The sequence below is a fragment of the Rattus norvegicus genome, chromosome 3 (assembly GCF_021556685.1).
Source record: "Rattus norvegicus strain SHRSP/BbbUtx chromosome 3, alternate assembly SHRSP_T2T, whole genome shotgun sequence".
NCBI classification, from domain to species: Eukaryota; Metazoa; Chordata; class Mammalia; order Rodentia; family Muridae; genus Rattus; species Rattus norvegicus.
The window spans coordinates 153,024,672-153,165,313 of record NC_141536.1 but is presented as its reverse complement, the minus strand read 5'-3'; the positions used below and the strand labels follow the sequence as shown (position 1 = coordinate 153,165,313).

Below are 140,642 nucleotides of genomic sequence, written 5' to 3'. Positions count from 1 at the left end.
TTAAAGTAGCTACAAAGGCAGAAGCCAGATATCCGTCACTAAGCAACGGATGGACTTGGAAACGCATATCCACGGACTGGTATTGAATGGTTGGCCATAACATGAGCGGAGTGCCAGCAGGTCCTGCTGCCTGAATGAACTCAGGAAATGTGCTAAGGGCAAGATGGCCGATGCAAAACGCCTCAGATTTAATAACACACGCAGAACAGACAAAACCACAGCGACAGGAAAATGAGTAGAGGTTGCTGGGGTTATGCTGGGTGGGAGATGCAAGCAAATACAGCCCAAGTGCTTTGTGGCTCATGCAAATGCTCCAGAGAGAGCACTGTAGACTGCACAGCCCTGGGAACATTTCATTTCATTTCATTTTTTAAAGATTTATTTATTCTATATAAGTACACTGTAGCTGTCTTCAGACACACCAGAAGAGGGCATCCGAGCTCATTACAGATGGTTGTGAGCTACCATGTGGTGGCTGGGATTTGAACTCAGGACCTCTGGAAGAGCAGTCAGTGCTCGTAAATGCTGAGCCATCTCTCCAGTCCTTGGAACATTTTAAAAGTCAATGAACTGCACATTTAAAAACGAACAATGCCAGTCAAGTGGATTACAGAAACCAAGAGAGAAAAATGAAAGAAAGGAAAGAAGAGAGAGGGGAAAGGGAGAAGGAGATTTCCTGGAAGAAGGCCTAGGTTTTTGGGGTCAAGGTGACAGAGACTGATCCAGCTATGACATGGCCACTGTCTTCCCTCTGTCTCTACAGTCTGAATAGAAACAGAAACAGCCATGAAAAACCCAGGGATTATGTCCATGGGAAACCCAGCAACTACAACCAGACATGTGTGAGTTCATGATGACGTTAGATCAAGAAGACAGAAGGAGGAAATGTGTTGGTTAGTTTCCATTCACTTGAACAAACCAGGGTCATCTGTGAGGAGGGAGCCTCAGCTGAGAAAACACCTCCGTAAGATGGGCCTATAGGCAAGACTGTTGGGGATCGTCTTGATTGACGCTTGTGCCAGGGAGCCCAGCTCACTGTGGGTGGGGCCATCCGGGGGCAGGTGGTCCTGGGTTGTATGAGAAAGCAGGCTGGGCAAGACCTAAAGGGCAAGCCAGTCAGCAGCATCCACCTTGGTCCCTGCTTCAGTTCCTGCCTCCAGGTCCTGCCTTGGTGGACTGTAACCTGTAAATCTCATAAACCCTTACCTCTCCAAGTTGTTTGGTAAGTGTTTTATCACAGCAACAAAAACCAAACTATGGCAAAAGAGGATTTAAGGAGTCAAACTACTTACTGGGCTTATGAAAGTTGCCATCTGACCTCCAAGTGAGTTCCCCGGTGAGGTGGGTGTGTGTGTGTGATGCAGATTTTAAAAGGAATTCAAAATAAAGAGGTCAAAAGATCAAGGTATGGCCCCCGAGGACTCGGAAAAGCACAAAAAGTGACTGGGTTGTTCTTAGTTTACAGCGTGCGTGGTGCACACAGTTTGAGTCAGTCAGGTAATAGAACAACAGCAGCTGCCGGCAGGTGTGTGTCGCGCCCCAGGGAGGAAGCAGTCAAGCCTGAAGGAACCAGTGTGCTGAGGGAACACTCCACTCCGATGCCCAAGAGCCATGCAGGACAGGGTGACATGTGTGGATAAGGGTCAGGTTTTCATTTTCAGTCCTGGCTCCCTAGTTGTCCTGATAGTTCTGTGGGACATGGCACTTCCTTGTAAACTTTTTATTTCATTATATTGATTTATTATTGATTGATTGGAGACTACAGCAGAATACCCTGGCTTATTTTATTTTAGATTGTCATTCCCACAGGGTATGTGTGGGTCTGGGAAAACTCCAATAGTGCATGTGAAGCAAAACTCGGTCCCTTTTCCTTTCCAGAGAGAAGCTGGGGGCTGGCAGTTTGCTAAGCCATGACATACTGAGCCACGGGAGCACCGTGAAGAGAGGGTGCTCGGAGCGCTCCTGGAAGCTCTGGCATGCTGGCTCCACACTCACCTAGGGTGAAAATGCCTTTCAGCTGCTTTCTGTGTTTCTCAAACACACAGTTGTTTTCAACTGTAGAAAATGAAACATACACACACACACACACACACACACACACACACACACACACACACCCCAACCTGAAAGTTTGTACAGGAAATAAACACATTCTCTTGGAGAGGCAGAAAGATAGGGTGGCTCAGTGGTTAAAAGCACCTGTTACTTTTGCGGAGGACTGGAGTTCAGTCTCCATCAGTCTCCTTACAGCCGTCTGTAACACATAGCATCAAAAGTAACCTTCCTCAGAAAAGAATCACACCCAGTGCTTCAGTCTTCATGCAAGAGTAAATAAGTGGATACATACATACATACATACATACGGCTTTAGAAGCACTCGAAAAGGAGGCTAGAGAGATGGTTCAGCAGTTATGAGCACTAGCTGCTCTTCTAGAGAACCCAGGTAGGGTTCCCCACACCCATGTCAGACAGCTCACCACTGCCAGTAATTCCAGATCCAGGGCCCCATCTGTGGGCATCTTCACCTATGTGCAGTTGTTACTGTATGTGTGTGTTTGTACATGTTATGTACTCATCAAAGTATCCATGGGTACATATGTGTGTGTATGTGTGTATGCATGTATGTGTGTTAGTGTATGTGTGTATGTATGCATGTGTGTGTCAGTGTATGTGTGTTTGTGTGTGTGTGAGTGTATGTGTGTGTATGCATGTGTGTGTGTCAGTGTATGCATGTGTGTGTATGTGTGTATGTCAGTGTATGTGTGTGGGTATGCATGTGTGTGTGTGAGTATATGTGTGTGTGTATGCATATGTGTGTGTGTGAGAGAGTATATGTGTGTGTGTGCATGCATGTGTGTGTGTGTGTGTGTGTGTGTGTGTCAGTGTATGTGTGCAGGCCAAAGGCTGACATTGGTGTCTCTCCGTGGTCCCTGTGCACCTTTGTTTTCTGAGACAGAGTCCCTCCGTGAATCTGAGGCTCCGTGACTCAGCTAGACCGGCTGTGAACTTCAGGGATCTGACCATCTCCGCTTTCCTCCTAACTCTGTGCCTGGTTTTTCTACTTGAGTTTTGGGGACCTGGTCTCAGGGCCTCATGTTTCTATAGCCAGCACTTTATGTACAGAGCCATATCCCCAGCCCTAAACAGGGGCATTATGGCCTCTAAGAAGACATTTGACAAATTCTTGGAGGCAGTTCGGGGTTTTACATCAGAGGTGTGCTGCTAATATCCAGTGAGTGGAAGCCAGCGGTGCAGAGGGACGGTCCGCAGTGTGAGGATGGTTTGACCGTCACAGCAAAGTTAGCTGACTGAAGAACTCACTGTGCTGAGGCCGAGAAGCCCTAGCCCATCTGCCCAAACCAATTCAAAAGATTTTAAAACGAAATGCCACGCATCGGAGAACTTGTCTGTAGTCCCTGAGCTTTGCAGATATACTCAAGGCCGGCCTGGGCACTTAGCCAGGGCTGTCTCAAGAGAAAATAAACTGGGATGAAGATACGCCTCAGTAGGATACTGAGCCTAACATCTGAGAGAGGTCCTAGGTCAATCTTCAAAGCTATAAATAAATAAAAAGCATTAAAGGAGTGGAAACATTGCAGGAAATACTAAACATATATAAACCTCGGAGAGCATGACTTTCTATGTTATTTAATAATTTTTGAAACTATGTGGTGGATGCCACACCCAGTGTTTTACAAGTCTGAGTCCCATCAATCTCAGAGCATGTCCTCAAAGTATTTTGATTGTTCCTCCTATTTTTTTCTCCCAGTTTGAAACAGTATCAAGCTCTAGGAAAAGTGGGAAACAATGCAGAGAACATTTTTGGAAACATTTGGTAGTTACCAGAACAACACCCCATAGTCTCAAGTGTTTAGTGTTTCCCCCACACACATATTAGAACAACTCAACTATTAGCAGAAGAAAGTAAACACATTGTAATCCTGGGGGCCTCTCGGTTTTGCTAGTGGTACAAGGTGGCTTATGTAGACACTTCCTTGCCATGTCTCCTTAGTCAGAGTTTGTCTGGTGTTTTCCTCACAATTGGTCTGAGCTTCATCTCAGGCAGGACTATCGCAGCAGCGACGCCGAGATCCCATTGCATCCTGGTAGTTGGTCCATGGCTTCAGTTGGTCCTGTGACCAATCATCCCATCCTTACTGACCGTCACTTTCTTGGTTCTTTCCTCCTGGTGTAATTGACTCTCCCAGGCTAGGTGATCCATGAGGAATAGAGGTTCTTTGGCTTGCAGTTCTGGAGACTGGAATTTCAAAAGCATCGCACTGGCATCTTCTTGGCAGGCTTGCTAGTGTGCTGTATCACCAAAGGTTGGGGAAGGCCCAAGTGTTTTCAGGACATGCCAGGACCCCTCAGTCACAAACTCACAGTGGCTGCAGTCACCTGCACGAGAGCAGGCCTATTGACATCCTGTCATGGAGTGGAAAGGAGTTCACAAGCCCCCAGCCCTCCTGGAGGAGCTGTGGATGGTTTCTCTCAGGGTGTGGTCCCTGGTAGGTCAACTGTGTTCCAGTGGATGGGGCACACATCCAGGAGACGTGAGCAGCTCAAGTTGGAGTTGAGGGGTTATGGGGGGCGGGAAAGAGGGCAGGAAATTAGGGGGATGTGCTGGAAGGGGGATGGTCTTGGGAGTAGTTAAGTGGAGAAGTTGGGGTGAATATAATCAAATTTGTATGAAATGCTCAAAGAATTGATGTAGTAGTTTTCAAACACATGACGGGGCATTACATGGTAAGGCCTGGCATCCTCCCCATAGAGAATTGTAGATTCCACCATGGCCTCTATTACAGGCTCCATCACGGGGTCCATCATGTCCATGCCCCTTCGTCCTTTTACCTGACACTGGCTAAGCCCTTTCTTCAGCAAACTCCCATTCTATTCAGTTGAGAGTTTACATAAATATGAACTTGACCTTGATTTTATTTGATTTTCCCAGTCCTCGAGGCTAGACATGGAACCTTGTGGTACCTACATGGGTGTGTTCACTGGGTGAAAATTCAGCGAGGGTGTGTGTGTGTGTGTGTGTGTGTGTGTGTGTGTGTGTTACACAAGAAAAAAATAGCACTTGCTCAAAAAAAATCACATTATAGAAAAATAAATATTTGTTTAAATGACAAATGTATTGTGATGACAACTTAATGAAAAATGTGTAAATTAATTAGGTCTAGGTGAAGGGGATCTGCATTTTGATAGAGCAGAAAACCTGGATGGTTCTCGAAGCGATCACCATCAGCGCTCAGCCCTAGGTAATGAATAACTTAAGAGCCTTTATTTTTTTCTCGTGTTTTCCTGCTTTTAAATTTTCCCAAACACAGACCTGAAAAGGTGTGACGGGCTCCACTGGGCAATGGGAAAGAAGGTGAGAGAACAGGGTTGGGGATTTAGCTCAGTGGTAGAGCACTTGCTTAGCAAGCGCAAGGCCCTGGGTTCGGTCCCCAGCTCTGAAAAAAAAAAAAAGAAAAAGAAAAAGAAAAAGAAAAAGAAAAAGAAGGTGAGAGGTCACTGTGAGGGGCTAACCTCAGGCCAGATGGTAGTATGGACGGCGGGGGGGGGGGGGGAGTGATGCAAAAGCAGGCAGGACGCTGGGAGGCCAGGCAGACATGAGTGTTCCCACCTGCCCACCAGGAATGCTCTGTGCCCCCAGCAGGTCCTGGTGCAACACTGAGTCTCCGGCCAGCGCTGCAGCCCGATGCCCACGGTTGGCCTCATGAAGTGGCCAGTTGTTCTCCAGATGCTGCTACTCCTTGGCACGTTAGGCCTGCCAGTGTTGGCGAGATGGAAGGACAGATTTTTTTCTGAAATCCAAATTCCAGATTACAGTAGGTATTCTGAGAGGGGCTTCCACGTGGGGACTGGGCGGAAAATGAATAATCCTAACCCTTCTCTAGTCCCGTTGCAGGGAGGAAGCAGGGGTGGGCTGGGGCGCCCCAGAACATCCCTCGTTTTGAAAGCCAGGATGCTGGAAGGAAACCAAATGTTTAGGTCTCAACCTGGAGGGTCTCCCGATGCTGCACGTAAGATGTTATTTTTATGTCTGTTGGGGGAATTGTGGCAGCCACATTATATTTCTGTCTAGGAGAACGCTGATCTGGAGACACTTCCAGAAGCTTTCGAGGCTGCCTGGAAGGCATCTAGCTTAAGCTGCTGGGAGCTGGTATTCTCAGTTATGAGCTCCAGAAGCAGGCCACGAATTGACAAAGGGTTTCTAATGATTTCTTGCTATGTGCCCCCACCATTTAAAGGGAATTGGGTATTTTAGAACCTTGGCCACAGTGAGAAAAAACGAATACGTGAGCTTCATAGAAGTCCTGTAGTAATTTTTTTTTTTTAAAAGAAATTCTAGAGTGGAAGGAAGATGTGTAAATACTGAAGAAACGTTTCAAGGGAAAGATGAGATTCTGGGGAGATGGTTCAGTCAGAAATGGAGAAGTGGACGGGGGAGGCGGGCTCTTCCCTTTGTCCTTTTTATTTAATGTGCGTGGGTGTTTAGCCTCTGTGAATGTTTGTGCACCACATGTGTGCAGTGCCCTCAGAGGCCAGAAGAGGGCGTCAGATTCCCCACCGATGGAGTCAGGGACAGTTATGAGCTGACACGTTGGGAGCTGAGACTCTTAACTCAGATTTTCTGGAAAAGCCCCTGATTTTTTTTTTTTTGTATTAAAAAGTTAACATTTGTACAAAACATAGGTTTTAGCATGATGTGTTCACATGGTAGATGAGGTACTTTAATCACATTGCCCCCAACTCCAGCTTCTCTCCATCCTTCCTCCCATAGGGTCTCTTCCCCCCAAGGAAGACACTCCAACTCTCTAAAACAACTAGGTTCTGCATATGAGAGAAAACAGGCGCCACTGGTCTTTCTGAGTCAGACATCTGTTGCTTAACATGATGTCTGCTCCATTCATTTCACTCTTCCTAGGAATGAAATATATATATATATGTTGTATATTATTAATAATAAATTATATATTAACAATATATTATTATATATGTATATATAAAGTTTGTTTATTCATTGATGGGCAGCCTAGGCTAATTCTATATGTTGCCTTGTGAATATTGCTGCTATGAACGTGGGTATGAGGTACCTATTGTATGGTGTTCTGATTCCTGGGAAATATTCCCAAGGATAATATGGTGGGGTGTTGTAGTCGTTCTGTTGGTTTTGCAGAGTCTCCCTTATAATTCCCACAGTGCCTGAGCCCATCTCCCTTTCCACTAACCCACTTTAAAGACCCCTTCCCCTGCCTTACCGTTTTGGCTGGGGATGAATAGCATTTTTTCCCCACGCATTTATTAGGCATTCTTACTTCTGTTCAATAGATTATTCATCTTCGGGATATTTATTGGAATGCAGGGTGCTTTGAAATGCCTAGGGCAGTGGTTCTCAACCGGTGGGTCTCGACCCCTTTGAAGAGTCAAATTACCCTTTCACCGGGACCACACAGCAGACATCTTGCCTATCGGATATACATATTAAGGTTCATAGCAGTAGCAAAATTAGTTATGAAGGAGCGATAACAATTTTACAGTTGGGGGAGGGGGCACCACAACATGAGGAACTGTATTAAAGGGTCACGGCTCTAGAGGAAACTGTGGGGAAGACACCTGAGGCTGCAGGCTTAGGTAACAACTTTCTGAAGAGGACCCCACTAGTTCCGGACAAAAAGGAAAGAATCAGCAGAGAGCCTCAAATGATAAAGCTTCGGCATAGCCTGATAGAGAAAAGAGACAGCCTAATGGTTGGGAGGAAACCTCTGCAGGCGATGCCTCTGACAAGGGGTTAGTATCCAGAATGTGTAATCATAGAAAGACCCGAGAAGTCAATGGCCAGGAGGCAGGTGCTTTCCCTGCCCTGGGCCCCAGTTTCTCCCATCCTGTAAAAGAAAGTGAAAATGAGGGACTCTTTGCTCTGAGAATTAGATTCAAGTTTGTGAGTTTAAAGTCCACCCGGATAACATTACAGTGTCTTCTGGGAGTAAGAAGCACCAGGGAATGGGCCTTTCGTCCACCAGAAGAACCAAGCTAGGCTATAGGACAGGGAGAGGAAGCAGAAAGGTTGTTGAAGGGGTCCCCGAGCGCCGGTGCTGCTGGCAATCGTGAGACATGCCCTTGGTTAGGGGGATCATTGCTTATGTGTTCCTTATCAGTTTTAACAAGGCCCAAACTGCAGCCCTGCCAGGCAAGGCCGACCAGCACCCAATGCAAAAGCTCCTGCAGGGCGCACCTGGACTGTGATGACGAGTTTCGCTGCTGCCACGCCTTCTGTGGCAATGTCTGCATGAGCCCCGAAGAGGCGGGTAGGTTCTAAAGAGCGCTTCCCTTCTTCATCAAGGTTACAAAGACATTGAAAATCCACACTGTGGGAAGAGAGACAGCATGGCACTGTGCGTCCCAGTCCTACATCCAATCCAATCTGAGGACCCCTGTTTCTCCATCCTGGTTTCAGGAACCCCGACTGCACTTGCAGGCTTATCTGGTTTTGCCAAGTCCCAGAAAATCTGGCATCCGTGGTGTATGCTCAGTGGGTTATCAACCTGTAGGAGAAGCCTATGTGGGCATCTCTTAAGCCACAAAACCCATTCCTGACCCAGGAGTTAGGGGATCAACTATGGTCACCCTGAGAGAAGTCTGTTTCTCTACACAGCGTGACTATTATTGCCCTGTCCCTTCTTCTTCTAGAGGGCGCAAAGTCAAACCGTAAAATCAGCAACCTGGTGCCTGCGGTTGTACCGTAAATCATCGTCGTTTCAAGCCACATGGAAAGTGTTGGAAGACCAACCTGCTGTCGGACCGTCCTCTTGGATCAGATGTGGGTGCGGGTAGGGGTGAGGATGCCCGGACAATGTCTTCCCTGCTTACTTCCTTCCCCATAAGTTGTTCGCCGAGCCCCCCTTTGTCTATAGTTACGGGGGACCTTGGCTGCCCCAACTACTTTCTCTGACTCCACCGGTCCCCCTAGTCCCCAGCCCCTACCTCCTGGTCTAGATTTTCCCTACCTTCCCACCCTTTGGCAGTCTAGTCTCCTTCACACAGACTCCTAGACATATTTATCGCTGTTTATTGACGTTACATAATAAAGAGACAGTTGCTTATGTGGGGGTGGGGAAGTGTTTCTTTTGGCCAGTGAAGATGCTGTTATTCTGAATTCTCCATACCTGCGTGTACCCCTACTTGATTCTGGTAGGTCCCCGAAAGCTACTTCTGTTTTTAATTAGTCCATGGGAGTGAAATCTTGCGCAAATATGGCTACACCGATGATTCAGAACTGAAAGATGGCATTGCTTGCTCTAAAACAGCTCTCCTCTTAAACATGACCTGTTTGTCACCATGATTCAGTCAACTGTTTTGGGGGGTTTGTTAGGGTCTTTCGAATACGAGAAAGTGCTACAGAAAGAATAAACAATACCCAGAGGGTTGCCAAGAACGTACTACATGAAAATTGTGTTTGGATTCACCTCAAATGAGTGCAGGGGTCACTAGGAGTCACTTTTAGTATATAGACCAAGGAAGGGGAATGATTCAAACAGGTAGAAGTAAGAAAAGGGTGTAGGGAGAAGGGACCAAGGGGTCAGGGCCTTGACCCATGGAGAAGAGATGTTCTGTGGGCTGCAGCATTAGGGTGATCTCCTGGAAGAAGAATGGTTTCTTTTACCTCAGAGGCTGACACAGAATAGACATACGGCCCAGTGAAACTCATAAACATAGAGTGGGGTTGGGGAAGGGCATGGATGAGGAGCAAGACACATTGAATCACAGGCAGTGCCTCCCGCCCCTGACCCAACCTCAGATGCAGAAAGGCGGACGGATGAACTGAGTACAAGCCTGTGGGCTACATCTTCACTCACCAGCCCCTCACTCTTGGCTTCTCCTATTGTACTCATGAATCTGGACAGCTCAAGTATTTTGTTAAGAATAGAGAAGGAGGGGCTGGAGAGATTCCTTAGCAGTTGAGAGTGCTCGCTCGCTGTTCTTGTAGAGGACCCAGGTTCAGTTCCCAGCACCCGCATGGTGGCTCACAACCATCTTTAACTCCTGTTTCAAGGGATCCAACAGCCATTCTGGTCTCCCTATATCTACATCCTGGCAAAGTGCTTGTATACATAAAGTAACGACAAATAAATAGTTTTTTTTTAAATTAGTAGAAGGGCATAAACAGGCACAAACTGGGGGATGAGCCTACGAGACCACTTAGCAAGCTGGCAATGACTGGACGTGCTGACCCTATGCTAAACCCCTCACCATGCAGCATTTGCGTTTCCTGAAAGACGTCTGTCATCACAGGGCAGAGATAACATTAGAGAATTGGTTTAGGGATAAGAAAAGATTGAGTGAGGAATTGGGTTGGGGCGGGGCAGGGGTGGGGAGCACAGAGCACAAAGAATCCTGACGTAGGCACTGTGGGCCAGATCCTTGAAGTTGTCTTGGGCTTGCTTGAAGCGATTGCTTTAGGAGAAAGTCACGGGTTGTTTTCTGTTGAGAAATTAAAAAAAAAACCAAAAAAAAAAAAAACAAAAACAAAAACAAAAAAGTCAATGAGGGAAACGCTGGTGGACAGTCCACTCATCCCCCCTCCAGTGCACTGGGGAATGTTCCGAGCTGATGGCTCTGTCTTGCTTAACTCACTTCAGAGATTAGTATTCAAAGGTGTGGGTTGGGAGCCCCCAGGGTGTCTAATTTTAGCTTTGCTGGTTGGAGCGGTCTAAAGCCATGGTCAACTTTTGGGTCCTGGCCCTTTGCGAGTGGAATAACTTTTTCACGGGGGTCGATTAACTATCAGAAAGCATAGATGTTTACATTACCATCCACAACTAGCAAGCTTACATTTATGAAGTAGCAATGAAATGACTTTATGGTTGGGGTTCAGTATAGCATGAGGAACTGTATTAAAGGGTTGCAAGGGTTAGAAAGGTTGAGACATTAGACATAGAGTTTGACATTAGAGCAGGACTGATCGGCAGATAATTTAAACATAGTTCTCTAGTAACTAAAACATAATAAGTAAATAAATAAATAAACCAGCATATGGATGGACATTTGAAAAATGTCTCAACCAGTGCTAACAGATTAACATCAAACTGGCCCTGGTGTGATTAAACTAATAGTAAAATGAAATATATAAAACACTTATTAAAATCTAAGCACTGGTCTTTTTTATATATTTGTTATTTATGGACATGAAAGTTGGAGGAAATTCAAATGGCCACCAAAAAAAAAAAAAAAAAAAAGCACTTGAAATTTTTTGATACTAGACACTAAAGTTCTCATTTACATGGTGACAGGAGAACCAGTAAATTAGCTCGGCTGGCAAAGGTGTCAGCTGCATAAACCTGGCCACCTGCAGCCAATATCCTGAGCCCACAGAAAGGCGGGAGAGAAAAACCTCATAAAGTTGTCCTCAGACAGGCACATGCATGGATACCCACTCCTTCCAAGTCCCTGGCACACAAATAAACAAAAACAGATAACTGAATAGTGTTGGGCATGTTTACTTAGTTTGATTTAATGATCTCACAATACATACACACACATCAAAACATCGCATTACATACAGCATTCATATCTAAAAACTTTGTCAGTTATGAAAGCATTTTAACAAAACAGTGAAGATCAATATCATCAGAATGAAAAGAATATAGATTAGCTCAAAGAGAGCATTAATACCATAGCGGGGGGGGGGGGGAAGAGAACAGGAAACGATAAAGTATTTGAAAAAGTACCAAGTAGAATACTTAGAAGTTGAATGTATCACTGTGTAAAAATAGGCAACTTAGTTAATGGACCCAAGCAGTGGGAACCCGATGCCAGCAGAACATCTCTAAAGGTTTCTTCAAAATATCTATTCAGCTGGCTTAGGGCACTCTGTGGGAAATGTTTGAGAGTTAGAATACACACTGCCTATATGACAGCTAACATTGGGAGCTCAGCCACACACAACCCCACTAAAACAATAATTAAAAACTGAAACTATTGAAGAAATAGAGTCAAAAGAAGATTCCTGTCTGGGGTAGGGAAGGTAAAAGGTTTAAAAAAAAAATTATCGGTGCTGGGTTAGTGGGGAGGTGTCTCTGAGGCATAGTGCTCTCACGATATGCTTGTTCCTAGGTTTGATTACCAACACCAAAAAGAAATAAAACAATTGAAACACTGCTGGGTGTGGTGGCACACGCCTTTAATCCCAACACTTGGGAGGCAGGGGCCGGAGGGCCTCTGAGTTTGAGGCTAGCCTGGTCTATAGAGAGAGTTCCAGAACAGTCAGGGCTACACAGAGAAACCCTGTCTCAAACAACAACAACAACAACAACACCCAAACAAAACCCCCCAAAATTGAAAGATGCCAGACATATAAAGCTAATAAACTAATAAAAATCTTGGGAGATTCTTCTTGATTGCGGGAAATTTTTATAATGCTCACAACTGCCAAAAGACTAGTTCCAGAAGTTGGCAAGGAAACGTGAGGCCATTCAGAGGAGGCAAGAAAATGTCGAATAGGAAAGTATGAGAGATCTCTGTATGGGTAATAGAGATAAAAGAAGGGACTTTGCCTCATTCGTGTTAAAAGTTCAGATTTCATCCATAATCATATACTTTTATACTATTTATTGAGACAAGGTTTCTCTATGTTGGCCTGCCTGGCTTAGAACTTGCTATGTAGACTAGGCTTGCCTTGAACTTACAGAGGTCTGCCTGCCTGTGCTTTAGTTCCAATGGCTGGAACTAAAGGTGTGCACCACCACCCTGGGCTACGTCTAGACTCGTATGTGCACGGTAAACACGAAAAGACTTGATGACACGACAGATGCCACAGAAGTGGAGCAATCGAACCCCCCCCCCTCCCACTGTCAGGAGCGGCCAGCAAACTCAGGTAAATGCTTTGGGAAGTAGTTTGACATCCAGAAGCTGAAGATACAGAAGCCAGGCCAGACTCGGCTGTACTCCAGCAAACACACACATGCTTGCTTGCTCACAGCATTTTGTATGTTGAGAGATGTAAGCAACCCAGGACTGGGAGTTGGTTCCATGGTGAAGCCTCCGTACGGCAGGGGTGAGGAGTGGCGTTTGGATCCTCACCACTCATGCCAATGCTGGGTGGGGCGTGGTGTCCTGCTTGCGATCCCAGGTTTGGGAGGCAGGGAGGATGGGTCGGTAGAACATGATGGATGGCTAGACTGGATGAATTGGTGAGCTCTGGGTTCGACTGAGAGACCCTGTTCAACATGTAAGGTGGGGAGTGGTTGGAGACTAGTGTCAGCCTCAGGCCTCCACAAGCACGTGCCCTCTCACCCATGTTCACCCACACATTCAAAGGTGCATGCGCACTTGCATGCCAGCAAGCACGTGCATGTGCAAAGAGAACTGTAAGCATCCTAGAGGGCAGAATAGAGATATTGTGGTTATCTATACACTAGAACAGGAATAAAAATTAAATCACAGAGAGAGATAGAGACAGAGAGACAGACAGACAGAGACAGAAGGACAGAGAGAGACAGAGAGAAGAGCCCTTTAGAAATAACTCTGTTTTACACAGAACGGAAGAAGATGATAATAAAAAGATATGTTTGGCCAAACATGGTGGCCCACACCTCTAATCCCAATACTTGGGAGACAAAGGCAGGCAGCTCTCTGTGAGTTCAAGACCAGTGTTATCTACACCGCGGGTTCCAGGACGTTCAGAGCTCAGTAGTGAGAATCTATCAAAGCCCCGATATATGAGGAAATATATTATTGAAAATATGAAGAAAGGAACAAGGCTGTTAATGACAGACGAGCCTCTGAGAGGATGAGAAGATGAGATTTGGAAGGAGACCAAGGGCTTCGGGCATAGAACGTACTGTCCTTTGACCTAAGTGACACTTACTGAGTGGGCACTCATACATTTGCCAGGTAGAACATTAATCTTTAATGACTATCTCAGCATTAATTTTTTTACACATGTTCTCAGAAAAAGACTTTCTGCCTGTTCTCTCCCCCCCAGAAACAGAACTAGTCAACCCTAAAGCCATTAGATGGGGCAGATCGAGATAGGTATCTGTCCCGAGGAGATGGGCTCGAGGGGCCCAGTGTGGGCATTAGAGCTGGAACAGGTTGGAGAGCATCTGTGTAGGAGGGCTGTTGGCACCCAGAGCAGAAAGTTAGCTGCAGAGGATGCCCAGTGCAGGGGCAGGAGGCAGTACGGAGGGAAAGTTGCCCCGAGGAGTCTGAGAAAAGTTCCCACATGAGGTGGAGGGCAGGGGGAGCCAGATTGCACAGGATGAGCACCTGAGTCGTGTGAGGAGGGTGTCCAGACAGGAACGCAGCCTGGTGAAGGAGTGAGGCTCTGGATCGTTAAGTTCTTCACATCAGAGGAGGCCTGGCATAGAATGTGGTAGCTGAAAGGAGGGTGTCCATCAGGGTGTATGTGGGAGAGCAAGACCCAGTCAATACAGTGCAACCTCAGTGTGGTCCAAAGGATGCCCAGGCAGATGTGAAGCCTCAGAGCCCAAGAAGACTGAGAACATACAGCTGCCATGAGGAATCACAACGCTCAAGGCTTTCCCAGAGCTGGGTATCATGAGCTAAAGGGCACTGATTTCTAGGGATGACCTGATGTGGCCATGAAGCCCTAATCAGATGAACTGGCATCTTTGATCAGATGAACTAGACATCTATAGATCAGATGAACTGGGTGTCTATAGATCAGATGAACTGGACATCTATAGATCAGATGAACTGGGCGTCTATAGATCAGATGAACTGGGTGTCTATAGATCAGATGAACTGAGCATCTATAGATCAGATGAACTGGGCATCTATAGATCAGATGAACTGGACATCTATAGATCAGATGAACTGGGTGTCTATAGATCAGATGAACTGGACATCTATAGATCAGATGAACTGGGCATCTATAGATCAGATGAACTGGGTGTCTATAGATCAGATGAACTGGACATCTATAGATCAGATGAACTGGACATCTATAGATCAGATGAACTGGGTGTCTATAGATCAGATGAACTGGGCGTCTATAGATCAGATGAACTGGGTGTCTATAGATCAGATGAACTGGGTGTCTATAGATCAGATGAACTGGGCGTCTATAGATCAGATGAACTGGGTGTCTATAGATCAGATGAACTGGACATCTATAGATCAGATGAACTGGGCATCTATAAATCAGATGAACTGGGTGTCTATAGATCAGATGAACTGGGTGTCTATAGATCAGATGAACTGGGCGTCTATAGATCAGATGAACTGGGTGTCTATAGATCAGATGAACTGGGCATCTATAAATCAGATGAACTGGGTGTCTATAGATCAGATGAACTGAGCATCCATAGATCGGATGAACTGGCATCTGTAGGAGAATGTCCCAGGGTAGAACGCTCTCCATCAGGATAGAACTGGGTGTTTTCTCGTGCACAAGCGCACCCACATGTTGATGTGTGATACATAACATTGTTGAAGTTAAAGGGGAGTAATAAGAGCACATCACGCTGTTCGTCACAATTACTCATTCCACAAGAGGACTGCATGTTGCCCTTTGACTTCTGGAATTTGTGGAAGGAACATGTAGCCCTGGCTTCAGCCAGTGAAACATGGGCAGATGTAGCCCAAGTGCTGGAAGATTTGTTTGCCACTGGGCACGCATCCTTAAATGATGGCCAAAGCACTGGAACCGGGCTGACAAGTAATGTTTAGTGAGCAGGTGAATTTACAAGCACAGAATCTTCGAATAATTCAGAAAGATTCTTACAAAAAACCCCTTAAGGTTATTGAAATGAATCCTCATATGTCATTAATAACCATAAATGTCAATTAATAGGTAAATATTGCTATGGTGGACTTCTAAAAAGATTTATTTTTCATTCATGTGTGTGTGTGTATATGTGTGTCTACGTGAGTGTATGCCATATTGTGTGTCCTTGCAGACACACACCAAGGCCTCTGTGGCCCGTGTTGAGAACGCCTGATGGATTCAAGGGAATCATTGGCTCTTTGTCAAGATTCGAATGTAGTATTTGTTGAGTCTCATCTACTGGTTTTTAAATTTTTAACTAAAAAAAAGTATGTGCATAAGGTGTTTTACCTGCATGCGTGTCCATGCATACCACATGTGTGTTCTGTTCCCACAGCAGAGACCAGAAGCAGGTGTGTCAGCCACCATGTGGGTTCTGGGAACCAAACCTGGGTCCTCTGGAAGACTAGCCAGTGTTCTTAACCACTGAGCCATCTCTCCAGCCCTTTGCCCCCCATTCTTGATAACCTTTCTTCTGCTTGATCAGCTCTATTGGAGATGTTTTCCACTGTGTCTTAAAATCTATTTTATTGAAAGTTCAATTTCCAACATTTCTATTTCTTTTTTTTTTCAGGAATCCCACTTTCCACGGTGGGTGGATCTTCCACGTGGCTCATTCACGGTGCTGCCTTTCTTGTCCACGTTGCTGGCTTTGTCCTTGTACGACACTGGTCTCCCTCTCCAGGTCCTGGACTGAATTCATTTGCTCTGTTGTGTCCTTTCTGAGAACGTTGTTGTTGTTAATTAAGATTCCTTTATCTTGTGTGTGTGAGTGCTGGAATGTAAGCAATGCCCATGGTATGTGCCTGGTGCACTGGGAGGTTAGGAGAGGGCATTAGTTCCCACGGAAGTAGAATTACTGCTTTGAGTTGCCCTGTGGGTGCTGAAATGTGAGCCCAGGTCTCCTGCAAGAGCAGCAAGAGCTTTTAGCTTCTGACCTCTCTCTTCAGCCATGCACGGGACATTTTTAACTAATAAACTTTGTGTATGTGTTTGCATAGGCATTATATGAATATGTGAGGTATGTGCATGTATGTGCACGTGTGTGTGTGTGTGTGTGTGTGTGTGTGTGTGTGTGTGTATGGTTACATGCATCTATGTGTCTGCACAGAGGGGACGTTGTCATGTGCCCCCTATTGTTCTCTGTCTTACTTTCTTGAGACAACATCTCTCACCACATCTGCTTTCAGCGAGGCTGGCAGCCAGCAAGCTCCAGCAATCCTCCTGTCTCCACTCGGTTTCAACACTCAGGTAATAGGCATGTCACAGCAAACTGGACTACAAGCTTGTCACTTGGGTTCTGGGGACCCGAACTCAGGTCCTCCCACTTGGTTGGCAAGTGCTCTTACCCACTTAACCATCTCTGCAGCTCCAGACTCTCTCCTTTCTCCTGTTTCAATAACTTTTTTAAAACTTTATTCATTTGTTTTGTGTACACTGTCCCTGTCTTCAGACACACCAGAAGAGGGCATCGGATCCCATTACAGGTGGTTGTGAGCCATCATGTGGCTGCTGGGATTTGAACTCAGGATCTCTGGGAGAGCAGCCAGTGCTCTTAACCACTGAGCCATCTCTCCAGCCTGTTTCAATTATCTTTAATCCAGTAGCTAAGGAGTTTTGATCTTTTGGAGTGGCCATGCTGCCTTGGTGTTTTCCACATGTCTTGTGTTTTTGGGTTGTACTCTGGACACATGTTAGTTTTCGTTTCTCTTCCTGTGTTAGTTGGGAGTCTTCTTGTCAGGCACCACACGCTCTGGATTCCCTGATCCCCGTAGCACTCAGTGAGGAGAAACTAACAGCACTAACTAAGTCACAACAGCAGCAGCAGCATCTAACTGTTAAGAATGGAAACATTCTTCAAATCAATTGTCACCCACCAGTACAGCACCCATCATTAGAAGACAGTATCATTGACATGGAGCATGCTATGAAATTAATAAATTGACTAATAACTAAATTGTTTGTTTTACTTTTTATTGGTTCTTTGTGAGTTTCATATCATGTACCCCAATCCCCCTCATCTTCCCCTCCTCTTATACCCTCCCTCCCCCTTTGCAACCTCCCCACCAACAGAGAAAAAAACTCTTGTTGTGGAAGTTGTAGTGTAAACCCTTTTGTCCACCCTTCATTGCTTGCAAATGTTCACTATAATGAGTTCTTGGACTGGTACAAGGTCTCCAACTTCTGGATCCTCACTGGGATCCTCCCAGATACCCTCTTGTTCTGTGTCGTGGAGACCCTGTAGTTTTGGATCTGTGGGACTGGTTCTGCACTCACTCCAGCAGTTCATCAATGGGATAGATGTTGGGGTGGTCCGATTCAAAGCCCTGGCTCTGGGCCTGAGGGGTATCTGAGCTGGGTGGCTCACAAGCTAACTTCCTGCTCCCGTTCTCACACCCTGGAACACGTTCACCCATAATCCTCACATCCAGGCCTGGCTCTACTGTGTGAGGTACAGAGCCTGCTCTCTGAGTGCCGGGGTGGGTGGGCGCAGGGCCGGCTCTCCCACTCTGATGAGCGCAGGGCCAGCTCTCCCACTCTGATGAGTGCAGGGCCAGCTCTCCCACTCTGATGAGCGCAGGGCCAGCTCTCCCACTCTGATGAGCGCAGGGCCAGCTCTCCCACTCTGATGAGTGCAGGGCCAGCTCTCCCACTCTGATGAGTGCAGGGGCAGCTCTCCTGCCTGTAGATGGCGAGAGGCAAGAGGCAGAGGCGAGAGGGGAGACATCTTCCTCCCGAGTGCTGCAGCTGGTGAGGGACAGGGCCAATTTTACTGCTCTCATGAACCGAGGTCTGGTCTCCCACCTGCCACAGGTAGCAAGGGGTGAGAGGGAGAGAAAGGTATCTCTCCCTCACCCATGTCATCCCATGGGAGACAAGTGGCAGGGCCAGCTGTCCGACATTCATGCCCTCTGGCCAGCTTACCCGCAACTCCCACAACTCTACTGTGCTAGGTATGCGTAGCCACTCTCTCCTAAGTACTGCAGATGGTGAGGAGTGAGGTCAGTTCTCCTGCTTTTGTGTCCTCGGGCCAGTTCTCCTATGATACCCAGGTGAGGCGTAGGGACAGTTCTGAACAACCCTCAGATACCGACATGACCCTGGGCAGCAGACCAGAGCAGGGAGGTAGGTCTGGCCTTCGGTAGTAACAGTCCCTGCTGCTGCAGAGCCACAGACCCAGACGAGGCCCCAGGTGGCAGCACAGGCCAGGACCCCACCATGGTCCCAGGTGGCATCAACGACTACTCACATCAGGCTGTTCCTCACTACCCTCCAGTCTCCAGTTCTGCCTCTCTTCATTGTTCCCACATTCTTCTGTTTCTCTTTCCCGTCATTTCTCTACCAATAATTTCCTCCTCTTTGTGGTAGCCGGGGTCTCTGACCATCTGGGGTCATTTCAGGAGTGGTCTCGGGAGTACTGTAGCATTATGGTAGCAGGCAGGGGTCATCCCTGGCATGGTCTATCCCCTCAGGCATGTGCAGGGTTTGACTGATGGCCATCTCAGCCTAGCTCCCTGTCTGGACCCATGGCACTAGGCTGGTAGTCATCTTGGGCTGGCTCCTTGCCCAGGCCACCAAATGGTCCCATGCAGGGGTCATCTGTCTCAGGCTCACTCCTGCCTCAGGCTGAGAGCCCGGGTGACATTCTTCTAGTCTTGGACTTTCTCTTGCCAGTCCACGTGGCTCCAGGCAGAGTTATGCCATGGGAGCCTGTCCGGACAGGTGATCACCCAGGGAAGGTTAGGCTACTAATCATTCAGAACGCTGAGCGTGGACATAGTCTCTCTCCTCTCTGCCACCTACCGACACACGTGTGACACAGCAGGCACACCTGCATGGCCTCTAGGGGCAGGTTGGTTTTGGTTTTTAAAGATGTGGTCAAAGATCTGTATGACAAGAACTTCAAGTCTCTGAAGAAAGAAATTGAAGAAGATCTCAGAAGATGGAAAGATCCTTCATGCTCACGGATTGGTAGGATTAATATAGTAAAGATGGCCACCTTGCCAAAAGCAATGTACAGATTCAATGCAATCCCCATCTAAATTCCTATTCAATTCTTTATAGAGATAGAAAGAGCAATTTGCAAATTCATTTGGAATAACAAAAAACCCAGGATGGCGAAAACTATACTCAACAATAAAAGGACTTCTGGGGGAATCACCATCCCTGACTTCAAGCAGTGTTACAGAGCAATAGTGACAAAAACTGTATGGTATTGGTACAGAGACAGACAGATAGACCAGTGGAACAGAATTGAAGACCCAGAAATGAACCCACACACCTATGGTCACTTGATCTTTGACAAAGGAGCTAAAACCACCCAATGGAAGAAAGATAGCATTTTCAACAAATGGTGCTGGTTCAACTGGAGGTCAGCATGTAGAAGAATGCAAATTGATCCATTCTTATCACCCTGTACAAAGCTTAAGTCCAAGTAAATCAAGGACCCCCACATCAAACCAGATACACGAAAACTAATAGAAGAAAAAGTGGGCAAGAGTCTTGAACAAATGGGCACTGGGGAAAATTTCCTGAACAAAACACCAATGGCTTATGCTCTAAGATTAAGAATCGACAAATGGGACCTCATAAAACTGCAAAACTTCTGTAAAGGCAAAGGACACTGTCATTAGGACAAAACAGCAACCAACAGATTGGGAAAAGATCTTTACCAACCCTACATCTGATAGAGGGCTAATATCCAAAATATACAAAGAACTCAAGAAGTTAGACTCCAGAGAGCCAAAGAACCCTATTAAAAATGGGGTACAGAGCTAAACAAAACATTCTCAACTGAGGATAATTGAATGGCCAAAAAGCACCTAAAGAAATGTACAACATCCTTAGTCATCAGGGAAATGCAAATCAAAACAACCCTGAGATTTCACCTCACACCAGTGAGAATGGCTAAGATCAAAAACTCAGGTGACAGCAGATGCTGGCGAGGATGTGGAGAAAGAGGAACACTCCTCCATTGTTGGTGGGATTGCAAACTGGTACAACCATTCTGGAAATCAGTCTGGAGGTTCCTCAGAAAATGTCCTGAACAGAACACCAATGGCTTATGCTCTAAGATCAAGAATTGACAAATGGGACCTCACAAAATTGAGAAGCTTCTGTAAAGCAAAGGACACTGTGGTTAGGACAAAACGGCAACACAGATTAGGAAAAGATCTTTACCAATCCTACATCTGACAGAAGACTAATATCCAAAATATACAAAGAACTCAAGAAGTTAGACTTCAGAGAGCCAAATAACCCTATTAAAAAATGGGGTACAGAGCTAAACAAAACATTCTCAGCTGAGGAATTTCAAATGGCTGAGAAGCACTTAAAGAAATGTTCAATATTCTTAATGATCAGAGAAATGCAAATCAAAACAACCCTGAGATTCTACCTCACACCAGTCAGAATGGCTAAGATCAAAAACTCAGGTGTCAGCAAATGCTGGCGAGGATGTGGAGAAAGAGGAACACTCCTCCATTGCTGGTGGGATTGCAAGCTGGTACAAACACTCTGGAAATCAGTCTGGAGGTTCCTCAGAAAATTGGAAATAGTTCTACCTGAGGACCCAGCTATACCACTCCTGGGCATATACCCAAAAGATGCTTCAACATATAATAAGGACACATGCTCCACTGTGTTCATAGCAGCCTTATTTATAATAGCCAGAAGCTGGAAAGAACCCAGATATCCCTCAACAGAGGAGTGGATACAGAGAATGTGGTACATTTACACAACGGAATACTACTCAGCTATTAAAAACAATGATTTCGTGAAATTTTCAGGCAAATAGATGGAACTTGAAAATATCGTCCTGAGTGAGGTAACCCAGTCACAAAAGAACACTCCTGGTATGTACTCACCGATAAATGGACAGTAGCTAAAAAGAAGCTCAGAACACCCATGATACAACTCACAGACTATATGAAGCCCAAGAAGAAAGAATATCACACTGAAGTGTGGATGCTACAGTCCTTCTCAGTAAGGGGAAGAGAATAATCTCTGGGAAGTAGAGGGAGAGTGGGATCTGGGAGGGAGAGAGGAGGGGGAGGGGAAGGGGGCAGTTCAGATATGGGAGGAGATGGGGGAGAAGTACAGAGGGTTTGAAAGTAGGTATGCAGTGGGGGAGGGGGACCTGAGGGTAGCCATTAGAAAGTTCCAGATGTCAGGGATCCAAGAGATTCCCAGGACCCAACAGGGAGGACTTTAGCCAAAATAACTAACAAAGGGGAAACAGAACCTGTAGAGAGCATATCTGGTGGATAGGATAGGCACTGTTCCCAATTGAGGGATGGGGCTACACACCTACCTCAAAAATATTAATCCAGAATTCCTCCTGTCAAAAGGAAATGGAGGGACAAAGAGTGGAGCAGAGACTGAAGGAAAGGCCATCCAGAGACTTCTCTATCTAGGAATCCATCCCATCTGCAGACACCAAACCTAGACACTGTTGCTGATGCCAAGAAGCGCTTACTGACAGGAGCCTGGTATAGCTGTCTCCTGAGAGGCTCTGCCAGAGCCTGACCAATACAGATGTGGATACACACAGTCAAACATCAGGGTGCAGGGACCCCAGTGGAGAAGTTCGGGCAAGGACTGTAGGAGCTGAGGGATTTGCATCCCCATAGGAAGAGCAACAATATCAACCAACCAGACTCCCCAAAGCTCCCAGGGACTAAAGAGTACACAGGGGGTACCCATGGCTTCAGCTGAATATGTAGCAGAGGATGGCCTCATCTAGCATCACTGGGAGGGGAGCCCCTTGGTCCTGTGGAGGCCCGATGACCCAGGATGGGGGAACACTAGGCTGCTGAGGCAGGAGTGGGGATGGGGTGGAGGAGCACCCTCATAGAGGCAGGGGGTAGGGGATAGGGAGTTTGTGGAAGGGAAATTGGAAAGGGGGATAACATTTGACATGTAAATAAATAAAATAACCAATAAAAAAAACTGCTTCAGATTTCTTTCCCTAGGTATGGTATTGCAAGACTGCAAGTGCTCAGAGTTTTAATCAAAGGAATTCTGACAAGCTATTATTAATCTACCTCTGGTAAGTACTGACTACTATTGTCATAGTCATAAGCTCAAGATTTTAAATTTCCTTTGGTTGTTTTCTAAGTATAGACTTAAAGGTGTTTCTCACTGTGCCAAAAATATCTGTCCAATCTATACACAGCCAATCTTCCGGACAGAGGGAAGAGTGCTCATGGTTTTAACCCATAATCATTTTGGGCCCCCAAGCTTCTACTATGACACAAAGCTGTGAGTCTACTGCCTTTTCTACAGCGTGGATTTTAATACAGATCACAAACAGCGGTACTGCTAAGGTGTCTAAACTTAAGAAGTTCTTGAAAGCGTCAGAGAATCAACTTGAGTCCACCTCTCAGGGATAAAACGGACTCTGGATAAGTAAGTCCTTCTGTTCATCAGCAGCCTAAGTTTTCCTACCTGCTGCCTGTTCCTGGGGGCGGGGGATCTCTCCCCCTTTCCTTGATTTTAGAATTCCCTCCCCCAACTGCCAGTACCATGGGCCTAAAATTTTCAAATGTACACCTAAGAAAAAGTAATCCCCCTAAACTTAACTTTATCTCTGCCCCATACACCACTCGTAATCTGTTTCAGCATCCTTCCGGACTCGGGTGTTCCCCCAAAAATCTGCATCCTGGGCAGCTTCAGGGAAGCTACCCTAGCTGGCCCAGCCTCACAGACTGCTTCAAATAGGCCTGTACCGTCCTAGCCCCAGGTGACCCCACAGTCTGGACAGTTAGTGAAACATTCAGCTCTCCCGGGACTTGACCAGCATCCTAGCTTTCTGGCCCAAAGATGTCAAGACCCCCAGACAGCAGGAAGCAGTCTAAAGAGCATGGCAGCCTAGTTCCTGCCTTACCATTGCCTTTTCTATTTCCCCACCTTTTAGAAACAAAGGGAGGAATGTCATGAGTCGGGTTCTCTCCCAGCCTGGCCTCAGGGACTCTGCAACCCAGCGTCTATTGTCATCACTAGTTTCCAAACCTTGAAAAGGTCCCAGCCACACCACAGGGTTCTGTTCATTCTCTGTTTCCTGTTCTCCCTCCTTCCCTCTCTCCCTCCCTCCCTCCCCCCTGTCTCCCTCCCTTCCCTCCCCCCTTCTCCCCCTTTCCCTCCTCTCTTTCTGTCTATGTCTCCCTGTGTCTCTGGCTCTCTCTCTCATATCTGCACTCTCAGATGGCCTTTCGCTCCCTCTCCCTGCCAGTAAACCTTTTTGTTGGCGTTTTTAAAAAGCTATTTGGTTCTCACACCTGTACCACCTTCCAACACTTATTTCACCCAAATCCCTCCCAATCCCCCAACACTAGGTAGGAGAGAAGGTTAGAGGGGAAAGGGGGCATGGGACTCTTTAGACGACTTCCTGATAATTAGGGGCATGGAGTTACTGGGGACAAGTCCAGTCTTTGTCAACAGACTATCTCCAACTTCTCTTTGCTCATGAATCCTTTACAAACCACAGGAGCATCAGCAGCCTCCCTCCTCTTCCTCCCCCCTTCCTCCTGCAAAACACCCTGTCTGTCTCTAGGCTCTGGCATTTATTCCCTTTCCAGAGTCCCCAGAATTAAGCTGTCTGCAGCTGGCAAAATCATGCCCCTTCCAGACCTCATAGCTAATGGCCGTAGACAAACTGAAGTGGCCTCAGATCACACACCTAAGAGTAAAACAAAAACATATTCACCTAAGAGGGCTTCTAAAGAAACAAAACTCTCAGCACTCCCCCTTGCGTTAGATCTGTTGCCAGGTGCGACCTCTTAGCAGCTCACCTTGGTCTGGTCCCAACCCTCCAAAGTACCTTCCACCTCTTTTTTTTTTTTTTTGGTTCTTTTTTTCGGAGCTGGGGACCGAACCCAGGGCCTTGCGCTTCCTAGGTAAGCACTCTACCACTGAGCTAAATCCCCAGCCCCCCTTCCACCTCTTAATCCTAACACTGACTGTTTTAGTTAGGGATTCTTTGCTGTGAAGAGTCACCATGACTACGGCAGGTCTTATAAAGGAAAAAAAGTTTCACTGGGGCTGGCTTACAGTTCAGAGGTTTAGTTCATTATTATGGCGGGGGAAACACGGTGGTGTGCAGGCACACGCGGTGCTGGAGAGACAGTTGAGAGTTCTACATCTGGATCTGTAGGGGGCAGGAAGAGACAGTGACACTTCCTGGACCTAGCTTGAGCATCTAAATCCCCAAAGCGGGGAAAGGGTGGTGGTGGGGCAGAGAATCACTTCCTCCAACAAGTCCATACACGGTCCAACAAGGCCACACCTCCTAATAGTGCCACTTCCTCTGGGCCTATGGGGGCCATTTTTATTCAAATCACCACACTGACTTAGGGAAAGACAGTTCCTGAGCATAAATCTCTGATTCTCACAAATCCATGGTCCATGCTCCCACAAAGTGAAGAAATACAATAAATCAAAATGGAAATAAATCTCTCCCTGCCATGCCTCATGTATGTGTGTATCGCTGGGGATAGAAGCCAGTCCCTCAAAAATGCAAGGATCTACCACTGAGTATTAGTATTATATGTATATGGCATACGTGAAGCTGTGTGTGTGTGTGTGTGTGTGTGGTGTGGCAAGAGTGTACGAGTGGAGGTCAGATAACACTGACATCACTTCTCTCTCCCACATTTATCGGTGTTACAGGGATGGAACTCAGGCTGTCAGGTTTGCTCCACAAACACCTTTATCTTCTGGCCTTGTTGGGAACAAGCAAAATGACCTTGTTCTAAATGCTGACATTTTCTCTTCAGACTCAATTTAATCCTACAGGGAACCTAAGTTCAAGGTCCCAGGCTCTAGGGGAGCTGGGGATTTCCCTACAGCTGAACAGCTTCTGTTGTAAACAGCTGTCTCAAGGACAACTTGTAAGGAGACAGTTGTCTGAGTCCAGCCATCTCAAGGACAACTTCTTGCTGGCAGAGTCAAACAAGTTCATGTTCCCAGGACTAGGGAACAACACTATCCAGATTGGTGGAAATGTAGCAATAACTTGACACATATGTTTAAGATTTGTGAGCTTAAATATTCTGGGATATCCTGGCGTGTTGCAGTTCAGCTCCTGAGTCTGTTCTGCGGTCCTGATCAATCGGTAGCATCTTGATTACAATTTTTGTCATCTGTATTGACCTGGTGTGTGAGTTATGTTGGATTTAAGTGGACCCCATAGCACCCTGAGGAACTATCTTGCAAACACCCCATAAGTCTGTTTTTATGAAGGCCTAATGTTTTAGTTAGGGTTTTACTGCTGTGAACAGACACTAAGGCAACTCTTATAAAGGACAACATTTAATTGGGGCTGGTTTGTAGGTTCAGAGGTTCAGTCCATTATCATCAAGGCAGGATCATGGCAGCATCCAGGCAGGCATGGTGCAGGAGGAGCTGAGAGCTCTACATCTTCATCTGAAGGCTGCTAGGAGAAGACTGGCTTCCAGGCAGCTAGAATAAGGGTCTTAAAGCCCACGCCCACAGTGACACGCCCACTCCAACAGCCATACCTCCCTGGGCCGAGCATATACAAACCATCACACCTAGTTAGGAGTTTTCCACAAGTAATAATAGAATAAATACACTGCAGAGCTGGCTCAGTGGCTCCGAGCGTGTACTGCTTTTGTGGAGGACCCGTGTAGTTTCCAGCACCCACTTCAAACCACTTATAATCACTCTGACTCCGTTCACACGCTCCCGCAAACACACACACACACACACACACACACACACACACACGCACACACACAATCTTTTAAAAAGTTGATTGTGGGTCCCGCTCACGCTGCTGCTGTATGCTGACCGGCTGCTCTAAGTCCTGGTCCTGATCTTCCCACTGCTGAATCCATGACTGTGGCTCTGCCCTCTCCACCTCATGAAGCAGCTGGCCCCGTTTGTTTTGGGTGGGCCCGGTGTAGGCAAGGGGACCCAATGCATGTGCATTGCCGAGAAATATGGCTAAAAACACCTTTCTATAGGATAGCTTCTTCCTGATGAAAGGAAGAATGCAGATTGACAGGATGGTGAACTTTTTATTGAAGAGCACATTAAAGAAGGAAAGATTGTACCAGTTGAGATGACCATCGGCTTATTAAAGAGGGAAATGGACCCAACAATGGCTGCCAATGCTCAGAAGAATAAATTCTTGAGGGATGGATTTCCAAGAAATCCAGACGACCTTCAGGGTTGGAACAAGGCCATGGATGGGAAAGCAGATGTATGTTTTGTTCTGTTTTTTTTTACTGTAATAATGAGATCTGTATTGAACGATGTCTTGAAAGGGGAAAAAGGGTAGGAGTGATGACAACAGAGAGAGTTTGGAAAAGAGAATTCAGACGTTTCTTGAATCAACAAAACCAACTATTGACTTATAAGAATTGAGGAAAGTCAAGAAAATAGGTGCTGATGAGTCTGTCAATGAAGGTTTTGGTGAAGTCGTGAAGATTTTTGACAAAGAAGGCTAACTAACCCTGAAGACATCTTTGAAATCATGCTCGAACATTGCCTTGACAGCTGCTATCGCAGCCCCCTTTCAAGGTAGTTTTAATCTTTCAAAATTACATCTTAGTTAACATCCAGAAATATATTGTAAGACAAATTAGGTTTTTTTAAATTAGTGGTCATAGTGCGCAGTAATCATCTTAGGAGTTATGGTGCTCACAAAATAAAGAAGGGCATCCACTAATTCTTGTTTGTGTTAAAAGACTATCTCTCCCTCTTCTGTCTGTGCCTTCTGGGAGCCAATATTTTTAGTATTGTAATTGCAATGTGTTGGGACTTGGGATTTCCACTTCCCCTTGCTGCGGATTTAAAATTTCCAACCTGCTAAGTAAACTTGTGGACCAAATTTAAAGGAACTTTATGTGTAGCTGGTTCTTGTTCCCGGTGTTTAGTAAACAAACTCATAAAATGGATTCCTGGCAGTGACTGACCATTTCCTGTTGAAAGTTGAAACTTAGAGATTGATTGATTACAGCTCGTGCAAAGTTGTGTGACATAGTCTTTGTTGCCAAGGTTTGAGTCAGGGGACAGTGGCTTCAGAGTCTGGGCAAGATTGTCAGCTTTCTTCTGACACAATCTGTGGGGCAAGGGTCACACAGAGTGGCTTGTGATCCTGTGCTCTGTGACTCAGGGCCAGTCATCATTCAACTGATGTTAGCGTAGTTCCTAGAAGTAGACCCTTGACACACAGACACTAGATTATGCTAATTTGATTCGGTTCTTGTTTTAATAATAGGTCAAGAGTGTTTCATTTGTTTGTTTCTTAGACTAAACAGAGAGTTAGAATAAATTAGACAGAGCAATCTAATGGTTAAAATTCCCATCTGTATTTTATTTCCTGGCTTATGTTTTCCATGGTTACTTATTTTAAAGGATTTTAAAAGAAATCATTGCACTTTGGTCAGGTAAATAATCAACATATGTTATAAATGTTTGATTCCCTTCCTGCTTGCATTTTTCAATAAAGTTCAAAAGCCCAGAAAAAAAAAGTTGATTGTGAATTGTGTTCTTATTTGAAATACTTTCTAACACAGTGCTAAATATTTTTCAAATGAGCCTCTCAGGTTTAGGGATGCTGGTTCTTCCTTTGCTCGGTTCTTTAGCAGCTTACAATAGACACTGTTATCCTGGCGCACAACTGTGATTTTGCATGCGGAGGGCTGGGAGCTGATATGAACACCTGCAGACAGCAGATGAGTTATTCAGACTCTGAGACATCAGGACTCACGGGATCCTTTACTAGGAGGAAGTAGAGTCTACACAGGAATAAATTTGAACCCTGAAAGTTGAGGTGATAGGGTCCCAGACGGAGAGTGGGTCAAAGGTCGAAGATCATGATGTCTGAGGAGCAGCTGGGTTTGTGGGAAGGGAATAAGCAGATTCTGGGGTTCTGGTTTGGGAACAGCCAAAGTCTCAGTGGCTAAGACTTGGCCGCTGGCAGCCAATCCAGAGCATGTGCTGGGCTCACGGAAAGAAAGCCTCAGATTAGGAGCCAAGACCTGGAGTTTCTTCCAGCTCATCCTTGTCATATCCAGGAAGACATTTCTGCAAGACACAAGGACAAGGATGGACACGCTCGGCTTTATTCACCCTAGGAAACAGATCGTTCAGCTAATGGAAGGGGGATGGGATCCCTTCCACATCCTCTGGCAAACAGGGAAACCAGACGAGGTGTGAGGGTTCCTATCCCTCAGACTGCATACCTCTGTGGGGAAATTATAGGAGACAGTCACTTGGATGTCTGTCTCCCTAGGGACAACCCTGCCCCCTTCTTCTGTCCCCTGCTTGGGTGCTGGGTTCAGGGTGACCATGCCTTCTGATTGCCACTTTATACCTGTTGCTTCAGTGAGGTGACCATGGCAGGCCTCGTGTCCTCCTCTGGATTAGTCTGGGCAGGGCGCTCCCTACTCCTGTTAACTTTGCGCTCCCGTGACTCACCTCAGACTTGTAGGTTCCCTCTGCCTACTGCCTCCCTGCATTCCCTCTATTCCAGGTCCTTCTGTTTTCACCTCCGGTACTGCCCCGGTCTTGGAAAGGACCAATGCTCAGATGGCTGACTAGGCTTAGTAATAACGAAGGTTGGGGACCTATGGCACTTACTGTGTTTCCTTGTGCAAATGGATGTACAGATATCTTTAGATAGGAAGTTGTTGGTGTTCCCTTGGCAACCACCATAGATGAATTGGGTACAGAGGTTAGTCTTTTTGTTATACCACCAGCGTGGGAGGTAGGCCAAGCAGGGGCCAGCATCCTGTGGCAGACTGCATATGTCTGTGGGGAAATCATAGGAGACAGATACTTGGAAGCCTGTGTCCCGAGGGGACAACTCCACCCCCTTCTTCTGTCCATTGCTCTTTTTGTCTAGCTCAGAGCTGTGCTCCCAGTTCAGTGAGGACTGTGACCAGTCACTGGAACCTCTTTGGCCTCAGTTTTCTCGTCTGCAGGATGGTAACACAACGTGCCACCTTGCTTGTTGTGCAGGAGCAGATGCAGCCACTGCACGCAGCTCTCTCATTGCTTCTCAGCATCGAAGCGATGACAGGTTGATGATTTTGCCTCACAAATGTTCCTTCTGTCTTTCCTTTTGCCAGGAATGGTGTCCCCCTCAATTCAAACCTCTCCAGTCTAGTGGATGTCAGGTTCCAGAGTAACTGATCCACTAACTCATGACAAAGTTGTCCCAAACCCCAAATTCCACATCCTCCCTCTCAACAGCTTCTCTCGTTTGATGCTCCTAACACTCATCCTTTCCAGCTCGTGCCTGAAAGTCACCATGGCCTCCTGTCACCATGGCCTCCTGTCACCATGCCCTCCTGTCACCATGCCCTCCTGTCTCCATGTCCTCCTGTCACCATGCCCTCCTGTCACCATGCCCTCCTGTCACCATGCCCTCCTGTCTCCATGTCCCCCTGTCACTATTGCCTCCTGTCTCCATGACCCCCTGTCTCCATGACCTCCTGTCTCCATGGCCTCCTGTCTCCATGTCCTCCTGTCACCATGTCCCCCTGTCTCCATGTCCTCCTGTCTCCATGGCCTCCTGTCTCCATGTCCTCCTGTCACCATGTCCTCCTGTCACCATGTCCTCCTGTCTCCATGGCCTCCTGTCACTATGCCCTCCTGTCTCCATGTCCTCCTGTCACCATGTCCTCCTGTCACCATGTCCTCCTGTCTCCATGACCTCCTGTCTCCATGTCCTCCTGTCTCCACGTCCTCCTGTCACCATTTCCTCCTGTCTCCATGGCCTCCTGTCTCCATGTCCCCCTGTCACGATGGCCTCCTGTCTCCATGTCCTCCTGTCTCCATGGCCTCCTGTCTCCATGTCCTCCTGTCTCCATGGCCTCCTGTCTCCATGGCCTCCTGTCTCCATGTCCCCCTGTCTCCGTGGCCTCCTGTCTCCATGGCCTTCACACCCGCTCAATGCTGGAGCTGCTCTTGCTAACAAGGCACACTGCTATTTATCCTTCAAAACCCTTTCTGTCGTCAGCTATGGGTCACCTACATTTAACTCAATCACCTGCATGGCTACCCATCTACATGTGCGTCTGCATGATATCCCAGCACTTGGGAGGCTGAGGCAGGGGGATGGCAGTAATTTCAAGGCTGCCCTGAGCTATATGGAAGTTTTTCCAATATCAAAGCACTCACAGGTGTCAATGTCTTTCTGACACCGCCTAGCTCCACTCTGAACATTCTTAGGAAAAAAGAGAGAGATCCCAAACTAAAGCATTTAATGGACAACTGATTTATACACTATTAAATCCTAAGACAAACCTACAAGTTTATCTATTAAAGTGCTGGCCGTGGGCTGTGGCATTCCTACATCTCGTACAGTTCTCATTATGCAATTAGGGAAGACGAGGCCTGGAGAGGTGAAGCGGCTCTCCTGATGTCACATAGCTGGCGAGGGAGTTAAACGTACGTGACCCAGCAGGTGTGCTAGTGCACACTTAGAATCCCAGACAGCATGAGGCTGAGGCAGGAGAATGTCAAAGTTGAGATCAGCCTCGTCTCCCAGTGATTCCCTCATTCAACAACCAGAATCCAAGCAGACCAGAGCCAGGGGTTGGATCACAGGGAGCATCAAGGCCCTCCCAGCTCCCTCCTCCATCCAGCCTCACCTACTCCGCTTGGCAGCATTTCCAGGCCTGATCATGGCCCCATATCCCAGGGCCTTCCCATGAGCACTTGTGGGTGTCTGTCAAGCTACTGCTTTGGTATCTGTGTGCAAACCACCCTCAGTTCCCAAGGCCTGTGTGTCTCTCCCAGGAGAAGCTTTCCTGCCCACAGTGAGTGCGCAGAGCCCCTCAGGGCAATATGAGCACCCAAATACTTGTTGACTGGTAAAACTGGGTGGATAATTTTGATGGTCTTTTGTAGGACTCAAGGATGTGACAGAGAGAACAAAGTACAGGAGGCCAGAGGTTATCAGAGAGGACAGAGGCCTGGACAAATAAACCAGGAGACATCACACACCTGCCCCATGTTACACCCACACCTGCCCCATGCTACACCCACACCTGCCCCATGCTACACCCACACCTGCCCCGTGTTACACACACACCTGCCCCATGTTACACCCACACCTGCCCCATGTTACACACACACCTGCCCCATGTCACACACACATCTGCTCCATGCTACACACACCTGCCCCGTGTTACACCCACACCTGCCCCATGACACACACACACCTGCCCCATGATACACACACACCTGCCCCATGTTACACCCACACCTGCCCCATGCTACACCCACACCTGCCCCATGTTACAACCACACCTGCCCCATGTTACACACACCTGCCCCATGTTACACCCACACCTGCCCCATGTTACACCCACACCTGCCCCATGTTACACCCACACCTGCCTCATGCTACACCCACACCTGCCTCATGTTACACACACACCTGCCCCATGTTACACCCACACCTGCCCCATGTTACACCCACACCTGCCCCATGTTACACCCACACCTGCCCCATGTTACACACACACCTGCCCCATGTTACACCCACACCTGCCTCATGTTACACACACACCTGCCCCATGATACACACACACCTGCCCCATGTTACACCCACACCTGCCTCATGTTACACCCACACCTGCCCCATGATACACACACACCTGCCCCATGTTACACCCACACCTGCCTCATGCTACACCCACACCTGCCCCATGTTACACCCACACCTGCCCCATGTTACACCCACACCTGCCCCATGCTACACACACACCTGCCCCATGCTACACCCACACCTGCCCCATGTTACACCCACACCTGCCCCATGTTACACCCACACCTGCCCTATGTTACACCCACACCTGCCCCATGTCACACACACACCTGCCCCATGTCACACACACACCTGCCCCATGTTACACCCACACCTGCCCCATGTTACACACACCTGCCCCATGTTACACCCACACCTGCCCCATGTTACACCCACACCTGCCCCATGTTACACCCACACCTGCCCCATGTTACACCCACACCTGCCCCATGTCACACACACACACCTGCCCCATGATACACAGACACCTGCCCCATGTTACACAAACCTGCCTCATGTTACACACAGACCTGCCCCATGTTACACCCACACCCGCCCTATGTTATACATATACCTGCCACATGTTACACACTCAACTGCCTTATGTTACACACACATCTGCCTCATGATATCATAGAGCCGGACATCAACAGGTGTTGGCTGAGTCTTTCATAGCTACTGGGCATCTCAGTACAGTACCACAGAGCAGCCAAGGGATCAAATGATCTAATACCTCTCTTCATCTTGTGAAAGAGAAAACTGAGTCCAAAATGGAAAATCCAGGGCTGGATCGATGTCTTACTTTTAAGAGCACTTCCTGTCCTTCCAGAGGACCTGGGTTCAGTTCCTAGCATCCACATGGCCGCTCACAACCATTTGTATTACCAATTTTAGAACATATGATGCCCTCTTCTCTCCTCCATAGGAACTGTATGGACGTGGTGTATACGGTGTTCATGCAGGTAAACATTTATACACAGAAAACGATCATTTTTAAAAGAAAAAGTGATATTGTTCACTTCAGATATTTGAATGGAAGAAAAATTACCAAGGACACTCTCCCCACCCAGTGATGCCATCACTCAGATACCATGAGACTCTGGGTCACACACGAAACCTCGGTGACCCAGAAGGCTCGCCAGTGCCAGAGCAGGAGGGCAGGAGCAGGGGCCGAGACAGGTACCTTCGTTGAGGTCCAAGCATTTCTTCCCACAGGCGAACATGCAGCACCTTTGCTTTTCTGGGCACTGTTTGTGTCGTGAACACTGGCTTCTTTCTTCAAAGTCACACTTTATTTTATACTTTGGACATGTTTCTATAGGAGGAGAATATGTGATCCTGTGAGGTGTTGAAGGAGATACTGTTCTTCCTTCCCAGTCCCAGGGCACCCCTGCAGAGTTCAGAAAGCCTATTTGTCCCTCACCTGTCACTAGGAGAAGGCAATCCTCAGCAGCTCAGGGTTTCACAACACTGGCCACATCTCCAACTGTAGTGACTCTGGCATCTAATTTCTAGTAACTTCTCTATCCCTCTCTCTACAACCTGTAAGATTCCCTGGAGGGACCCGCCCCTTTGGGATCGTTCTGAGCGTTTGGTTTTGTCCTTGGTTGGCCCCATGTGTCTCTCAATGTTTGCTGAGATTGTCGCTTTGAAGGTTAATGTGACAACGTTTGAAAAACCTTGGTCAAGGTGTCTGGAATAAAATGAGCAGTGATTCATACCGAGGAAGTACTTCCGGGACACAGTGAGGCATATTGAGGAAGTACTTCCGGGGCACAGTGATTCATATTGAGGAAGTGCTTCCGGGGCACTTGGCCATTCCCCTCACTCCTCAGTACACAATTATGGGTGGGCCTGGTCAATGTTGCCCACACAGAACAGAGGCCCCAGAGCATGGGGAGGCTCCATGGACTCATGCAGAGTCACACAACTCCTGAAGAGTGGACCCAGAATTTGCACCTGTCACGTGACCTCCTAAGCACCCACTTTCTGCTGCTGCCTTCTAGTGCTCAGAATCTCCATGCTCCATCACCCTGAGGGACTCCTGCTCTTTAGCACACAGGGAAGGTAGGTCTCTGTGACACAGGAAAGCTTTGGGGAGCTGCAGTGGGCAGGTTTTGGAGCGGATGGGGTGGTGCTAGGAATCGCTGGTCCTTCAGTGGAAATCCCTTTGGCTGTTTAATCCTCAAGGTCCATTTAATGTGCACTAGTCCCAGCACCTCCATGAAGAATTCTTTATAACAGTGGGGAGCCAACCACCGCAGACCGAGGACCTGTGTTCAGCCAGGCCATCTTTCCAGGATATGGAGAAACCCTGACTCCAAACATCACCCCACCCAGGCTCCCGGGCAAGGTGAGGGAGACACTGTCACCTGCAGTGTGCGTTTGTTCTCTAACCCCATCACGTTTCCTCTCTCCATGCTAAGACCTGGACCCAGTACTTACTGAAAAATAACCCCTCTGTCAGCTGAGGTTTCTGGATGCTCCACAGGAAGATGAGGGGGACCAGGAATGGCAGAAGCCCCCAGTGTCTCATTTTGGGAAGCTGTAACCTGTTGGCAGGCATTGAACCAGGAGGGGCTGGTCTGCGGCTCTGGCCTCTGCTCTGTGTCCCAACAGTCCAGGAAGCAGCTCTGGACTTGAGCCAGCTACGTTCCCTCCCCAGAGGCCATCAGTGGACGAGCTGTACCCATGGTGCAAACTGTGGGGGAAAGGGATCTGCCATGCTGGTCTGAGCCTCTGCAAGCGATGGTTCTTGGGCTGTGGCTTACTAGGGAGAGGGGCAGAATTGCTTGGGGTCTTCTAGAATCTCATAGCAAAGCTGTATGAATTCCAGAACCTTCCTCTTCCCCGGGGCAAATGGGGGTTTGGAAATACCTTGCTCCTTTTTCTTTGTGATTCCTCTCCTCTTTTTTTCCCCCTCCAGACCTTCTTTCCCCTCCATTCTTTTCTCCCTTTTCTTCTTTCTTCCTTCCCTCTTCCTCTTTCCTTTCCGCTCTCCACCCCTCGTTTTTTCTTGAGACAGGGTCTCATCTCTCCCAGGCTGGTCTCAGACTTGCTACGCAGTAGAAGTTACTGATCCATCCACACCCACCTGCACTGTACCCGGATCACAGGTCTGCATCGCCTCACCCACTGTATGTGGGGCTGGGGGTGGAATCAGGGCTTCACACACGCTGGGCAAGCAATGGACCGATTGAGCTGTGTACACACCGTCCTGGCCACTGATTCTTCTCGTCTCTAATTATCTGTGGGCTAATTATCTGTGGATTTGAACCCGTGCCTCCCCTTTCTCCTTTTCAATGTCTCTGTCTCGGTCTCTTTCTCCTTCAACTCCCTGTGGATGTTCCCTCTCTTGTCTTTGGCCCAGACTTCATCTAAGTCACCCCCGAGGGTAGAGACTGTTAGGTGGGCATGAACCCACGATTCCCAGTGAGCATCAGGCCAGGAGATGGCACCTCTAAGGCAGGAGAGAGAGGGAAGCCCAGAGCCTCTGTTCCAAGTGCAGGTTAGCAGGGGCCACGAGAAGCCATGGCTCAGTGAGCTGCAGGAGGGACTGAAAGTGTCTCTCTGATTGCTCTGGAATATTCCCTCAGCTTAAATCCTGAAGCATTAGTGAGTGAGCAAGTGCAGTGTGGACACAATGTGAGCCATGCAAGGGTAAACTGAGGCAAGGACTGCTGGCTGCAGCCACGTACACTTGATTCACCCATCTGCACCTGCAAGAGACAACTGCACGGGCGGGCATCCACTTTGAGGGACTGCTGGATTTCCTCCAGATAACATCGACCATTTTCAGGGCAACAGTTTCAGTTTTGTAGCACATTCACAAGGTCCTGAGTCATATCTGCTGTTTCTGAAATGTTATTTATCTCCCCAGCTGTAAACCCTGTTTCATGAGCAATCACTTTCTAGTCTCCTCCAACCCACTCCAGCCCCTGAGACTGCTTCCCACCCTGTAGAATTCCCTGCTGCCCCTTTCTTTGCCTGTGCTGGGTCTTCAGTCCGGGGCCTCACACAAATGCTCTACCTCTGAGCTACATTCCTAGCCCTCTCTTTCTTTTCTTTTTTTTTTATTTTTTATTTTTTAAAGATTTATTTAGTTTTATTTATGTGAATACACTGTTGCTCTCTTCACACACATCAGAAGAGGGCATCAGATCCAATTACAGATGGTTGTGAGCCACCATGTGGTTGCTGGGAATTGAACTCGGGGCCTCTGGAAGAGCAGTCTGTGCTCTTAACCGCTGAGCCATCTCTCCAGCAAGCACTGTGCTCTCTTATCTGCTGAGTTACCTCTCCAATCCAGTCTTAAGGCATCTTGACAAATAAACGCTTTCCACTTAAAATAGCCTCACTCTGTGGTAAAGCTGCCCCCACCCCCCAAACACCACACAGAAGGACTTGTTGAGTAAGCAGTAAATAATTGTAATATATGCACATTCCTTGTATGCATAATAATGTATGTGCCATAGTACCATATAACCATGGTCCAAGAGATGGACACGGGTTAAAACTGCAATTATAAACCTTCTACTATGTTTTGGAGGACTCTAGCTAGATCTGCGTTTTCCCATTATGCTTACCCTGGGAACTCTCCTTTTTAATGGCTGGCTAGATGCTAATCTGAACAATTCATTCTCAAGACTGGATCGATAGAGATTAACAAGTTAAAATTTTTTTTTTTTTGGTTCTTTTTTTTCGGAGCTGGGGACCGAACCCAGGGCCTTGCGCTTCCTAGGTAAGCGCTCTACCACTGAGCTAAATCCCCAGCCCCACAAGTTAAATTTTAAACCATGACACTAGCTTAAGTGTCTGGCCTCAGCCTTCTGAGGAGCCTCGCAGTCTGACTGGGGGACTTGAGCTAAGGAAGAAGGGAGCACAGTTGACACTGACTGCTGCCATTTGCTCCCTGGCAAGTGTGTATTGGGGCATGCCTAATCAGACAACTGATCAATTCTCCTGGAGGTTTAGGTAAAGCTAAAAGTAACTGAGCTGAGACCACACAGCCGGTAACAGGGGTGAGCCCAGGAAAACAGTCCAACGCCAAACATAAGCTTTGTGCCATGCTGTCTTGATTCTATAATAACAGACCAGATTTTCTTGCCATGACATTCACATTCCCATAACAAGGCTGCTACGCTAGCTATGTTTTCCCATTCTCTGGAAGAGGAAAACTGAGGATCCAACTTACGCTATAGGGTGTAAGTAAGCAAGAGAAGGCCAAAATCACAATTATTGATTTGGGGTTAGCATTCCTATTTTGGAAAAAGTCCAGGTGCTGCTGTCTTTGTTAGCTGGAGGACATCAGGGTTCTTTTGAAGGTGGAGAAGGGGGTGGCAGCTTCTACAAATTGTCATACAGTTGCTTCAGGAGCTCCAAGAGAGACGCTCCAAGGCATGGTCCTAGCTCCTTGGGCTCTGAAAGTCCAGTAGGATTCATCCCAGTATTTGATGCATGAAGACATCCTCTTTTCCCTCTCCCTCCTTCTCACTGCTTCTGAAATGTGTTTGCCTAGAGGAAGTTACAGACATCACAGGGTCGTCTCATCTTGAAATAAAAACCTATGTGGAGGCCCTGCCTCAGCAGGTAAGGGCTCCTTCCTGAGTTCTATCCCTACTATCCACAGTGGAACAAGAGACAGACTCCCAAGAGTTGTCCTCTGGTCTCCACGTGTGAACTGTGATATGCTCACACACAGACACACACACAGACACACACACAGACACACATAGACACACACACACAGACACAGACACACACACACACACACACACACACACACACACACACACTAAAAACATATGTGGGGCATGAACAAACCAGCACTTGAAAGGGAACAGTCTGTCTACTGTCTATCAGGTTGCCTCGATGAATCATAAGATCTCAGAGTTCTATGGAGCCAGAAGAAATAAGAAATAGCAGGTCGTGTTTGTGTGTGTGTGTGTGTGTGTGTGTGTGTGTGTGTGTGTGTCTATGTGTCTGTGTGTCTCTGTATATATGCATGTGTGCCTTCGTGATTCTAATACACCAAAATCCTTTAATGTCTGCCCAGGTCTCCAGGCAATCTCCATTCCTGTCGTCAGTGGAGCAGAGCAAAGGCCTTGCTGAATCGTGTCTGAAGTTGCTTCAGACAGAAGCCCAGGAAAGTCACCTTGGAACTGTTCCAAATGGAGCCCTGTGATGATTCAAGTGTGACTTCTTACCCAGGAGTGACACAGTGGGGAAGTGACCAAGGAGGACCAGACGCAGCACCATGACCAAGTATGGGGTGCCACGGAGAGTCCTGGGGTGACCGTCTCAGACCCGCCTTAACTTGCCGCCTCAGACAGATCCCTTCTTGCTTCGAGCTCTGTTTTCTCATCCATGACGTAAGTGGGGCTGGGGACCCTCCCTAAGACATGTCTGCATAGACTGCTCCTCCCCTCCAGATGAGCCTAACTCATGTCCTGTCCTCTGCTCACACAGGCACTGTCCCTCTCTGGCCCAGCCAGCTCCTGGCGGAGTGGAGCTCTCGTGCTGTTTCTCTTCCTCTCCTTGGATCAGACCTCAGCGTCATATACCGCCAAGATCAAACGTGCGTCCACCCTGCTAAGCCATTCTTCCTGGGCAGTGCTCTTGGGGACCAAGGGCTAGGATTGTTTGGCATTGCTGGATTCAGGGTCGCAGAGAGCTACCTCTGTTTACCAGTTGGTGGCTTCCTTCACCTGTTTACCCAAATTATTTCCTTAGGTTTCCTCAATATGTGTCTTTTCTTTTTCTTTTTCTTTTTCTTTTTCTTTTTTTTTTTTTTTTTGACTTAACTACTCATTGGGTGTGAGACTGAAAGAAGAAAAAGCAAGCAATGGCAGGAAGCCAGGCGAGAGAGAGAGAGAGAGAGAGAGAGAGAGAGAGAGAGAGAGAGAGAGAGAGAGAGAAAGAGAGAAGAATGGGGGGGGGATTAAAGAAACAGAATTGACCCAAACCCTGGTTGGATTGATATCTGGGCTGTGGGGAGCAGAGAAAACCCTTTCTTCAGTGCTTTCTATGATGGGGTTGTTGCTGTGTCGAAGATCAGGATGGGGAACAGAGAGGGGGGGACAACATGCTCTTTAGGCCTGGAAGACTCTGGTTCTGTCTTAAACACATTGAAACAAGCGCTCTCGAGAGCCTCTTGGATGACTTTTCCTCAGGTAACTGTACACAAAGGTCTTCAGCTCGGAAGAGAGGGTGGGCTTGGGGGAGAGACGTCTGAACTAGTCAGAATCGTGGGAAAGGATGTGTTAAGCCAGAAGGAATTCGGGAAGCTCCGGAGACACCTGAGATCAGGAAGAGTCCCTGGTGCATAAACAAAAGGTAAATGGCTAAGAAGAGTCTTCCATGGAGGACAGAGGCCTCAAATGACAAGGTAACGAGGTGGGCAGAACACACAATAACAAGCCTACACTGAGGTTGAAGTGCCCCTGGGAAGCAGGAGGGAGGCTGGAGTCAACACTAGAGAGATGGGGGCCTGGACTTTATAATTTGGAAGCTCCCCTGTGTTGATCACCGTGAGGTGATTCTACACTATTTGCCTAGGATATCTCTGAAACGCAGACTCACCTAGCCCTTACATAATGGAGATTCATAGTCCATGGTTTCTGAACGATTCACAGACGATGAGGTCCAGGTGGGAGCAAGGCCATCCTCGCTCCGTACCTGATAACTCGGGACTGGGCTCCTGAAGTGAGCCTTGTAAGGCCCAGACTCCACCTAATCCACACCATGTTATCCTAGCTGATCTCTGAACTTACAAAGCCAGGGAACTGGCACTGACGCGTGGACCTTCTCCTTCTAAAGTTGCGTAGTTCCAAAACCCAAGAAGATCTGCACTCTGAGATTAAACCCTGATCATGCGTGCTCAGTTCAGAGCCAAGGAAGACTGTATTAGCTGTTTGCTGCTATGGAACCTCTATCAGGAGGTCAGAAATCTGGTGTGGGGCATCTACATTTTCCTCTCAGATTCGTACCAGGCTAAGAGCAAAGTGCCAGCCGGGGCTGCTGTTTTCATCTGGGTCCTCTTCTCAGGTCACTTGTAGTGTAATGGTTCTCTTATAACTGTAGGTCTGGGGCTTTTGTTTCTATAGTGAAGCCAGCTTCTAGAAGCCATCCGCCATGGTCAAAGCTGCTGAGGTAACCTGTCGGAGCCTTCCCACAGTTTGAATCTCTCTAACTTCTCTACCAACCATGAAATCCTGCTTTTAAGAGATCCTGTTGATAGGGCTTGGGCTGTGCCTATGAGGTCCCTCTTAGCAGTGCCCCAGTTGGTTCAATGACAGCAGTACTGAGGCACGGCTTTAGAATTCTGGCCACCACAAACCATGAAGCCTAGAACTCATGCCATGGCCTTCAAAGTGAGGATGCGACCTTATATGCTGCCCAGGGCCCAGCACTGTAGGGCATGTACCATGGGCACCATCCCAAGAAATTTCAACAAGCAGGCTCTGCAGACTCTGAGGTAGGGACCGCCACTCTCATCTTTCAGCTGGCAAACCTGTGACTCTGACAATAAAATATGGTGTTCAAATATTATTTGTCCAGCTAATGTTGGAGCTGGGCTGTCAAGACCAGATCAGTCTGACTGCACTTCCTTCCTCTGCCCCACACACACCATGTCTTTCCCTCCTACAGTCACTAACTCAGAAAGCCCTGTAACAGAACCCAGACTGGTCCTGAGTTCACACAAGATGTCAGGGACCAAAGTCGGGACTCCTGGCTCCTTCACTGCCTCTCCTCCTCCTCTTGTGTCCTCTGCTGACTGTGGTGCAGGAGGCAGAGGAATTGGGCACTAGAGTCATCAGCTTACACAGAAATAGCTCTTCTGTTTAAGACACACGGCCATGTCTGTGCCTAGTCACGCGCTTTGGAACCCAAGATGGCTTCCCTTTGGTTACCTGAGCGCGTGAAGCACGCAGAGCGACAGCTGTGGCTGCTAGGCATAGGCAAGGGAGGACCTGAGTGTCAGAGGTCGATGAAAAGGCTGAGCTCGTCACAGCTCGCCTCTGCCTTGGAGGAAAGGGGCTGAAATGCTTGAGGATGTGAGCTTGGCTGTTTCTTTCTTTGCAGAAAAAGTGGGAGAGTGTCCTAGGAAGCGGCTGGACTGCAGAAACGGGATTTTGAGCTCGTGCAAAACAGACTTCAACTGTGAGGCGCATTTCAAGTGTTGTCACTTTGCCTGCGGGAGACTGTGCATGGACCCTTATGAAGGTACTGGCATCCAGCGGGGAGGCCCAGGGACGCTTTAAGGCTGCCCACTTCTTACCATGTCCAGAACTAGTTGAACAAGCCTCTTAGAAGACCAGACCAAAAGGCCAGAGTTTATACCCTTCTCATTCTGTAATTCAAGAGATTGAATTAAGTCCAAGTCCAGGCAGAGTGGACACCAAGGTGGAGTGGACACGAAGTAGTTGATATTGACACCAAATTTCTTCTTTACGACATTCGATCCTTCATAGATATCTAGTGCCTACTTGATGTTCACTATGCGTAAGGCTGTTATTTGCAAAATCAAACTTCATTCAAATTGTCGTTTGAGAAATGAAGCAGACCTCAAACCAGATGCTTGAATCATTTTGTACTCTTTGGCCTTTAAAAGGGTTTCCTGGAATTCCCAAATAGTCAGCATTCTGAATGTCAAGGACCAAACATTTAATAGAGAATTCACTAATTTCTTTCTTAATTTCACACCTAATTAATATATTAAGATAGGGGCCAGGCATAAAGGCACATAAGGTCTTTAACCCTAGCACTTAAGAGGCAAAGACAGGTGGATCTTTGATTTCTAGGTCAGCCTGGTCTACATAGAGACTTTGTTTAAACACACACACACACACACACACACACACACACACACACACACACACACACGAGAGAGAGAGAGAGAGAGAGAGAGAGAGAGAGAGAGAGAGAGAGATGGGGGGGTGGGGAGAGAATGAAGTGACGGTTCCTATCACACGGGGACCATGAAGAGAGCCACGGAAGCAGAGGCTTGGTTGGATGGACAGACCTGTGAACCTGCTGTCTGCTGTAAGTGCGCTCAGAGGCCAAGCTCCCTGTTAACTCAGAGCCACGTGAGATGGATTTGTGCTTTCTTTGGGCCCAAGATTAACATAAATACACTTTCGTTTATCGCTCATGACTGTCACAGAGAATGCACATCACAGACAACCACGAGGCGTCTAGGTCAGTAAGAATCTGTTTGAGCCTATTACAGGATTCAGGTTTGGGTTGGGTAACTCAGAGAGGACTAGACAAGTAAGGGTTAAGCCTTAAATTGGATATTGTCCAAAAATGGATTCATTTGTGTCTGAGCATCTATCTATTGAGGTAGCTCTTATCTCTAACGAGGGCGTAGAGGATGAGGAGAAAGCTGTAATTAGTGGAGGAGTGTTAGCTATTCGCTTTAGCTGGAAGTTGGAAGTCTGGAGCATTCTGTGAGTCTCTGTTATCTTGCTTTTGTTTCTCTTTATCATGATCTTAGAGTAACAACAGTCAGTGAGGGTTGTCCTAGGAGAGGTGTGTGTGTGTGTGTGTGTGTGTGTGTGTGTGTGTGTGTGTGTGTGTGCTGAGTAAGGAAGCAATGTGACCTCGCCATGTCATATTCAATTTTAGACCTCGGGGACTGTGCTCATTCTCCCGGTATCCCAGGCTCTTTGCTAGGCACTCGGGGTTACAGCTCCTGAGCGCATCTTGCCCTCTCAGAGCTCAAGGCAACGTGGAAGGAAGATTTGCGCCCAAGTGTTTCTGTGTGCTGTTTGTAAAGCGTCTCCCATGAAAAAGGAATGTTCAGGAGAGCTGCGTGGCATCCAGCTCCGATGTAGAGCTAGCACTAGAGCCTACGCCTCTTTAAAGATGTATTTGTATTTTATCTGTGTGGTTGGCGTTCCTGCGTGTAAGTATAAACACCGTGTACGACTACTGCCTGTCAGGGTCAGAAGAGAGTATCAAGTCCCCTGGACCTGGAGTAATACACAGTTGTGTGCCACCAGGTAGGTGCTGAAAAACCTTTTTAAAAAAATGGGGGCCTGGAGAGATGGCTCAAGCAGTCGAAAGCCCTTCTTGCTCTTGCAAGAGACCTGCGTTTAGTTCCAGGAGCTCTGTCTCCCTCTTCTGGCCTCAGACGGTACTGCACACACAGGGTGCACAAACCCCATGAAATCAGACCACTCAATACACATAAAATACAGGGGGTCAGAATTTAAAAGATAAAAAACAAACACCAAAAAAAAAAAAAACCCTCCACATGTGTTTATTTTTATCTTGCTGGGGAGGCTGCCATGGCGTGTTTGCGGAAGTCAACAGACAACACGCAGGAGTTGGTTTCTTTCTTCCACCGTGTGGCCCCAGAGATCCATTAGGGTTGGCTTTTATTGGCTGAGGCATCTCCGTGGCCCACCTATGACTCTTTCCCACTGGCTTTTTTTCTGTGAGTGGAGCAGGAACACCGTGAGTTAAGACGCAGGCTCGTGGCTAGGAACTTGACCTCCGGTTTACACTCCGCTGTGCTTCCTCACCTCAGAACCCTGCCTGTTACCCTCGGATGCAGGAAACTGCAAAGACACCTTGACGCACTGGTATTTTGACTCCCAGAAGCATAAGTGCAGAGCCTTTACGTACAGTGGATGCGGTGGGAACTCTAACAACTTCCTCAGCAAAGCGGACTGTCGGAATGCTTGCATGTTTTTTGGTAAGACCTACCTCCCTAGCAGTCAGAGGGCCTCGCTTAACGACACACAGAGTAATGGTAGAGTTATAGTCTCAGGCTTTGTGACCAAGATGCCTTGGGTCCAAACCCTTGCTCTATGGCTGCTGCATGAGGTGCCTTTGGGTAGCTACCTGCATTCGTGACTTTTGGCTGGGCTATAAAATGGGGATGTTAACAGTGTTTACCTAACGGAGTTGCTGTGACTGGAAACCAAGCTAACGTAGACATTGTCAAGCCCGGAGATGAGGGAAAGTTAGCAGATGGGAGGCCTCTGGAAGCCAGGAAGAGTTCCTGTGGGCTGCCCCCTCTACACAAGGAAGGCTTGAGGTCAGAGAATGGTAAGAGGAGGTGACTCTCCAAGCAGTCTCTCTCTTCATGCTCTCCCTCCTAGTCTTCTGCTGTCTCTGGGCAAACACCTAAACTCCTTGAACTTACTTCCCAGGCTCCCCCTGTCTCCCAAGTAATGCTGAGTAATCTCAGGGTTCTGGCCCCTCCTCTCTCCTGAGCAACTGGGTACCAGCCTCGTACTTTCTCTTCCCAAGGATGGCTTTCCATCGTGCTCTCCTGAATGCTCCGATTCTCCATGGCCCTTATTCGAGGGCCTTCCAGGCCTCGATTTCATACCCCAGCTGTGCGTGACTTCTCTATTCTTGGTCTCCCACAAACCGCCCAAAATGAGACAATACACATAACGCATTCATAAACATCGGGCCTGTGGAACCTGAGGCCCCGTTCTAACTCTTCAGAGGAAGATGCTTCTCATCACATCAACCCGTTGAGCATCATCCTGAGGAAACACCTTTGAAGGAGGCCCAGATAGGTCAGTTCTAGAACCCCATAGAGGTGGAGACTGGTGGAGGTGAAACCTATAGACTCGTTCTTCAATGCGATGATCAGTGCTGCTCGCTGCTGCTGGGAGCGGTGTGCTATCTGTGCATCAAACAACCCGGACTGACATCTTACTCCCCTCTGTCTGCTGCAAATCCCTCCAGTTTTGACTCTGGAAGGGCAAGCAGCTCACTAGGTTGTTGGCAGGAGCCTGTGCAGTCAAAAGATATAAAGGCCATGGCATGCTGGCTCTTCACAATGTGGCTCATTAGTGACAAGTGACTGTGGATCTTCAAAATGCGTGCTTCAGCCCTGGGAGAACCGCGGTTGACTTCTTGGCACGCTATTTCCACCTTAAGCTTCGTGAGGCAGGTTGAGAAGTATTCTGTCGTCAAACCTTTCTGGTTTTATTTGTTTGGTCTTGTTCTGTAGCCCGGGCCAGTCAGAAACGTGCAGCAATCCTCCTGTCTCAGCCATCCAAATGCTGATTTACAGGTGTGAGCCACCAGACCTGGCTGGCTCTGTCACTAACACTTCGAGGATGAGGAAGCAGAGTTAGGACAATCCTTTTAGTTGCGTGGGAATGAACAGCTGGTAGAGGGTGGAGCCGAAGGTTTAATTTCTCCGCCTTGCTGAGTCTGAACAGCAAAGACAACTTCATAACCCGGCTTTGAAAAGCTAGGGCGGGGCCGGAGGGATGGCTCAGTGGTTAGAGCACCAACTGCTCTTCCAGAGGTCCTGAGTTCAAATCCCAGCAACCACATGGTGGCTCACAACCATCTGTCATGGGATCCGATGTCCTCTTCTGGTGTGTCTGAAGACATCTACAGTATAGTCATAATAATAAATAAATAAATAAGCTAGGGCCATGTGCTTCCCTTTCAGGAGGGCTCCAAAGAATCACGGAAGAAAGTAGCTGTAAATAACTTTGTAAGTCAAAAAAGTGAGGCACGTATGCTGCTCTATAATCGCAGCCCTTAGGAGGTAGAGGCAGAAGGGTTAAGAGTTCAAGGCTAGTGTTGGCTACACAGCAGGTTGGAGGGCCAGCAAGGGCTACATTAGACTTTATCTCAAAACAATAAAACAGAAACAGAAACAGGAATAAATTAGATTAGGGGAAAAAAACCTTTCATGTCTGAATCTGACCTAAGAAAAAGAAAGGAAGGAAAGAGAGGGAGAGAGAACACGAATGAACTATAGGGTCCCAGAGAGGTAGGTATACATGGCGTTTTCTCCCCATTATTCCTCGAAGGGAAACTGTCATACAATGTCTGCAGAGAGGATGCCCTTACATCCATAGTCGGCAGGAACTCACACATCTACCAAAGCCTAAGTGACTGTATACCACAAACCTGGAAATGACAGGTGGCTTTATTTCATAGAAAAACTGAGTTTATTGAGAGACAGAACTGGGACTCTTTTAAAATTATGATGGTGGTGGTGGTGGTGGTGATGGTGATGGTGATGGTGGTGGTGAGGGTGGTGGTGATGATGATGATGACGTTGATGTATACAGCATTCTCTGTGAGGACAGCTCCTCACATCTGTCTGAGGAGCTGTCCTCACAATTCTCCCTGCATGTGTGCCTGCAACCCAGAAGAGGGCACCAGATTTCATTATAAATGGTTATAAGCCACCGTGCGGTTGCTAGGAATTGAACTCAAGACCTCTGGAAGAGCAGCTCTTAACCACTGAGCCATCTCTCCAGCCCCCAGGAATAGAGTTTTAATGTGGTGGGCTTCTGACTTTAAGACCATTTTCATGCCCTATGTTTTTGTTTCTCCTTGGCCTACTGGAGATGGTCAGGGTGAGCTGATCCGAGGTATAGAAACTCACCCCTGAGGAGAAGAGCTTTCTGAAGGGCAGTGGTGGGATGCTGTAAAGCTCACCTCTGCTCTTGTTCCAGTGAAGAAAGGACAATGCCCACTGTTCCCTTTCCAAATGCGAATGGAGTGCCCAGCCTCCTGTAAGAACGACATGGATTGCCCAGAGAAGGAGAAGTGCTGCGAATCCAGGTGTGGCTTCATCTGTGCCAGAGCCTGGCTAGGTAAGGACTGTGGACAAACCTCTCGGAGGCTATGGGCGAATGCCATGGGTGCCATCTTGTGGTGGCTTCAGTACCCCGTGGAATGGGTTAAGGCAGCATCACAGAACTCACTAGGTGGTCTAGCCTGGTCTAGCCTCAGCCTCCTGAATACAGTACCTGGTTTGAGGTGATCTCAGATGCCCCTTGCCCTAATCTTTAAGATTTCTCAGAAGACTTTTTAAAATGTCCAACCGGAACTCTTATGTTGACCTCTGGACACTTGTGGGGTTCTTCAAAGCCTCTCATGAGTGCAATCATTCTCTGTTTCTCCCCTACCCAACACCCCACCCTAAAAAAAAAAAAAAACTTACCTGGATGGTGGTGATGCACACCTTTAATCCCAGCACTCAGGAGGAAGAGACAGGCAGATCTGTGAGTTCAAGGCCAGCCTTGTCTACAGAGTGAGCTTCAGGACAGCCAGGAAACCAGAGAAATCCTTTTTGGGAAAAGCAAAAAGCAAAAAACATCAAAAACCCTTGTTTGTTCTCTGTCTTCATTATTTAGTAACCACAAATTGATGGTGCCCTGTACACACACACACACACACACACACACACACACACACACACACACACAAAGAAATTAAAAATAAATAAAACATTATCAGGGTTTCCAAATTTGTGTCATATTATTTCCAAGGATTTCGAAGTTAACTGTCTGATTTTACTTCACGAAGTCAAAACAGGTTTCTGCCCTCGGAAGCCCATGGTGTGCTCTAAGATCGATAAGCCCAAGTGCCTATGGGACAGTGACTGTCCCCTGGACGAGAAGTGCTGCACGCGCTGTGGACTGAAGTGCTTGGAACCCAGGCACTGAACAGTGAGTGGGAGAAGCACCGTTGTCACAATGATGCATTGTGGGTAACACAAAATAAAGCTGTCACTTCTGCTTTGTACCCAACTACAGTCAGTCACAAATGCCGTTACCATCTAGCCGGTTATGACAAAACTGCTAGGCCTGCTGTGTTCTACACACACACACACACACACACACACACACACACACACACACACACACACACACACATGCACTATAGACCACATCCTGATGACTGGAAAAAGATTCAGGAACCTCTCAGCTGGGCTTGATAGCACACATATCCTGCCACTCAGAAGACTGAGGCAGGAGGATTGCTGCTTACTGCCTTGCTTTCTGCAGCTCATTCAGCCTACCTGCTTCCCTTCCCTTCCCTTTCCCCTTCCCTTTCCCCTTCCCTTTCCCCTTCCCTTTCCCCTTCCCTTTCCCCTTCCCTTTCCCCTTCTCCTCCCCCTCCCCCTTTTCCTCCCCTTCCTCTTCCCCTTCTCCTTCCCCTCCTCCTTCCTCTTTCCCTTCCCTTTCCCCTTCCCCTTTCCCTTCCCTTTCCCCTTCTCCTCCTTTTCCCTTCCCCTCTCCTCCCCTTCCCTTCTTTTCCCCTCCCCTCCCCTTCTTTCCCTTTCCCCTTCCTTTCCCCTCCCCTTCCCCTCCCCTTCTCCTTCTCCTCATCTTCCCTTCCCCTATCCCCATTCTTTCCCTTCCCTTCCCTTCCCCTTCTCCTCATCTTCCCTTCCCTTCCCCTATCCCCATTCTTTCCCTTTCCTTCCCCATCCCCATTCTTTCCTCTTCCCTTTCCTTCCTTTCTTCCTTTTATTAGTTTATTATATCCCAACCACAGTTTTTTTAGTCTCTCCCCCTTACTTGACCCCTCCCCATCTACTCCTTCTCCCTTTCCCTTCAAAAAGGGCAGACCTCCCAGAAATATCAATCGAACATGGCATACCAAGTCGCAATATGACTAGGCACCTCCCTTCATATTAAGGACCGGCAAGGCAACCTAGTAGGAGGAACAGAGTCCCAAAAGCAATCTAAGGTGTCAGAAACAGCCCCTGCTCCCTCCTCCCTCTGTTAGGAGTCCCTGCAAAAACACCAAGCTACACAATTATGAAATATATGTAGAGGATCTAGGTCCGCCCTGTGCAGGCCCCCTGGTTGTCAGCTGTCTCCGTGAGCCCCTGTGAGTTCAGGTTTGTGGAGGTTGTAGGTTTTCTTGTGGTGTGCTTGACTTGCAACTTAATCTCAGCACTCAAGAGGCCCATACAGCTCTATGAGTTCCGGGCCAGCCTGGTCTATATGGCAAGATCCAGGCCAGCTGGAGATACATAATGAGAGCTTGTCCCAAATCACAAAGCAAACAAAAATGACAGGGGGAGGGAGGGAGGTGAAGAAGGGAGAGAGAGGAGAGGGAGGGGAGGGAAAGGCTTTACTTAAAAGACTTAAGTTTCTATCCCTCTTTTTATGCAGATTCCTGCTTTCAGCTTGGACAGCAACCAGGAGGAATTATTTCCCTGATAGACAAGAGAGACCCTTTCATCTTTCCAATCACCCTTGGAATGAGGTACACGCAGAAGTCACCCACATGCTTGGTGACACAACTGTCTAGCTGCCACTTCACTTGATGCTCCCTCCACTGCAGCCTCGGAATCTTTGGCTTTGTCCCTGCGGTGTGTGGTGTGCCTGTCTAGAGAGTCCCTGGGCTTTTTAACTCATAGGCCACCACAGAGTGGGCCAGAAGTGCATGGCAGTGCCTGACACACATCCATGCCTCTTGCACAGATGCCTGCCTGTCCTAACAGCTGCAGGTCCTGCACCAGAACATGGAGTGAAGCCCTTCATCGTCCCAAGTTCTAACTCTCCTTACTTTGCACGGTAGAGCCCAACACTTCGGGCACCCAGAGCCCCTGCAGTTTCATCATGGATTCTGCCACACACCACTATCAGACACATGGACCTGACACATATGTCCACACCCCCTTGCCACTAGGTCTGGCTTTCTGCCACCTAGTTCTTCATCTAACACTGTGTGAACGTTTCCTGCCCATTCCTCTATGTATTTAAGCCTTGAATGCTTTTCTACGATTGATCCATTTTTCTGTATATTTCCAAATGCATCCAGGTAAACTGAGGGAGGCAGCAAGGTGTGGCATCTGCAGGGGTCAAAACGTGATGATGTTTGACTGTTTAATTATCTCTTGGTGTTCTCAAGCCAAAAGCTGATGGCCTCTCGAAATTAATTCCTGCTGATAGTAACAGGGGGTTAAGGGGATTAAGAAAAGACACTTAATTACTTGGGCTCTTTACTCTTTGACTCAAGGGCCTCTCGATGGCTAGGCTAGGCCCTCAGAGTTCCTTAACTCTTCATGAGCCAGAATGAAAAGAAGGGATAGAAATGGAGAGGGAGAGAGATGGGGAGAGGGAGAGGGAAAGGGAGGGGGAGGGAGGGAGAGAGAGAGAGAGACTGGATGAAGCAGAAAAGGGCTACACCACAATTGATTGTTGTTCTTGGTCTTTATCCCTTCTCAGGATAATCTATCACATGGTTTCTGAAGCACTTTTACATATTCCTTAAGTTCATAGTAAGTGTAAGGCAAGAGTTCATGTTGATAAGGTTTAGGGAATTAGAGCAGAATTGTTTCCATGAAGACTAGTACCTGACTGAACATCCCTCATTTACTTTCTAGCTCCATCAGTTCATTATAAGTTTAAAGCAATTGTTTTCATGTCACAAGCTTGCACAGTTTTGTCAAGAGACAAGAGACTTATTATTTTGAAGTCTTGTAACTGGTCTATAATCTTTTTATTTTTTTTGTCCTTGCACCTACAATAAATTGTCCATTCCCAGTTTATGACCTTTAGTCACCAAATAGTAGCCTCATTCCTAAGCTAGAAGAAATGTTCTCCTTGATTGTAAATTTGTTCTAAACTTACTTTCTTTTCCTAATGCAACTAGCCTGTGATGTATGAAAGTTTACAGAGCTCCATTCACAGCTTTTGTCTTACAGGGTGGTTGAAGTTACTTGTATCAATTTAAGAGTTCTATAAAATCATTATCAGGGATTATGAAATCATCAATTTGTCTACACAGCATTGCTACATGACAGTACATCTTCATCTTCATGTTGACCTGCAGGAAATTTTCCCAGTAGGGTGTGCTAATGCCTAAGAATCATAAGCTATGTAACAGTGGCAGGAAAGGTGTGTCAGCAGCGAGAAGCAATCCTGAGATGAAGTCTCTGGGGACTTTGCCTCCAGAGCTCATCCGTCGCACCCATGCAAAATGGTGGGACATCTCCAGAAAACTCACTTGCCATAGCCTTTCCTAGATGGTTTCTGTCATATTAACTTTGTGTAATATGAATTACAATATATAATTTCACATCCTTAATTTTGGTTAATGTTTTGACTCATGTGGTCATGCTTCCAACCACCTGCCCGCCCACTAATTATTCGAGCCTCTTACTCACTCAGCCAATCTCATAGCATCCTCTCTGATCCCAATCTCACAGTGTCCTCTCAGGTCCCCAGTCTCTGCTCACCTTTCCTTCCACTTATTCACCACCTTTCAACCATTTGCTCCCCTATCCTGTCCATATATCCACTTGCTTTACATTCGTCCTCACCTTCTCTTACCTACCCATATGTCTACTTTACGTCTAGCCTTTAACCCATTGTCTTAGTTAGGGTTTCTATGTCTGGGAAGACACACTATGGCCGCTGCCACTCTTATAAAGGAAAACATTTAATGAAGGCTGGCTTATAGTTTCAGAGGTTTAGGTAATTATCATCATGGCAGGAAGACATGGTGCTGGAGGAAGAGCTGAGCATTCTATATTTGGATCTGCAAGAAGCAGGCTAAGAGCTGCCACAGTAGGTCTAGTTTGAGCATAGGACCTCAAAGCCCACCTCCACAGTGACATGCTTACTCCAACAAGGCCTCACCTACTCCAACAAGGCCTCAACTACTCCAACAAGGCCACACCTACTCCAACAAGGCCTCAACTACTCCAACAAGGCCACACCTACTCCAACAAGGCCACACCTACTCCAACAAGGCCACACCTACTCCAACAAGGCCACACCTACTCCAACAAGGCCACACCTACTCCAACAAGGCCACACCTACTCCAACAAGGCCACACCTACTCCAACAAGGCCACACCTCCTAATAGTGCTACTTCCTATGGGCCAAACATTCAAAGACATGCATCTATGGGGGCTAATCCTATTCAAACTACCAGATCCATCCACCTATTATTTACTTCCCCTCTCTCCTACACCACCTCAGATATTTTGTCATTTCTACATCTACACATACTCAACCCTCTGACCAACCTTACAACCAAATAACTTCCATCTATAGTCCTACCTATCCCACTGCTAACTGTTATGCTAACTAACAACATGTCCCCATGGTAGTCTGCCTCCAGACAGACGCAAATCAATGAGGCCACATTCAAGACTCAGTTTCTTCTTTCTGCCCTCTGGATCCTGGGGATTAACTTCTAGTCATCAGGCCTGGTAGCAAGGACTGCCTACGCTGACAAGTCTCTCCAAGCCAAATTTCCCTTCTCTGGGGTATTTCAGATATCTTGCTACAGCAACAAAAAAATCTGATCCCCCTCATGTTCCATTCAATCTACTTCACCTAGCCTTTCATTCATCCATAATCATGCTTCCAAATACCCCCACGTCCCTCCCCTCTTTCTGCTCACCCAATGTCCTCCCGTCCATCACTCTACTGGCCACCACACACCCGTGTGTCTGCTTATATACCTACCAGTTGCCCTACCTGTCTTGCTCAAACAGAGAGATACTCAGAGAGTTTCATCCTGTTTTAAGGACCAGTTGCTAGACAGTGACCTGTTTGATGGCTCTCAGAGCTTATCTAGGAGAACAGATGTCCAAGTTAGCAATTCAGTTAGATGCACTCGGAACAATTCTGGGAGATTTCCACATAAAAGACCCTGGTCTGATGGAGAAGCCTGGGTTGCCAGCTACAGGTCAGTGTGCACTGGTTCTGCCTAAATCACTCATTCTGAGCAGATCTGTCCTAGATTAAAGGTATGTGAAAGCCATGACCTTCAATTAAAGAAAGAAAGAAGAAAAGAAAGGCAAGGACCGAGTGTATCCTAAGCAGCTTGCTCCATGAATTAAGTGTTAGAAGGAGCCCAAACCCAAGATACACCCTAGACCTCAAAGACATACATTTCATGTCAGCTGCTTGGAAAATGACATGTGGTGTGTATTGATATGCAAATCAGACAGGTCAGATAGAATGTGGTAGAATAACCAGGACATGTTAACATTTCTTTTCACGAGAGAGTTTAAGGAAGAAGGCAGATTTATCTGGGAGCCCTAGGGACACCAGAGAGTGTACTGACTTCAATTCTTCAGTCCGTCTCTACTGGCATGTGTTTACTTTTGTTCCCTTCGGATTAGGGTTACAACCCTTACCTTCAAGTCTACAATAAATTAGGTCCATATCGCCAGCCAGAAGACTCCCTAGTGCCCTGAGGTGGAGATTTACAGACTCAGGGCCCTGGAATCCTGTCTCTCACACTTAATGGCTGGATGACACTTGTCAGGATTCTCTCTGGTCTGGGTCACGTAATCCCTGTTACAAGAGAAAATACCTCAGGGCCTCCCAGACTAGAAACATCAGGTTTCCACTTTTGAGCTGCCTTGGAGAGAATGCAGAAGTACAAGAAGATCAGACTTTCTTAAGACATCTTGGTTGTTTAGTGGGAATTCTGTTTCTGAGACCTGATACTTAGGTCAGTGGGGGAGTGCAGACCTGGGCTTGATCCCCAGCGCCGAAAATAAATGGATTCTTTAGCATTTTTGTGAAATCATCCTTAAGTGACATTGCAGTTCTGCCGATATGGGATTTCCGTGGGGGTTCTGCCTCTGATCCCCAATTTCCTGGTCATGTTATCACTTAATGATGAGGCTGTGTGCTTATCTGTCATGTAAAACAAGTTACGGACAATGGCCTGCACAATATGGTACCAGCACAGCCAAAGAAAGTAGAAATCTTGTTGATAACATTTTCCCTTTGCATAGAGTCTCTCTGCCTTCTAGCCTGGTTGAGCAGCTGGTACTATGGAGTCACAGCTAGGAGGGGACGCCTCACATGTCTACCCTTCTTCTGACAGCACACTTGGAATCCAGCAGCTCTGTGGTGTTGTTGACCTTGACCGCTGCTGTCTCTCAGACTCAGGTCTTTATTTCAGTGTCTCCTCAGGCAACACTGTGTCATGTGGTAGAGGCATACTGTGGTCTGTAACATTCAACAACACTGTGACAAATGCTATCTAAAGAGTCTATTATTGGAGCTGGAGAGATGGCTCAGCAGTTAAGAGCACTGACTGCTCTTCCAGAGGTCCTGAGTCAAATCCCAGCAACCACATGGTGGCTCACAACCATCTGTAATGGGATCTGATGCCCTCTCTTGGTGTGTCTGAAAACAGCTAGTGTGCTCATATATAATAAATAGATAAATCTTTTTTAAAAAAATTAAATAAAGAGTCTATTATCAGACTGGTTTCGCCCCAGTCCCATGTCTCATTGGCAACATCTTTACTCTCTGGCCTTGGTCAAAAAAAAAATGAATGCCCTTGAAAGATTATAAACCAGGGAAAATGGTGGGAAGAGATCGTAGGAGAGGGAGAAGGGAACACAGAGACCTTGGATCTACCATGAGAATAAACATTAGATACTGATGTGAAGACATAGCAAGACAATAGAGTGTGCTTATTGGAGTGAATGTTTTAAAAGTGGTAAATTAATGGTTAAGAGGGCATTCCACATTAACTGAGTTATCCAGATGAAGACCCAAGAGGGCTGCATTTGTCCTACACTTTGCGCACTACCCTGGTTGACCAGAAGGTTAGCTCTACATAGTCCAAGCAGAAAGTAAGATGTGGGCTTTCTCCATAGATGTGGGCTGTGAATGTCATTAGCTCCACTTCCAATCTCGAGAACTCGGTGTTCCCAGCAAAAAGAAGTAGGTGACTGGCTTTTCTCCAGCTCTTACAGCCAAGGTACAGACTATTGAGAGAATCAGTTGGGTGAAGGCAGCAGACGTTTCCACATTCTAGAACGACCATCCAGGCCAGCCCCTCGCCAGGATGAAGTTTTCCAGATTTGTGAGCATCCTCGTGCTATTTGGCCTGCTTACAAAGGTCCAGGGACCTAGTCTAACTGACTTTCTGTTTCCCAGTAAGTATGATTTTTCTGGTGTTGTCTGGATGAAAGGGAGGTTTACTGGAAGGAAGAGACGAGGAACAACTCCTCAGGTGTGGGTCACCTTTCTGCAGCTTCTCCCTGGATGTAGCTTGGGAGAGGAGAGAGACACTTATAAGGTCTCTTTGTGTTACAATGTCCTCTGTGTTAACACAGGGACATGGGTCTGGGGAAACACCTTCAAAGTCCCTTTGAAGAGGTGTCTTCCTTGGGGAGGTGGAGAAGGGTTATGGTTCCAGCATTAATGGGAAAAGCCTTCACCTCTCGAAAGCAGCAGACAGACTCCTTTGTTGGGAGGCTCTGGGGCCAGAGTTGGTGGGTTATACAGGGTTGGTAGCCAGATGATCTTGAGCAAAACACTTAAATTCCGTGCAGCCTCTCTGAAACCTGATTTCTTTGTTTTAAACGAATTTAGGCCCTATAGCTTTGTGGTGAAGAAACGGGACAGAGTAAATCTTCCCTCGTGGCAACTGCTCTGCAGACATTAGCTAACGTTTGTTTGCGTTCCCTATCTCATGTAATCCTCGTAAGAGCTCTACGAGAGTGAGTCCTATCCACACCCCGATTTTATTCCTTTAAATTTTTGAAATTTTAAACATTAAAGTATAATTTCCCCTTTCTTTCCCTCCCTCCAATTCCTTTCATGTACCTGCTCCCACTGTCTCAAAATTATGAATTTTTCTTTAATTGTTGTTATATGTATATCTGTGTGTGTGTGTGTGTGTGTGTGTGTGCGCGCGCGCGCGCCTAAATAAATAAATACAATTTGCTGTGTCTGTTTATTATTTTCTGCGTGTATTTGATTTCAGGGCTGACCATCTGGTATTGGATAAGTAATTAAATTAGGGGGCTCTTCCCTATTCTCCTGCTCTCAGCATCCCTTAGTCCTCTTTGTCCATAAACTTCCCTCTTTGAAAGTAGTGGACATAGAATTTAAAGAATTTGCCCACGATTACATGGCTACCAGCATTCAACCCACTAAAGAATTTTCTAAGATAATATTTTTATTAATCCGTTGAAAATTCCATACAATGTATTTAGGATTGTGTTTCTCCTCCCCCAACACATATATCCCAGTAGTTAGAATTCCAAAACCAGGCTGCAGGTGGGGGGAGGAATCACTGTGCTATGTCGCCCTCTAGAGGAAAACAGGGACACAGCAAAACTGAATTGCTAGAGCAGAGGAAACCAGTGGCTGTAGGGGGAGGGTCTGCTCCCAAGGAAGCATTCCCTGCAGGCATCTAGAGACAGTTCGGGTTGTTAGGAGATGGGTGGAGTGCTCGGATGTCTAGTACATGACGCCAAAGTGACTGCTAAAGGTTCCACAAAGCACAGGGCAGTTCCCATGGCCAACAGGTGACTGTCTAGCCTCCATGTCACCAGTGTTGAAAAGTTCTGCTCCAGCAACTTGGGGGGAGACCAGGGATGGAGAGAAGAGGGTGGAGGGGGCAGGATGTTGAAGAGGTTAGAGGTGGGTAGTGTTGGAAACAGGAGCAAAGAAAAGGGTCCCTTCAGGGTGAGCAAACTTGAACATAAGCTTCCCCGACTCCCCAAACTGAAGGCCCTGAGGCTGAAAGACTGTTTCTTCCCTAGGGAGATGCCCCAGATTCAGAGAGGAGTGTGAACACAGAGAGAGGGACCTTTGTACCAGGGACAGGGACTGCCAGAAGAGAGAGAAGTGCTGTATCTTCAGCTGCGGAAAGAAATGTCTAAACCCCCAACAAGGTAATACGAAGGGCTTCGGAACACCACACGCCTCTACCACGGCTCCTCTTCTGCTCTACTGAGGGGCGGACTCTGGGTAAGACTGCTGCATTTGGGGTCCTGCGGTTTAGATCTGTGACCGCTCCTGATGAGGTTGTGGCAGTGCAGGTAATTATGAGCCTCAGTTTCCCCGAATAAATGTTGGGCGCATGGGTGGGATTGAGTCAGACTGTTTCTTGACTGTTTTTCATTGTCACGATTTTCTGAGTCCCCCGAGTGGCCATTGTAGAGATCTGCTTGCATTATCGGTGACAAGCAAGGTGATTTATCTCTCCAAGCTTCTGATGGCTAAGCCTCTCTGCCTGTAGGAGCTCAACTCTGTACTAGGAAACCTGCCCTAACATTCCAAACCAGAGCTGCAATCACAACTATATTCCTGCTCTTCTGAGTTCCCAAGAGGCTGTCTGAGACTCTCCATTCATTTAGAAATATCTGCTGAGCGTTTCTGATACCCACTTTTTTTTTAAAGTTCATTTTGCTCTAATAAAATATATGAGACGGGTTAATTATGAAGAAAAAAAGGTTTCTATAGATGAGTTTTGAGCCTGGGACTAAGCGTGATGAACAGACGCCAGCGTGGACCACACAGGAGATGATGGGCAGATGGGAGGAAGAGGTCACATGATCAGCAGAAGCCAAGAGGGGCTGGGGTCCTACAATCCTGGCGGAGGATATGTTCCAGGTGATCTAGGGATCTCCCAACAGATCTCACCTCTTGAAGGCATGACAGCCTTGTGGACCAAGATTCCAAATCCTGAGCCTTGAGGGGGACACGCTTTAAGTAGAGACAAACCACAGTGCCTATAACATCACCTGACGTGGTCTCTGTGGTCAGGGCCACTGAGAAAGGCCTCTCGGCAACTAAACTTAGAGCTGAGTTCAGGATCAAAGGGAGTAAAAGGGAGATAGAAAGGCTCACCCGGCAAGGGAATGACTCAAAAAGACCTCAGCGGGGATTTCAGGAAGACACAGAGTGAGCATGGACGCTAGTCATCGGAAAAGGCCCTTGATGGGTTAGGACCAAACAGTGCTGGTCTGCTGGGCTAGAATGAGGACTCTCATCTTAATGCTAAGAACCATGGGCTCAAAGGCAAAGAGAAATCATGGTGTTTGCTATTTAGTGAGATGGTGACGTGACCAACATGTGTGATCCTCCGGAGCGTGACGATGATTGGGGGGACTGGATTTATGTTGGAGGACTTCCGGGAGAAGGGAGGTGGGAGAAAGCATGGGACGTGACAGTGCAGCAGAGTGATAAGCAGGTGACGTGCCAGGGGTCTGATACCAGACTTCCAAAGTCTGAGTATCTGGTCCAGTCTTTAGCATCTTTTAAAAATCTTAACTGGATTAATAATTTTTTCCTATGTGTCTCTACTTCTTCCCGTGATCCTAAAGGCCCTTGGAGCACCTCTTAGTCTACCTTTAACACCCCATGAAGCTCTGTCCTTTGCTAGGCATCAGAACCCCAAAATGAAACCAGACACAACCCCTGCAGGCTGGAGATTCACAATCCCAGGGACAAGGCTGGGGGCATTTATTTTTTAAAGAAATACTAAATGAACGCATACGCTTCATAAGCAAGGTGGGGAGATGCAGGCCCGACTCAGACCCGCGTGGGATACGGAACACAGTTAAAAGAGACGTCACAGAGGAACTGATTTTTTTTAAAGATGTATTTATTTATTTATTATATATGAGTACACTGTAGCTGTCTTCAGACACACCAGAAGAGGGCATCAGACCTCATTACAGATGGTTGTGAGCTACTGTGTGGGATTTGAACTCAGGACTTCTGGAAGAGCAGTCGGTGCTCTTAACCACTGAGCCATCTGTCCAGCCCCAGAGGAACTGATTTTTGAGAAAGCTTTTGAAGGAAGAATAAACATCCTGCTAGCACTCGATGGTGCGTGTGGATGCGCAGAGGTCTGGAGGTGCCGGGGAGCCTGCTGTGCTGAACTGAAAATCGCTACAGTGTGGGGCTTAAAGAGATCTCATGGCAAAAGAGGCCAGGGCCAGGCATAGGAGCCAGACAGGGAAGGAGCTTGTGATGACGCCGAGGTCTTATGTATGGAACGACACAACTGCCTCATTTTCAGATCCATTAGGTCCTCCTCCCTGGTGGATCAATGACTGATTTGGTGGGAGGTGCTAGGGATGAAGGCAGAAGGAAGAACTGGAGGCTGCCTCAATAACCTGGGTGTGAAACTCAGGCTCCAAGAGCCTGGTGGAGAGATGAGTGTGAGGAGGGGGAAGCCACTGACACTGTGGAGACTGACGGTCATGGAGCTTGGCTAGCTGGAGACTGTGTGGGTTTGTGAGTGTCACTCCAATAGAGGGACAGCAATGTGTTGTCTGACAGCTTTGTAGGCTAAAAGGATGAGGTTAGGGTGCCAGTGAGGCCCAGTGTGTGTGGGGGGAGGGGCAGGGAGGGAGGGAAGGAGAGGGAGGTTAGAGGACAACTCTGAAGACTCCAGTTCTCTTCTTCCACCTTTACGTGGTCTCTGGGAATTGAACTCAGGTCATCGGGGTTACACAGTGTCTTTATCTGTTGAGCCATCTCTCTGGCTCATGAGTGAGAACTTTATTATACAGCTCTGTATTAATACTGGGTAGATTGCTGGCAATCTTTGGCATTCCTTGGCTTGTAGATACATTGTTCTGATCTCTGCCTTCAAGTCCACACGGCATCTTCCCTGTGTGGGTATCTCAGGGAGATAGATACACATTTACTCCTTTGTCAGAGCATCAGCCGTATTGGATTAGAGGCTCCCACATGCAACCACCTTAACTGACTGCATTTACAGACTGAAGATACAGCTCAATAACAGAGTGCTTGCCTAGCAGGCCTGAGGCCCCCAGTCCATTCTTAGTACCCTAAAACCTAAAAGCGAGTGTCCCCTGTGTGTTAGATACTCAAGAGAAACAACATGCATACTAAAGGTTTCTTATGGCCTGCGGTTTTAAGAAGCCTCTGTATCCCACCATGAAAACAGCATGGCGGAGTTCATGGTGTCAGACATGTGATGGGAACTCCTAAAACCGCTTCAGTCCAGGAACCAGAGTTATGCTATAACCTTAAAGAGTCCTCTCCCATTGACATCCTTCCTCCAGCCAGGCTCCGCCTCCTTTTTTTTTTTTTTTTCTCGGAGCTGGGGACCCGGAGCTGGGGACCGAACCCAGGGCCTTGCGCTAGCTAGGTAAGCACTCTACCGCTGAGCTAAATCCCCAACCCCAGGCTCCGCCTCCTAACAGGTCCCACAGCCTCCAAAAATGTCACCCCCAGCTGGTGACAAGTCTTCGGAATGTAAGCCTGTGAGGGGACATTTCATGTTCAGACCATAACCATCCACAAGGATGCCTACCTCCAGGGACGCGGATATCCTCCGTAGCATCTTCCACAAGTACACGAAATGTTTCAGGTGTTGAACCACTGGAGCGGGAGGGGGAGAAAGAGTTCGCTCCAAGGGGAAGGAGAAGGGGAAGGTGGCTCTCATTATTTTGTTTCGGGTTGTGCACTCTTGAGCTCTCAACTCTGGGGTTCCTCCGCAGATATTTGCAGCCTACCAAAAGACTCTGGCTACTGCATGGCTTACTTCCCTCGTTGGTGGTATAATAAGAAAAACGGCACGTGCCAACTCTTCATCTATGGTGGTTGCCAGGGAAACAATAACAACTTCCAGTCCCAAAGTATATGCCAGAATGCCTGTGAAAAAAAAAGTGAGTCTTGGATCCACGCCTCCCGCCCCCATCCCGCAACGCCCCACCCCGCACACGCTTCACTCCTCACACGCCCCACCCTGCACACGCCCCGCCCCCGCCCCACCTCCCCCGTACCCCCTACACCTCACTCCGCATATGCCTCCTCCCCGCCCCCCCCCCCGCACACGCTGTCCCCTCTCACGCCTCCCCCACCCCACCCTGCACACGCCCCACCCCACCCTGCACACTCCCCACCCCGCACACACCTCCTCCTGCCTCCACCTCCGCACACGCTCCACCCTGCACATGCCTCGCCCCCGCACAATCGTCCCCCAACCCGTACATGCCTCCCCCACCCCCGCACACGCCCCACCCCCCACATGACCCTTCATCCCTGTCAACCGCATCTAACATCTTTACCAAAGCTGTCTGGGCAAGCACTGTTCGGGGGAAGCATTGGTGTGGGTTGGCCTGTCCCAAGGCAGCTGTGTCTTTCTCAGACCTGACAGGACTCCATTTGATCAGGAGGGGAGACAGGACCTCCTAGAAAGTGAAGCTGGAAGATATGGGGGCGGGTAACAAACAAGGACGGATTTAGGAGGGATGAAGGGGGATGTAGAAGGGTCCCCGAGACCATCTGCAAACCGGTCAAAGAGTGTCCAGCCCTACATGCACACTCCTACCAAGGAACCACCCCAAGCATAACAACTCCTTCCTTACTTTGGCCTCCAGGCCAATTCTATCCATTTCTCTTTGAGCGAGCGAACTGACTTTGTTCGACTGTTCTTTGGAGTGAGCATATACAGTGGCAAGTTCCACTACGTTTTTATGCCGAGACAGCTGCACTTTGCTCACAATTAACTCTTTCTGCTCCCGTCGGCAAACCCCACTTTGAATCCCCATCCACGGTAAGATGTGGAAATATAACTTCAGGTTCCAGAAATAAGCCGGGCCCAAGATGTGTGGCTATCTCTTATCTCTCTGTTCACAACAGGCAATTCCACCTGAACGGGGGACCCGCTGGGAAAATCATCAGGATTTGGCTTCTGCTCCAAGCTCTATGGACCTGCTGGATGCTCCAGGCTGGCGTCTGAGCACTCCAAGGCCTTGGGTCTTCCCAGTTACTGGATTCTAGGATGCCTCCCCGCCCACTCGGCCAGTTCCTATTCCTAACTCCTACCCTTAGCTACCCTGCTCAGCTCCTCCGTCAAAAGCTCCCAGTTTGTTTCCATGTAGCTCTCAGCTTGGTTCAGTAAAGTATTTGACTTCGCCCTGTGTCTGTGAGACTTGAGTAGTTTGCACGTCCTCAGTCCTGGGAGAGTGGAGCCCCTGGTGACGTCAATCAAGGACGTGGGTACGGAACATCCTTGAAACCTAGAAGCCCAGGGAAATTTTTTCTCCTCCGTCTGAGGCCTGTGAGCAATGTCATGGTTATATGTCCCAGAGACTGACTCTGGGAGGAAGGAAGGGGGTTCAAGTGGCTTACTCCAGAAATCCCCCAGGTAAGTGATTTGCTGGTAAGGGTAGGGGTGGTGGGTAAAGTGTAGAAGGACTGTTGCTGCCACAGCTCAGCGAACTTGACTTCCACCCAGTTTCACTTGCAACAGCAAGAATGTGTTTCATGACCCCCTTTTTTTAAAAAAAAAAATCTTTTTTCTTTTTAATTGCAGTGGTTTCTGAGTTAGTTACTGCTGGGGAATTTTAACATATACCAATAAAACACGCCTCTGAATTTTCTTAATCTATTTCCAGTGACAGGAAAGCATTTCCTATCTCCCTCCCAACCCCCGTCCTGGATGCCTGAGATATTAAATCTACCTCAAATGGCCCAGAATGTTTCGCATTCAAGCTGGGTAGGTTCCGAGGGACCAATAAACAGAGAGTGAAACTCTAGCATGTGGCAGGATGCTATTCAGCCACTAAAACCTCGGGCCACGCGGTGCTCTGCTGTGGATGGACATACACCAGCAGCTGGGAAGATGGCTAAGGGAATAAAGGGCTTGCCACACAGGCGTGCATGAGGACCTGAGTTCAAATCCCCAGAACCTATGTAAGGTCGGGCAGGGTAGCTCACACCTGTAATTATGATGCTCCTACCTTGAAAAGAACCAGAAGAATCCCCAGAAGCTTGTGCCCCTGCTAGCCTGGGGGTACAGCAGAGTTGGTGTGCGAATGGAGGTGGGCCAAAGAGACCCTGCCTCAAACAAGGTAGAAGAGGAGATCCCATATCAGGGATTCAGAGATGGTCCTCTGACTTCCACATGTGGGCCATGGAAACCTCAACACGCACAACACACACACACACACACACACACACACACACACACACACACACACACACACACACTGTACTGTATAATTCCATTTGCATGAAATAGAATGTTGGGTGTGTTGGTTAAGGCCTGCAATCACACTCAGGAAGCAGAGGATTACTGGTTAAAGGCCTGCCTGGGCAAGTTAGTGAAACCCCATGTCAATTCTTAAAAAAAAAAAGTGGGGGTGGGGTGGGGCTAGAGATGTAGCTCAGAGGTAGAGCATGTAAGTGAGGCCCAGGACTGAACTCAACACCAGTAAAGAGAAAAAGACATCACATCAGGAAAATCTACAAGCTAGGAAACAGTCTCAGGGGTTGGAGTGTGTGGAGGCCAGAGAGTTCCTGCTCCTGAGACAGGGTTTGCAGCTGGAAAGAAAAACACTTCCAAACCAGTAGAAAGGACACACAGTCTGGGTTGGTTTGTTGTTTTTTGTTTTGTTGAAACAGGGCATCTCCGTGTAACAAAGCCCTGTCCTAGATTCACTTCGTAGACCAGGCTAGCCTTAAAATACCAGAGATCTGTGTGCCTCTGCCTCCTGAGTGATGATGTGTGCCACCACAACTGGCAATGATGCACAAGCTTAGGAATGCACCAAGAAAAGAAGACCTGAAAATGACCAATGTTATCCTGGTGGAATTCTAGTACTGTGTGTCAAAGTGGACACCATGGGACTGTCTCTTGCAATGGCAGATGAAATCCTGGGTGAATCAAGTGTATACACGTGGCTGCAGCCAGCAGTCCTTGCCTCAGTTTACCCTTGCATGGCTCACATTGTGTCCACACTGCACTCGCTCCCTCACTAACGCTTCAGGATTTAAGCTGAGGGAATATTCCAGAGCAATCAGAGAGACACTTTCAGTCCCTCCTGCAGCTCACTGAGCCATGGCTTCTCATGGCCCCTGCTAACCTGCACTTGGAACAGAGGCTCTGGGCTTCCCTCTCTCTCCTGCCTTAGAGGTGCCATCTCCTGGCCTGATGCTCACTGGGAATCGTGGGTTCATGCCCACCTAACAGTCTCTACCCTCGGGGGTGACTTAGATGAAGTCTGGGCCAAAGACAAGAGAGGGAACATCCACAGGGAGTTGAAGGAGAAAGAGACCGAGACAGAGACATTGAAAAGGAGAAAGGGGAGGCACAGGTTCAAATCCACAGATAATTAGCCCACAGATAATTAGAGTTGAGAAGAATCAGTGGCCGGGACGGTGTGTACACAGCTCAATCGGTCCATTTGTTGCCCAGCGTGTGTGAAGCCCTGATTCCACTCGCAGCCCCACGTACACTAGGTGAGGCGATGCAGACCTGTGATCCGGGTACAGTGCAGGTGGGTGTGGATGCAAGTCTGAGACCAGCCTGGGAGAGAGGAGACCCTGTCTCAAGAAAAAAACGAGGGGAGATGAGGAGAAGGGGTGAGGATGGAAGGAAGGAAAGGTGCACCAAAAGGAGGAAGGAGAGAGGAGGGTTGAAGAACAGAAACAGAGAAGCAAGATGAGAATTTGGCATGAAACTCCAAAGAGGGGACTAGAGGACAGCCGGTGGGGATCTTGGTTGTCAACTGGACACAACTGGGAAGAGGTAACCTCAGTTCAAGAGTTGCCTCCCGATTGGCCTGCGGATATGCCTATGGGGAATTTTCTGGGTTGCTAACTGATGGTGGGAGTCCTAGCCTACAGTGAGCAGTGGCACCACGACGAAGCTGGGGGTCCTGGGTTGTATAAGGAAAGTAACTGAGCAAGCCAGAGGAAGGAAGCAGTAAGAAGCATTCTTCCAAGGTCTCTCTGCCTTAGACCCCACGTCCACGTCCTACCTTGCCTTCCTTCCCTGATGGGCTGGAACTGTAAATTGAAAGAAACCCTTTCCTCCCCAAGTTGCTTTTAGTTACTGTTTAGTCTCAGCAGCAGAAAAGAAACCTAGAAAATTTCTGATCTCTAATTTGCCCCTGGGAAAAGGAAGGTTCTGGAATTCATACAGCTTTGCTATGAGATTCTAGAAGACCCCAAGCAATTCTGCCCCTCTCCCTAGTAAGCCACAGCCCAAGAACCATCGCTTGCAGAGGCTCAGACCAGCATGGCAGATCCCTTTCCCCCACAGTTTGCACCATGGGTACAGCTCGTCCACTGATGGCCTCTGGGGAGGGAACGTAGCTGGCTCAAGTCCAGAGCTGCTTCCTGGACTGTTGGGACACAGAGCAGAGGCCAGAGCCGCAGACCAGCCCCTCCTGGTTCAATGCCTGCCAACAGGTTACAGCTTCCCAAAATGAGACACTGGGGGCTTCTGCCATTCCTGGTCCCCCTCATCTTCCTGTGGAGCATCCAGAAACCTCAGCTGACAGAGGGGTTATTTTTCAGTAAGTACTGGGTCCAGGTCTTAGCATGGAGAGAGGAAACGTGATGGGGTTAGAGAACAAACGCACACTGCAGGTGACAGTGTCTCCCTCACCTTGCCCGGGAGCCTGGGTGGGGTGATGTTTGGAGTCAGGGTTTCTCCATATCCTGGAAAGATGGCCTGGCTGAACACAGGTCCTCGGTCTGCGGTGGTTGGCTCCCCTGTTATAAAGAATTCTTCATGGAGGTGCTGGGACTAGTGCACATTAAATGGGCCTTGAGGATTAAACAGCCAAAGGGATTTCCACTGAAGGACCAGCGATTCCTAGCACCACCCCATCCGCTCCAAAACCTGCCCACTGCAGCTCCCCAAAGCTTTCCTGTGTCACAGAGACCTACCTTCCCTGTGTGCTAAAGATCAGGAGTCCCTCAGGGTGATGGAGCATGGAGATTCTGAGCACTAGAAGGCAGCAGCAGAAAGTGGGTGCTTAGGAGGTCACGTGACAGGTGCAAATTCTGGGTCCACTCTTCAGGAGTTGTGTGACTCTGCATGAGTCCATGGAGCCTCCCCATGCTCTGGGGCCTCTGTTCTGTGCGGGCAACACTGACCAGGCCCACTCATAATTGTGTACTGAGGAGTGAGGAGAGCGGCCAAAAGCCCCGGAAGCACCTTCTCAGTATGAATCACTGTGCCCCGGAAGCACTTCCTCAGTATGAATCGCTGTGCCCCGGAAGCACTTTCTCAGTATGACTCACTGTTTCCTGGAAGTACTTCCTCAGCATGAATCACTGACCAAGGCCTTTCAGATTTTGTCACATTAGCCTACAAGACAACAATGTAGGCAAACACTGAGAGCTACAAGGACCAACCAAGGACAAAACGAAACGCTCAGAACGATCCGAAAGGGGCGGGTCCCTCCGGAGAATCTTACAGGTTGTGGAGAGAGGGATAGAGAAGTTACTAGAAATTAGATGCCAGAGTCATTACGGTTGGAGATGTGGCCAGTGTTGTGAAACCCTGAACTGCTGAGGATTGCCTTCTCCTAGTGACAGGTGAGGGACAAACAGGCTTTCTGAACTCTGCAGCGGTGCCCTGGGACTGGGAAGGAAGAACAGTATCCCCTTCAACACCTCACAGGACCACATCTCCTCCTCTTCCTCCTTTTCCTCCTCCCCCTATAGGATCATGTCCGAGAGTAAGAGTGAAGTGTGAGGTTGAAGAAAGAAATGAGTGTACGAGGCACCGACAGTGTCCGGACAAGAAGAGATGCTGCTTCTTCAGCTGTGGGAAGAAGTGCATGGACCTCCGGGAAGGTACCTCTCTGGTCCTGTGACAGCTCCACCCGCCCTCCTGCTCTCACATTGTCCCGCTCCTCTCCTGAGCGACAAATCTAGTGTTTCTCAAGTATGTTCCTGGCATTGTCTACTTGATGCAAATCTTGTAGGTGCTGAACAGAGACTCGTTTTATCTGTGCTGTAAGGGTTTTCCTCTCGTTCAGCAAACGGTGGGACTGGTGGTGTTTCCTCTCTGAACCTCATTTTCCCATCTTAACATGGATGGAGGTGCTGGGTCATTTGATCCATTGAGCTGATCTGTGGTGCTGCTCTGAGATGCCAAGAAGCTATGAAAGACTCATCAAACACGATTAGTGTGTCTGGCTGTAGGATACCCTGAGGCGGGTGGGGATGTAACATGGGGCAGGTGTGGGTGTAGCATGGGGCAGGTGTGGGTGTAGCATGGGGCAGGTGTGGGTGTAACATGGGGCAGGTGTGGGTGTATCACGGGGCAGGTGTGTGTGTAACATGGGGCAGGTGTGGGTGTAACATGGGGCAGGTATAGGTGTAGCATGGGGCAGGTGTGGGTGTAGCATGGGGCAGGTGTGGGTGTAGCATGGGGCAGGTGTGGGTGTAACATGGGGCAGGTGTGGGTGTAGCATGGGGCAGGTGTGTGGTGTCTCCTGGTTTGTTTGTCCAGGCCTCTGTCCTCTCTGATAACCTCTGGCCTCCTGTACTTTGTTCTCTCTGTCACATCCTTGAGTCCTACAAAAGACCATCAAAATTATCCACCCAATTTTACCAGTCAACAAGTATTTGGGGTGCTCATATCGCCCTGAAAGGCGCCGCCCACTCACTGTGGGCAGGAAAGCTTCTCCTGGGAGAGGCACACAGGCCTTGGGAACTGAGGGTGGTTTGCACGCAGATACCAAAGCAGTAGCTTGACAGACACCCACAAGTGCTCATGGGAAGGCCCTGGGATATGGGGCCATGATCAGGCCTGGAAATGCTGCCAAGTGGAGTAGGTGAGGCTGGATGGAGGAGGGAGCTGGGAGGGCCTTGATGCTCCCCGTGATCCAACCCCTGGCTCTGGTCTGCTTGGGTTCTGGTTGTTGAATGAGGGAATCACTGGGAGACGAGGCTGATCTCAACTTTGACATTCTCCTGCCTCAGCCTCCTGCTATCTGGTATTCTAAGTGCGTACTAGCACACCTACTGGGTCACCTACATTTAACTCCCTCGCCAGCTATGTGACATCAGGAGAGCCACCTCACCTCTCCAGGCCTCGTGTCCCAACAAGCAAGGTGGCAAGTTGTGTTACCATCCTGCAGATGAGAAAACTGAGACCAAAGAGATTCCAGTGACTGGTCACAGTTCTCACTGAAGTGGGAGCACAGCTCTGAGCTAGACAAAAAGAGCAATGGACAGAAGGGGGCGGGGTTGTCCCCTCGGGACACAGGCTTCCAAGTATCTGTCTCCTATGATTTCCCCACAGACATATGCAGTCTGCCACAGGATGCTGGCCCCTGCCTGGCCTACCTCCCACGCTGGTGGTATAATGAAGATACTGGCCTCTGTACCCAATTCATCTATGGTGGTTGCCAAGGGAACCCCAACAACTTCCAATCTGAAGGTATCTGCACAGTTGTCTGCAAAAAGAAACGTAAGTGCTAAAGATCCCCCAGCAGCCATGTTCACCAATTCCAAACAGAGATTTGAGCATTGGTCCTTTCCAAGACCTGGGCAGTCCTGGGAGTGGGAACGGAAGGACCTGAGGTGGAGAGAATAGCAGGGAAGCAGTCGGCAGAGAGGACCTGGAAGTCTGAGGTGAGTCATGAGAGTGTGAAGTTAACAGGAGTAGGGGGCGCCCAGCCCAGCCCAATCCAGAGGAGGACATGAGGCCTGTTGTGGTCACCTCACTGAAACAACAGGTATGAAGTGGCAATCAGAAGACATGGTTGCATTGAGCCCAGCACTCACACTTTTTCTGGTTTCCCTGTTTGCCAGAGGATGTGGAAAGGAACCCATCCCCCTTCCACTGGCTGAACGATCTGTTTCCTAGGGTGACTGGAGCCGAGCGTGTCCATCCTTGTCCTTGTGTCTTGCAGAAATGTCTTCCTGGATATGACAAGGATGAGCTGGAAGAAACTCCAGGTCTTGGCTCCTAATCTGAGGCTTTCTTCCCGTGAGCCCAGCACATGCTCTGGATTGGCTGCCAGCGGCCAAGTCTTAGCCACTGAGACTTTGGCTGTTCCCAAACCAGAACCCCAGAATCTGCTTATTCCCTTCCCACAAACCCAGCTGCTCCTCAGACATCATGATCTTCGACCTTTGACCCCCTCTCCGTCTGGGACCCTATCACCTCAACTTTCAGGGTTCAAATTTATTCCTGTGTAGACTCTACTTCCTCCTAGTAAAGGATCCTGTGAGTCCTGATGTCTCAGAGTCTGAATATCTCATCTGCTGTCTGCAGGTGTTCATATCAGCTCACAGTTCTCTATGTACACAACTGTCCATTGTCCTGTGTATTTCAAGGATAACGCTCGGCTCCAGTCACCCTAGGAAACAGATCGTTCAGCCAGTGGAAGGGGGATGGGATCCTTTCCACATCCTCTGGCAAACAGGGAAACCAGAAAAAGTGTGAGTGCTGGGCTCAATGCAACCGTGTCTTCTGATTGCCACTTCATACCTGTATGCAGATGTTCACATATGTTCATATCCCTCTGTATGCATATTTGCATGTTATATAGAGGCAAGCTATAAGGATTACACATACACACAGAGTCAGAAATAGTATATTCATTAAAGTTTACGGTTAAAAATTAAATATCTAAAAGTCTGTCGTTATTCACATACTAATAAAGTTACACACAAAATGGAAATCTAGAAAACAATCATATTTCCATAAGTAACAGAAAAAAAAAAACGAAGTTCTTCAAATTATCCAAAAGGTAAAATATGTATGTACCAAAAGTCATGAAGTATTGATTAAGGAAATTCATAAAACAAAAACCATCTAGATGAAAAATATCCTAGGTTCATAAATAAAAAGAATTCGGGGTTGGGGACTTAGCTCACCGGTAGAGCACTTGCCTAGCAAGCGCAAGGCCCTGGGTTCGGTCCCCAGCTCCCAAAAAAAGAAAAAAAAAAAAAAGAATTCATGGCCAAAGTGTCCACACTACTTTCAACCACCTCTACATTCCACACCATAAAAACACTTTAACTGAAAAAAGGAAAAGCTTCCTAAAACTCACACAGATCCATTAAAGACTCCGAATCTCCAAAGCCACATCTAGAAAAAAAAGAAGGAATGTGTCAGAATCACATCTCTTGACTTTAACTTGTATTCCAAAGCATAGTCAGCAAAAATAGCATCGTTTTTAGCATTGTTAACGTGAATCAGATACTGACTAAAGGACTAAGACAGAGAGCGGACCGCTATAACCACGCCCTCTCCGACTGCTAAAACCACGCCCTCTCTGGCCGTGAGAACACGCCCTCTCGGACAGCTGATTCATGACCGAGTGCCAAAGGACACACAAAAGAGAGAAGTTCCACTCTTCAGTAGTTTGTACAAAGAAAATCAATAAATATCTAGGAGTAAAAAAAAGGCTGGTCTCCTATCTCACAAGGTGTACAAAGGACACCTTGAAAGGATTAACATCCTAGGAATGAGCTAAACGGATTCCTGGAAAGAGAGCTTGGTGATGATCCAAGACCACTGCAGGGTCAGGGTATATAACTAACCTAAACGTCCATCGACAGACAAACTAGGCAGTGGCGGTGGATGGTTGGGGTGTTCCTCAGCCTTGACAAAGAAGGAAGAAACACTTGCTGAAACGAGTCAGACACGGAAAGACAAATTTTGCACACTTTCACTCCGAGTAGAATCTGGAGCAGAACTGACACAAGTGCAACAGAGCAGAAAAATTTCCAGAGGGACGCTGGTGAACAGTTGCAAAGTTTTATTACACATAAATTCTGGAGCTCTAATATACAATAGTATAACTATCGTTTATCCTTGAAATTTGTTTTTATCCTTGAAATTTGCTAAGAGGATAAATCTCACGGGTCCTCGCCAAAAGCAAAGAGTGCAAAGTGAAGGGCGTGTCGACTACTCAGGAGGTGACAGTACGGGTACATTGCAAATGCATCTTGCATTTGTGCCGTTTTCATGTAAACAGTGTTTTAATACACCTGTTTAAACAACAAAAACATTTACAGCTAAAGCCCAAATAGTTTCCAAGGAAAGGATGTTTGGTGCGAGTGTTAGAAAATGGGGCATGCTTTTAAAATAACGGACACAGGGCTAGCCGGATGGCTGGAAGCCAAGCATTTGCCACAGAATGAATGACGAGTGCAGTTCGATCCACAGGACCCATAAGGTGCCGGGTGTGGCAGCACACATCTGTATTGCAAGCACCCCTGTGGTGAGATGGGAGGGGACACAGGAGGATCACTCAGAAGCTTATGGGTCAGCTGGGCTAAAGAACACGACACAGCAGAAATGGTGAGACCTTTGCTTCAGCGAGGTAGAAGAGAGAACTAATTCAGAATGCTGCCCTTTGATCCACAAATGCACTGTGGCAGACATGAATAAACAAACTCCCTCCCTCCCTCTCCCTCTCCTTCTCCCCCTCCCCCTCCCCTCTCTCCCCTCTCTTTCCTTTCTCAAACACACAGTCTCTCTCACACATACACTCATATAAACACACTCACATGCACTCACACCCATGTATACACTCATTCATGCACACACACTCTCACACACTATTCATACACACATACACACTTATACGAACACACTCTCACACATACATTTACATACAGACACAGTTACCCTCACACACTCACATCCATGCACACACTCATTCACGCACACACGATCTCACACTCTTCCAGAGAATCCGAGTTCAATTCCCAGCACCCATATAGTGAGTTATAACATCTGTAACTCTGTTCCGTAGATCAACGCCTTCTTCTGGCCTTCTTGGACACTGCATATATATGGTGCACAGACATACAAGAAAAACACTCACATCTTGTTTTTAAAAAGATAGTCTTTGATGTCTGACCTATTACAGAAGAAATTGGAGGAACTATTCAATCACTGACGAGGATGGGAGGAGAAGGCTGGGTCATGGTGATGCAGGGTGTGTGGTGGCCACAGCCCGGGAAACATTACTGGCTGTGTAGCCCTGGTGTGTCGTCTGTGTTTGTTTCTTTGTTCTCAGCAGTGCGTGGTTGACTCTCCCAGGAAGCCTATCTCAGCTCTGTGTGTCCTTACAATCCAGAAGCTATGATGGGTTGGTATTGTGTTGAGAGGGCACATGCATGAGATTCAGAAGCCCCAAATTTAAACCTCATCCTTGCCCCCTAGCAACACCCAGGTCAGCACGGTATACACCCTAGCTGGGACAGAAGAGTGTGGAGGGATCTCCTTCTCAGGGCCTGTTTCCCATTCATAATAGGAAGGCGATTGGCTAGTGATGTCAATAGTATTTCTACTTCAGAGAAAACAAGGCATTGGAGGAATGCTGCCAGATCCGATAAACACCTACCACTCAGAATCTTTACACCCTTTAGCCTCGGTCAGGTTTGCCATACATGAGTGACTGGAACAAACTGCTCCTGCCCCTGCAGCAAGGGGAGCCTTAGAAGTGCCTGATGTGTGCTGGGTGCTGATAACATCTGCTCACGAGCTCTGCTCAGGAATGAACTTGGAGCTTTCAGGGCAGTGCACAGAGAACCTCAGGACCTCAGTGGAACTGAATGGCCTTCATCTCTTCATTATTCCCTCGTTAGATCCCAGTAGACACCCTAGGTGGACAGTCCTTGGTTCCAAGGTGCAGGACCACTTACCTTTCTCTCCTGATGTTCCCCTCGGATCTACCTCCACAATCAGAAATGCATGGGGGAGCTGGGTAATTTGGAAACAGAGCATCTGGGCTAACTTCACCACTCTTCCTTTGCTTCTGCGTGTGTATAAATGCAAACTTCTAATAAAGAATGGCCTTGTCCAAAACCACACAGCAGCATGTCATAGCAAAACGAGCTAAAACCCCGGACTGAAGAGTGGTCAGGTATTGCCAAATCCTGAACCCTTGGAAATGCAGGTGACTTTAGAACTATCTGTTGTTTTGCTTTTAATATTCAGTATGAAAGTCTCTTTCCTGGAGTTGAAGAATTCTCTACTTGAGGAGTCTTGCTTAGAGTCAAAAACCACCATTTGTGTTAGGTCTGAAAAAGCCAGACTTTTAGTCTATGTTTGTCAGGATCCAGTAAAGAACACAGAAACAACAGGGCTGGAGAGATAAAAGATAGCTCAGTTCGAATCCCTAGAATCCACATAAAGTAGAAAATATTAATACATACCTGGAATCATAGTACTCCTTGGGAGAGATGGGAAGTGGAAATGGGAGAATTCCTGGAAATTTGTAGGCCAGCTAGATTGAAACCCTGTCCCAAACAAGGTCGGAGGTCAGGACCAAAACCCAAGGTTATTCTCTCACTTCTACATGTGTGCCATGGACTGTATGCAAGAATACTTAACTTAAGAACACTCAAGTATGTGTGACACACACATACCATACACACATAGAAAATAAGCAAAGAACACAGACATGCAAAAGGTATTTTAAACACGGTGTTTATAGTTGCATGAGTGTTGGAGGGTGGGAGGAAGAAGGGGAAGTTGAGCTTTTCTTACTTCTAGGTTTGGAAGCATGGGGGTCATTAAATACTACTGGAGCTGACTCTCATGGAGGAATAGACTGTGGGACATGTATACCTGGACTCTGTCTTCTAAAATGTGTCCTGTCTGGACTCAGACCTCTGGGAATACTAGTGATTTTTGGATTACTAGGTGGAAAGGTATGCTTACTTAGAGATGGTATCTAAGAAAAAACACAGGGAACCAGGTTTGAAAGATGCCAGAAAGAGCTTGTGTAGGGACATTTAACATACAGAGTCCCATTCCCAAAACCACAGAGAAGGTGGGCTTCTTGATGAAAGAAAGTAGCTAAGTACTCAGCACATTCACTCTCCCAGCCTCCCTTGCAGCTAGAAAGAAATAAGTACTCAGTACATTCACTCTCCCCACCTCCCTTGCAGCTAGAAGGAAATAAGGTGATCAGTCACACTCTCCAATCTCAAATAGTGTTATATTTTGAAATTTTTCATAAGAATCTCACTACCTAGCGCAAACTGTTCTAAAATCCTCTGTGTAGCCTAGGCTGGCCTCAAACTCTTTGACACCACCCCCCCAACTCAATCACTGAGTGCTGTGGTTATTGATACATGCCACCACACCCTACTCTGACATGCTCTCAGTAAGTTTTATCAAATGCAGAGCAGATCCCCTTTAATTCACAACACTTATTCTTTGACTGATCCCTGACTTTTTATATTATTTTTTTGCTCTGAAGACCCACCCTTCATATCTGCTTTTCCTGTTAAATGCTAACTAGCTTAGGGTTCATTGTACACAATTCACTGTTTTTTTTCCAAATGCACAATATCTCTTCCTTTTGCCTCTGATTTCTTCTTTTTTTTTTTTATAAATTTATTTATTTATTATGTATACATCATACAGCTTTCTGCCTGCGTGTATTCCTGCAGGCCAGAAGAGGGCACCAGACCTGATTATAAGTGGTTGTGAGCCACCATGTGGTTGCTGGGAATTGAACTCAGGACCTCTGGAAGAGCAGACAGCGCTCTTAACCGCTGAGCCATCTCTCCAGCCCTGATTTCTTCTTTATTATCTACATGAGTGTGTTACTTTATCAGGTAAAATGAACACACAATCAGTGTTGTGATACAAGGGTATGAAGACGTCAGAAGTGTGCTACCCTCAGATCTACTTGATTCATGTCTAGGGAGAGTCACCTACTTCTCTCAACCTCCTAATCAAAATGAATGCATTCTTTAATCTAGGATGGGTGTGGTAGCCCAAACCCTTAATCTCAGCCCTCAGGAGGCAGAGACAGGTGCATCTCAGATCAAGTTCCACAACAGCCAAAACTATATAGAAAGATACTGTTGAAATTAATTATAAATTAATTAATAATTAAATTATAAATAAAATAATAAATGGATGGAGGGATGGGCTAGCGATGGATAAAAATGTGTAGATGGAGAAATCACTACGTAATTTTAATGGCAAGCTCACTGGCAGTTAAGAGCACGCAGAGCGTTTACACAGGAATATTTTGGAAGAAATAATGTTTTCATTTTCATCGGAAACAAGAGGTTATCAAAATTATTAGAATATATAATCAAATTGATTAAAGAGGAAAAGGTTGTCAAATAATAATGTTGAATTCAAAAAAGACAACAGGAGCTGGAGAGATGGCTCCGTGGTTAAGATCACCTTAAAAATATTAAAAAATTGGGGTTGGGGATTTAGCTCAGTGGTAGAGCGCTTGCCTAGCAAATGCAAGGCCCTGGGTTCGGTCCCCAGCTCCGAAAAGAAGAAAAAAATATTTAAAAATCTCTCTCTCTCTCTCTCTCTCTCTCTCTCTCTCTATATATATATATATATATATATATATATATACATATATATATATATATATACCTGTCTCCATCCATCCCCTCTCCCAGAACAACATTTTAAAAAATTCTAATGGGTTTCAAAGTATTCAGAGTAAATAAATAAATAACTAGGTATAGTGGCATAGACTTTTAATCCCAGCAGTTGGGAGGCAGAGAGAACTCTGTGAGATTGAGGCCAGCATGGTCTACAGAGCAAGTTCCAGGCCAGCCAAGGCCAGATAGTAATACCCTGCCTAAAAATAAATAAATTTAAAAAAGTAATAAAATATTTATTATTTAAACTAACCTTAAACATTAAAATACGTTTAATATAATTGTGTATTAAAATATTAATATATGACAAATAATAAAATAATAAATAAAATAAATAAATAATAAAACGATAGCCAGACATAGTGGCACAGACCTTTGACCACGGACTCAGGAGGCAGAGGTAGGCAGAACTTGGAGTTCCAGGCCAGCCTGGCTTATACCCTACCCAAAATATGAATAAAGACAATAACTTATATCAATAATATCTATTAGTATGATATATTTAGAACTCCTGAATTTCAATAACACAAAAATAAATGAAGTAAAGAGATTCACAAAAGATGCGGCTGAGAATATAATTCAGGCGGCAAACTGCAGGAGACCTGGATTTAATTGTCCATGCCACAAAATAAAGGGAATAAAAAATAGTGGAGGGGGGCTCAGTGGTAGAGCGCTTATCTAGGAAGCTCAAGGCCCTGGGTTCGGTCCCCAGCTCCGAAAAAAAGAACCAAAAAAAAAAAACTAGTGGAGGAAAGGAGAGGAAAAATGAGCAAAGACCCAAAAAGACATTTTCCCTAAAGTTTAGGAGCTGGAGGAGGACTGGCAGTTCAGAGCACGCACAGCGTTTACACAGGACCTGAGTTCAGTTTCTAGCCTTCACGTTAGAGTCTCACAACCACATGTAACTCCAGGAGAACTGATGCCTCCCCAGACACCCACATTCATGTGTACATGTCCCCCAACACACGCATACACACAAAATTAAAAATAATAAACTTTTTTTTAACAAAAGGATACACTGTTGGGTTTGGAATCTTTTTCTTTAAAAAACAAAAAGAAAGAAAGAAAAAGAAAACCAAAACAAACAGGGTTTTATATTGCCCAGGCTGACCTTTAACCTACAACTTAGCAGAGGGTGACCTTGAACTTGTGATCCTGGTACCAAGTACCAGGATTGCAAGCATAAACCACAGCTCGTTTTTATACTGAGCTTTTGTTATTTCTGCTTGAATACACTGAATTTGCCCCTTCTCCAACAGTTTCTAACTTTTAGACCAAGTGCGTGTTGTTCCCATAATTCCCTGGGAGCACCCAGGTGTGTAGACAGCTCCTGACAGGAGTCAGCCCAGTGTAAGAGACTTGAGATGGTCTCTGTAGTCAATGACTGGCATGAATCAGTAGAGTGAACAGAACAGGGACACAGCCGTGGCTCCGAGACTTGCTCTCCACATGACTGTGGTCACAGTAGTTTAATCTTCTTGCTTCGTTACAAAAATGGAGTGCTTCTGTATATTTTCTGTTGCTATAACAAAATGCCTAAGACTTGGATGCCTTATTTTAGTTCTTTTTTTTTTTTTTTTTTTTGGTTCTTTTTTTCGGAGCTGGGAACCGAACCCAGGGCCTTGCGCTTCCTAGGCAAGCGCGATGCCTTATTTTAAAAAGAGGTTTACTTAGTTCAAAAAAATATTGGAAGGTGAAAGTCCAAGAGGAGGTGGCTCATCAGCCTGACTTTCAATGAGAACCCCACCCCACCCAATCAACCACCCAACTTGGGTGCTAAGAACCCAAGTCAGGTCTTCCGCAAGAACAGCATCCGCTCATGGGGGCTGGAGAGATGAATCAGTGGTCAAAAGCACTAGCTGCTCTTCCAGAGGATCTAGGTTCAATTCCCAGCACCCACATGGCACCATCTGTAACTCCAGTCCTAGGGGATCCAGCCTGACTTCCATGAGTTAACCAGGCAGGCATGTGCTGCAGGCATGCATGCAGGAAAAACACTCATGCACATAAAAATAAAAACTTCACGACAGAACCCCAAACCGTCTATGCTCTTAACTGCTGAGCCACCCCTTCAGCCCCATGGCTTCCTCTTTTCATACCAACTCACTCTCAGGGGAACTAACTGGGGTCTCATGAGAACCTTAGTCTCTTTCAAGAACAGCATCTCCAGAGTACCTTGCCCTAAGTTCTATCTGCCGAAGGTTCGACCGTCTCTCTACAGTGCCGCCTTGGGGATCAAGTTTCCAAGGTGTGGACCCCTTGTTGACACACTCACACCATATCCAAATCTTCCGGGGTTCCTGTGTAAACTTCAAACAGTGTGTGAAGTGTGTTTTGTGTGGCGCCTGGAAGCAGGAAAGCACACAGCCTGTAGTAACTGCTGTCCCATTCCTATTCAAAGGGCTTCTATACTGAAATGGTGGTGTGTTGGCTTTGAAGGCCAGATTAGATATGTCTGGGAGGGACAGGACTGTGCTTTGCCGGGGACTCTCTGTTCCAGGAGCAGCCAGCCCAGTGTGCAGCAGCAGTTAGGGGCGAGTGAGCAGGATTCAGGGTCAGCCCCTCCTCTTAGTCTCCTTTCTCTCTAAATAAGACAGTCCCAGGCTGGGCCACCGCCGGCAGACACCATGCAGCTCCAGGCCTCCTTCTCCTTTTTCCTGATCCTTACCTTCTGCCAAGAGCTTTGCTCAGAACCAAGACAAGGTGGGTATGGAATGGAGGTCTCAGTGTAGAGCAGGAATCCAGTAGAGACCCTGCAGTCAGAGTCTGGCTCTGATCTAGCACGAGAGGGAGCCAGTTCAAGTCATCGACAGACGAGGTCAGGTATCTGCTGGGTGCCAGGCACCTTTCTAGGAGCTCAGTGACAGTCACCAGGCAAAGCCTCTGCCTTTACAGTGTTTAAACTCTAATGGTGGCCGGGGGGTGGGGGTAGAGGGGGGAGGGGGAAGACAGGCAGATAGCATCTGTGATAGCATAGTAGACTGTGAAAGACTGAAGGAAAAAGAAAAGGCTTTGTAGGGAAGCAGGCTTTAAAGTTTGGATTTGTGGATAAAGTTAAGACTATGTGGAGATATGTAAGCTCACATTGGATATAGAGAGAATTAGCTCAGTGGACCTCTCTACAGACCCAGGCTCCTTCCTGGGCCACGGCTCTGCTTGCTGCAGCTTAAAAGGTGGCTGTGGGGAAATGAGTGTGGTGTGGTCGTGAACAGTACAATTCCCTTTACAGACAGTCAGAGCTGGGAAATAACTCGGTGGGTAGCACTGCATGCACAAGCCCCAGGCTCCCAAGTCAGTAGCATCAGAGTTCAGAGGTTGACCCCATCGTGTGTGTGTGTGTGTGTGTGTGTGTGTGTGTGTGTGTGTGTGTGTGTGTGTGTGTGCACCTCTGGCGTGTTGTTTGGTCTCCCAGAATGTCAGTTTCTTCCTCTAAAAGACTGAGAGTAATGGTTGTGTCGGCTTTATTGGTCAAATCTGATGTGTATACATGTGTTAGTCTAACAGTTCTCAATGGTTCCTCATGAAAGACTTTAGCCACATTTAAAACACACACACACACACACACACACACACACACACACACACACACACACACACACACTGGGAGAAGGTCATCTCTATTACATACAAAAGTAAATGATTAAGTGATTTCCTCTTGGTGTTAATAGAGTCCATGAAGAGGAAAACCAAGACTGGTGGGACTCCTCCTGTGGAGTCTCCTGGGGTTAAAGAGGATGCTACTGTGACCGAGATGTCTTGGGAACATGCCAGTCTCCCCCCTACACACACACGCGCGCGCGCACACACACACACACACACACACACACACACAGAGAGAGAGAGAGAGAGAGAGAGAGAAAGAGAGAGAGAGAGAGAGAGAGAGAGAGAGAGAGAGAGAGAGAGAGAGAGAGAATGGCAAATAGTAATTGCGAAGACAAATTCTTTGTTGAGAGTTTGCTGAGGACGCAGAGGCTGGCCTGTGTTGGGGTTAGGGCTGCCGGTTGGTAGGCAAGGTTTTCGTTGCTGGGCCTCATTACTTGGAAAGGAAAGGATCTTACTGGTAGTTCACAGTCATCCACTGACTTTTGACTTCTTGGTTGTTGTTTTTGTTTGTTTGTTTTGTTTTTGTTCCCTGTTTGTTGCAGTGGTGGTGGTGTTTTGTTGAGAGGGGTCTCACTGCGTAGCTTTGCCTGACCTGGCACTCTCTATGTAGACCAGGCTGGCCCCTAACCCAGAGATCCTCCTGCCTCTGCCTCTCCTGAATGCTGGGATTAGAAGTGTGTTCCAGCACACCCAGCCTTCCTGAGTTGTCTTTAAACTCTCAATTAGCCCGAAGGTGTGAATATTAGACTCCATTTTACAGTGAGGAAAACGCAACACAGAAGAGATAGGCCCTTTGTTCAAGGTTAGACAGCTAGCAAATGACTGAATCAGACCTGAAACCCTGCTCTCAGAACCTAGGCTCACCCTTTCTTTGCAGTCTGTCCATTCTGGAACAGACCGTGCGGTGGGAGGCAGAAGCCTTTAGGGTCCGACTGTGGAAAATCAAACCTGAGGGGCCAAAGGAGATATAGCCCTCAGTTCCTTGTGTCACAGACAACCAACTGGAGACTTCAAGAAGTGAAGGGACCACTCCACAGTCTCGTTCGGTAGTGGGTAGCAGAGCCAGATGTGAATCCACCTGAGTCGAATCCTAGGCAACAGAGTTTCGCTACTTACAGAAGCACAAACCTTGGCTTCTGTGGAGATGGACCAGGCTGGGTGGGAAGGTGTGGCTGTCACGGGTGACTTCAGCCTTGCACCTTGTTGCCATGGAAACCTCCAGTAGAGGAGAGAGTAGCGAGGGGACGGCGATGGATTTGGTCTCCTTAACCACTCTTCCTCTTCAAGTAGCCAGGAAGTCCTTACCGTCTATGTGCACACTTCCCATGGAAAAAGGCGAATGTCGCGCCATCTTTGTGAGATGGTACTATGACACCAAAACTAAGAAGTGTGACTGGTTCCACTATGGAGGCTGCAGAGGCAACGAGAACAACTTTCTGAGCAGAAACCAGTGCCAGACAGTCTGCGCAAGCACCTGACTTGTCAAGCCATCCCAGCCCTCCACCGAGTCAAGCTCCCTAAGGGACCCCCTGAAGGCTTTTGCTTGTGAATAAAAAGTGCATTTCTCTAAATACGTTTCCCTAAGATTATGTCTACCGGAATCAAATAAATGTTGTTATCCTGTTTAAAAAGCCCTTCCTTACAGAGTGTGCATACTGAAGTACATTGGGAAAATTTAGAAGTGCCACTCACGAGGTCTTAGAATGAATTACTCATTTCACCTACCTGAGGAGAAAAATTTCAAAGGGAGGGGGTGAGCTGGAAGTCTACACCGAAGTTAAAAAAATATGACCCTCAATGTGAGAGATGCTTGTGTCAGGCTCCACCGTAAACAGAAACAGGAAGAAAGAGGGAGTGGACATGGGGGGAAAAAACTAATTATTTTAAGACCACTTTTAATTTTAAAAATAGGGAAATTTTTTTTTACCTATTACTAAAGTCAGACCACGTCTTTCTGTCCCACGGGAAGAGAACTGAAGAACCTGTGGTTCCAGGGTCCTTTAGTTTGCCTTGAGCAGTGTTTATTACCCTCTGAAGGGAGAGGACGACGATGTGGAGCTGGCCCATCATTATTTCAGGGATGCATAGACAGAGAAATAGGCAAGGACTTCTTTCTAAACCACAGAGTAAGGCCAGCAAGATGGCTCAGTGGGTAACGCTGCTTGCCACCAATCCTGACCACCTGACCATGATCCCTGAACATCCACATAATGAAAAGAGAGAGAGAGAGCCAATTCCTGCAAGTTGTCTCTTTCTGAACCTTGCTGGTACTTGCTGTCTGGCTAGCCTGGCTGGCCAAGAAGATGTGGGCATTAACCTGTCTCCTGCACCAGCTCCAGGCTGCACTTAGTTGTTTCATACACGTGTGCTGGTTGGGGATCAAACTCATGTCCTCTTGCTTGTACAGTGGGCACTGAGCTGACAGCCTTCTCACCAGACCCCTGGATTGCTATGAATTACTTACTCTGAGAGCTCCGAGTAGTCAGGAAACCTCATGAGTGTGTCTCCCAGCACTATGGCTGGCACATAGACATGCAACATACAGAGCAGTGGGTCTGAGTGATTTCAGAAGCATTCCAACACCTCTCTGAGGCCGTGTTATCTCCCACTGGAGAAATGCTAACATGGCAGCGACACACCTGAATTATTGTTTACAGCTCAGCTTCAGAACTAATCCCTCCCTGGATGTTGTACCTCGATGACCCAGTTGTCCGGTACTGTCCCACCCACCTAGCCCAAGTCAAGAGAAACAGAAGAAAGTGAGGAGAGCAGGTGTTATAGCTTCTCCATTGCTGAAAGTGATCGCTTTATTGGTTAGAAAAAGGAGATGCTTTTGTGGGACCAGGACGAAATGCAAAGGCCAGAGAGAGAGGAGGCCACAGGAACGACACCAGAATGCATGGTCCAGCAGAAGCAACCTCTCTCCATTCCTCAGGCTGCTGGTGGCTGAAGCTGAAGGGAGAGACCATGGCACTGTCATCAATACCATCTGTCATAGCAGACCTAACTGTTACCCAGCTCCCACCTATCCCATCACACTTGCACACACAGCAAAACACTACCTTCTTGGGGGCTCTGCCTGTATTTACCAGCAAGTTCCAGGCTTGCCTCTTGTGCTTCTGACCAAACCTGTTCCAGGACCTACCATGGTCCCACATGACTGTTATGGCCTCTCTAGAGACCCGTAAACATTTATTTCCCTAAGACTCTTCCTTCTATCACCAAAAAAGCCTCACTATGCCTTCACTCCTTAGATCAAGTTGAGTTAAGTTGACCAAATATTTATCCCCATCCTAAAAGCACATAATTGTGGACAAGGAGACGAAGAGGCCAGGTAGGGGTCAGAGCTGAAGTCTGAACTGTGGTCATCCTTTTTGCAATGCCCACCATGGCATTGAAGCAGAGTTCAGGGTCCTAGGAAGACTGTAGCACTCTCCTACCCACTGAAAAGCATACTTTGAAACAGCAAGCCTTGGGCCGCACTCCCCCTCTTTGGGTTTCCGTTTTCTCTATGTGCACTAAGGGAGCCCAGCAAGCTGGGTCTGCAACCAAAGGCTTATCCAACTTCTTGCTCATCCTGCTCCCTCAGCGTCAGATAGCATCCCCACCCCGAATCTCACCAAACCACCAATCATTGCCTCGTCCTAGGTCAGGACCACACACACACACACACACACACACACACACACACACACACACACACACACACCAAGGCTTTCTCTGGCTATTCCTACTCCATCCTCACTCCCTCCCTCAAGCCTGAGCAACATTTTCTCATCCGTTTCCCACAGTAGTGGGCACTGATGGGTGACACAGACCATGTCATCGATCACTGCACTGCAATCTCAGGGGAGCGGTCCCCTTTCTGTCCTAGAATCTCAGACCGCCACACTGCCGGATCACCTAATGGGACAACCAAGTATCTGTCTCAGTTTCTCCCTTTTTAACACTCATTGTGTGGCACAATGCCGTACTAAGTGTTTCTTGTAAGCGAGTGTGCGTTTTTCCTGTGCACATCTGTGTGCACCTCATTTGTGTGCAGTGCCCGTGGAAGCCAGAAGGGGGCATCTGAGCCCCCTCAACTGGAGTTATAGATGGCTGTCAGCCACCAGATGGGTACTGAAAACCAAACCTCTGTCCTCTGCAAGAGCAGTAAGTGTTCTTAAACACCCACATCGCCTCTCCAGCCCCAGCTTAATAGTATTTTAGTTTTAATCACACACAAGGGAAGAGTAACTCTACAAATTTCTCTTTTCAGTGCCTGATGCACTAAAGGTACTGAATTTAGTCCTGGCTGGCTTAGATTAAATACTTCGCCCATTTCAGACGCAACTAATAAATGCTAGCAACGTTAGCAACCTTGATAACATTTGCCCACAAAAGCCGGCCTTTGGAATAAATGGAGATCAACCCTTCTGTCTCTCACTAAGCATGCAAAAGGAGACCATCTCCTCAACCCGACCAGCCCATTGTCCCCTCTCCTAGGACACAGCTACTGCCTTCCAAATCCTACTGAAGTTCCTGTTAAACAAAAAGAGAATTCAGATACTCATCAGCAAATCCCACTGTTCTTCATGAAATGGCGAACTGGCCACTGTTCTCTCTGTCTCCATCTTGGGCAGAGTTCTCTCATCTGTCCACTCACTGGCAAGTCTGTGAATCTCCTCCTGACCTCTACAGTCTAGTTGCCTGGCAGCATACTGTGGGAGAGTCCTTTGGAGATGTTGGGGCGAGTGTCTTTCTGAGGACACGCCTCTGAGTCAAGACAATGACCTCTAGGGCCCTAAGATGACCTGTGTCAGTCCCCCAGATACCTTTTGACTTCCCTTCACACGTCTATTCAGTCTTCGTGTGCTTTCTTAAAGGCCCCAGTGGTGTTCTTGCCTTCCTATCGCTGTCTCCTCTCCTGAGCGTGCTCACGTTCCTCCTCTCACTTCACGCCTTCTTGGTGAGCCTTCACCCACTGTCCCACGTAAAAGTTACAGTGATGCCCCTTTCCACCCCTCCCCCGGGGTACACGTCACTCCTGTTCTCCTGTCCCATGACATCTGCTACCTTCCTGTGACACGCTTCAGAATCAGCTTGTTCCTTTCTTCCCTTACCACTAGACAGGGAAACCTACCAGCCAGCCTCGCTTGTCCGCGTCATTGGTCCTCACACATTATCCATACACTGTAGGTACATAGTGCTAAGTGGATGAACGTGTGTAAACAGATCTATTATCACGGTGTTTTCCAGTCTCTGTAAGGACCCTCATACCAGACGTTTCTGAACCTTCTCTCCCGCCCCCACCTACCTCAGAATTTGGGTGTGGTGCAGCCCATCTTCCCACAGCCATTTCGGCAGCATTTCATGTTGCCAGAACACTGGCTGTCCATCTGGCACTGGTCCTCACAGAGGCCAAGCTTGGGGAAGTCCACGCTGGGGCAGGTGCCCTGCTTTTCTAGGTAGACAAGGGAAAGGGGAGGGAAGCTGAGGGGATCAGCAAAGCCTGGTTGAGCGGAGCCCTGGGTCGTCAGCCGTAGAGCTGCCTCTCTGAGTTCATCACGGGAACGTGAGCTGCTCTCAGGGGTCCTGGGGAGATTCTCTGCAAACCTCAATGCCTGCTCCAAGATAACTTGAAATCACAGAACCCAGTTTGAGTCCCAAGCCCTGCCATTTTCTAGCCTTGTGGCCTAGAGCCCAAATCTCCCAGAGCACCAGTCTTTAGATGTCACATGGAATGAATCCCCGTCACCACACTGTGGGGTTGTTACATAAGCAACTGTCCCCCACATACACCACCCAGAAAGATCAAACTACTTGGTAACAGTAACTGTAAGCACTGCCACCTAATTAGTTCCTGCAGTGAACCAGGCATTGTTCAGGCACGAGTTTATCCAGTTTGCACAAGAATCTTAAAAGAAGCGAATGGTTCTGCTAACATTTCCTTACTGCTGCAGGCTTGGAAACTGAGGCAGTAGAGGGATAAGTGTTTTGCCTAAGGCCATGGAGGACTGAGGCAGGATTTGAACCGAAGGAGATCTGGCTCCAGGGTGTATGCATTTGCCACCAGGCTCTATGCTACTGTATAAGCTGTAAAGTGAAGCATACATGTGAGAGGCGACACACATTCCCCACAATTGTTCCCATAGGTTCACTGCCAGTTACACTCACTCAAAGCCATGGCCCTCCATACATATGCTATACATCACCCATGTATATATATAAACCACCACCATACACCACACACCACACACACACCTCACCCCATGCACCAACCACACACACAATGTTGCATTCAATAGAACAGGCAGGAACCAGGCCTGGTGAAAGGAAAGATGCAGACAGTGAAGTGGGTAGGCAGGTAAAGGACCAGTTGCCAGTGTCCTGGCTTGGCTAGCCAAGGTGCTCTTGGTGGCTACCCTGAGACAAAATGAGAATAACCAGGAGAGGAGGTAGTACCGAAGCAAGCCATCTTGTACAGAACGCCCACTCTTTTGAGTACCTTTGCACTTAACCCCCACATCTACAGATGGGCGTTAGCATGCCCACTTTACAGACGAACAGGCAGAGTTTCGAAGAGCAAATGATTCAGGCTCTCACACTTGAGAGGATTCAAGCCTCCAGGCTCCTCCCTGGCTCAGGAGACCGTCTGGTCTGTCCATCTGACACAAGGAAACAATATCTTTATCTACCTGACAGCTCGATGCCAGCTGGCACACATCCATCGTTCCTGGTCCCTTCTTTTCCAGGCCCATGCATAGCACCGCACAGCCAAAATCTGCCCTCCATGGGCAAGCCTCGCCTACCCCTCCCATCTTCCTGTTCATGCGCCTTAGGGCTCCTAACTATACATGCTCCCAGCCTCTCCTGGCTCTTTGGGGAAAATAGTAACGGTAGAATGAGGGGAGCGGGCTGTAGCCCAGAAAAAGAGCAGAAATGACAAACGTTGGTTATTGTTCCCGGCTTGCCCCCACCCCCACCACCTAACCCCAGCTTTTCCATCCTGGAAATCAGAAATTTAGGTGCCATACCTCCGTTACCTCCTTCTTTGGTCACAACGGGTGGCTTCGTGGACACTTGACCTCTCGATAGAGGAGATGTGCGGGCAAGGCCGGCTGATAGAGTCGTTGTACCCGTCGCGGTCCTGGAGAGTTTTCCTTCGCTCAGCCCTGAAGTGGGTAGAAATAAAGATCCAAGACGGAAATCCAGTGTCAAAGGAAGAAAGGGAACCTCTACCAGCCACAGGATGGCAGTGTAACTTTGTGCAAGAACGTTTCTTTTGGAGGCTCACTTCCACGGACTTAGGATGTGGCAAACATTTTCCCTCCCTCGGGAACAAATCTTGCCAGGCCGTGGAAGACCCTGCGAGAGGGACTCCCATAAGCAAGAAGTCCTTAGCCCTGATGCCACCCAGGGTTTGCCCTCTGGATTCCAGCCTAGGAAGCCACTGCTCGCAGGTCCCGGAACAAAGTCTCACTGTGCATGCCCGGAAGCCCGTCATGCACCAGAGAATCGAGTCCAGCCAGGAACGAGGGGGACCTCCTCCTCCTGGGCCGCGCCTCTGTGACGCCTTTGTCCTTCGCATCTACCCCAGGGCAGACAAAGGAGGGCACATGTGGATCAGGTTTCCACCGCTTCTCGGGGGTCCCTGGGTCTGGGATACCCATCTTCGTCAAACCCGGGCACTCCCGCCTCTCGCAGCCCCGCCCTGTCCCCGCTAGGTTGCGGTGGGGCTACCATTAGGCTTGGAGCAGACAGAGCCGCAGCCGGCCTGGCAGCACTTGTAGTTGTCCTGGCAGTCGTTGTCCAAGATGCACGCCTTCACACAGTCAGTAATTGGTTCGAGCTGGGGGCACACACCGGGTTTCTCTGCTCTGGTGCCTTGGAATGGGTGGCAGCAGAGAATTTTCAGGGAGAACGGGACCCAGTCCCACCGGCATACTCACTCCCCTCTCCAAGATACCCAAATTTCAACCCCAAGGATTTTAGATTATCGGGCCCAAGGGCCCCCATAACACCCCAGAGGGCCCCATCTCTGGGCCAGGGGTCTCGGACACTAGAGAGATCCCTAATGCTTGGCTTCAGAGTCCCCAGTCCTCTGGGGACTTGAGCTTCTGCCTGGAAACTTCAGCCATCCAAGGAGCTTCCCGCTCCTCTTCATCCGGTCTCTGCTTTCAGCGCTGAGAGCGCCTCCGCCCCTCCAACTTTTTAAGCCTTCATTGGTCTCGCCACCTCCAGTACATTGGACCCCAGACCCTAAGCTTCAAGGATCACTAGCCGTAGGCCCCAGAGATCCAAAATTTAAATTTTCGCTGGCCTCCCACTTTTGTCCCAGAACCCCCACTTCTGAGACTGAACTCCTGGCTGCACTCACCTGTGGCTGAGAGGGGGGTGAACAGCAGCAGCCCGAGTAGGAGGCCTGTGGCCAGCAAGCAGAGGCGACAAGCAGGCATGGTGCAGGTGTAACCTGCAGCCTGCATGGGGGGGATTTAACCACTCGCGCCGGGGGGCGGGGCCGAGTGAGGGGTGCAGGAGGCGGGTAGGAAGCACAGCGGGCAGTGCGGGCGCCCTGCCACCTCAAGCCATTTCACAATCCCCCGGGATCAGGTGTCACTCTTGGCTCAGGTGGGAACCAGGAACCGAGACAGCTTCCAAGCCAGCTGCAGCCGGACACTTGTCCACCCCTCCCTCTCTTCCTACCTTTCTAGGGCCTGAGGGCAAGGCAGGGCAGCTGGAGTGGAAGGCCCAGATACAGGGTCCCTGGGCTCATTTTTAAATGAGTCCGTTGTCCTCCCGGGAATGACTAGAGTCCAGGATTAAGGCGGAAATGGCAAGGCTGCAGGGAGGCAAGATGCTGTGGATTAAGTGGCCAAGACTTGGGCTGGGATGGACAGCTCAGCATGCAGAGCCCTGGTCAGGGATTAGTAGAGGCTGGTGTAGTGGAGGTTACAGAAATAACACTGTTAACAAAAGAACCCATCTGACAAGGAGCTTGTCCAGGAAGGAGCAACCCCGTGCAATTTCCAGCCCTCTCAGGCATATCTTTATCCTTGTCCCACCTCAGTCCATCAGGGCAGGATGGGGTAGCCCAGTACTAGGACTAGAGAGTGATTTCAGTCACCTATATATGAAAGGCAGGCTGGACTCAGAGGCTGGTCCCCAACCTAAATTCCGGGGTTCCTGTTCAGACAAGATTTTGAATCTACATCTCTTCCTCTAGGATCTGACTATGCAAAGCAGGCATTATTATACTTTATTTTCCCTGTATTATCAAGTAAAACTTAGCAGTGCCAACTGGGTGTCTCAGTTAGGGTTTTGCTGCTGTGAACAGACACCATGACCAAAGCAACTCTCAGAAGGACATTTAATTGGGGCTGGCTTACAGGTTCAGAGGTTCAGTCCATTATCATCAAGGTGGGAGCATGGCAGCATCCAGGCAGGCATGGTGCAGGAGGAGCTGAGAGTTCTACATCTTCATCTGAAGGCTGCTAGGAGAAGACTGGCTTCCAGGCAGCTAGGATGGGAGTCTTAAAGCCCAGACCCACAGTGACACACCTACTCCAGCAAGGCCACACCTTCAAATAGTGCCAGTCCCTGGGCCAAGCATATTCAAACCACCACACTGGGCATGTGCAGGAACAGACTTTTCTCTAAGAGCCTCCCCATTTGAATTTGTGTAGACTTCCACAATAATTCCTCACCCTTCCTAGCCCTCCTTTGTTGCTAGGAGTATCCTTGTGGAGTTTGCTGTCCTGCTCTCCTGGACTCTGAAGCTAAGAAGTGATGCACTCCTATCTTTTTTTTTCTTTTTTTCAGAGCTGGGGATCGAACCCAGGGCCTTGTGCTTGCTAGGCAAGCGCTCTACCACTGAGCTAAATCCCCAGCCCCGCACTCCTATCTTTTATATCTTTTTTGGCTAGGTTTATTTTAGCTTTGCACCAACCATGATGTGAACCACTGGATCCGGTTACCATAATCAAAGGGGGGGGGGGCTGTCCAGCACTGGTCCTGGAATGACAGGGACTAGGTCCCACTTCTTCCACTGCCAGAGGTGGCAGATGACTCCAAGTGGACAGAATCTCCCAGATATAACATGAGTATCATACGATACACATATAAACTCACAGAGACTGTAAGACTCATAGCAGTTCAAACCAGACAAAATTCCTGTACCGAGAAAGGAAGCAAGCATCATGTCCCACCCCTAACCAAGAAGCTATTTGCAACTGATGCCTGCTGAGAGAGGGAAAATCAGTGTTCTGCAATGCTGTGTCTCTATATCAACCACACTCTGGGGCAGGTCCCATGCCAGGGGGCAGCGGGCCAACACAAAATGAACTCTTTTTTTTTGTGTCCTTTTTTGTTTTGCATTGGTGTATCTCTTCCTGGGTTTTGTTTTTGTTTTGTTTTGTTTTTTTGTCGATTTGATTTTCATTTTCACTTTTTCTTTTTTGTTTTTTTGGGCAAGGGATTGGGAAGTGGGAGAGAAAGAACATAAAGTTGGGTGGGTAGGAAGATGGCATAGACCTTCAAGAAGTTGGGGAAGGGAAAGAATGTGACACAGTTGTATTATTCAGTTGTATTATTTCTTTTAAAAATTAGTAGAAAAAGTAAAATGAATATTGCCAGGAGGAAACATCAGGATATGGGGGGGGGGCGACACTCTGCTTCATACAGGGGACTTGGCCATGCAGATGCCAAAGCGATGACCTGCAAGCAGCTTCTGTCTCCATGTCAGATGGGTAGGCTTTGCTCATATGAATGCATCCAATGGCTGAGCCCAAGAAGGACATTGGTAAAGTGGCTGAAAAGTCTCCTCCAGTTTTGCAGGCCCAGCCTGGGGATTGGAGACATGCCATTGTTGGGAGGGGCTGGGGCTATTTACTCTGAGCTCAGAGAAAGTCAACAGCAAGAAGGGTAAGAGCTAGGTGGGGTCACAGTCCTGGGCAGGCTACTGAAACCCAGGGCACACAGAGGACAGACGCTTTGGTGAACAACAGGTTTAGCCTGTGGACCAAATGGCTACCGAACATTTATTCCTGCGTGAGGCTGCACACGACTTCCTTCCAGAACTTAGCCAGCTTCCTTGGTCGGGATATCACCAGGTCCAACCCCTCCCAGACTCTCATGGGCTCCCTTGCTGGTTGGCACTCTCTTACTGGAATGTGGATTAGTGTGAGGGGGGAGGGGGAGGGGGAAGGCAGGTAGAAGATGGGAATGAAAGTTCTTAAGGTCAGGTTTATTTTAGTGCCAGATTCTGAGCTAGGCGGGCATACAGTTTCTCTTCTGCATACACAAGAAGAGCAGGGTCACCCGCGTGCAAGCGAGGAGTGAGTGGCTTCTGGCGAGTGGCTCAGAGCAGTGCTTCACCTTCAGGATCTACAGTGTCCTCCACGAAGTGAGCATCATTGCAGAGAATTCAAGAGCAGAGCAGAAAACAGGGGGGCGGTGGCAGATCCAGCTGGAGCCGGTATATTATTAGCCCACACAGTTCATTTCTAAATTTTGAACTAGTTGCCAATGTTTAAAAATGGAGGATTTCACATAAAGAAAATAACCTTCTCAATTCTCTCAGAAGTAGTACAGGGTCGGGCAGCAAGTCCTCAGACTCATAAAGCATCATCAGCCAGAGCACAGCTCTCAGTCACCTGGACGGCTTGTTGGGATGTAGCTTATGGTGAACTAGGGTTATAGCTCGGTTGCTAGACCGCTTGCCAATCATATAGGAAACTCTGGGTTCCGTCTCCGGAGCTGCATAAAGTGGGGATGGTGGTACACACCTGGAGGCCGGAGCATCCGACATTCAGACTCATCCTTGACTACACCGCGAGTTTGAAGCAGCCACATTTGGGACGCCGTGACGTAGAGCTCTCTCTTTTTGAGAGAAACCATCATTCCTTGTCCTGTGTGCTCTACTGCCCCATTGTTTCCTAGTAACCACCTGTCCAAGTGCATTTAAATCCGTGCTCTGTGGGGTAGACATGTCCTGGAGTTCACTGCAAAGTGGCTTGCAGTTACTTAGCAACCCAATGGGTTCAGAAACATCATTCTCATCCTGCAGATGAAAAAAAAAAAAAAAAAAAAAAAACCTGTGGTTTGGTAAGGCAGTGTGACTTGCTGGCGGGAACCCAGCCCATCAATCAAAAGACACTTGCCAGTACCTTCTGTTCCTGTGGCTTCTGTTACTTCAATATTAAACCCACCCACCCCATCCCACACACACTCGAGTTTTTTTTTTAATTGCATGTTATTGTGGGGCATACCTTTAATGCCAGAATTTAAGAAGAAGAGGCAGGCAGATCTCTGTCGAGTTTGAAGTCAGCCCGATCTACATAGTTCCAGGCAAGCCAGGGCTACCTGTTTCATAAATAAATAAATAAAAATTAGAAAATAAGAGTTAATGTACTGGTTTTCTGAGGTGGCTCAGAGGGTTAAACAAACTTGAAATTGCTTGCCCTACTGACAACCTGAGTTGTCAGCCCCAGAGAGCACAGGATGGAGAGAAAAGCAGCTCCACAAAGTTGTCCTCTGACCTCTAGCCATGACACGTGCACACACGTACACACACACACACACACACACACACACACACACACATACACACACAAAATAGTCCAAACTCTGAACACGATTCTATGAGTATGGAGGAATATTTATAAGAGAAGGAAATAGAAAGGGCATGAGAGGGAAAGATTTACGAGAGAGTTGTGAGTCACCTGCAGTCATGCGCACTCTAAAATACTATGAACAAGTTCGCCTGAGGGTTTGAGAAGCTCCAAGAGCAGCCAGGATGTCTGGACCACACAGTGGGGCCTCTCCTCCTGAACTGATGGACCCTACTAAACTTCCTTTCATTTCGTGAGAATCTCTCTTTCTGAACATACTAGTCATTTTGTTTTGTTACCTACCTTGCATCTATCCCTTTCTGATGAAGCACCCTGATTTAGCACCCTGATTTGATGCATCTGGATTGGGTAGTGAATGTTCTTCCTAGAGCAGAATAGCTGGCGGGAGTGTCCATCAGAGTGTCGTCCTCTTCCTGGCAAAGAGTAACCAATCAGATGCTGTCCTGGGGATATTAGTCTTGACCAAAGGACAGCCAGAGCCTCCAGCTCCTTCACAGTGTCCTGGGAAGGCCTCCGTTCTTCCTGCATCACCACCCTTACAAGGCTTACAAGCCTTTTAACCTTTCCTTCCGTTCTGTGAACCAAGACAAGCCAGTAATATTTTAGTTGCCAACAGTGGAACCTATCCCTGGGTTTTATCAGGAAGGGAGAAGGACCTGCTACATGTTTACACCGTTTTCATAACTTTCCTGGTTGACGCCCAACTCAGCCTTTGCAAGAATAAGATTTTCCTGGGGTCTTGGGAATTGTGGATCAGGAAATGTGGGTTCAGAGACCTCTGAGATGCTGTTTAAGGAAAATGGGAGAGGAGGATGGCTGACTGGGCAAGAAGAGCAAAGGTGCAGAGGTTCCTTCGTAGGGAAATTTAGAGAGTTCGGATGATGACAAGGACCACGTCACCCAAAAGACAGAGTAAACAGTGTGCAAACTCAGTCAACTCTGACTGAAAGGTAAGGGTCCGGCCATGTCTTGGTGCATATTCTGAGGAGCTCCTGGGCTAGACTACTCACGGAGCCTGTATGCCACCAGGCAAAGGGAGGTGACCCGTGTTCTCAGTCCTCTGTGGCTGTTTGAAAAGTGCGTGGTTCCTGTGTTGAACTTATGCCGGGTTCTGCCTCCCGGCCCCACACTCCCACAAATGAGACTCAGGCTCAAAATATATTTAAGAATATCCTGGCCACCAGCTACGCTCTTCTCTGACTAGAACCATAACTTAAGATGAACCCACTTATTTTAACCTACATTCTGCCATGTGGCTGGTTACCTGTGCTCAGGATGTCTCTTCACATCTTCCCGGAGCCGATCTCCCTGCACCTACCTGTATCCCAGGATTCTTTCTCCTCCTGGACGTCCCACCTTCTATTTTCTGTCTAAGCCTAAGCTATAGGCTTTTTTTTTTTTAAGAAAAAAAAGATTTATTTATTATGTGTATGAGTACACTGTCGCTGTCTTCAGGCACACCAGAAGAGGGCATCAGATTTCATTACAGATGGTTGTGAGTCACCATGTGGTTGCTGGGAATTGAACTCAGGACCTCTGGAAGAGCAGTCAGTGCTCTTAACCTCTGAGCCACCTCTCCCACCCAGCCAGAGGCTTTTTTTTTTTTTTTTTTTTTTTTTTTTTACTTTTTTTCTTTTTTTCAGGAGCTGGGGACCGAAGCGCTTGCTAGGCAAGCGCTCTACCACTGAGCTAAATCCCCAATCCCCGGCCAGAGGCTTCTTAACTGACAGGTGACGCATCTGTACAATACCTAAGACATTCTTTCTACAGTCCTGTTCCAAACAACCTTATAGCCCATGTGGACTGCACTCCCCACGCTGCTTTCAGACATTTTCTGCTTTAATTTCCCACCCTCTCTGCCCATGATGGCTGGGCTTGCTTTACATTGCCTAGCAACCAATGACACCTGACACCCTGTACCAGGGTAGACACCAAGCCCCTAATTTGTTTCTACATCTGCCGGCTTTTTCTCAGTCTCCCTCCTTTTGGGCTCACTGACAGTGCCCTCGAGGCATAAATACACTAATTACAATAATGCTCAGGACAAATCCTTTTTCGGGGCTGGAGAGATGGCTCAGTGGTTAGGAGCTCTCTCTGACTGTTCTTCCTGAGGTCCTGAGTTCAAATCCCAGCAACCACATGGTGGCTCACAACCATCTGTAATGGGATCTGATGCCCTCTTCTGGTGTGTCTGAAGACAGCAACAGTGTACTTACATATAATAAATAATAAATCTTTTTAAAAAAAGTCAATTTCCCCCCATAGTTTCAGTGCGAATAACCACACAAAACAACACATCTGTTCTGAAGTCTCTTGACCTCTCTGACTGGATCTCCTTTTAAGCATCACTTGGGGAGGCAGAGACAGGCAGATCTCTGTGGGCTTAAGACCAGCCTGGTCTAAGAAGTTTCGGGATAGCCAGGACTATACATCAAGACTCTGTCTCAGAAAGGCAACAACAAAACAAATAAAACAAAAAGAAAAAAAAAACAACAAAAAAAAAAGAAAGCCTTTTCTTCACAGGACAGGGTCTGAATCACGGTCTTGAGGTTGAATCCTGTATCGGTTTACTTCTCCTATTGCTCTGACAGAATACCCAACCAAAGCAATTTAAGGAAGGGAGGGTTGATTGGGCTCAAGGTTTGGGGTTACAGCCCATCATGGGAGGGAAGGCATGGTGGTGGAGCCTCTGGATACTCAGCCTCCACGTCTGGAAGCAGAGTGAGGTGGCCAATGCCGTTCAACTTGCTTTCTCCTTCATCCTCAATCCAGGACCTCAGCCCATGAAATGGCTCCCACCCACATTTAGGATGAATCTTCCTACTTGAACTGACCCAGTCTAGAAACTCCCTCACACTCACCAAGAGGTTTGTTCCCATGGTGATCTGACAGACTCTCAAGCTAGCCCTCAGTATTGACCACCATAGACACCAGCTCCACCACCATTGCCTATGTCTCCCTGGAAAAGTTATTCACCCAACCAACTCTGCCTCTCTTGACTCTCGAATGGGGACCAAACTCTTCAGACTTTTGGAGTTTGGCAGAAAATACAGACCCAATAAGTGGCAGTGGGTCTTTGTCCTTATGTCCATCTTGAAGATTCCCTTTGGCTCGGTGGCCTTCACCATTGCCTGGGGACAGGGAGATTACTCTGCTACTATTTGTCATTGGTGACATCCAGGAATCGTCTTATGGTCTCGGGCTCTGTTACCTCACATGTAAATAAAACTATAACACCCTCCCTGGTGGCCCCTTTTTGCTTGTTTGCTTTACCTGCATATGGGTCTGTCTACTACATGTGTGCCTGGTGCCCAAGGAGGCCCGAAGACAGCACCAGATCCCCTGTGATCGGCGTTATGGATGGCTGTGAGTCGCCGTGTGGTTGCTGCGAATCAAACCTGGGTCCTCTGGAAGAGCAGGCAGTGCTCTCAACCACTGCACCATCTCTCAAGCCCCCGGAGTCATCTTTAAAGAGTTGCTTGTGACCATACCTGTGAGGCACAGCATGGTGAACTCCATGATCTCTACAGCTTAACATCCCCATCCCTCCTCATAGACTGTGGAACTCACTCTTGGTCTCTCTCTCCACAAGTTGCTGTCTATTGCTCAAAGCCTCATATATTGAAAGCTTGACCTCCTGTAGGTGACATTAATGGAGAGGTGACAGGATCATGGTGTTATCAATGGATGGTTTACTGGATGAAACAAGCAGGCCTCCGGGAGGAAGATGTCACAAGGGACATGCACCAGAAGGGTATATCTTGTTCCTGAACACCCTGCCCCTCTCTTTGCTTCCTGGCTGACTGGGGTGAGCAGCTTTGATTTCCCTCACCTTCCCACCACAGTCCCTGAAACCATGAGCCTCAGTACTCCTGTTCTACATTGTCTCTCTCGGGTGTCTTGTCTCAGTTCCAGAAAGCTGAGGAGCAGCCTCAGACCAACACCTCCAGTTGAGGCAGCCGAGATCTCTCTAACACTGTCCAGTCTCCCTTTTCCTCCTTGTCCACCTCACCAAACCCACTCTTCCTTCTAAACCCCTTCCATGACACTCTTCTTGTTCCTGTTACCTCCTGTGCCACCCAGGCCCTTTTGAGCCAACCCAAAGTTTAGATGACAACCTGCCCCTGTATCCCTCTCAATGCCATGCCATTGCATGCCCTCTGTGCATCCCAGATACACATCCAAAATGTCTTTATGTCTTTTTTCATTTTTATGTAGGTATGTGCTCTCTCTCTCTCTCTCTCTCTCTCTCTCTCTCTCTCTCTCTCTCTCTGTGTGTGTGTGTGTGTGTGTGTGTGTGTGTGTGTGTGTGTGTGTGATCTTTAGTTTCTCTTTTACCTGATTCAATGAAGTGGGTCTCTCTATTGGATCACAAATACAGCTAGTCCTACTAGCCAGCTTGCTCTGAGGATCTCTCATGTCCACCCTTGTAGGCTGGGGTTACAGGCAGATAACCCTGCCCACCTGGCATATACACAGCTTCTGGGGAATCCAAAGTCTGATGCTTACATTGGCAGGGCAGGTGCTATAACCACTGAGCCATCTCCCAGGTCCCTAAGCCACGCTCTTGGTTCTCACCACTTTAACCTGCCTATCTTGTCTCCCAGGTACTCAGGCCAAAGGCCTGGTGGGCATCCTCAGCTGTTACCCCATCAGCTCAGGTTCTTCTGCAGAACTCAAGAGAGAAATGGTGAAGGAAGAAGGAACGCCAGTTGAACAAGCCTTTCTAGGGCCCATGCTTGGGCACAGAGAACAGGGTCTGGGGACAGGGCAGTTCTAATTCAGATTATACGAGTGAATCTCCTATAGTCTGACAGATAGGGTATGGGGTAGCTTGCTTTTAGCTCTTGGGACTGCACTAGGCACGGTGATCTGCACATGCATAGTGGGCTCATTTGCATTCATCTTGCAGTTTAGATGGTAGACGGATCATCCCTCCCATCTCGGGAAGGCATTCTGCCCTTAATATAAAGGCATTAAGAAATAGGGTTGGGGATTTAGCTCAGTGGTAGAGCGCTTGCCTAGCAAGCGCAAGGCCCTGGGTTCGGTCCCCAGCTTCAAAAAAAAATAAAAAAAAAATAGATCTTTAAAAAAGAAATATAGGCAGAATTTTTTTTGCAACCTTCTTTGGATAAGGGTTCAACCTCGCCTCTAGCCCACCACCCAGCAGAGGCAGTGGAAGAGAAAAGTTAATAGGATGTGGGGGGAGTGGACCTGTTCAGCAGTAGCTCTTTGGGGGTGAGCTCCCTCTCCTTGGGGAGCAGCAGTGCAGTCCCAGAGCATGTGAGCCAGCGGCTGCAGCCCAGTCCTCTAGGGCAGGCAGACACCACACACGAACCAGCAGCCTCAGTCCAGTCCTTTCAGCAGACAGACACCAGACAGCTGTAGTTCACTCCTGAGGAAACCGACAGGCTCTCCAACCAGCCTGAGGTGAGGCCACAGAAGCAGCGAACTGCCACACGGACCTCAGGAGCAGTTCTTTGGACAAGTTTCTCTTAACGGAGGCGTTACCTCTATCCGTCTGGCACTGTAAACCCAAAGCATAAGCTGCTTTTGTGAGCATATTTTATCACAGCAACAAGAAAGTATCTAAGGTGCCCACCTTCCATCTATGCTGCCCTCTCTCTGTACACAGCCAGAGGAACTCTTTCAAATGCACTCCAGACCAGCGCTCCTCAGCTCCCAGGCCCAGCAGCTACCAGAAGGCCCCTCCCACCAGCTTCCAGTCTCACCTCCTGCCTCTTCTCCTTCCAGCACCATCTAGCAGGGCTGGATGAACTGATCTTCCTGAAGCCTGCCAGCTCACTCCTGCCTCAGTGCTCTGGACTTCTCGGTTCCCTTCTGCCCAACGCTTCAGCCCCTCCCCCCACCTCAGAGGCTGTCAACACTTGTTCAGTATCTTCAATGAAACGCTTTTTGATGGTTCGATTTAAAATTACAGCTTCCCCTGCTCTAATGTCTATACACCCATGGTTCTCACCCTCGGCTGCTCTTACCAGGGGAGGAGACACAAGGGCCGTGCATGCTTGTTTATCTGACTGTATATCAGTATGCAACGTAAGGTCTAGGAAACCACGGGTTTCCTTGTTTTGTTGACAGCCATACCCTAAGTTCTGAGCCGGGGGTGGAGAGAGGGGGAGGGGGGAGCGTGGGGCTGGAGAGGTAGCTCAATTGGTTCAGTGCTTGTCTAGCACACAGTCAGTCCTCTGTCCATCCCCAGCACTGCAAAAATCAGTCACGGGGTTACACGCCTGTCATCTCAGCTTGTGGGAGGTAGAAACTGGAAGATTAGGAATTCAAGATCATCCTCGGCTGCCTAGAGAGGCCATCCTGGGGAGGTGAAGGTACAGGAGACCCTGTCTCAAAGAAAGGAAATGGAATGGTCAAAGGGGAGGGGAGGGGAGGGGAGGGGAGGGAAGAAGACAGGACTTGAGAGGACAGGACAGAGCAGGAGAGGAAAGGGAAGGGGAGGAGAGGAGAGCAAGAGGACAGGACAGGACAGGATAGGAGACAGCAAACAGCATGGAGGGGAGGGGAGGAGAGGAGAGGAGAGGAGAGGAGAGGAGAGGAGAGGGAGGGGGGAAGAAGACAGGACTGGAGAGGACAGGAGAGAGCAGGAGAGGAAAGGGAAGGGGAGGAGAGGAGAGCAAGAGGACAGGACAGGACAGGATAGGAGACAGCAAACAGCATGGAGGGGAGGAGAGGAGAGGAGAGGAGAGGAGAGGAGAGGAGAGGAGAGGAGAGGAGAGGAAAGGAAAGGAAAGGAAAGGAAAGGAAAGGAAAGGAAAGGAAAGGAAAGGAAAGGGAGGGGGGAAGAAGACAGGATTGGAGAGGACAGGGCAGGGCAGGAGAGGAGAGGGGAGGGATGGGGAGGAGAGGAAGAGGACAGGACAAGACAGGACAGGACAGGACAGGAGACAGCAAAGAGCATGGAGTTGGACTTAGTAACTGGAAATATTGAGACATGGCCTCCCATAAGATGCTACAGTGCCCTCCATCCTGAAGGTCCACTCTCCACAGGGCAGCTGGGGGCTCTTACCATGTTATGTCGCTTTGCTACTTAAACTTCCCAGTGGCTGCCCATCGCCTGTACTATAAAGTCCAAAATGCTAAAGTGAGCTTCCAGACTCTGCCTCACTTGATTCCTGTCTCCTCCTGAGCCTGGGTTTCCCAGCTTTCTCCCCATGCCCTCCACACTGTTCTCACCCCTGCAGGCTTTCCTCCCTCAGGATCTCTGCGCCTGTCACTTCCTCTGCCTGCAGTTCCTTCTCACCAGAAAGCCACTAGCTTACATCTTCCCTACGTTCTGGGCTCAGCCAGTAAGGTTTCCTCTAGAAGCCTTGGCAGATGGCTGCATGGAAAACAGCACCCGCTCTCCCCACTCAGCTTTCTAGCCCTCCATGGCGATCCCCATCAGTGGCCACACTGAGTGTTTACAGACTCACTGTGAGTCACCTCTCCCTTGTAGGTCACCAGGAATGCTTTGGGTTCTCTGGCACTGCCTTAAACCCTTGTCAGGTGCATTCTGGTCATAACCACTTGAGCAATATTTGTTGAATGGATGAATGGAATAACTGATTCTAAAAATAACTCTCAGTGTACCTAGTTCCTGCCCTGGCTACCGAGCAGTACAGATCGCGTCTCTTAACCTTTAGGTCAATTCTTCCAGGTGATTATTCTTGATTTCTCTGTGAGATTCAGAGAAACAGAGAGGTTACATCCATTTCCCAGGACCCAGATGGTGACACTTAGGATAAAACCTAGGTCTGTTATCCATCAGAAAACAGCCTTCTTGTACTGGTTCCAAGTCCAAAGCAAGAAGCCATCCTTGAACAGTTTTCGCCGTGTGAATTCCCTGTCTATAAACTTTGCTGACCCCCTGTTGCCATAAGGAAAACATTGGCCTCGTTAGTGTGATTTCATTTGTACTTTAAATGTGTTTAAACGTTAGACGTGTATGAGTGTTTTACCCGAATGTATGTCTGTGCAATGAGTGCATGTCAGGGGTGCCTAAAGAGGCCAGCGAAGAATGTCAGATCCCCTGGGACTAGAGTTAATGGTAGTTGTGAGCTATTAGCTTTAGAGGTGAAGGGTAGGAATCAAACCAGGCCCTCTAGAAGAACAGCCAGTGCTTTTAATCCCTGAGGTACCTCTCCAGTCATCAGTCTAATGGCTTGTGTCACCCTAGCTTTAGTCCTAGTCACAGCCTTCACTCTGTGAGGCAGAGACCTCCCCCCAGAGGCTCAGGTCCTATGGAAGTCCCTTAATACAGCTTACACCAGAGTCTTCTTTTGCCAAGGGCCCCAGAGGCTGTTACATAGTTACAGTCAGATCATCCCTAGATACAGAGTGTATGTTATATGCAACTGTGAAGTTCTTTCCATTTTTTTTTTTTACTCTCTAACCCTGAAGATCAGAATTGAGAGACTATAATTGCTTTTTGCCAAAGATTGCAAATATTTATTATTTGTTCATTGGGTCAAATTTTCACCACTGACACCCTTCATTTAGCTAAAGCTTCATCGTATACCAAAGATTAATAACAGCAAATACGTTATGAAAAGGTTTCTATAGAAAATAGGAAGAAAAAACAAAGTAAACATGCTTCAAACCTATGTGCTAAGTATTTTCTTCTGGGTGAGTTTTCCCTCCCCATTTAATTCACTCATTAAGCAAATATTTGTTGTATCCGGAACACCTCTGATACAAGAAAGGATGTTGAAACTGCAAAGTGCAAGACTGTTTTCTAAAGACTATGGTAACAATGTCTCCCATCCCGTAGTTCTTCCACAGTATGACCAAGCTATTCACCCTTTATCAGTACAACTGGGGCCACTGAGATGACTCAGTGGGTAAAGGTGCTTGCTGTGAACCATGAAGACCTGAGTTCGATTCCTGGGACTCACGTGGTGAAACTCTTGCAAGTTGCCCTCTGACTGCCACATGCATCTTGATGGCGTGTACACACACACACACACACACACACACACACACACACACACACACGAATAACTTTAAAAACTTTTTTTTTTTTTTGGTTCTTTTTTTTCGGAGCTGGGGACCGAACCCAGGGCCTTGCGCTTCCTAGGTAACTTTAAAAACTTTTTAAAGAGAAAGCGTTTGCTTGTTTGATTGATCAGTGAAAGTGACTTCTCCATTCACTTGAATCCTGATGGATCTTCCAACTGTTTCGACTCAGAGAATAGAGCAGTAGGTCTGGAGGTATAGTTCATCAGTAGATCACTTACCTAGCTTATTCAAGACCACATGTGTGAGCCTTGACATTGGAAAAAAATACCCAAAATCTAATTCATTAAGTATTCGAGACTTGGTGGCTGGCAATTAGCAATACCTAGTTCTCTGATGTGACCACACGTTAGAGTCACCATCTCATCAGCATCTATGTCCTCTTATTTAAAGAAGCAAGAAACCGACCAGGCATGATATAGCACAGCTTTGATGCCAGCACTTGGGAAGCAGAGGCAGGCAAAATTTGAGGCCAGCCTGGTCTATGGAGCAAGTTCCGGGACAACCAGGGCTACACAGAGAAACCCTGTCTTGAAAAACCACAAGAGAAGCAAGAGACCAGCAGCATGGAGAACCTGGAAATGGGGATAATCAGCTGGGCAGGGCCTACCGCAGGGGAGTGGCTTGTTGGTGGAACTCTCTCTAGTCAAAGCTCCAAGGGTAGAAGTACAGAGCCATGCTGATGGAGTGCTGAGCTCATGCCTCCCCACGCGCAGGGAAATCATGAAAACCATTGCTCGCAGATAACTTCACCAAAGGAGTCCTTGGGAAATACAGCCAGCCTGACAGGAAATCTATCAGACCAAATTGGAAGGAGAGAAGCCAGAAGAAGAAAAAGAAAAGCTGTGCTCATGTCAACAGTTACCGGGAGGCGCGGATACGCTACTGATGGCTGTAAGGGTGGCATGGCTCCAGGTCTGAGTCTCATGAGGGCGGTTTATGAATGGAAGTGGGAGGCGGGTTCAGCGATTGCCTTGGCTCTGCCATCTGTTTTCTCTACTGGCAGCTGCTTGTCATCCACCAGGACTTAAGACAACTGGGACCCATGCCATCCCGAGCGTCTCCTTTATTGTCGCTGATTTATTTGGGTTTGGGGACAGAGACATTGGTTTTAAGAAGGTAACTTGTAGCAGTGAGGGCGGAAGGCGAGGTGGCGGGACCAGAGAGGAGGTTCTGTTCACGCTGGGCTGTGGCCCCGCGGGCTGTGGTCATGGAACTCAGCGCGGACAACCTCCGCGAGAAGCTGCGGCAGGACCTGGAGGCAGAGCATGTGGAGGTGGAGGACACGACTCTGAACCGTTGCGCGACCAGCTTCTGAGTCCTGGTGGTGTTGGCTAAGTTCGAGGGAAAGCCACTGCTCCAGAGACACCGGCTGGTGAACGAGTGCTTAGCCGAAGAGCTCCCGCACATCCATGCCTTTGAGCAGAAAACTCTGACCCCAGAGCAGTGGACCCAACAGCGGCAGGAATGAGGGACCCAGGCCTGAACAAGCATTAAATTTTAAACCTGGCCCAGCTGGTTTCAGTGTGCTGTTTGAAGACTCTGAGGCTGAGTCAAGGAAGTGGCTTTTCCCTGACTCTCCTCCAGCCATTGTTTTGGCAAATTTGGATGAATTTCTTTCCTGAACCCTCTAGGTCCCAACTTAAATAGATGGAAGTTCGGGGCTGGGGATTTAGCTCAGTGGTAGAGCGCTTGCCTAGAAAGCGCAAGGCCCTGGGTTCGGTCCCCAGCTCCGAAAAAAAGAACCAAAAAATAGATGGAAGTTCTGTTCTTTAAAAAAAAAAAAAAAAGAAGAAGGTAACTTGTAGAAATAAAACATATTTAAAGTCATTTGATGGGATGGGATGATGGCTCAGTGGGTAGAGGCCGTGAGGACCAGAGTTCTGATTCTCTACATCCCTGTGAAGGCTTGGCCTATGTGGCAGCCTATCTCTAGTCTCTAGAGATGGAGACAGAGGGCCCCAGGGCAAGCTGGCCAGCTAAACTAGCCAAATTGGCAAGCTCTGGGCTCAAGCAAGAGACCTTGCTTCGATATTCAAGGTGGACAGCAATCAAGGCAGACACTGGAAATGAACACATCCCCCCCGCCCCCCTGCTCCAAATACACATGCGCCTGTATACACACAGAGACTCGTTCACACGTTAAACATTAATACACACACATGTACATCATACACATGTTAAGTAACTCAATGAAATTGAAGTAAATTGAGCAAAGTAAATGAATAAACTCTCTGAAAGAATGTCTCTTATCTAACTAAATCCAGCCCATAGCATCCTGAGAATTGGGAAACTGGTGGGTGAGTGGTAGGAAGAATGAGACTTCCATGGTGAAATCTGCTTCTGAGGCAGGGATAGCAAAGGTAATAACCAAGGCTTTAATTCTGAGCCTCAGGAAAGCCAGAGGCTGTGCCAAATCTGACCTGCAGCCTTAGACGCTACATAACCCTCAACAGAAATAGTCAACCCTGGAAGATAGGACCTAAAGAGTCAGAAGAGGCTAATTCAGTTGGACATCCTTTTAAGAAGCTGTCGTTTATCGCCATGCTCTGGGGTGGCTCATCGTACAGCCCTAAATACCATAGAGATGAACCGCGTAAGGCCCCTGTGGACCACACGCCTGTAGAGATCAGCAAATAAATCACATCGAGAGCCGGCATCGCCGATGAATGCCAAAAAAGAAAACCAATCTGAGTCATGCAAGTGTTAAGTTGAGGGTGAGAAATCCGGGAAAGGATCTCTGAGAGGGTGACATTTGATCTGAGCTCCGAGTAATCACACAGACATCTAGGGAGGGGCTGTGAGTTATAGAAAAAAGGTTAAAACGAGTCCAAACACCTCCAAGGCAGAACGGGTCCTGAGTGCAGAGGCAGTCAGAAAACTAGCATGGCTGGGACTATGGCGTTGAAATCAAGAGAGAGAGAGAGAGAGAGAGAGAGAGAGAGAGAGGTGTATAGGGCCCTGGGGGCTGTATTGAACCATATAGGACACCTTTTATATGCAATGGGTAGTTTTAATAGGGAAGTAGGTTACAAAATTATCCAGTTTGTAACTTTTGAAAATTGTATGGTTGCTCTAAAGAATGAATTGCAAGAGAGAAGCTGTAGAAACAGAAGAAGAATTGTAGGGGTTTTTTTTTGTCTTGTTTTGTTTTTTGTGTTTTGTTTTGTGGGTTTTTTTTGGGGGGGGGAGGTGGATTTGTCTCAGCCAAGGATTGGTGCTAATGACCCCTTCTATTGTCACAGGAACAGGAAGCATTTGGTACTAGTGATTCTGTTACATCTAGAAGACAGATCTGACTTGGACCGCCACCCTGAGGTGAAGTTACACGGGTTACTTATGTGTGTATTACCAGTGTGCCAACTTATCCTGCTGGCCTCTGCTGTGACGGAGAGGCTAGGGACATGCATAACTGAGAAAAAGCCACAGCCCTCATAAAAGGAAGCATGCTGGGGACAGGACAGATCTCCCATTCCCAAGAGTAAGGTGGGAGTTTTTAAATGCAAACACAGGGATTTCAGAAATGAGGGCTGAGGACTACAGGGGGTGCGGCTTGCAGACTGCTTGCTTAGCATGCAGGAGGCCTTGGGTTTCAACCCCAGTACCACAGGAACCAGGTGTGGTAACCCTCACCTGCAGGCTTGGTAGGAGGACATGAACTTCAAGGTCGTCCTTAGTTACTGAGAGAGTTGGAGGCCAACCAGGAATATTTGAGACACTGCCAGAGAAAGAAAGAGAGGGAAGGAGGGAAAAAGAGGGAGGGAGGACAGAGGGCGGAAAGAAAGGAGAGAGGGACAAAGGGAGGGAGGGGAGAGGCACAAAGGGTAGAAAAGAAGGGAGGAAGGAAAAGAGAGAGGGAGGGACAGAAGGAGGAAGGGAGGGAAGAAGGGAGGGAGGGAGACAGAAGAGGAAATAATGTTTCTTTTTTGCTTGGCTCAAGGAGGTTTGTGACTGCTTCAACGAACAGCTTAGTGTAAGTGACCCATAAGTGACTGAAGTATCTCAGAAAAGCTCATAAAGGGCGGTTTCCACTCTTTCCACCAGAGCACCAGCTCCTGGAATCTGCGGCTACATGGAATTAGTCTAAAGACAGCCCCAGGCTTCCAGTCACCCCAGCTTTGGTGCCAGGCAGATGCATGCAGAAGATGCTAAATGATTCCAGGCCTAGCCACGAAGCCTGGAGCCCTGGGAACCCTCAGAGCTGTCAGAGTCTCCCAGGCAGAGGAGATAAGCCATACCCACTTGTGCCTTCCCCAAATGCTCACCCACTCATTAGCAGGATAAACAAAGTGCTGTGTGATGCTGGCTTTGGGATGACAGCCCATGAAAATAGGTAGGAGACTGATGTTTGGGTCTCAGGGTCTTCAGGTCAGCTCTATGACCCTTGGCCTGTTGTTTTAGCTCTCTGGGCCTCTGTTTCGTCTTCTTCATAAAGTCAGTAAATACTGAGGTTTGTTTTGCTTCGTTTTGCCAAGCAGTCAGATGGTGCCTGACACTTGATTGGTAGCTTTTGTCAAAAGGCCCTGTAGGGGCTGGTGAGACGGGTCTTCAGGTGAAGAGGGATTTGCCACCATCAAGTCTCACAGCCTGAGTTCCCCCCCTCAGGAAAGGGGAGTACTAACACCCAAAAGTTGTCCTCTGATCTCTACCTGAGGGGGCATGACTAAACACACACACACACACACACACACACACACACACACACACACACACACATAAATAATAAACATAATTTTTAAATTTACAATTTACAAATCAAATGGTTTGTATCTTCCCTGTTCCTTTTTATCCAACTTCCTCCAAGCTGTCATCTGCCTGCAATTCAGGTACCTCAGGCCTAGCCCTAAGAGGCTAGTTCACTCATACCCCACCAAGGCCATATTTGTGTGTGTGTGTGTGTGTGTGTGTGTGTGTGTGTGTGTGTGTGTGTTGATTTCTGGGTTTGTCTCCACGGCAGCTGAATGTAATAAATAGCCCAGGGCATCTACCAAACCGGCACTCTTCTTAACATCATATTCCTCGATGCTATGACTTGAATTTTTCCCTCCAAAGTCCAGAAAACTTCAGTCACAATGCATTAGCAATGAGAAGAATTCGAGCTGTAACAGACATGAGATTGGGCCAGCGAGATGGCTCGGCTGGGAAAGGAGCTTGCTCCACAAAAGTAGAGACCTGAGCTTCATCCTCAGAACCCATGTAAAGGCAGGAGAGGACCAACTTCACAAGACTGCCCTGCCTCCCACACACTGTGGCGCAAACCACACACATGCAGTAACGGGAATAACTACTTCTTAAGATGACTAAGTTGTAAAAGTAACGTCCTCCTTGCTGCTGAAAGTCGCCCCTTCCTAGACCTTTCTAATCTTCGGCTGGCTGGTCAACTCATCCATTCCGGCTCAAACTCTTCTCCAAGCTGACGGATGCAGTCTGGCTTCTCTTAGTTCCTGACCAAATTGCTCTGCTTGGCCTCTTTCTAACTTGGCGATCTGTTCTAATCTACTGGCTCCTTCTCATTCTCTGGCTCGATCTATCTTTACCTGTGCCTCAATTGCTCTCATTCTGCAACTTGTCTCCTGTATGACTGTTCCAGTAAAACGGCCTGCCTCTTCTTTCTGACTATCCTCTTAAGTAGCTTCCCTTTCCTCTCTCAGTTGGGCCCATTCCGTTCCGTCAAGTCTTTCTCTGATTCATCACTTTGCCACTCAATCAGACATCACTTTCAAACATGCTCCCTTCTACAAACTAACTTCACCTCTGTTGTTTGGGATTAGAGGTGTGTACTAAGGGCATGTCTGTATTCCAGTCAGAGGGATTAAAGGTGTGTGCTGAGGTTGAGCTACATCACAACCAGAAGAACAGCCTTTTCTTTTCAGTAAATAACACAGTCTTGAGGTTCGTGGTGTGATCAGACGTCCTGCAACAGGGAGTCACTAAGACAACCAGTGCTGTTCTCCTAGGGGGAGCATTCCTCGTGCAGGACTGGGCTAATTTGGGCTATGTGAAGCCAGGATGTTTGCTGTGGTCGCCCCTTTCCCTGGACTTGCTCCCTTCCATTTCCTACCATGAGCTGAACACCCTCACGCAGCTGTCTGATCTCAGGTTTTCTATGATCCAGAATGTGAGCCAAGGCAATGTTCTCTCTTTATAAACTCCGCACTCTCAGTGTAAACTAAGACATTCACACACACACACACACACACACACACACACACCCCACAAAACAAAACCTCATTTTGGGCAGCAGCAACAAGTACCCTGCAGAAAAGTTGGGGATCATCCAGCCTCTCCTGAAGCTGAGGTGTCCACGGCACACAGGCCATATGTCCTACTGAGGATGCCACCTGCAAATAAAGATGGGAAAACTCACAGAAAGGAAGTTTTAAAACACCTCCATTCTATTGAATACAGAGGCAGAATGTGTGGAGACCAGCTGTCGTGTGACCAACCGTAGGTGACGAGCATGAACACAGAATCTGTGTGAGCTAGAAATCACCCAGTCCTAGTAAGAAAAACACCAAACGTGGACCACACACGCCAGGCTGCTTCGTACACAAGACAATTAGACCCTTTATTGATTTAATCCATGATCAGCCTGGGTCAATGCTTTCCCAAGTCAGAGAGAGGGAGTTAGCAGTTCCCCAAGGCTGTGGAAACAAACTCCCATAAACAGGGTCATTTAAACAACAGAAACTTCCTCTCCTTCACTTTTCCTGGTTGGAGGTTCAAGACCAAGATATTGGCAGGGATGGTTCCTTCAGAGGCCTGTGAGGAAAAGTTTGTTTCTTGTCTTTTCCCCACCCACCACCTATTTCCTGGATGTTTGCTGACAAACATTGATATCTCTGGATGTGTAGGTCCATCAGCACTCCCCAGCCCCCATCTCTGGCTGCATCCTCACCGCTGCCCTCTCTGGATGCAGTGTCTTAGTCAGGGTTTCTATTCCTGCACAAAACATCATGACCAAGAAGCAAGTTGGGGAGGAAAGGGTTTATTCATTCGCTTATACTTCTACATTGCTATTCATCACCAAAGGAAGTCAGGACTGGAACTCAAGCAGGTCAGGAAGCAGGAGCTGATGCAGAGGCCATGGAGGGATGCTACTGACTTGCTTTCCCTGGCTTGCTCAGCTTGCTCTCTTATAGAACCCAAGACCACCAGCCCAGGCACCACTCACAATGGGCTGGGCCCTCCTACCCTTGATCACTAATTGAGAAAATGCCTAACAGCTGGATCTCACGGAAGCATTTCCTCCTCTGAGGCTCCTTTCTCTGTGACAACTTCAGCTTGTGTCAAGTTGACACACAAAACCAGCCAGTGCATAAGGGCTCCATTCACATTGGACTAGAGCTCACTCTGGAACTACACTTTCACCTGACTACCCCCATAAACATCTTCTCTCTGGATCAGCTCTCATTCTGAGCTCCTGAAGTTCAAGATGAAAGCCAGGGATGGGGAACTACCATTCAAGTCGTAATAGAAAACCACTGCTGTGAGTTCTCAGCTCAAATCATTTCCGCAGATTCTCTGGAAGCTCCAGGGTTGGCCCAGCTCCTGGCTTCCTCTCCTGGCAACAGTCCTCAAGTCTTTTGGATGAATTGAAGGAGACATGAAGCCCTCAGGTCCAGTCTTGCTCCAACAGGTAACGTGAGTGCTTGTCTCAGTCTCTGTCTCTTGCCAAATGGCTTGCCAAGCAGCCTCACTCATCACAGGACCAGCAATTATTATAGATGGCTGGTTTCTCTGATGGCCTGAGCGCTGCTCTCTAAGAACAGGGCTTGAGGTAGTGAGTTCACCTTTTGCTGTGGCTCCCAAGCCTAGGGACTCCTGCTGGCATTTGCCTGACCCACGCTGGTGTGTGTGCCCTCTGTGTGCTGGAGTTTGCCACCTTGTGTGGAGACAAACACGGAGTAAATGAAGTTCTGTGCTCCTTGCAGGGGAAGGGACCAAAGGCACTGAACTGAAGCACTCATCAGAGAGTCAGGCAGGGCTTTCAGGGAGAGCTGAGCTGGGACTTATCCTAGCCGATCGGAGAACTGGAAACACTTGGAGCTCAGAGGGCTTTCTGACACTTCGAGATGAAGCAGAAAAGAGCCTGGAAGGAGAGAGGGGGCCAGGGCTGGGGGGAGGGGTGTTACTGGGTGGGGGAGGGAGAGGGAGGGTGGATCAGGGGTGAGTGGGTGGGTGGGGAAGGTGGGTGATGAAGGGGCTTGGTTCCAATGCACACCTAAGGTAGAATCAGAGGAGCTCGGAGGGGCTGCTGTACTGATGGGACAGGAGCTGCTGAGGCAGTGGTCATGGGATAGAGAAAGGAATGACGGAACTGGATGCTAGGGACATGCGCTACATGCAATTGTTTGTTTGCTCTTTTTAGTTGTCCTTATTTGCTTTTTGAGACCCCTCCCCCCACAGTCTCATTTTATAGCCCCAAGTTGGACTTATTCTAGTGATCCTCCTGCCTCAGTGTGCTGAGTGCTGGGATTACTAGCATGTGCCAATCATACTGGACTGGGTGGCTAAATTTGAGATGCTGAAGAACAAGTGACCTTTTGGTTGGTTCTGAAAACCATTCCTCCTCCCGCGCGTAGGGCCAAGGCTCAGCTAGGGGCTACAGCTATTAGAGAGCGGGTGAACACCTAGGGCTAATAAAGAAGCCTCAAGGTTCTGAAGCCTGAAATCTTAAGAAGGGGGAAACCAGCATGCCTACCTCCAGGGTTCTGGAGAGTGAAGTGGGTTTTTGAGTCGCTGAGCAGACATGAATCTTACCAAGGACCGGGTGTTAGGGACAGAGCCACAATTAAGACATAAATAAGCCTTGCACCTGAGACTTGATGGAAGAGGTTGGTTTGAAGGGTCTTTTGGGAATCTGAGGGCAGGAGAGCGAGATGGAGGATGAATGAGACTATTCCACCTGCCCTGGGAATGGAGTGAACACACAGAGGAAATAGCATCTGAGCTGGGGAACATGAAGAGATACTGAGAGACATGGAGGGAGGGAAAATATTCTCCACCTAGCTTGGAAGAAAAAGGAGAGGGAGGGGGGAAGAAAAGGAAGAAGGAAGGGGAGGAGAGGGGGAGGGGAGGTAGAGGAGGAAGAAGAGGAGGACAAAGAAGAAGGAGGAGGAGGAAAAGGAGGAGAAGGAGAAGAAGGAAGAGGAAGACGAGGAGGAGGAGGAAGATGCTAGAGTCCATATCCCTGAGTTCAGTGACTCAGGACAGAGCAGCAAAAAGAAGGACTCTGACCACCTGTTGAGGTTCAAGCAAGTGGTCAGGAATATCTCCAGCCGTCTTTATTTATACAGAATTTCAGAGCATTCAGACATGCGTCTTCTCAAGTTTCCCTTTAATCATTATCCAAGAAAATCCACACATACTTATTAAAATTCGCTCTAAGTTCCCTTATTTCTTTGCGGCGAGTGATTAACCTTTACCCATATCTAAGCAGTCTAGAATTACAATCCAAATGATGATGTCATATCTAACACACCTGGATACTGCAACCCAAATGACTTAAATGTTGTACTGCAAGCCAGAGAGTACATCTAATCAGGCACAGCCAGTTTGAAGTATACGCGGGCTAGCAGCAGATGTGCAGTCAAAGTAAAAGGCAATTCAAATCCATGCATAAACTTTTAGCAGGAATATAACCTTGGCATTTTATCACCATCTGAGTCAATGTGCTCACAGTATGTTTTAAGTTGTCTCCATGCTATTGTCTGTCTTAGTTTTATAGTATGGTCCTGCTCTATACAGTTTCCCATAAAGAGCAGAAATTTATAACTTACATTTTCTATCAACATGCCATTTCTTTCTTTTAGGTAACCCCTTATCTAAGGCAAGGATGAATCTTTTCAACTTGTACTTTTAAGAGCATAATACATTTTACTTACTAACTTATTGTAAGAATGAACTAACTTGTTCTGAGAATGGACTCTTCACTGTTGACCTTTAGGCCCTATTTTCTCCTTGTAGATTTGAACTTCCCCTTACTATAACATATTGGCATGCTTAGGGTCTCAGAAGAAGCAGCTGGTGTTTCCAAGCTTCCCTCCTTTTCCCTCATATGCTCCTATCAATTTTTTGAGACCATCCACTAAGGAATCTTTTGTAAAGGTCTTGATCAATCATGTCTTTACTTGATCTTTTTTTTTTTTTTCTTTTTCTTTTTTCTTTTTTTCGGAGCTGGGGACTGAACCCAGGGCCTTGCGCTTGCTAGGCAAGCGCTCTACCACTGAGCTAAATCCCCAACCCCTTGATCATTTTTTAGTAATTATTTTATTTATTTATATCCCCAAATATCACCCCCCTGAGTTGCCCCCTCCCAGAGTTCTTCACCCCCTCCCCTTTGCCTCTGAGAGGGTGCTTCCCCCACCATCACCCCAGGCATCTCCCTTCCCTGGGGCATCAAATCTCTCCAGGATTAGGTGCACAGACAAGGCAGCCCTCTGCTACTTATGTGTTGGGGGCCTCAGACCCTTCTTTGGTTGGTGGCTTAGTCTCTGGGAGCTTCCAGACGTCCAGGTTAGTTGACACTGTTAACCTTTTAAACAAACAGAAATCATGGTTTCATCTCCTTAGGGTCGACAAAGTCATTCTGGATATAGTTCCTACTGGTTCTTGCCACATGAGAGGTCCTTCCCAGAACATTTAAGCACCTATCCCAGGAGATACAACATGGCTCCCAACAAAAGAAGACGAGAAAGAGGAGAAGGAGGAAGGGGGAGGGGAGGGAGGAGGAGAAAGACTGTGCCAATATTTACCCAGTAGAAGCTTCAGGGCTGGAGAGAGGCAGTCTCACTTATGCAAACAAACCAGAAGGAAGGAACCAGCCCCAGGCTACATTGTTACCGTTTTTTAATGAAGTAGCAGACAGTACAATACCATTAATGAGATACATTGAGAATACAGAGACTAACAGCACAGCCAGCCTTGTGAAGCCCCACCGGCCGTAGATTGTACTGTTGCTTGCCGGGAGGATCTCAGAGCCTCCTTTGCCTCTCACACCTTTCCTTTCCCTCCCCTGAGAGCCAATAACCATGTTTATGGCTTACTAGGATACTGCTTTCCTTCACAGTTTAACCACATGGATGTTTATCCCTGAATAATATTCAATGCAATGCTCTTATTCTTCTGGCTTCTCTGACATTTCTAAAACCTGACCTATTTGGGGCCTTTTCTCCCTCTCTGCCGCTCCTGACTCTCCGTGAGCATGCCTTGCTTCCTTTCTGGTTAGTATTTTTCACAGTGAACTCAGGCTCCTTCCAGCTTTGCCTGTGGGGATTCTTGACCTAAATGGTGGATTCCTCCAAAGCTGGTTTCTTCTCTTTCTAGACACCCAGCTCACCCAGGATATCTTTAAACCAAATGAACACTTCAGCCAAGGCTTCCCAGATATGCCTATGAGTTCAGAGGCATAAGGAACGGACGCTCCCAGATCCTGGATGCCGAGTCTCTGCCTTGTGTGCCCTAAGAAATCCTGCCCATGAGGCCACTCCCATTCCAGCGCAAAGATCTCTAGGCCATATAACTAGATAGCTAAGACCTTAAGTTGCTCTTGCTCAAACTCCCAAAATGGATAAGCAAGCCCTCCTAGGAATCCCGCCCCCGATCTTCTCTCTGTGTGACTTTAAGAAGTTACTGGAACACGCTGATAGCTCGTTTTCCTTCTGTGGCATAGGGGTCGGGTAGAAGGAGCCCGTGCTGACTCAGCACTTGCCAGTAAAAGTTAATTGTCAGGCAAGATGGGATCAGAATGAAAAAAGAGACGGTTTTAATCAGCTAGTTCCCCTGTGGCAGGGCTTACACAGAACTCATGTGACCACAAAGCCAAGGTGGTCGAGAGAAAGCAGCTTCCTGGAATCTCACAGCTTCCTACAAGGCTAAGGACTACTCTGCTGCTTCTGCTCAACCTGTGCTTCTAGCTACTGCACTAGGTAATAAGCATCTTCCTCAGAGGGAGGAGCCATAGCTCCAGAAGATGCTAAGTGCTGACGGAGGCCATATGCCACCGTCTTAGCAGGTGAGGGACAAGTGGAGGAAGAGGAGGCTCAGGTCAAACACTGACCATTGATCGGATGACCACCAGTCCAGAGCTATAGACAGGATTCGGAAAGTAGGAGGCAGGGCTGGAGAGACAGCTTTGTGGGTAATAGCCCTTGCTGCAGTGAAAAGGACTACATAATAAGTTCCAAGCCAGCCAAAGTTACGTGGCTGGGCTGGAGAGATGGCTCAACAGTTAAGAGTACTGGCTGCTCTTCCAGAAGACTTGGGTTCAATCCCTAGCACCCACATATTAGCTTACAACCATCTGTAACTCCAGTTACAGGGGATCCAATGCCTTCTTCTGACCCACTCAGGAATCAGGCATGCACATGGTATATAGAAATATAAGCAGGCAAAATACCATACACACAAAATAACAGTAATCGAAAAAGTATACCACGTGCAATTTTATATACTACATTTACTTGATATTGACTATGAATGGCTAAGTTACTGGCTTATTACTATTATATAATAGATAGATAGATAGATAGATAGATAGATAGATAGATAGATAGATAAGCAAATAAATAAATGCAAGCCAGGTACACTGTGCATTCCCATAAGCTCTGCACTAGAGGAGTGGATCAGAGACTGGAGCATCCCCAGGATTCCTGGCCACCAGAATGACTCCAGGTTCAGTGAGCGACCTTGTCTCATGGGAATAGACAGAGAGTGTCGTAACCAAACAATCCATGTTCTCTTCTAGTCTGCTTGGAGCACTCACAGGTGAGCATGCCTGCACAAACCTGTACAGATACACACACAGACAGACAGACACATATGCACACAGGAGAAAGAGAAAACTAAGTCTTTATCCCACACATCCTAGAGCTGGGCCCAGGTAATACTTGTTTGGAGGACAGGAAAGTAAGAACAGAGAGAATCACTCTTTCTTAGAGCTAACCTTTGTATTCTGTCAGTCTGTCTTTTTTCTTTTTCTCTTTTTAATTTTTATTCATTAATTTTCCTATTGTTTCCCTCTCATGTTTGGCTTGGTGTTAAGGTGCGATCTTATGTAGCCCAGGCTGGCCCAGAATTTGTTATGTAGATGAACTCGAACCTCTGATCCCCCTGCCTTCACCTCTCAAGTGCTCTTATGTCATATCATACAGAACTTTCTACTATAAATTCAAAGTGTGCACAGAACTCCAAGAAAATTTAAAGCTATTTGAATAAAAAATATAGATGACCAATGGACTTGGTCATTCAAAAACTCTCAGCCCAAGGCTCTTTGTGGACTCTCTGGGTGGGGTCAAAAAATACTATTTTTTGTTGCATGTGGTGGTACAGGCCTACAGTCCGAGCACTTAGGAGGCAGAGGCAGGAGGATCATGAGTTTGAAGTTGGTCTAGGCCACATAGCAAGGCTCTGTCTCAAAAAGCAAACAATCAAACAAAAAAATAAATTTACATGTAACAGTAAGCTAAGTAAAACTCCAGCATGAGCTGTGGGCATAAAGCTTGTCCAGCTCAAGATCCTGGCCAAGGCTGGAGAGATGGCTCAGTGGTTAAGAGCACTGACTGCTCTTCCACAGGTCCTGAGTTCAAATCCCAGCAACCACCTGGTGGCTCACAACCATCTATAATGGGATCTGATGCCCTCTTCTGGTGTGTCTAAGACAGCTACAGTGTACTCATATATAATGAATAAATAAATCTTAAAAAAAAAAAGACCCTGGTCAACATCCAGTATAAAACAAACAAACAAACAAACAAACAAAAGCAATTAACATGAAGTTCTAGTAAACTGTCAATTCCAAATGAGATCTGGTGGTAACGGTTTTTTTTAAAAGAGTGACAAAAAGGTTGGGAGTATTTTTATTTTGCTTTAACTTTTTTTAGCTTTATTTAATGTATTTGGTCTGTTGAGTGCTTTGTCACATGTGTGTCTATGTACCACAGGTTTACCGATGGGTCCTCTGTGAGAAGAACAAGAGCTCGTAACTATGTGTCCTCTCTCTAGCCCCTCATTTTACCTTCGCAGGGTCTTGTGTGGCCCAGCCTGGCCTCTGAGCTGCTGCACAGAGAAGGATGATTTTGAACTCTTGATCTTCCTGTCTCTATCTCCCAAATGATGGGATTGCCACCCAAGTGATGAGTACTGCCATGCCAGGTTTTTGCAAAGTTGGGGTGCCAGAGACAGGGCTTCTCTGTGTAACAGCCCTGCTTGTCCTGGAACTCCTTCTGTGAACCAGGCTGGCCTCAAACTCACAGAGATCTGCCTGCTTCTGCCTCCAGAGTTCTGGTATTAAAGGCATGCACCACCATTGCCCGGTTACAAAATATGTATTTTAAAATCTATGTAAAAACAAAACAAAACCCAAACCTTTCTTTCTTCCCAAACACCCTCTCAGTAAGTTTAATTTCTCCTTGTGATTTCAGAGCCCTAAGCACAGCAGAGTTTACCAGCCCCACATCACAGAGGAGAAATAAAAGGCTTCGTTCACTCTGAGAGCAGGCGCTCAGCACAGTCCCCTGGGGCAGGAGAGCAGCTTCCGCAGACTGTGGGTTGTTTCATAAGAGAGTCTGCAGGGCATAAACACGAAATGAGTCTGTAGGGCAATGTATCTACATTATTACATGGCTGCAAAGTTATCACTCCCAAATCGCTATGAAAGAGGGCCCAAGGTAGCCTCCATTTCTTCATTTCTTTGTTCTGTTGTTGTTTTGTACGTAACTCGGGATCAAAGCATCCACCCCTGCTCTACCACATTCAGTCTGGGAGATGGGGTTAGAACTGAGAAAAAGGGGGCGTAAGGGGGGGAGAACTCTGCTCACCCCTCCCTCAACTTTTAATATTTATTATTGTTTTAAGTGTGTGGTGTGTGTGTGTGTGTGTGTGTGTGTGTGTGTGTGTGTGTGTGGTCTGTGCGTGTGATTGCATATCCCCTGTGGAGGACAGAGATACCAGATTCCCCTGGAGCCATAGTAGTTACAGACAGCTGTGATTTGCCTGATGCAGGTGCAGGGAACTGAACCAGGGATTTTGGGGAACACAGCAGCCCTGGGGCAGATTGCTACTCATCCTCCCTGTGCCTCCTTGCATTGCCTGCACCTTCACAGCAGTGGAGGGACTTTGAAGAATAAAACAAGGTCGTGCGTGTGACCCCCAGGCCCTTTGGTGCTTTCTTGGTTCTGGAGTGAGCCTGGCCTGGGATCTAGCTAGCCCTTGCCTGCTTTCTCCTGCGCTGAAGAATAAGGAACTTTCAAGTCTTATTTATCCACTCTTCCTTAGTCTAAGGCTCTGAGGTTCAAGATCATTCTCACACACTACACGGCAAGTGTGAGGCTGGGCTGGTCACATGAGAACCCTATCTAAAATAAATACACTACATACACACACACATACATACATACATACATACACACACATACACACATACATACATACATACATACACATACATACACATACATACACACATACATACACATACATACATACACATACATACACATACACATACATACATACACATACATACACATACATACACACATACACATACATACAGATATACACATACATACACATACACATACACACATCCATACACATACACACATACATACTCATACACACATACATACACATACATACTCATACACACATACATACACATACACATACATACATACACATACATACACATACATACACACATACACATACATACAGATACACACATACATACACACATACATACATACACATACATACTCATACACACATATACACATACACACATACATACACACATACACATACATACACACATATACATACATACATACATACATACATACATACATACATACATGAGTGAGTGAGTTTTGGAAACTTTCACTCTTTTGTTCTCTTTGCCTTCCATTTGTTTCGGAATCAGGTTTCTCTTGGTGTTATTTGCCAGCCTCCTAGAATTTCATGTTTGATTTTTGCCTCCTCCCCAGGGCTGGATATTAGACCCCTCCATCCATCTATACTTGCCTAGCTCTTCTTTGCCCTGGACCTGCACTGTTTTCTTCATAGCGTTTCACAATCTGAAACGCGTACCTTACCTTCATGGATGTTCTTGCTCAAGCTGGGCCGTCAGCTCTGGGAACACAGGGGCAGGAGACTGTGTCCTGTGGTCACTGCTGTGACACAGTAAATGGACCAGTGCCTGGGGACACACAGGGTATGCTCACCTGAAATATGGCCACTGAGTACCCCCGCTGCCGGCACAATTGCAAAGCCTTGACCAGACTGGATTGTAACGTTTGCTGGGGTCCTCACAGGCAATGAGGCAGCTGCCTTCACCCTCACTTCTATTTTACAGGGAGTCAGAAACTGAGGAGCAGTGGCTTGACTGCCTCCTCTGCCATCAAGCCAGAGTCCGAGTGCATGCGTGTGCATGTGTGTATTTTGCTAACACTGTGTTGCACATGCTGGTCTTGAATACCTAGGGTCAAATAAGCCTGTGGTGTCAGCCTCCCAGGTAGCTGGTCTACTGATGGGTGCCACTGCACTGTCTTGGCTGTGCTTCCAGCCCTCACGAATATATTCTTCCTAAAAAAGGGTCCTAGGTGTATGAGTCGACGAATCAGTGTCTGTCTATCACCTGGATGCGCCTCAGTCTCAACGTCACAAACATGAACTCTGGACCTTCCTGCAAAGACTTCCTTGCCCACTCCCTTGACTGCTCAGACCAGAAAAGCCAACCATTACCCCCTACCTTTTCTTTCCCTCACCACCACATGCAATCTACCATCTACCATCTACTACCTACCATCTACATGCCATCTACAAGTGAAGCACCCTTAACTCTTCTCTGTGAGCCAAGAATACTGTCTTCTTCCAGCTAATCAGTTGCCATGGCCACTGTTAGCTGGGTGCCCCTCTTCATTCACTCCCAAGGGTCCTGGCACTTCCCCTGGTCTTAGGATAATGCCCCAAACCCTTAGCTTGCCCCACAGGGCTCAGTCCATCACTTACATGACTTGTGTCATCCCGCCTCATCTCCCCACTCGAACCCACGCCTCTTGCTTGAATTATCTTTGGGTTGTTTGGGCTCTCCATCCACCACACTTGCCTCAGAGCTCAGCTGACACTTCTCTTTCTCGGGTAAGCCTTCCCAACTGCCACTATTGCCACCTGCACCGAGGCCAGGTCCCCTGTGGAGTCAGCATCATAGCTGCATGCCTGTTCACCGGCAGCCAGCATGTCCATTGCTAACCACATGTTCAACATCTACAAGAACAAACGCTGATTGGGAGAGGAAACTGTGTCTGGATCATTCACTACGAGTATTGATGGCATGATATCTATGCTAATTATCCGTATCAGCCTGCACTCTAGAAACTTGCTTTCCCAGCAAAAGAGGGAAAATCAACTAGGGAGCTGTGTCCTGTGCTTCTAGGCTTTTCCGACATGCGTAAAGTACGGGAAGCTATCCTCAGAATTGAGAAGTAAAAATACAGAAAGAAGGAAGAGACAGAGGCAGAGAGGGAGGGAGGGAGGGTCCAAAAATAGCAGGTATCCAAAGAGTTAAACTTTTCACGTAGTGGGGAGAGACACCAGTAGACTGTGAAGGTCCAGTTCCTTCTTCTGCCACCAGAGGGCAGGCTTTTCCAGGCCTGGTTCAAGTGAGGCTACCCTATAATAAGCAAAAGGATCTCAGGGTTCTCTCCATGCAAGTCTGGGATCCACATTCAGAAGTGAGCGTGTAGCATACCTGGTGTTGTGGCGAGGAGGTCCTTGATTTACTTCCAGGAAGTGACGTTATAGAAAACGCGACTTTTTTTCATGTCTTTAGCACAATGGACAAAGCATTGAGAAAATGCCAGGAGCCGAAGTGTGGGCTTTCTGAGCAGGAGCTTTGGCTTGCAGTGTTCAAAGCGCATCAGCTCCTAATCAACACGGACCTTTAAGGTGCCTAAGCCTGTGAACTTCCTGAGGCCTATAACATGATGCTACTTTACAAAAAAGGAAAATGCTTCCGGCGCATGCGTCTTGCTCATCTCCCAACATGCATGGGAGGTTAAGCCCCAGTTACAGCTAGGGCGGGCTACCTTTTCACTCCTTCCTCACCTCCCATCGCCACCTGGTAGTCCTTGCCTTCTGTTCTGAAGAACCCCGGCTTAAGACAGTCGCAGCATTGGGCACATGCACCACAGCTGGAAGATGAGCTCCCAGCTAACCCGTCTTTCTTCCACCAAAGGACAAAGACATTGGGTTGGCTGGCATGTTGCTTTTTTGTCAGGGTATTTTATCACAGAGACAGAAATGAAACTAGGACACCCTGTAGGAAGGCATGAGACTGTCTCAGTGCCTTCATCTATAACTTCTGCGATCCAGAATCACGAGAGACAAAATTCCAATTGTTTAAGTGAATAGTGCATTGTGGGGTCCGAGAAACTTGTACAACAGCTCTGTGGTGTCCCCATGCCTATGTAAAATGGGAGCAGTGATGTCTCTTTGTAAAGCCAGCATTGGACACTTGCACTGTGTGGTCAGTGAGGCTCTGGGTGAACTGAGCCTCCCAGTCCTTCCTTTCCCCTTTAGGGTACAGGAGTAGACAAGTGTAGTCCCAGCTACTGGGGAAGCTGAAACAGGAGCATTTCCTTAGCCCAGGAGTTTAAGCAGATAGACTTCACCTACACACACACACACACACACACACACACACACACACACACACACCTCATAAGCTTTTATTTATTTTATGTGAGTACAGTATTGCTCTCTTCAGACACACCAGAAGAGGGCATCAGATCCCATTACAGATGGTTGTGAGCCACCACATGGTTGATGGGATTTGAACTCAGGACCTCAGGAAGAGCAGTCAGTGCTCTTGACTGCTGAGCCATCTCTCCAGCCGAAGACTCCATCTCTTTAAAACAAACAAAAAACAAAAACAAAAATAAACACTGGGATGAAGCCAGAGTCCAAGTCAGGAAATCGGAGTAGTCGTAGCACTCAGGCAGTGGAGAGAGGAAGATCTGAAGTTCAAGATGCTGCATGGTGAGTTCCAGACCAGCATGAGCTCAGTCTGCAGGTAAGAAAAGCGGGGAGTGCCACCGCCTTCGAGAGACACCTCGACCAACACTGCTGGCCATGACTGATGCCAGAAACTCCACCTCTGCCAACATGGGAAGGGCACAGATGAAGGACAAAGGCGAGGATGAAACCCAGGGCTAACAGGGCTGCAAGCCCCTAACACCACAGCTAGTGCTGTGCAGAGGATATGCACACATGCATCCGTTTACTGTGTCTCTCTCCTGTCATCTCTCTCCTCTCTCTCTGTCGCTCTCTCTCTCTCTGTCTCTCTCTCTGTCTCTCTCTCTGTCTCTCTCTCTGTCTCTCTCTCTGTCTCTCTCTCTCTCTCTCTCTCACACACACACACACACACAGAGAGAGAGAGAGAGAGAGAGAGAGAGAGAGAGAGAGAGAGATACACACAAGCTTTTATTTATTTGATGTATGTGAGTGAGTACAGTGCCACTCCTCAGACACACCAGAAGAGGGCTCAGGTTTGGATTCCCAGCACCCATGTAAAAGCATTGTGTGGTGTTAATGTGCCTATAACCCTGGACTGGGAGTCAGCAGCAGGCAGATAGATCCCCGGGGTATGCTGGCTTACCAGTCTAGCTAGCCTAATTAGTGATCTTCGGGGTCAGTGAGGGCTCTAGTCTCTTTCCTGTTGCCATGATAAGAGCACTCTGAACAAAGCAACTTAAGGTAGGAAAGAGTTTATTCCAGGTTACAGCCAATCACTGAAGGAATTCAGGGAAGGAGCTTGAAGCAGAAATCATGGAGGAACAAGCTTGCTGACTTGCTCAAAGGCTCATGTTCAGCTAGCTTTATTATATAGCTGAGGACCGTCTGCCTAAGGACAGTACTGCCCACAGTGGACAGGGCCCCCTCCCATCAACTAATAAGACAGTCCTCCATAGTTATGCCCAATCTGATCTGGGCAATCCTACAATTGAGACTCCCTTCCCAGATGCCTCTAGGCTGGGTCAAGTTTACAAAGCTAACTAGGACAGCGAGGGGCTGTCTAAAACGACAGCGTGGAGAGGTGATTTAAAAAGACATCCTGGGGCTGGAGTGATGGCTCAGCCATTAAGAGCACCCGACTGGGGGTTGGGGATTTAGCTCAGTGGTAGAGCGCTTGCCTAGGAAGCGCAAGGCCCTGGGTTCGGTCCCCAGCTCCAAAAAAAAAGGAAAAGAACCAAAAAAAAAAAAAAAAAAAAAAGAGCACCCGACTGCTCTTCCAGAGGTCATGAGTTCAATTCCCAGCAACCACATGGTGGCTCACAACCATCTGTAAAGAGATCCGATGCCCTCTTCTGGTGTGTCTGAAGACAGCTACAGTGTACTTATATATAATAAATAAATAAATCTTTAAAAAAAAAAAGACGGGGTTGGGGATTTAGCTCAGTGGTAGAGCGCTTGCCTAGGAAGCGCAAGGCCCTGGGTTCGGTCCCCAGCTCCGGAAAAAAAAAAAAAAGAACCAAAAAAAAAAAAAAAAAGAATATAAAAAAAAAAAAAAAAAAAAGACATCCTGATTTCAGTGTCTGGTCTCCACCTGCACCTACATGGAGGAGGGCTTATACACACACACACACACACACACACACACACACACACACACACACACACACACGGTTTTTGTTCCCATGATATGTTGAATATATGGAAAAGACAATGTGAACCAAATGAACTCTGGAGTGATCACCTGGGAAAGATAGAAAGATGGGGTCTTCGATGAAGGACAGTTTGAGAGGGAGACAGAAAGGGTTGGACCTTGCAGAAGACAGCCACAGCCCAGGCCTAAGGACTTGTGCTTCTGTATCTATGGCAACACAGATGTCAAGGTCTCCGCAAGAGAAAGAAATGTGTGGCTATGACGCCTTTGACCCGGACCCTGCATGCCTGGAAGATCAGTCCAGGATGTCTAGGACCTAGACCACTCCAGAAATGAGCAACTGTGGCCCTCGGAGCGGACATGGAAGAATCCAGTCCTGGATCAGAAAGACTTGGTAGCATGGCAGATGTCCTGTGCAGGAAGATGTCGAGATGGCTCTCATGCAGGTTCTGATGATGTTGGGGAGATGGCTCTAATCACGTCTGGAGCTGGCTTCCTGCCTGGCTGTCGAAGTTGATAGCTTCACAGGTCACAAGACCACTTCCTCATCCCAGATAGGAGAGCTTCAGTTGATGTCTGAGTGACAAAGCGTGCAGGTGTGAACTGTGAATCTGGTTAGACTCCATCTCTCTTCCTAGGCCTTCCCCTCCAGCCACTCCCAACCTTATTCTGGGTTCTGCTTCCTTAAACCCATTTTCCCCCAAGTGGAGTGATCCTCCTCCCCGCTGCAACCCCCGTATGCGAACATCTCACAGAGCCTGGAGTTGGCCTTGCTGAAAGACCTGGTCATGGGCTCCTGCGTGGACTCCGGAGGGAGTGTCCAGGTTGAAGGCCGCTGGAAGCTGCAGGGAGGCGCTTTCTCTCATGGATGCTTGAAAAATGAAATTCTGAAGAATCCCACTTTCATGGAGGAAAGAAAACATTGTCTCTGCTTGGGTTGTCTCCCTGGGGTAATAGAACACTGTGATGAAGCCTCAAACCTTCTCCATGATTCTTTACATCCTGCCTCTAGCTGCAACTCAAAAAACTAAATAAAGATGGCTGACAAGACTGATCAGGGAGTAGGAGAAAAGAGGCTCACCACAAAGGCGGAACAACTTGGGTTTGACTCCCATGACCCACAGTGAAAGGAGATTGAGTCCTCTGTGGCCTTTGCTACTTTGTGGGTTCTTCTTTCTTCCACCCTTCTCCACTCCTTTCCTAGAAAGAAAAGGGGTGACATTATCCTTAGACTACTTCCTGCTGATTGGGGCATCAAGCTCCTTAGCCCAAGTTTTATCCTTGTGGTCAGGATATCTAACCTCCTCCTCCTCCTCCTCCTCCTCCTCCTCCTCCTCCTCCTCCTCCTCTTCCTCCTCCTCCTCTTCCTCCTCCTCCTCCTCCTCTTCCTCCTCCTCCCATTCTTCTTCTTCTTCTTCTTCTTCTTCTTCTTCTTCTTCTTCTTCTTCTTCTTCTTCTTCTTCTTCTTCTTCTTCTTCTTCCTCCTCCTCCTCCTCCTCCTCCTCCTCCTCCTCCTCCTCCTCTTCTTCTTCTTCGTGCATGACTACTTAACAAACTGAGACCAACAACAACCACCACCTATTGAGGCTCTAGCATGTGTGTATCCTCCAAAAAGTTCCCAGCGTTCCAAATGTCACACAATCACAGAGGCTATCTGCAGCTGGAAAAATCCTGCCCCTGCTACAGCACAGGGCAAATCATAGTCAGCTGCTTGGACAGTCTGAAGCAGCCCCATATCCCACACCTGGGATTAAAACAAAAGCATATTCTGACAATATTTCTGTGGTTTTCTTTTTTCAAAGAAACCAAACCCCCAAAATTGTCGCTACCGTGTTCAGAGCCGTGCTGCACAATGCACATGTATTCATGCTGCACAGGCATCCACACGAGTGGTAAGTTTGTAAATCAATAAAGGTACAGTTACTGCCTTTGGGAAATGGCTGCAGTGCGCTGGGAAGACATCCTGTTTTTGTAAGGACTCCATGCTGTTTATGAGATCGTGGCTTTGGGACTTTTGTAATCATCAGAAAACTATTCTAGGCAGGTCCCTGGATTTAGAGTGCTGGGCCCGGGGGTGGGGTGGGGATTTAGCTCAGTGGTAGAGCACTTGCCTAGCAAGCGCAAGGCCCTGGGTTCGGTCCCCAGTTCGGTCCCCAGCTTGGTCCCCAGCTCCGAAACAACTGACCACCCGGAAGCCGATGTTCCATGAGGTATGATGAGGAGGTAAGACTGAGTTCCAGAGTCTCGGTATTTACTATTGGGTATTTAAAAGTTGGGGTTCCACAACCCCTCAGCCATCTCAGGTTGATAATCCTCTCACTGAATTTAGGAAGACACTTTGCGCAGTGTCTGGGTTAGAGGACACAGCTCTAAAAGAGCCCAGGTATAGAGATGCATGGGGCAAGGGAAAGACTCCCCTTTGTCTCCGGGGTGCGCCTCCCTCCAATCACAGGGGTGTTTGCCAACCTGGAGGTTTTCCAAACCCACAAGCTAGGGGCTTTATTGAGGTTTTGTTACATAGGTATGACTGGGTGCCTCATCGTCTCAGGAGCCCACTGGCCCCTCTGGAGATCATGAAGGGCGGAGCTGAAATTGCTAAAGTTTTAACCACCTGTCTGCGGGTTTTCAGCAGCTGCCCACGTCAGAAGAGCCCGCGGCTCTTGGTTTGAGTCATCTCATTAGCATACGCAAGCCGGTAAATGTGGTGAGTAGCTGGCGAACCTTTCTGGGAATTGGTGAAAGAGCCCGAATATTTGTTTTTCTTTTCTTTTCTTTTGTTTTATTTTCTATTACACCCCAGTGAGGTTCAAGGGAGGGACTGCAGCCAGCCTCAAATGGAAGCTGGGATCCCACTAGGCTTTCCGAGGAGTGTGTGATTAGATGAACTTCTTAGAGTCCTGAAGAGCCCTTGGAGCTAAAACTTCCGGATTCTCCCGGGAAAGTCCAGGGAGAAGCTGGGACTGGTGGTACACACCTAGAGTCTCAGCCCTTGGGAGACTAAGGCAAGCAGGGTTGCAGGTCCCTCCGGCCTGGGCTAAAGTTAATTAATTGATGGGTGGGTTAAAATTTAAAAGTTTAAATATGCAGATAGAGCTCCGCTCTACCCAGCTTCTCCCCTTGCCTCTGGAGTCCTTCCAAGACGCATCTTCGTTTCCTTATTAGTTGTTTCATTTATTTATTTTAATTAATTTTTTTTATTTTACATCCCGATCACAGCTTCCCCTCCCTCCTCCTAGTCTCTCCCTCCCATCTCCCCTCCGAAACTCCCAGGAACCTATGAGGTTGACCCTAGCTAGCAAAGACTCCTAGCCATGGGGATATGGAACCTGAAACAGCCACCTCCTGTTTCCAGGCAAGACTTCCACTGGAGGGGTGGGGACAGGCCCCACCCACCCACACACACATTCAAAACCTTCCGCCCACAGTTTGTCCTGCCTACAAGATGTGCACGGATAAAGAGGGGGCAGAGATTGAGGGAGTGGCCCACCGATATCCAGCCCAGCTTGAGATCCACACCATGAGGGAGAGAGGCACTCTCATTTTTCTGACCACAGAGGTGAGCCAAGAGTTGCTGAGGTCACCCTACCTGGCCACTAGGGCGAGCAAAAGGACAAGAACTGATACAGAGGCAGAGCAAGAAGCAGGCTTCGTTCCTGACCTGGCTGGGCTCTTGTGCAACTTCCCAGGCCTAAGCTGAGGGGAACTGATGTGACTGGAGAGGAGTGAGGAAGGAGAGGAGCTGGGGTCACCTCTGTTACCTGTCTCTTCATTGGCTCAGGCTTCTGGCTCCTGACTGCTGGAGTCAAAAGGCTGGGCGGAAGCACTTCACAGACATGTAAGAGTCACCTAAGATCTCTTTCCATTCAGGTTCTAACTTTGCAGGTGTGGGCATGGTGGCACATGACCTCAATTCCAGCACTTGGGAGGCAGTGGCAAGCAGATATCTAAGTTTGAAGCTAGCCTGGTCTACAGAGCAAGTTCCAAGACGGCCTGGGCTATATAGAGAAACCTTGTCTCAGGGGAGGGGGGAAGGAAGGAAGGAAGGAAGGAAGGAAAGAAGGGAGGAAAGAAAGAAGGGAGGAAGGAAGGAAAAGAAAAACAGTAGCTTATTATAGAGCCATGGCCCAGTAACACAGATTTTGAATACCCCAAGCTCCATGTTCCAACTGTTACAAGGTAAACCCACCAGAGACTACCATATGGGCACTCTTAAAGCTGAAAAGAACGTCTTTATTACTGGCTGGCAGCTACACAAACCACTTGCCCAAACCATGAAGCCCGAGCCTTACAGCCCTTGCTTGGTCTTTTATGCACAACAACATCCAGAATGTCACACTTCAGCTAGCAGAACTACAGAAGCCAGAAGGCAAGGTTAGTTCTTTTAGGGACTTTCCTGAAAGATGAACTAGGTTGTTGATGGATTAGGTCTTTGTTCCCACTTTGGCAGGTGTTGGAAGCCTATGTGTTGGATTTTAAGGTCAGAATTGGGTCTCTATTCTGGTGTCAGTTGTGCTAAGTTCTGGGGGCCAGTTACAGAATGTGGTAACCGTCTGATGATGCTTTCATAGTAACAGAACAAACAAAGTCATAAACCAAAGCGCCTTTCAAAGGCATCTGAACACTAACTAGGTAAGGGGGTTATGGCAAAGCAGAGGAAACTGCCATAGGCCTCAGATGCTATCAGCTGGCGTTCTTTGCCCTGTGATTGGCTGGAAACTAGGTACGAGACCTATTCATACATTCCAAAAGATATACCTAATGGTCACAAAGTTGTTAAGTCATATGCAGAGGAGTTTAATACATGGCCATTAAGGGAGCAAAAAGATGCCCCAAGATAGCCTGATTCTGGACTTGCAACATTCCAACCGCCCCAAATCATTACAGTTCTGAGCAGCTCATCAGCCTTGCAGAAGGTTCCATGGAACGTGCAGTTCTTTCCAGGAACTGTCATTCGCAGTATTAATAAAACGGTAGATAAGACAGCCCGGTTCCGTCAGTCTCTCACTGGGCTGCCACTGTGAGGCTGAGCTCTGCCATTCTCGGTTACTCGGGAAAAAAAATGTAACTTTTTCTTCTTTCTCTCTCCCAAAGCCTGGCCCTGCCTTCCTTGGGTTTTCTCACTGTTTCCCTGAAGCAACCCCCACCCCGCCCCCACCTCCATCCACGGAGGCTGCTTTCAAGCCACGTGATTTTTCTTTCCTCCATCTCTTTGCTCTGGGCGGCTGCCAAGGCTTGCCTGCCTGTTGTTAGTCTCAAACTCTAATAAAAATTGTCCTGAGCTTTAGAAAGAAAGGGAAAAGACAATCTAGGGGACCTGGGGTTTTGGCAAATTAGTGTCTTGGGGCCTGAATCTCTGGGCTTACAAAATGAAGTTTATAAAGCAACACACTCCCCACCCCCACCCCCCACCCCCGCAGAATATTAGAGCAGGCATTTGAGACTACAGAACACAGAGGACTGGAGTTGGAGATGATAAATAAGTGACAGCTCCCAAGAGAAAAGGTTGGATCTTATGGCAAATCCCTCTTTTCTCTGTGCGCCTGATGGGGAAGCCAGAGGCATAAACAGCCGGCACCTGTTTTCAGAGCAGAGTTACCTCGGCCTCTTACCTTATTCCTCAGAACCGTCGACCAACCTGCTTCGTCTGGAAAGGGCGAGGCGTCCACCAGAGTTGGGAAACCGAGGCTGCAGCCAGCCCAAGCACTCCTTTGATGGCAGAGGAGGCCCACTTGGTGCTGGTTGACCACCTCTGGTCTCCCCGGTGAGCCTTGCAAAGCCTGAGACACTGCCATTCCCCAGTCAGAGCAGGAGGGGGCGACAAACCCCACCCCTCGTTAGAAAGCCCCCTAGGCAAGCTCCTGCCTGCAGAGCGAAGAGAATCCATACAACCTCCTAGGTCCTGACTGGTCCAACGTTATCAGCACTTCAGTAAATGTTCCTTAAAGATTTGTGGGTTTCCTGTGAATCTTATTGGACTACAATACACACACTTACACACACACACACACACACACACACACACACACACACACACACACCACAAGCAAAAATCTCACCTCCATTTCCAAGCCTCTCTCAGTGTGCAGGGAACTGTTAAAAATCTTAAAAGCAAGCATGAAGTGGGGAGGGACTAGAGGGGCGGAGAGAGGACTGACTTTGGTTGGGATCCCAGTACAATCTGACTCCCTCCTCTGGCCTCTGTGAGCAATGCACTCAAGTGCACACTTTTTAAAAAAAAAAATCTTTGTAGCAAGTGCAAGGCCCTGGGTTCGGTCCCCAGCTCCAAAATAAATAAATAAATAAATAAATAAATAAATAAATAAATAAATAAATAAATCTTTGACGGATTTAAAGATTCTTTTTTAAAAAAACTTGCTTATTAACACCGAGGACTACAAAATAAACCCTCATGACCTTTATAGAGAAGAGAGGTGTACATAAATGGTAAAGTATACACTTAGTATGTTTGAGCTCCTCGATTTGGTCCCTAGAATTACAATAATCTTTAGAAAGTTCTTTTTCTTTCTTTTTAAAATTAATCAATTAATTTGCTTTTCGTTCGGATCCCTTTTTTTTTTTTTTTTTTTGGTTCTTTTTTTTCGGAGCTGGGGACCGAACCCAGGGCCTTGCACTTCCTAGGTAAGCGCTCTACCACTGAGCTAAATCCCCAGCCCCTCGGATCCCTTTATTGGACTGTTTCCGTCTCCCATTTGCTCAGTATCATCGATTCAATATCCCAGGACTCCAGGGACTCAGAGACCACTGCAGTGTGCACCTGGTTCTGCCCTTCCTCCCCCGTGCACACACTCACTCAGACCACGAGATTATAAGAGCACCCCACACAATCACCCAGGGGCTCCTATACCAGAGCTAGAAAGATTCTTGCCAGGAACACCTACACGGTAGCCTCCGCTGGCTGTGTAGCTTTCTCAGAGCATGGAGGCCCCAAGATATTCATCATTGGTCCCGTGTCAGATCAGAGCTTGGGACGAAAAGTGAACACAGTATAGTTATCATGGGAAAGTCCCTAAGCAGAGGAAAGTGTCAGCTTATTGAGTACAAAATGATGAATCCTTAGAAAGTCACAGCCCCTGTCACCATTCAATCTTTTAATGTCTCAGCTGAGATAGAATGATACAGGCTTGTGGTTCCCCCGGGCTACAAGTTTGGACTGAATGATTCAAAGCAAAAGGAAATGCCTGTGTACTTTTTTTGGCCCACAGCCAAAAGCAGCCAACCGAAGAAGTGAACATTGAAGAGATTCCCCAGAGAACAGACCAGAGAAGGCACCACAGTGAAAAGACAGGCCATCGAATGTCCTCTCTAGTACCTAATTTTTCTTATTTCTGGGACAAAACGCCTGGTAGTAGCAACTCAGGGAAGGGTTTCTTTTTGGCCCACAGTTTGAAGGGATGCAGTCCGTCAGGATGGGGGAGGCATGGCGGGAGTGAGAAGCGGCTGATCACGCAGTGCTTAGTCAGGAAGCAGAGTGCTGGTGCCGGTGTTTGGCTCACTTTCTCCCGTTTACCCCATCGAGGACCCCAGTCCACAGCACAGTGCCACCCCGTACCACAGTAGGTCACTCTGCTCCAATTAAACCTCTCCGAAGATGCCCTCACTGGCACCACTGCTCCGTCTAGAGGTGTTGTCCCCTAGGTGACTCTAAATCCCACCAAGCTGAGACCCACAACCTTTTTCCAGACTGCCTTCAGGGTATAGAGCAGGGTACAGAAGCAAGCATCAGACTGCACTCTGCAGCTGGGATGAGGACAGCAGATCTTAGACTCAGGAGAGGGACATCACAGAGAACATGTTAACACCGGTTGGATTAAGGAAGAGGCCATGATAGCGCTGGCTGCCCATACCGAGTGAGCCCCGTGGGTGGAAACCACAGAACAGATCTGTACCACCACACAGCTGGTGCCTTGGCTAATACCGGTCAGTATGGCTGGAGCCTTTAAAATAAGTATGGCCATTCATACGAGACAATAAACACGTTGTTTCAAAATTAAATAAATAAACCACAAACAAAGAGCTGCTTTTTCTCCGGGGATGTTGAGACAACTGGCTGGAAGGTTCTGGATGGAGACCAACAATAACAGAAGGGCCAGAGGCGTTCTGTCTTCCCTCGGGGACCATGCTGTCTGTCCCACTCACTTTGTAGACAGGAAAACTGAGGCCCCAAGGAGTCACTTACCAGTCCCAACCTCATCTACAATAGTGAGTCCGAAGACTGGCACTCTGGAAGAGGCAGGGCTGACGTATCAAATTTGTTCAGTAGCCACCACAAGCCCCTCCAAAGGCAGTGGCCCCACCTCCAAGTCCTGTTCCTCTGATTCAGCTTGTATCCCTTGCTCATAGAAAATGCAAGGCAAGTTTCCTTCCAGAGGCCTGGGGGGAATCGGGCCCTTCCTCCTTCAGCTGCAGGTGTGATCCAGGTGTGTTCCAGGTGTGTTCCAGGTGTGATCCAGGTGTGATCCAGGTGTGATCCAGGGGCACAGCTATGAGCCACTGATAGCCCAGAATTCAGCAACTTGTCTTCTGCCTGGTGGGTGTGGCAGAATAGCTGGGCAGTGGCCCTCGACTTTAGTCCTACCGCTCGAGAGGCAGAGGCACAGGCAGGGGGATTTCTGAGTTTGAGGCCAGCTTGGTCTACACAGTGAGTTCCATGACAGCCAGGGCTACACAGAGAGACTCTGTCTTGAATGAAAGAGAAAGGAAGGAAAGAAGGAAGGAAGGAAGGAAGGAAGGAAGGAAGGAAGGAAGGAAGGGACAGAAAGGAAAGCCCTCAAGTGCGTCAATGAGCTGAGAATTCAAATTGGGTCTGAATTTATTAATGCATTTTAATTAGCACGTTTTCTTTCCTGCGGTACTGATGGTTGAACCTAGACCTTCTCCAGCAGAGCTACAGTCCCAGCTCTAACTTTTTATTTTGAGCCTGGGTCTCATTAAATTGCCCGGCTGGCCTCAAACTCACTCTGTAGCTCAGACTAGCTTTGAACTTGCGACCCTGACTTAGCCTGCTGAGCAGCGGGGATTCCAGGTCTGTATCTGGCTTGCATTTGGATTTAAACACTACTTCCTCAGCTAATCAGTTTTATGATTTTCGTAAACTCAACAAGCTTCTCTCTGAAGGCCAGTTTCTTCCTTTGTGGAAATAATGTGTTCTCTGGAGGGTTGGCTAAATAACGCCAAGTATGGCACCTGGGCCAAAGCCTGACAGAGACAAGGTGTGGTGTGTGTAAAGGCAGGGCACACAAGCATGGGCTGGAGCGGAAGCTCGGCAGTCAGCACTGGCTGCTCTTGCAGAGGACCAGAGTTCAGTGTGCAGCACCCACGTGGCGGCTCGCAATGTGTTCCCAATACGTTCTCCAGTTCCAGAAAATACCACACCCTCTCTGGCCTTCCTTTTTTTTTTTTAAGATTTATTTATTCTATGTAAATACACTGTCACTGTCTTCAGACACACCAGAAGAGGGCATCAGATCCCATTACAGATGGTTGTGAGCCATCATGCGGTTGCTGGGAACTGAACTCAGGACCTCTGGAAGAGCAGTCAGTGCTCTTAACCGCTGAGCCATTTCTCCAGCCCATCTCTTCTGGTTTTCTTGAGCACCCAGTATACACATCTGCATGCAAGTTCACACACACCTGAATAAAACTAAAGAAAAAGAAACCCCAAAGATCTCTCTCTCTCTCTCTCTCTCTCTCTCTCTCTCTCTCTCTCTCTCTCTCTCTCTCCTCTCTCACCTTGGCTTCCTTACTCTGAAGCTTATGTCAAGGCTCAACTCTCTCTGTCTTGGGCCAGCAGGCCGCAATGTGGGCTCCCTGCAAAAGCAGTCACCATCAGTACTTCTACAATTCGATGTCCAATGAGTGTGAACTTCATCCATGGTCCTTGCCAACAATTTGAGGCCGAGGAAATCTGCTAGAGTTCTGCAGCTGTTTGGTGGATTCTCTCAGGAAGTGCAGAGCAACAACGGTGCCGAGATGCCCGTGGTGGTGCTGACGGGGTGGCGGTGCTGCTCATGTTCCCAGCACAGAGCAGGATTGCAGCTCAATTGGTATGGCATAGCACGAGCAGGCCCCAGTCCTCAGCACTGTGTAACGGTAGCACTAGGCCTGCAACCCCGGGGGATAGAGGCCGGAAGATCAGAAGTTTAAGGTCACCCTTGGCTAAAATGGTGAGTTTGAAATCAACCTAGGATACTTGAGACCCTGTCTCAAAACCATGCCAAAACAAAACGAAAGCCACAAGTTGGTGATGGCAGGAAGGACCGGGAAGCAGTGTCGCTGAGGAGAGCTCGCAGTGATGTGCTATGGGCAACAGAGCTGAGGTTGGTGTGGTCTGGAAGTGAACCCGACAGAGTAGGGCGCGTTATCACAGCCATGGCTTTTAAAACATGGGAGGGTGGTGGCGACGGTGACAATGGCCATGTGACCTTCAGAGGATGACTACACTGGCAGATGAAGGGAGCCCACAGGACAGTAAGTGTAAAGGGCTTGGAGGAACAGTCCGACCTCAGGCTTCTGGCTCCAGGATACCAAACGGCCAGCAAAGGAGAACTGGCTGTCCTCTGCCGAGAATGAAGGCAATGGGCACCTGAAGCCTGTGGTCTTGGCTGCAACATGGCTGCCCCGTCACCTTTGCTCTGAGCCATTGTTCTGAACCCCTCCTCTAGTATTTCAAGAAAGCTGACAGGAGCCTCCAATAGGGCCTTGGGTCTATCCCGGAAAACTACTCAGAGCTGTCACAGCTCTTGGGGCCATCAAACCTGCCTTATCCCAACCCCTACCCACGAGCCCTCACTGCCCTATGCTCTCAGTAAGATGATGAAGACAAAGAAGCAAGTTTCCCTCCTAGGAGAGGTGGGGTGGGGGTGTCTCCTAGGGGCCAGGATGAACCTCACTCTACTCTGAAGAGTTTGCATTCTCCCCAGAGCCTGGCCTACTGTTTTCTGCCACCTGTGGTTCCATTCCAAGCTCTTGAATGCTCTTCCTGCCTAGCAGGAAACGTGTTAGCAGTGTGCAGAGGGGGTGGATGGAGGTCAGGGAGCCTCCATGAGCTTGGGTGGGACTCCATTCCCCACCCACAGCTGGCATAATGTCCGCAGGGCTCATCCATGTGTCAGCTTCCTTCCTTTTTAAGGTTGGACAAGGGCCACTGTTACATTCTTTGACAATGAACGGGGGTCTGCCCGGACTGGGCATGGGGATCCCCCCTCCCTTTCCCAATCACTGCTTCTGGTCCTGCACCTGGTCTAGCCACTTGCTCTTGCCGCAAGGGAAACAGCTACGTCAGATCAAACAGAAGCCGTAACCAGGAACTCCTTGCTGCCATTTCCATGATACTCTTGTCTCGGTGTCTGGGGCTACCCCTCAATGTTACACGTTACAGATTTGCCAAAGACTAAACTGGATCCTTGAAGCCACACCAGGAAGAGCATGTTGGGTAGCCAGCACTGGCCTAGGCTCAAAGGGGAAGGCAGAGTGAATGGGACTTTGACTGTGGCTTTAGCCCAAGCTGAGATGTTTAATGAAATAGACAGGAGCAACACACACACACACACACACACACACACACACACACACACACACACACACTCTCTCTCTCTCTCTCTCTCTATCTCTCTCTCTCTCTCTCACACACACACACACACTCTCACTCTCTCTCCCTCCTCCCTCTTTCTTCCTCCCCCCCCCTCTCTCCCCCTCCCTCCCCCCCCTCTCTCTCTCACACACACACACACACACACTCTCTCTCTCTCTCTTTCTCTCTCTCTCTCTCTCACACACACACACACACTCTCTCTCTCCCTCCTCCCTCTTTCTTCCTCCCCCCCCTCTCTCTCTCCCCCTCCCTCCCCCCCCCTCTCTCTCTCTCACACACACACACACACACACACACACACACCTGTTCACTGTCACCTCTTCCGAGGCCTTTCCCATGTGCACTCTCACTAGCATCTGGCCTCACTCTTCTTCACACTGTGTTTATTATTTGCCTCCTTCGTTGAGTGTGGAGGCTCCCCTTGTGATTCATGGCCAGGTCCCCAGTACCTAGAACAATGCTTAGCACACAGCCAACACTGGATCAAATGCTTGTTGGCTGGGTAGACGAATGGACAGAGGAAAAGAAATACTGAAAGGCCAGCACAGGTGAGCGAGCTAAATATAAATAGTGCCTGACTGGAAGCCCGTGTGAAAACGTGAGCACTGAAGGAGTGGAAAGGGACAGCGAAGGCTCCATGAAAGAACAAGATTGGGGCACTGGAGGCCAGAGCACAGACCAAGCGGACTCTGGAAAATATGAGATAAACTAAGCAAGATGGCTCCGCCCTTCCTCCCTCTCCCTTTCAGCACTTCCTGACCCAGGCAGGGCCCTGCCTCAATCTGGACCTCTGTGCCTCCCGTTCTGTCCTGCTTGGGTGGAAGGGGTCCTTTCCAGGGCCAAGCCCTTTCAGATTCTGGTTACACAGGGCCCTGCACTGCCCAGTGAGCCTCCTTCCCTAAGAGCACCCATGCCCTCTTCCGACCACATCTACTGGGTGAGCACAGTCATTACCCTCCTTTCTACCTAGGACAGGGGCTCACAGTCTCCTATTGAAGGGCTACTGTATGAGCACAGGTTACAAACCAGGTCGTCTGAGCTCTAATCCCTGCCCCATTTCTCACAGACTACAGATCCTTAAGCCCCTAGGTCCATCTGTAAACAAACTTGATACCTCATAGGATTGATATAAGAAGAGTTACCTGTAAGGAGCTTAGCCCAGTGTGTGGTCACCCTGTGTTCAACAAGAGGCCAGTGCCTTGCCTGGCAGTTTACCCGCTCCGAGACATGACACAACTTGTAACACAGAATTCCCCATTTAAACTAATCCTCTGTGTATTCTTAATGCTTGGGGATGTGGTAGGTTGACTTGCGGAGGCAGACAGTTGCCTGTAATCCACAAGGCTCCCCCAGTGTCCTGTACTATACTGGGAGGCATGTAACAGATGCTGACAGCCAATAGGGAATGGAAGTAATTGCAAGGCATGGCGGAAGCTGTGCGGAGTTTCCAGCAGCTACTCCCTATCTTCAGGGCCCCTATTTCCTCCCTAGTCCTTCCCTAAGAGTTGGGACAGAAGCACTTTCTCCCTCCCACCTACCCCATCTTCTAGCTCAGCTCACAATGCCCAAGCACCTGACTGGGCACCTCTAGCCTCTCCCCAAATGCCACTGCTTGGTGGCACCATGGAGAAGACCATGGTCAGGCCTACACCAGAAGCCTTAGTGAGCTTAAAGGAAATGCTCTGTCCCATTGCTCAGTCCAGTGTTGACAGGGCAGGAATGCCAGGGAGCCACGTGCAGCTCAGCTTGGTGCTGGAAGCTTGGGAGAACAAGGGTATGAAGGAAAGGCGCACACACACACACACACACACACACACACACACACACACACACACACACACACGGGGGCGGGGGCGGGGGCGGGGGCAGGTGCTAAGGTGGTGGGCAATGCTGCAGCACCCACTCCACAGCCACCCAGACCGGCATCAACCTGCCTATCCAGGACAGAACCAGTTGGGGTAAGCTCATCTCAGTAGGAGGTCTCTGTAGGGGAGCAGGGTCAGGTTGCAGTCCTCTGGGAGAAGGAAGCTGCGGTTGCACACACTGGCCAACACTCAGACTTGAACCAGAGGGAAGCTTTGCCAATTCCCAAGGGTCTAAAGTCTTGGCTCTTGTCAACAATACACATACACTCAGAATTTCCTTTCAGCATTTCCAGAGCGGACAACTGGCTGGCCTCACTTGCTTAGCAGGGAGCTTCTGCACGATCTTAGGGGTCTCACATTCTTCCAACCTTGCAAGTGCAAATTCCACCCAGGCACTGCGGTCGAGGAGTACCAGTTACTGACCATCCAGGCACTGCCACTGAGGAGTACCAGTTACTGACCATCCAGGCACTGCCACTGAGGAGGACCAGTTACTGACCATCCAGGCACTGCCACTGAGGAGTACTAGTTACTGTTCACGGTATGCTAGAAGGTGTCTGAGTAGAGTGGAAACAATCAGGAAAGGAAGAAGCTTGGGCTTAGGAAGCAACTACAAACAGGGTGTGCCCAGGAACAGTCCTGAAGGACGAGGACGTCAGAAAGGCTGGGAGATGGCTGAGTCAGATCGAGGGGCAGAGTTCTATCCCTAGAACACATGTAAGACAGGCATGGCGGCAAGCACATGTAATCCCAGTGCTCTGGAGGCAGAGACAGGCCCATCGCAGCCTAGCCAACCCAATCTTGACCAATTCCAAGCCAGTGAGAAACCCTGTCTAAAAAACAAGGTAGTGGGCAGGAGAGGGCTCGGCAGTTAGGAGCACAGGCTGCTCTTTGGTTTTCATTTCCAGAACCCACATGGTGAGCCATCTGTAACCTGTCGCAAGGTCTCCATGGGCACCATATGCATGTGATGCACAGACATACATGCAGATAAAACATACACATAATACAAAAAGCCCAGGTGGATAGTCCTTGAGGAATGACACTTGCCGTGACCTCTAGCTTCCATATGCGCCCACATACACAAAGCTGTCAGATTCTGAACTTGTCCTGAAGGTGCACACTGGATGTGGAAGAGAAGATTAAAGATGCCTCAACGGGCTGGACTGGTGGAAAGAGGTTGCATGTCACCGATAGGGGGACAGTGGGTGAGCACATCTGGGATGGGACAAGGGACTATGACAAGTTCAGCAAGGCGACTTTAGCCATCAAGTGGAGAAGACAAGTAGATGAGGCAGATGGGTAAATAAATGCTGGAAGAGGTGATCAGGACATGCAGGTGCAGCCAGCATGTGGAGGTCACTTCTAGCTGACACGCTGGAGAACTATCAGGCCGAATTCAAGCCCTTCTGACTTGGCCGTCATTCCACACCACTTAGCTGCCATGAGAGCCATTCACCTACATTTGTTTTCTTTTTGTCTATTTTGAGACAGGGTTCCACTATGTCGCTCTGACTGTCTTGAAACTATGGAGATGAGGCTGGCCTCAAACTCAAGAGATCTACCTGCTTCTGCCTCTCTAGTGCTCAGATGAAAGGCACTGGCCAACATGCCCAGCCTTTGACTCCTTTTGTTTTAAACCCTGGGTCTATGTAGCCCGAGTGAGCCTTAGCTCCCAGTCCTAGCTGCAGCCTGGAGCACTGAGAGCAAGCACAGTTGTATGCACTGCTCCTGGCTCAGCTACACTCATGCCCCCCACAGCCTGCTTATTTGCTACTTGGGGAGAAAGCACAAGAAGAAATATCTGGACCAAGCTGCTTTGGGGCTGAGTCTGGACTAGCCCAGCACCATTTCCTCGGTGCCTGGATGCCTGGGCTGCCGACAGACCCAAGTGGGCCGGCCAGTGGTTGAGCTGAACCAGATACCCCAGGTCTACTGCTATGCTCACACCTACATAGCTTCAGGGTATCCCTGCCCCCTCTATCCCAGATCCCAGACCAGAACTCACTCCTAGAATGCTTGCACTGCTAGGCACTGGTGGTATGTCCTGAGATGGGCCACATCCTGCTCAAAGTCCATGCAGGGAGCACTGGCGACAACAAGGGGCGGGCAGAGGGCCCTGATGCACCATGACATGTCACAGCCTCCCCAGAGGAAGAAGCAATGTCCCACACATGCAGCTTTGGAAGCAAGAGTGAGCCAGGTAGTTAAGGGGTGTGTGGTTGGTGAACAATGCATTTTGTCAAACTGACACGCCAGGAAGAAAACGTGGGCTATGAGCAAAGAGAACAGTTAACTCAAGTGTGCTGGAGAAGCTGGGGGTCGGGGGAGGCTTGTGCTTATGGACGTGCTCTACAGGGACCCAGCGTTCTCTAAGAGGAGGTGAGGGAGGGCAGGCTCCAGAGGTAGTATGTGACCGAGTGAGTGGTCTTTTTCTGCTTTGTTTTGTTTTTTGAGACAGGGTTTCTGTGTTACCCTGGCTATCCTGGAACATGCTCTGTAGACCAGGCTGTCCTGGAACTCACAGAAATCCACCTGCCTCTGTCCCCCAAGTGCTGGGATTAAAGGGATGCAGGAGCACTGCGAGCTAAGGAGTGGAGTGGTCCTTAATACCAAACATTTTCAAGCACTACAGAGACTCAGCCATTCTGACACGCTGCAGTTAGTCACTGTGCTCTGCCTTTGCTAGTAGGGTTTTCATGATCATATGTTATATTTACAGAAAATCTCCCAGCCAAAACCAGAGATGGGGAATCACTACGAGGGATGGGGGATAAAGCTGAGAAGGCATTTCTGGCCAGGGTGGACCCAGCACTCATCACAGGCTGGGGACTCTTCCCAGGCCTCACGGAGGACGCAACAACGACCTAGGAGGGTAGGCATTTTATTACACCAGTAAATTCAGCGCCCCTCCCACAGTACCACAAGCTCTACTGCACCCCATTACCTGGGCCAGCAGAATGTCCTGTAATGACGGAGGCATCTCTCTAGGCTGTCCAGTATACAGCAGCACCGGCCCCTTCTAGGTAGACATGTGGCTGCCACAGGTGAGGAGGGAAGACGGGATTTGGCTCAAGTCTACCACAATGGAAACCATACCTTAGCCCAGACCAGATCCAGGGGGAGTTAGCTTCAGAAGCTAACTCTGGGGAAAGAGGGCATGGCAGAAAAAGCCCTGCCACTGCTCCCCTGGGGCAGGTGAGTATGAAGCTGTAGTTGCTGAAGAAAGGGAATCTTAGAGAGGGGGAACACCACGAGCACGCCGGATGAGGTTAGCCAGCCGCTTGGCCAGGCCGCCGGATTTGGGCTCTTCAATGTGGAAGGTTCGGGTGAGGAGATTGTAGAAGGAGCCATAGCACACGGCCACCACAGTGCATGTAAGGCAGATCACATTGTAGGGCATGCTGAAGTCGGGGGTGGGCAGGTTCACTAGCAAGGGCTCTGTGTAGAGTCGGACAAAGTAGCTGGAGCCATCAGACACCGGGAACCTAGGGATGGAAGGACAGTGAGACAGGGCTGCTACCCCTCCCTCCCCATCTCCCTGCTCTCCTCCATAGCGTGTGCTGCAGACACCTAGTAAGGAAGTAATCACTGGAGAGCATGCACTCACCTGATCTGATCAAAGCAGAGCAGCTGCACGGAAGCAAAGGGCCCACCTTGACTACTGCCTCAGTCTCAGCCTTAACTGCTCTCCTCAAAAAAACAGGTAACCTACTGCAGGCCACCACCGCCACCACCAACAATTGGCCCCATGGGCTGTGAGCAGGGGACCAGCCAGGTGCTCTCTGAGTCCCTGATACTGGTAAGTGTTCGCTGATGTTTGGTAGGCAATGCTACTATCCTCACCCACAGTCTTTACCTTTTATACTTCTTTACAAATGTCACAGACCACCAGGACTTTCAAGAGGGCTGGCTAAATCTCACATGACTCTGGAATAGCAGAAGGGTGTGGCACACTCACAAGGTGTTGAAGAGAGGGCTCTCTTCCCAGTCCACTGGTTTGGCTGCCACCATGCTGGGCACAAGGGCACTGAGGACAGATGGGCTGCAGAGTAGACAGATGGCCATGTTCTTCACTAGCTCCTCCCACCAAAGGGTAAGAGGTAGAAGCAGGGCAGTTAACTGGGGTAGATCCCACCTGACATAGAAGCCATGGTTGGGGTCTGGCGTGTATTCTGTCCACTTGAGCAGGGCTCGTTCAAACTGGATGGAGACCTTGGTGACGGAGTTGGCCGGCAGCTGAATGAGCATCTCCAGGAGGTGGGGCTGCTGCCGGTCCTGGGCAGGCTGGTAGTGGATATAACCTGGATGGAGGCAAGAGCCACCCAGACTCTGTATCTAAACTCAGACCACCTATGTCCCCCCAGGACACAGTCACAAGAGGCTGCCATGGAACTGCAGCCTGTCAATCTTCACATTGCTAAACTGTGGCATCTTGGCTAGTGAGATGGCTCATGAGTAGAGACACCTGTCACCCAGCCTGACAACTCTGCTTGTTTCAATCCTTGGAACCCACATGGTAAAGAGAATCAAACCCCCTGCACAAGTGCCTCACAACTGAACTCCTCCCAAAAGCAAGCAAACAATCAAATGATGAAATAATGAAATTGAATCGGGGGCAGCAGACGTCACTGTCTGATATAATACAGGAGGAGGTCTAGTCATTTGGGAATCCTTGCCAAAAATATAGGACATAAACCTAATGAGGTTTCTAATCTAACACTGGCTCACAGGAAATGCAGGGTGAGGTGCACACATTAAACAGCGCCACAAGGACAAGGACAGAATGTGAAACACTCCTCATGCATATTAGGTAATAGATGACCCAGTTTTAGCAAATAACACTTTTTTAAAAGTATGTATGAGAGAGCCATAAGAAAACCTGTTACTTTGTAAGTGAATTAAAAGATAAATTAGGCCAGGCGGTGGTGGGGCACACCTTTAATCCCAGCACTTCAAGGCCAGCCTGGTCCACATAGTACATTCTAAGACAAACAGGGCTACAGAGGGAGACCCTGCCTCAAAACCCAAGACAAATAAATACATGGATAGGTGGGTAGAATCAACACCAAAAGCTGTGACCCTTTGCAGATGAGTATTAGTTCTTTTTTAATTATTTTTTGTTTTACGTTTATGTATCTGTGTCTGCCGAGAGGGTGTGTGCACAAGAGTGCAGTACCCAAAGCAGACAGACGAGGGGTTAGATCTCCTGGGGTTGGAGCTATGAGCTGCCTGAAGCGATGCTAGGAAGCAAACTTAGGTCTGCTCGAAGAGTGGCAAGTGCTCATAACCTGCTAGGCCATCTCTGCAGTGCCCCCACCAGCAGAACCATTGTTTTTTTAAAGGAGGGGAAAGGGAGCCCAGTGGTAGAACAGTGGGCTCACATGTACAAGGCCCTGGGATCACCCCCAGCAATTCCTGGGGGCAGAGAGGGAAGCACAGGAAATGCAGCATGGAGTAACAGCAGAACTGAGTGCGCAGAGGAACAACACAGGACCTGAAACTCCCTAAAAACTAAAGCCCACGTCCTTCATGATGGACTACAATGGGGTTTTCCTCCCCGTCTTGCTTTTACTCATGGTATTCCATCTCAGCAACAGGAATCTGACTAGGACCGAAGTTGGTACCAGGAATGGGGTGCCGCTCTGACACACATGACCATGTTATAAAGAGGACTGTAGTAGGACTTTGGAACCTTGAGGTAGAAAAGCCATTAGTGTTGACAGCTTACTGAGCTGCTCTGTAGGAGCTTGGAGGATGAGGATGTTCAGAGCAATGCAGATGGTGGAGATGGCTTGGGAAGTTTCAATGGGAAACAAAGACTCTACCAGGCCATCTGTGTGAAGAATCTGTGGTGTCTGGCCAACTGGAGTTCAAGAATTGGCTGTGATTAACAAAAGACCAGAAGCACTAAGGTAAAAACCTTTGCTTTGCTGGACAATAAATGGTGGTGAGTTGGAGCTGAAGAATTAGCAGTGATTAAGAAGAGACCAGCACCATGAGATGAAATCTTCTGGGAAGTGTTTTCTGAGAGTCAGCACACAGAGGCTGTGTTCCAGAGGTAGCCAAGGTTGTACCTAGCTAGTGTTGGGCAACAAAATTTAGTAATAGAGTCACTTAGCTGGTGCTGGCTTTAAAGGTATGAAGGTGTCGTGAGAGCACGTGAGGCTTGGCACTATGTGGCAGGGTTGGGATCTCTGAAGAAAGCTCAGGAAAGTCTATTGGTGAAAT

At 48.0% G+C, this 140,642-nt stretch overlaps 8 protein-coding genes, 2 long non-coding RNA genes and 3 pseudogenes across 34 annotated transcripts in view; 7 read left to right on the top strand and 6 right to left on the bottom strand.

Annotated features, from left to right (window-relative positions):
- Positions 1-5,303: 5,303 nt before the first annotated feature.
- On the top strand, positions 5,304-9,343 carry Wfdc16 (WAP four-disulfide core domain 16). Of its 5 annotated transcripts, none has more exons than XM_087654438.1 (5): positions 5,304-5,374; positions 5,660-5,834; positions 5,904-6,029; positions 8,166-8,315; positions 8,698-9,343. In XM_087654438.1, exons 2-5 carry the CDS (start codon positions 5,705-5,707, stop codon positions 8,751-8,753), a joined length of 462 nt encoding a protein of 153 aa, XP_087510564.1. In that variant the 5' UTR covers positions 5,304-5,374; positions 5,660-5,704; the 3' UTR covers positions 8,754-9,343.
- Positions 9,344-19,533: 10,190 nt separating this feature from the next.
- On the bottom strand, positions 19,534-19,650 carry LOC120102050 (small nucleolar RNA SNORA17; annotated as a pseudogene).
- Positions 19,651-26,656: 7,006 nt separating this feature from the next.
- Cmpk1-ps1 (cytidine/uridine monophosphate kinase 1, pseudogene 1) lies at positions 26,657-27,337 on the top strand (annotated as a pseudogene).
- A 900-nt stretch (positions 27,338-28,237) lies between these two features.
- Positions 28,238-35,001, bottom strand: Wfdc6b (WAP four-disulfide core domain 6B). Of its 2 annotated transcripts, none has more exons than XM_087653730.1 (4): positions 34,812-35,001; positions 33,550-33,681; positions 29,408-29,578; positions 28,238-28,487 (listed from the first exon to the last, which is right to left on the bottom strand). In XM_087653730.1, exons 1-4 carry the CDS (start codon positions 34,930-34,932, stop codon positions 28,333-28,335), a joined length of 579 nt encoding a protein of 192 aa, XP_087509856.1. In that variant the 5' UTR covers positions 34,933-35,001; the 3' UTR covers positions 28,238-28,332.
- Wfdc8 (WAP four-disulfide core domain 8) lies at positions 34,189-50,661 on the top strand. Of its 2 annotated transcripts, NM_001305428.2 has the most exon segments (9): positions 34,189-34,433; positions 34,557-34,719; positions 38,422-38,737; positions 38,835-38,943; positions 41,451-41,591; positions 43,903-44,070; positions 46,823-46,963; positions 47,679-47,821; positions 49,280-50,661. In NM_001305428.2, coding segments are annotated over 6 exon segments (804 nt in total). In that variant the 5' UTR covers positions 34,189-34,433; positions 34,557-34,719; positions 38,422-38,632; the 3' UTR covers positions 47,819-47,821; positions 49,280-50,661.
- Positions 50,662-54,886: 4,225 nt separating this feature from the next.
- Positions 54,887-61,798, top strand: Eppin (epididymal peptidase inhibitor). Its single transcript, NM_001109457.1, has 4 exons — positions 54,887-55,036; positions 56,654-56,785; positions 60,374-60,541; positions 61,518-61,798. Exons 1-4 carry the CDS (start codon positions 54,946-54,948, stop codon positions 61,529-61,531), a joined length of 405 nt encoding a protein of 134 aa, NP_001102927.1. The 5' UTR covers positions 54,887-54,945; the 3' UTR covers positions 61,532-61,798.
- LOC147995801 (uncharacterized) lies at positions 58,483-72,893 on the bottom strand. Of its 8 annotated transcripts, XR_015684798.1 has the most exons (8): positions 72,810-72,893; positions 70,182-70,242; positions 69,689-69,726; positions 65,559-65,982; positions 65,275-65,381; positions 60,944-61,079; positions 60,187-60,527; positions 58,483-59,529 (listed from the first exon to the last, which is right to left on the bottom strand). It is a non-coding gene; the product is annotated as an uncharacterized LOC147995801 (long non-coding RNA). The 8 variants fall into 8 exon arrangements; XR_015684799.1 differs by lacking the exon at positions 70,182-70,242; XR_015684802.1 differs by lacking the exon at positions 72,810-72,893 and having other exon boundaries at positions 65,275-65,435; positions 70,182-70,268.
- Wfdc6a (WAP four-disulfide core domain 6A) lies at positions 65,062-68,870 on the top strand. The gene is given in 4 exon segments (NM_001246283.2): positions 65,062-65,182; positions 66,342-66,473; positions 67,930-68,097; positions 68,543-68,870. Coding segments are annotated over 4 exon segments (441 nt in total). The 3' UTR covers positions 68,563-68,870.
- A 4,617-nt stretch (positions 72,894-77,510) lies between the features above and the next one.
- Spint3 (serine peptidase inhibitor, Kunitz type, 3) lies at positions 77,511-80,251 on the top strand. The gene is made up of 2 exons (NM_001399567.1): positions 77,511-77,726; positions 79,917-80,251. Exons 1-2 carry the CDS (start codon positions 77,651-77,653, stop codon positions 80,102-80,104), a joined length of 264 nt encoding a protein of 87 aa, NP_001386496.1. The 5' UTR covers positions 77,511-77,650; the 3' UTR covers positions 80,105-80,251.
- Positions 80,252-81,401: 1,150 nt separating this feature from the next.
- Positions 81,402-87,100, bottom strand: Wfdc2 (WAP four-disulfide core domain 2). Of its 2 annotated transcripts, NM_173109.2 has the most exon segments (5): positions 81,412-81,578; positions 83,923-84,069; positions 85,643-85,780; positions 86,349-86,492; positions 86,986-87,100. In NM_173109.2, coding segments are annotated over 4 exon segments (507 nt in total). In that variant the 5' UTR covers positions 87,065-87,100; the 3' UTR covers positions 81,412-81,578; position 83,923.
- A 2,078-nt stretch (positions 87,101-89,178) lies between these two features.
- LOC120101784 (uncharacterized) lies at positions 89,179-127,019 on the bottom strand. Of its 9 annotated transcripts, none has more exons than XR_015684811.1 (6): positions 96,970-97,230; positions 94,808-94,874; positions 94,511-94,728; positions 91,520-91,650; positions 90,875-90,968; positions 89,179-90,666 (listed from the first exon to the last, which is right to left on the bottom strand). It is a non-coding gene; the product is annotated as an uncharacterized LOC120101784 (long non-coding RNA). The 9 variants fall into 9 exon arrangements; XR_015684810.1 differs by lacking the exon at positions 96,970-97,230 and adding an exon at positions 96,452-96,764 and having other exon boundaries at positions 91,520-91,811; XR_015684813.1 differs by lacking the exon at positions 96,970-97,230 and adding an exon at positions 96,452-96,764.
- Bola2-ps4 (bolA family member 2, pseudogene 4) lies at positions 101,450-101,773 on the top strand (annotated as a pseudogene). Its single transcript, XR_015684796.1, has one exon. The product of XR_015684796.1 is annotated as a bolA family member 2, pseudogene 4, transcript variant X2 (transcript).
- Positions 127,020-137,279: 10,260 nt separating the features above from the next.
- Pigt (phosphatidylinositol glycan anchor biosynthesis, class T) overlaps positions 137,280-140,642 on the bottom strand; it is a 9,195-nt gene continuing 5,832 nt past the window's right edge. The window contains 3 exon segments of one of the 2 annotated variants that reach the window (NM_001430209.1): positions 137,280-137,899; positions 138,373-138,456; positions 138,550-138,715. In NM_001430209.1, coding sequence (NP_001417138.1) covers positions 137,647-137,899; positions 138,373-138,456; positions 138,550-138,715 — 503 coding nt within the window. In that variant the 3' untranslated portion in view covers positions 137,280-137,646. 2 annotated transcript variants of the gene reach the window in all.

Excerpts from the sequence above, each read along its gene's own strand:
- Spint3 (NM_001399567.1), top strand. The coding sequence starts at position 77,651 with ATGCAGCTCCAGGCCTCCTTCTCCTTTTTCCTGATCCTTACCTTCTGC. Across the intron at positions 77,727-79,916 it reads TTGCTCAGAACCAAGACAAG|CCAGGAAGTCCTTACCGTCT; the intron begins GTGGGTATGGAA and ends CTCTTCAAGTAG.
- Wfdc6b (XM_087653730.1), bottom strand. The coding sequence starts at position 34,932 with ATGCCTGCCAACAGGTTACAGCTTCCCAAAATGAGACACTGGGGGCTT. Across the intron at positions 33,682-34,811 it reads GACAGAGGGGTTATTTTTCA|AAACATGTCCAAAGTATAAA; the intron begins GTAAGTACTGGG and ends CTCCTCCTATAG. Across the intron at positions 29,579-33,549 it reads ATGCTTGGACCTCAACGAAG|ACATATGCAGTCTGCCACAG; the intron begins GTACCTGTCTCG and ends ATTTCCCCACAG.
- Eppin (NM_001109457.1), top strand. The coding sequence starts at position 54,946 with ATGAAGTTTTCCAGATTTGTGAGCATCCTCGTGCTATTTGGCCTGCTT. Across the intron at positions 55,037-56,653 it reads AACTGACTTTCTGTTTCCCA|GGAGATGCCCCAGATTCAGA; the intron begins GTAAGTATGATT and ends TTTCTTCCCTAG. Across the intron at positions 56,786-60,373 it reads ATGTCTAAACCCCCAACAAG|ATATTTGCAGCCTACCAAAA; the intron begins GTAATACGAAGG and ends GTTCCTCCGCAG.
- Wfdc2 (XM_087650081.1), bottom strand. The coding sequence starts at position 87,064 with ATGCCTGCTTGTCGCCTCTGCTTGCTGGCCACAGGCCTCCTACTCGGG. Across the intron at positions 85,781-86,985 it reads CACCCCCCTCTCAGCCACAG|GGCTGAGCGAAGGAAAACTC; the intron begins GTGAGTGCAGCC and ends TACCCACTTCAG. Across the intron at positions 84,070-85,642 it reads CAAAGAAGGAGGTAACGGAG|AAAAGCAGGGCACCTGCCCC; the intron begins GTATGGCACCTA and ends TTGTCTACCTAG.
- Wfdc16 (XM_087654438.1), top strand. The coding sequence starts at position 5,705 with ATGCCCACGGTTGGCCTCATGAAGTGGCCAGTTGTTCTCCAGATGCTG. Across the intron at positions 5,835-5,903 it reads AATCCAAATTCCAGATTACA|TCCCGTTGCAGGGAGGAAGC; the intron begins GTAGGTATTCTG and ends ACCCTTCTCTAG. Across the intron at positions 8,316-8,697 it reads CATGAGCCCCGAAGAGGCGG|AGGGCGCAAAGTCAAACCGT; the intron begins GTAGGTTCTAAA and ends TTCTTCTTCTAG.